At 46.6% G+C, this 144179-nt stretch overlaps 1 protein-coding gene across 1 annotated transcript; it reads left to right on the top strand.

Annotated features, from left to right (window-relative positions):
• Nucleotides 1–36840: 36840 nt before the first annotated feature.
• On the top strand, nt 36841–94562 carry loxl1 (lysyl oxidase-like 1). The gene is made up of 7 exons (XM_080216269.1): nt 36841–38082; nt 63662–63770; nt 66493–66630; nt 82044–82200; nt 85282–85377; nt 85468–85583; nt 87055–94562. The coding sequence occupies exons 1-7, from the start codon at nt 36951–36953 to the stop codon at nt 87059–87061; spliced, it is 1755 nt and encodes a 584-aa protein (XP_080072395.1). The 5' UTR covers nt 36841–36950; the 3' UTR covers nt 87062–94562.
• The last annotated feature ends 49617 nt before the right edge of the window (nt 94563–144179 follow it).

Genomic DNA, 144179 nt, shown 5'->3' with positions numbered 1-144179 from the left:
TTGAGAAGGTGGTGGTGAGCTGCCTTCTTGAATCGCTGCAGTCCATGTGCTGTGGGTTGACTCACAATGCTGTTAAGGAGGGAATTCCAGGGTTTTGACCCAGAGACGGTGAAGGATCAGCCGATATATTTCCATGGTGAGTGGCTTGGATGGAAACTTGCAGATTGTAGTGTTCCCATGTATCTGCTGCCTTTGTCCTTCTAGATGGAAGTGAATGTGGGTTTGGAAGGTGTTGTCTAAGGATCTTTGGTGAATTGCTGCAGTGCATCTTGTAGATGGTACACAAGTGGTGGTGGAGGGAGTGGGTGTTTGTGGATGTGGTGCCAATCAAGCAGGCTGCTTTGTCTTGGATCGTGTCAAGCTTCTTGAGTGGTGTTGGCCGGGGTTTTCGCAGACATCTTCAAGCTCTCTTTACAACAATCTGAGGCCCCTATCTGCTTCAAGAAGACAACCATCATCCTTGTACCAAATAAATGCCAAGCAGCCTTAATGCTTATTGCCCAGTGCCTCTGACATCCATTATTATGAAGTGCTTCGAAAGGTTAGTCATGGCATAAGTCAATTCCAGCTTCTCAGATTGCCTGGGTCCACGATAATACATCTATTGCTGAAACAGGTCCACAGCAGGCATCATCTCCTTGGCCCTGCACTGAACCCTGGAATACCTGGATAACAAAGGCAGCAATATCAAATTCCTATTATTGACTACAGCTCAGCCTTCAACACTATTAGTCCTACAAAACTCACCTCCAAACTCCATGACCTGGGCCTCGGCTCCTCCCTCTGCGACTGGATCCTAGACTTATCATCTCAGGTCAGTCACGGTCTCATTGAAAGGCGAGTGGACTCGATGGGCCGAATGGCCTACTTCTGCTCCTGTGTCTTATATTGTAATAGCCAAACCAGATCACTAACGTCCTTTACGGAAGGAAATCTAGCGTCTTTTCCTGGTCTGGCCTACATGTGACTCCAGATCCACAGCATTCTGGTTAATTGTTAACTTCCTTCATTGATGCACCACTGAAAGCATCCTTTCCATGTGTAGGGCTCCTGTTCTGACCAAGACCACAAAAAACTACAATGGGTTGTGTGAATGTAGCCCACTCCACCACTCAAGCCAGCCTCCCATTCATTGACTCCACCTACACTTCCCGCTGCCTCAGAAAAGCAGCCAGCATAATTAAGGACTCCACGCACCCCGGACATTCTCTCTTCTACCTCCTTCCTTCGGGAAAAAGATACAAAAGCCTGCGATCACGTACCAACTGACTCAAGAACAGCTTCTTCCCTGCTGCCATCAGATTTTTAGATGGACTTACCTCATATTAAGTTGATCTTTCTCTAAACCTGAGCTATGACTGTAAAACTACATTCTGCACTTTCTCCTGCAGAGCAAAGTGGGCAGAGGATGCTGAAAGTCTGCAGAGGGATATGGATTGTCTAAGTGAGTGGGCTAGGGTCTGGCAGATGGAGTACAATGCTGATAAATGTGAGGTCATCCATTTTGGTAGGGATAACAGCAAAATGGATTATTATTCAAATGTTGAAAAGTTGCACAATGCAGCTGTGCAGAGGGATCTGGGTGTCCTTGTGCATGAATCATAAGGAGTTGGTTTGCAGGTACAGCAGGTAATTAAGAAGGCAAATAGAATTTTGTCCTTTATTTCTCGAAGGATGGAGTTTAAAAACAGCGAGGTTACGTTGCAGCTGTATAAGATGCTGGTGAGGCCACACCTGGAGTACTGTGTACAGTTTTGGTCTCCTTACTTGAGAAAGGATATACTGGCACTGGAGGAGGTGCTGAGGAGATTCACTAGATTGATTCCAGAGTTGAGAGGGTTGTTTTATGAGGAGAGACTGAGTAGACTGGGGCTATACTCATTGGAATCAGAAGAATGAGGGGAGATCTTATAGAAACATATAAGATTATGAAGGGAATAGATAAGATAGAAGCAGGGAGGTTGTTTCCACTGGTGGGTGAAACTAGAACTAGGGAGCATGGTCTCAAAATAAGGGAGAGCAGATTGTGGAATAAGCTGAGGAGGAACTTCTTCACCCAAAGGGTAGTGGCCTCACCAGCACCATATACAGCTGCAACATAACCTCCTTGTTTTTAAACTCCATCCCTCTGGCAATGATGGAGAAAATTCCATTTGATGTCTTAATTACCTGCTGGGCCGACAAACCAGCTTTTTGTGATTCCTGCACAAGGACATCCAGGTCCCTCTGCACAGCAGCATGCTGCAATTTTTACCATTTAACTATTAGTCCATTTTGCTGGTACTCCTACCAAAATGGTGACCTCACATTTACCGACATTGTACTCCATCTGCCAGGCCCTTGCTCACTCACTTAGACTAACAGTATGTGGAATTCCCTGCCTGGTGAAGCAGTTGAGGCTACCTCATTGAATGTTTTTAAGGCAAAGTTAGATAGATTTTTGAACAGTAGAGGAATTGAGGGTCATGGTGAGCGGGCAGGTGAGTGGAGCTGAGTCCATGAAAAGATAGCCATGATCTTATTGAATGGCAGAGCAGGCTCGAGGGGCCAGATGGCCAACTCCTGCTCCTAGTTCTTATGTTCATTCCTTAGAATCATAGAACCCTACAGTGCAGGGAGAGGCCCTTCGGCCCATCGAGTCTGCACCAAACACAATCCCACCCAGGCCCTACCGGCAGATCCCTACATATTATATCCACTAATCCCTCTAACCTACGCATCGCTGGACACTAAGGGGCAATTTCTTAGCATGGCCAATCAACCTAACCCGCACATCTTTGGACTGTGGGAGGAAACCGGAGTGCCTGCAGGAAACCCACGCAGACATGAGGAGAATGTGCAAACTCCACACAGACAGTGACCCGAGCCGGGAATCGAACTCAGGAGCCTGGAGCTGTGAAACAGCAGTGCTAACCACTGTGCTACTGTCTCTATGAACGGTATGCTTTGTCTGCATAGCACGCAATAAACACTACTTTTCACTGTATCCTAATACATGTTTCAATAATAAATCAAATCAAATCAATGAGGCCCAGTTTAAGGGGATGGATAGAAATACCGGCTTTGCCAACGAATGTCTGCAACCCATGAAAAAAAACAAAAAAACTAACTTTAGATTTTTTTTTTTCAGAAGTGCTCTGACTGAAAACCTCATACGAGCTGATGTCAACTGAGGTAGCTGAGGATTTGTCTGGTTTTGTTGGAAAATAACACATCAATCTAAGTGAGTTCTGCGTGCCTGCTGGCTGCGTCCAAACATGCTCTCTCCCAGCCCACCCTGGGGTGCCCCAGGTTACCTTTCCCGTCCAGATCCCAGTCCCACTCATTCTGCATCTGCCTCCAATTAAGTGTAATTTTACAGACGCCTCGGGAGTTAAACACTGACTCGTCACCTGCACCTGGTCCAAGGTAAGCGACTCAAAAAGAAATGAAAGGCAGCCGCAGAACTTTCCGGCAGCTCTTTCTGATCCCAGCTGCGACATGCCCAGTTCAGCACCTGACCCCACCCCCCTCCCCGATTAACGACAGGAAGCAGGAACATGTCCCATCACAAGTTGTACACACAAAAGGTCATGAATGTAGCCCAATCCATCATGCAAACCAGCCTCCCATCCATTGACTCTGTCTACACTTCCTGCTCCCTCGGCAAAGCAGCCAGCATAATTAAGGACCCCACACACCTCGGACATTCTCTCTTCCACCTTCTTCCGGGAAAAAGATACAAAAGTCTGAGGTCATGTACCAACTGACTCAAGAACTGCTTCTTCCCTGCTGCCATCAGACTTTTGAATGGACTTTTGAATGCACAATGGATCTTTCTCTACACCCTAGCTATGACTGTAACACTAATTCTGCACTCTCTCCTTTCCTTCTCTATGAAGGGTATGTTTTGTCTGCCTAGCGCGCAAGAAACAATACTTTTCACTGGACGTTAATACATGTGACAATAATAAAATCAAACCAAAAGTTATGGAGGATATTCCAGGATTGTTCTTGGACATCAGTCAGTCCATGTGGTGTAGGTACACCCACAGTGCTGTTAGGGAGGGAGTTCCAGGATTGTTATTGGACATCAGTCAGTCCATGTGGTGTAGAGTCCGCACCAACAACAATCCCATCCATTCCCTATCCCCTTTTGAATGGACTTTCCTTGCATTAAGTTGATCTTTCTCTACACACTAGGTATGACTGCAAAACTACATTCTGCACACTCTTCTTTCCTTCTCTATGAAGGGTATGTTTTGTTTGTATAGCATGCAACAAACAGTACTTCTCACTATATGTTAATAGATGTGACAATAATAAATCAAATCAAACCAAATCAATGCAGCAATAGCACTGGGCAGTCACATTGACATTGGCAATTGGGCGATAGATAGGACAGTGCCAATGTATTGTCTTTTCTCTTTGCACGAGCATCTGTCCCCTTGCAACCCTCTCAGCACTCCCCCTTTTTCATCACCGTATAATTGGGGGCCATGTCTTCAGCTATCGAGGCCGTAAACTCGAGAATTCCATCTTCAACCTCTCCCACTTTCCCCCTCACACCACTTCATAGAGTCATAGAGGTTTACAGCATGGAAACAGGCCCTTTGGCCCAACTTGTCCATGGCGCCTTTTTTTTGAAACCCCTAAACTAATCCCAATTGCCTGCATTTGGCCCAATAGAGTCAGAGAGATTTACAGCATATCCTTATCAACTGAAACTATTGTCAATCAAGATTTTATTTATTAGTATCACAAGTAAGGCTTACGTTAACGCTGTAATGAAGTTACTGTGAAATTCCCCTAGATACCACATTCCGGCGCCTGTTTGGGTCTATGCACCTAACCAGCATGTCTTTTGGATTGTGGGAGGAAACTGGAGCACCCGGATGAAACCCACACAGACATGGGGAGAATGTGCAAACTCCACACAGACAGTGACCCAAGCCGGGAATCGAGCCCGGGTTCCTGGCGCTGAAAGGCAGCAGTGCTAACCATTGTGCCACTGTAATATGATTCAAAGCCTTATTCAACAATGCTGCACACATTGTAGAACCTATTACATCAAAGCCGTCACTAAAACCTACCATCTGGCCTAATAGCTCTCTATGTGACGCAATGTCGAAATTCTCATGGGGTCATGTATCGGCCCTTTGCATCTGCGCTGGCCATCAAGCATCTATCCATTCGAATCCCATTTTCCTGCACTCAGACCATAGCTTTGTATGATATGGCGTTTCTCCTGCTCATTTCAAGTGCTCGAATTTGGCATGTCCACTACGACTCTCACCAACTTTTACAGATGCACCAAAGAAAGCATCCTTTCTGAATGTATTGCAGCTTGGTATGGCTCCTGCTCTGGCCAAGACTGCACCCTCTCCTTGAGTGGTAGAGCAAAGTGTGCGGGGAGCACCGAAAGCCTGCAGGGGATATAAATAGCTTAAAGGGGTGGACAAGAGTCTGGCAGATGGAGTACAATGTTGGTAAATGTGAGGTCATCCATTTTGATAGGAAGAAACTACAAAGGGGATGTAAACGCAGGCCAGTCCATCATACAAACCAGCCTCCCATCCATTGAGCCCGTCTACATTTCCTTGCTGCCTTGGTAAAGCAGTCAGCATAATCAAGGACCCCACACACCCCAGGCATTCTTTCTTCCACCTTCTTCCGCAGAGAAAAAGATATAAAATTCTAAGATCATGTACCAACCGACTCAAGAACAGTTTCTTCCCCGCTGCCATCAGACTAAATGGGCCTAACTCGCATTAAGTTGATCTTTCTCTACACCTTAACTATGACTGTAACACTACATTCTGCACTCTCTCCCTTCCTTCATTCATGGGCTTTCTCTATGAATGGTATGTTTTGCCTGTATACTGTTCAAGAAACAATATGTTTCAATCTATCCCAACACAAGTGACAATAATAAACCACATCAAATCATCTAAGTGCTTCTTAAATGTTGTGAGGGTTTCCACCTCTACAACCCTCTCAGGCAGCAAGTTCCAACTTCCCACCACCCTCTGGGGGAGAAAGACTTTCCTCAAATCCTCTCACAATCTCCTGTTCCTCACCAATGTTGCTGTTCTCATTTTCAGCTGAAGCCTGGAAACAGACATGTTGTTACCAGCGTAATACTGTGATCATTGGCTTAGCAATATTTTGACAAAGAGATCTGAAAACCCTACTGTTTTCTTACAAAACCACCAAAATATGTTGTAGCCACCCACACATTACCGAGTTAATCCTAGCTGCTTCCGAGAGATTGTGGTACTTAAAATGTCTGGCCACAAAATTAGCAAAGCTTGTCTCCTAGATATACTTAAACAGAAGCATCCTCTATGATATTGGATTTGTGAATTTTTCAATAGTGTGCTGACATGAGGGTGGGGTGGCATGGTAGCACAGTGGTTAGTGCTGTTGCTTCACAGCCCCAGGGACCTGGGTTCGATTCCCAGCTCGGGTCGCTGTCTGTGTGGGGTTTGCACATTCTCCTCGTGCCTGCGTGGGTTTCATCCAGGTGCTCCGGTTTCCTCCTGCAGTCCAAAGATGTGCGGGTTAGGTTGATTGGGCATGCTTAAATTGCCCCTTAGTATCCCGAGATGTGTAGGTTAGAGGGATTAGCGGGTAAAATATGTAGGGATATGGGGGTAGGGCCTGGGTGGGATTGTGGTCTGTGCAGACTCGATGGGCCAAATGGCCTGTCTCTGTACTGTGGGGTTTCTATGATAACTCCCGCGCGGAACTTAAAAGAATTGGAACTGAGCCAACTAAATCCCAATGTTTCACATCTCAGAGTCATATCGTGGCTGGAGTTTTACGACCTCACTAGGGTGATGTTGGTAAAATCCGTTCTGTGAGCCTTGTCCGCCCCGATTCCGGGGTGGCCGATGTGATAAAGGTCCGGCCATAGAGGTTTACAGCACGGAAACAGGCCCTTTGGCCCAACTTGTCCATGCTGCCCAGTTTTTGCAATTGCCCATGTTTGGCCCATATCCTGTCTGCCAAACTCATCCATCTTACCCATCTGTCTAAATGCTTTTTCATAGCTTCATAGAATCCCTACAATGCAGAAGGAGACCATTTGGTCCATTGAGTCTGCATCAATCACAGACCAAAGATGTGTGGGTTAGGTTGATTGGCCATGATAAATTGCCCCTTATTGTCAGTGGGATTATTATGGTAAATATGTGGGGATACGGGGATACGATCCGGGTGGGATTGTTGTTGGTGCAGGCTTAATGGGTCAAATGGCCTCCTTATGCACTGTAGATTCTATGAACAATCCCACCCAGGCCCCATCCCTATAACCCCATGCATTTACCCTATCTAGTCCCCCTGACACTAAGGGGCAATCTAGCATGGTCAATCCACCCAACCCACACATCTTTGGATTGTGGGAGGAAACTAGTGCACCCAGAAGAAACCCACACTAGATACTGGGAGAATGTGTAAGCTCCACACAGACAGTGACCTAAGCCAGGAATCGAACCCGGGTCACTGGTGCTGTGAGGCAACAGCACTAACCGCTGTGCCACCGTGCATAGACAAAAGACAAAATTGTACCCACCTTTATTACTACCTCTTAGCAGCATGTTCCAGACACTCGCCACCTCTGTGTAAAGATTGCCCCTTTGGACCTTTTTGTATCTCTCCCCTCTCACCTTAAACCTATGCCCTTTAATTTTAGACTCCCCTACCTTTGGGAAAAGATATTGACTATCTAGCTGATCTGTGCCCCTCATTATTTTATGAGATCTGTATAAAGTCACCCCTTAGTCTCCTGCACTCTAGGGAAAAAAGTCCCAGTCTATCTGGCTTCTCCTTATAACTTAAACAATCAAGTCCTGATAGTACCCCAGTAAATCTTCTGGAACAAGTGATCTCCTTGAGTAGTTCTGATTGCTAAGTCGGAAAGGAATTTCCCAAATTTTAGTCCTTAAATTGGCTTGAGTTGTTTTTTTTATTCATCTGTGGGACATGGGCATCGCTTGTTAGCCAGCATTTATTGCCCATTCCTAATTGCCTTTGAACTGAGTAGCATTCTGTGCCAATTCAGAGGGCAGTTGAGAGTCAACCACATTGCTGTGGCTCTAGAGTCGCATGTAGGCCAGACCGGGTAAGGACAGCAGATTTCCCTCCTTGATTTGATTTATTATTGTTGCATGTGTTACAGTATACAGTGAAAAGTATTGTTCCTTGTGCAAGATAAGACAAAGCATACTGTATGTAGAGAAGGAAAGGAGAGAGTGCAGAATGTAGTGTTACAGTCATAGCTAGGGTATAGAGAATAATCAACTTAATGTCTTTCAAGGACATTAGTGAACCAGATGGCTTTTTCCAACAATTGACAATGGTTTCACGGTCATCAGTAGATTCTTAATTCCAGAATTATTTTAATTAATTCAAATTCCACCATCTGCCGTGACGGGATTCAAACCCGGGTCTCTTGAACATCAACTGAGTTTCTGGATTAGTAATCTAGCAATAATACCGTTTGGCCATTGCCTACCCTCATCTAGCCTCCTCACCTCTGCCAGGCTTCAGAGGGTGAGCATATAATTGCGATAGACTGGGTATCAAACTTATGTGGGTCTAATAGGCTGCGCTCCCTCCTACTTTTCATTTACAAATTAGGATTGGGCCCCTCGAGGCTGCTCCATCGTTAATAAGATCATGGCTGATCTATTTTTGGCTTCAACTCCACATTCCCCTTCCTACCCACCTCCTACTCCCCGAATTGTGACACTGAGAGTCAAGCATGCTGGGATTTTTGGCCAAGCCATGATCAAGGACAGATACTGACCATAAAATTGCTGGAAGCTGTGACCTGGCCTGTGACCTGATATAAATAAGGATAGTTGTTTGGACCAAGTGAAGCCATTGTTACCATTTATTGGCTATGGCCATGTGACAACACATGCCATTTGAACTAAACATTATGGAACTGTTTGTTAGTAATCCCATTGGACTTGTTGAACAATGTGATTAATTGGAACCTGGCCACCAAATCTTGGATGCCCCAACTCCCCAGCTTCTGACCAATCAGAGGTGGGTAGCTGCCGCCACTGGCAGCGCCACCGTTAGCAGTGGCCACAGTCGGTACTGCACTCAGGGTTATGTGGAGGATTCCTTCAGCATCCTCAGGAGATGAGTATGAATGGGATGGGGGTTTCACAGGGACAGTGAGTAATTGGGGAAGGTGGGGAGGGATGGGCTACAGGGAAAAGTGACCCATTAAGTGGCCTCCACACAGGAAGACAGTATTCCATCCTCCCATCCAGAGGTTGACTGGTCCGAGACCACATCGTTCTCACAACTTGACCCCATCCCAAATTCACCAGATTGCTCTGTGGCCTCCAATTGGATAATAATCTGCAGAGAAAAAAAATTGAGGGGCTAAGTTAATTTAGAAAAGGGTGGGGCAGCATGGACAAGTTGGGCCAAAGTTTCCATGCTTTAAACCTCTATGACTATGGACTGGGAAGGCAGTGGGACCCTCCCGTCCAATCACACAGACTGCCACCTCCCCCCCACTCTGAACTTTGACCTGGGGAGGGCGGTCATAAAACGCCACCCAGTGCGTTTTTCTTGGGCACGGTTGTCCCTGTTTTAAATCCAGCAGCAATGCATAAGGGGCTAAAAAAGCCTGCCACAGTTAAATTCCATCCCTCAGCCCGGCTCAATATGAAGACTGTGAGCTGTGTCCAACCAGGATCCTGATCTGTGGCTTAAGGGCTAAAGCCAAACCGCATTCAAACAGCCGCGCGCTGTGCGGCTCTGTTCAGACGCATGCATGACTGCAAGTTATCTTTGAATCTCGCTTTCAGTCATTCAAAGCCACACCTGATGAGGGAATATGTATGTGCCTGCGGAAATACAGCTGGAGTAGAGTGCGTCTGCTCGGAATGCCAAAAGGCTTAACATGAATCAGTAATAGCCGCCTATATTTACTGAGGTAATTCCTATTAATGCCTGGCAGGTCATACAGAACACATTATAGTCAGAATCTTTCGAGGCATTATCGTCTAACCGTTCTTTAGATAGAAAGCGATGCGAGAAAAACACAGGGACCCTTTTTGAGTGTTTTTAACACTTAGAATCAAAGAATCTCATTCTCTACATTGCTGCAGTGGTTAGCACTGCTGCCTCACACCACCAGGGACCCGAGTTTGATTCCTGGCTTGGGTCACTGTCTGTGTGGAGCTTGCATGTTCTCCCCATGTCTGCTTGGGTTTCCTCTGGGTGCTCTGGTTTCCTCCCACACTCCAAAAGTGTGCAGGTTAGGTGAATTGGCCATGCTAAATTCTTCAGGCGACGGGGTAGCAATGCTGCTTCACAGCTCCAGGGACCTGGGTTCGATTCCTGGCTCGGGTCACTGTCTGTAAGGAGTTTGCACGTTCTCCTCGTGTCTGCGTGGGTGTCCTCCGGGTGCTCCGGTTTCCTCCCACAGTCCAAAGACGTGTGGGTTAGGTTGATTGGCTGTGCTAAAATTGCCCTAGATGTCATGAGATGTGTAGGTTAAAGGGATTAGTGGAGAAATATGTTGGGATAATGGGGTAGGGCCTGGGAGGGATTGTGGTTGGTGCAGACTCGATGGGCCGAATGGCCTCTTTCTGTACTGTAGAATTTCTATGATCTTGACAGCGCAGAAGGAGACCATTTGGCCCATCGACTGACAACAATCCCAACCAAGCCCCATCCATGTAACCCTGTCTATCTATCTTGCTAATCCCCCTGACACTAAGTGTTCATTAAGTGACCTCCAGACAGGAAGACAACATTCCATCCCTGAGGTTCACTGATCCGAGTCAGGAAGGCTGTGAGACCCTCCCATCCAATCATGCAGCCCCCTCTGCCTCTGAGCTTTCATTTTGCCTCTGGCAATTTAGTATCGGCAATCCACCTAACCTCGGCGGCAAGGAGGCACAGTGGTTAGCACTGTTGCTTCACAGTTCCAGGGACCCGGGTTCAATTCCCAGCTTGTCTTTCAGACTGTGGGAAGAGACTGGAGCACCCAGAGAAAACTCATGCAGACACAGGGGAGAATGTGCAAACTCCACACAGACAGTGACCCAAGCTGGGAATTGAACCTGGGTCTCTGGCGCTGTGAAGCAGCAGTGCTAACCACCTTGCCGCGAATCTCTATAAGCCCAAATAAATGATTAACATTGTTGAAAATAAAGAACGCTTGCTGAATTGTAGGAACTGTCGTGGTTATTTGAAATTTGATATTTTTGTGTTGGTTCTGGTGAGTGTGAGATGAAAAGCTTTGACAACATGTCTCTATTTTTAACAATATGCAAGTTCAATGGTACAAAACTCAGGGAATAATTTTTGATTGCCATCTCTTTGTTTAAAGATTAACCTGCACACTTTTGGAGTGTGGGAGGAAACCAGAGCACCCAGAGGAAACCCAAGCAGACATGGGGAGAACATGCAAGCTCCACACAGACAGTGACCCAAGCCAGGAATCAAACTCGGGTTGTACCTTTCATATCAGAGTCAGCTGTGATGACAAGGGTGATGATACTGTGCCTTTAAGAAATGTATCAGATCCATATTCTTGCGCAGGATCTGTTGTAGCAGTTATTTATGCCCTCAGAGCTGTCCTGGCTACCAGAATTCTGTATTGTTGCTGCAGCAGCATAGTTGTTTCTAGTGACTTGAATATTGGTTTTAATCTAAATTAATGCTGCTCTGTTGCTTTCCCCTGGGATTTTGCAGAGTGGGGCTTGATTGGGATTATTGGCAGATATGGTCATGTGACAGTGAATCTGGACTTACACAATATTCAGGCTTAGAAGCTGATTCTTTGACGAGAGAGAACAATATCTCTTTTTTCCCCTCTCTGAAGTTGGAGACTGGAAACTGCCTGGAGATAAGTCTCTTTCTTGGAGATTCAGCTGCATGAGAGTGGATGTTTCTCTGAGAGTTGGTGGCTGTAGAGAGAGAGAGGTGTATTTTTCTGTCTCTGGGGTCTGGAAACTGGGAGCTGCCAGAGGCTGGATTTGCTTCTCTGAAGCTTTGCTGTTTTGAGGATATAGCCTTCTCTGAAAACTGCTGCAGGGATCTCTGTCCAGAAGTGTTAAAAAGCTGAAAATCCAACACTAAGTGAGCAGGTGGTCAGACCTGCTGAGATTTTCTAGCATTTCCTTGTTTGGTTTCAGATTCCAGCATCCACAGTATTTTGCTTTTACCATACGAGCATACTTGTTTCTGAGCTGACTGACTCTGAACAAGGAACGTAAGAATATAAGAACATAAGAACTAGGAACAGGACTAGGCCATCTGGCCCTTCGAGCCTGCTCCGTCATTCAATAAGATCATGGCTGATCTTTTTGTGGACTCAGGTCCACTTACCCACCTGCTCACCATAACCCTTAATTCCTTTACTGTTCAAAAATTAATCTATCCTTGCCTTAAAAACATTCAATGAGGTAGCCTCAACTGCTTCACTGGGCAGGGAATTCCACAGATTCACAACCCTTTGTGTGAAGAATTTCCTCCTCAACTCAGTATTAAATCTGCTTCTCCTTATTTTGCGGCCATACCTCCTAGCTCTAGTTTCACCTGCCAATGGAAACAACCTCCCTGTTTCTATCTTATCTATTCCCTTCATTATCTTACATGTTTCTATAAGATCTCCCCTCATTCTTCTGAATTCCAATAAATATAGCCCCAGTCTACTCACTCTCTCCTTATAAGCCAACCCTCTCAACTCCAGAGTCAACCAGAGGTTTGTCTGTGGGATTGCTTTAAATTGGAACAACAGAGATAGCTAGCTGTTAAGGATTATACTTTGCCATGTCAAAGTATTTTATTTGATTTAGTTTATTATTGTCACATGTATTAGTATACAGTTAAAGAATTGTTTCTTGTGCTGTACAGGCAAATCATACTGTTCATAGAGAAGGAAGTGAGAGAGTGCAGAATATAGTATTACAGTCATAGCTAGAGTATGAACAAGATCAGCTTAATGTGAGGTAGGTCAATTCAAAAGTCTGACAGCAGCAGGGAAGAAGCTGTTCTTGAGTCAGTTGGTATGTGACCTCAGGCTTTTGTATCTTTTCCCCAACTGAAGATTTTAATTGGTAAATGTTATGCTAATTATTTTAGTTATATTCTAACGGTGTTCTTAAATAAACTTTGTTTGATAAAAGCTCCCTAGTGGGTCACTTGCATTATATCTAGAGTGAAACTTCTTTTGCTCACCCTAATGCCAAAATGAAATGTAAATGTTAGTGCCAAGGCTAACTTCATAAGATACCTTGCAGTTTCAGGTCTGGGCAATACCATCAGTGTCTCCACAAGTGAGAATGAATGCTCTCTTCAATAGTTAATCAGTAGAACTGCATCCTCTTAAGTCCTAATTCACCTGGTGCAAAATGTTTACTGCATTTTGTTAAGACCCAGGTCAGAAGCTCCGAGATGTTTTATGAAGATCTCTCAATATTCAGGGTAGTCAGCCCTGCTCTTGTGATCATGTTACCGGACTTTACCATCCTGAGATTGAAGTCACATGGCTATAAAATGTCAGGATGCTCTTTTGGAGAGTCTGTGCAAACATGATGGACCAACTGGCCTTCTACTGCGCTGTAGGGGTCCCAAGAAGTTCTCTCTGTATGTACCGGCCAATAGTTAGCAGTATTGCTTCACAGTACCAGAGGCCCGGGTTCGATTCCCGGCTTGGGTCACTGTCTGTGTGGAGTCTGCACATTCTCCCCACGTCTGCATGGGTTTCCTCCCACACTGCAAAAGATGTGATGGTTAGGTGCATTGGCCGTGCTAAATTCTCCCTCGGTGTACCTGAACAGGCGGCGGAGTGTGGCGACTAGCGGATTTTCACAGTAACTTCATTACAGTGTAAATGTAAGCCTACTTGTGACTAGAAAATAAACTTCAAACTTCATTGGCTGAAAGGCACTTTGGGACATTTTGTGGAAAGTTTACTTATTTGTTGCAAGTAAGGCTTGCATGAACATTGCAACAATGTTACTGTGAAATTCCCCTAGTCGCCACAGTCCGGTGTCTGTTTGGGTCAAAGCACCTAACCAGCACATCTTTCAGACTGTGGGAGGAAACCGGAGCACCTGGAGGAAACCCACGTGGACACGGGGAGAAATTGCAAACTCCACACAGACAGTGACCCGAGGCCGGAATTGGTTCCAGGTCCTGGCGCCGGGAGGCAGTAGTGCTAACCACTGTGCCACTTGTATGTATGCAAGCTGTTTAATTACTCCTGTTGCCAGGAGTTCTTGAAGGTACTTCCATAACAGAATTGCACATCTCACTTTATATCTTACAAGGTTTCCACGCGATACAAAATATAACTGAACATGCATTGCAGAGTTATATGGAGTGGATGGCAACCACTGGGGAAAAATGCTGATTAAATGAGAATGTTTTGAGTTGCTTCTCTGAGTATTTTTTTTAATGATAAGACACAGCGTGTTAAATATTTCAGTGCCCTTCCCTATCAAGCTCTGATTAGCAAGGAATTACTTGTGAAGCTATCTTGCCTGAAGGCACATTACTTCATTATTGCTTCCTGATAGAACCATAAAAACTAGAAGCAGGAGCAGGCCATTCAGCCCTTCGAGCCTGTTCCACCATTCATTTTGATCATGGCTGATCATCGAATTCAAGATCCTGATTCCCCCCTTCACCCCATATCTCTTGTTCCCTTTAGCCCCAAGAGCTATATCTAATTTCTTCTTGAAATCACATAATGTTTTGGCCTCAACTACTCTCTGTGGGAGTGAATTCCACACATTCACCACTCTCTGGGTGAAGAAATTTCTCCTCACCTTAGTCCTGAAAGGTTTACCCCTTATCCTCAAACTATGACCCTGAATTCCAGACATCCCCACCATCAGGGACATTCTTTCTGAATCAACCCTGTTAGAATTTTCTAAGTTTCTACGAGATCCCCTCTAACTCTTTTGAACTCCAGTGAATATAATCCTAACCGTCTTAGTCTCTCCTCATATGACAGACCTGCCATCACAGGAATCAGCCTGTAAACCTTCGTTGTACTCCCTCAGATAAGTATACCAATGTGGACATCAAGGAAAGGATACCAGTGAAGTTAGACTCTCTGCACGAATCTAGCCAAATAGAATACAGGTTTTGTGTCAGAATGTCCCAAGTCACGCCAAGAGAAAGGTATAAAGTGTAAGATGAAGGCCTCACTCTCCATCCTGCTCTGAGCATTACCTTTTCATTCATTCATTCATGGGACATGGGCATCGCTGGCTGGGCCAGCATTTATTGCCCATCCCTAGTTGCCCTTGAACTGAGTGGCTTGCTAGGTCATTTCAGAGGGCAGTTGAGAGTCAACCACATTGCTGTGGCTCTGGAGTCAGATGTAGGCCAGACCAGGTAAGGACAGCAGATTTCCTTCCCTAAAGGACAATAGTGAACTAGGTGGGTGTTTCCGACAATGGTTTCATGGTCATCAGTAGATTCTTAATTCCAGATATCATTTTTTTAGAGAATTCAAATGCCCCCATCTACCGTGGTAGGATTCGAACCTGGGTTCCCAGAACATTCGGTGAGTTTTTGGATTAATGTTCCAGCAAAAATGCCATTAGGCCATCACCTTCCCCTTGCTTTGAGTTACTTCAATAGGAAGTGGTCACACTGCAATGTTTAAGTTTTAAGTTTATTTATTAGTGTCACAGGTAGGCCTATATTAACACTGCAATGAAGTTACTGTGAAAATCCCTGAGTCACCACACTCTGGCGCCTGTTCAGGTACACTAAGGGAGAATTTAGCATGGCTAATGCACCCTAACCAGCACATCTTCCGGACTGTGGGAGGAAACTGGAGCACCTGGAGGAAATCCACGCAGACACGGGGAGATTGTGCAGACTCTGCACAGACAGTGACCCAAGTTGGGAATGGAACCCAGGTCCCTGGTGCTGTGAGGCAGCAGTGATAATCATTGTGCCACTGTGCCACCCCAATGCATTATAACTCAGAATGAGTAAGAAGTCTCATAACACCAGGTTAAAGTCCAACAGGTTTACTTGGTAGCACAAGCTTTCGGAGCGCTGCCCCTTCATCAGGTGATGAAGGAGCTGTGCTCTGAAAGCTCTGGCTACCATATAAAACTGTTGACTTTAACCTGGTGCCTACCCTGGTCTAATGCCGGCATCTCCACATCTCAACTTAAAATGAGAAGAGGTAGATTTGCAAGTCCAGTTATTCACTCATTGATGTCCCTGGTAGGCCTGCCACTAAGGGAGAGTGACAAGTTAAATGGTAGAAGCTCCCCAGGTCCAGGAAGTATTCTAAGGTCCCACTGCTGAGGCTTAAAAGGAGTTTAACTACCAACCCTCTAAGGATGGTGCAGGAAGACCGGCTTAAGAAGCTGGCGATAAACGTTTTCTTTAAAAATATTGCTTCTTCAAAAACAAGGTCAAAGAACATACAGTAGACAGTAACCCACTGAAGCGGTTAAACAGTGGTGTAAGTGCCAATTTCCACAGTAGTTTGCTTTTATGTTAAGTAGAGCATGTGTCAGGCATTTCCATGGACTTCCAACAAAATTTCACACCTCTGGAAAATCTGGAAATGTAAGATAAATAACCAGGAATAATTATTTCAATGTATCAAAGATATTCATGCTCGAATAAAAGATGGCATTTAATTCAAAGCGTGCAGAAATGTCCTGAAATTGCAAGTGTGTACGCTCTGTGCTTCTGAAAGATGTGCTGGATAGATGCATTGACTTGAACAGGCACTGGACTGTGGCTACTAGGGGAATTTCACAGTAACTTATTGCAGTGTTAATGTAAGCCTTACTTGTGGCTAATAAATAAATCTTGCTTTTCATATGTGAATCCTTTAATAAAACATTTTCTTTGTTTTCCTTCCAACTTGCCAATTCTTTTCTTTGCCTCTTGGTACTCCTGCTCCTATTTCTTATGTTCTTATGTCTCCTCTCTGTATGATGCTTGAAGGCTATTTGCATTGGGTTCCCTGTAATGACCTTAACGAGGCCCATGAGGTTGACCTCTTGGAGTACAAACTCCCTGATTGAGGTCATAATAGCCTGCCAAATCAGGGAGCTTCACCGTGTGTATATAAGGGGTGGCATGGTGGTTAGCCCTCACAGCACCAAGGACCTGGGTTCAATTCCAGCCTCAGGTCACTATCTGTGTGGAGTTTGTACTTTCTCCCCATGTCTGCGTTTGTTTACACTGAGGGCTTCGGTTTCCTCCCACAGTCCAAAGATGTGCAGGTTAGATGGATTGGCCATATTAAGTTGACCCTAGTGTCAGGGGGATTAGCAGAGTAAATATGGGGGATTACAGGAATAGGGCCTGGGCGGGATTGTGGTCAGTGTATGCTTGATGGGATGAATGGGCTCCCTCTGCATTGCAGGGATTGTACGATTCTATGTAAATATGGGAGCGTCGGGCCCACTGGGAATCCTGATTCCGACTTTGTAGCTGAAGCACTCTAGGAGTGGGATTTTCTGGTTGCCCTGGCTGGATAGTCCCGCCCAATGTCAATAGATCTTTGCATGTCTGTGTCCTGCCTGCTAATGATTCCCATGGCAGGCATGATGGGAAAACACTCCCTCCCTCCCCAGGAGTGGAACACTGTTTGTAAATAAAGGGAATTTGGTGAAGCCTCTGAGGAGTTATTTCACTCCCCATAATTCTATGTGGGATCTAACTTTCCATTGCCTTCATTCTTAACAAACAGCATGCTCTCTTGGTTGTTTGGTTTAGGCAGAGTACAAGCCCGTACTCAACCAGTCCGAGCTTGCAAAACAAAAAAAATCTAGTTAGAGGTGATAATATAAACAGGCAGCACTTGCTGAACAATTCTGAGTGCGCCAATAACTACACTAACAACCAACGTAAGATGATCAATCAAGCTTATAACATGGAACATTCACAATAGCTGGAAATAATAAGAACATTAGAACTAGGAGCAGGAGTAGGCCAACTGGCCCCTCGAAACTGCTCCGCCATTCAATAAGATCATGGCTGATCTTTTCATGGACTCAGCTTTCCTTATTCGCCCACTCACCATAACCCTTAATTCCTTTACTGTTCGAAGATTTATCTATCCTTTGCCTTCAAAACATTCAATGAGGTAGCTTCAACTGCAACACTGGGCAGGGAATTCCACAGATTCACAACCCTTTGTGTGAAGAAGCTCCTCCTCAACTCAGTCTTAAATTCCTCTTATTTTGAAGCTTTGTTCCCTAGTTCTAGTTTCACCCGCCAGTGGAAACAACTTCCCTGCTTCTATCTTATCTATGCCCTTCATAATCTTATATGTTTCTATAAGATCTCCCCTCATTCTTCTGAATTCCAATGAGTATAGCCCCAGTCTACTCAGTCGCTCCTTATAAGCCAACCCTCTCAACTCCGGAATCAACCTAGCGAATCGCCTCTGCACCCCCTCCAATGCCAGTATATCCTTTCTCAAGTAAGGAGACCAAAACTGTACACAGTACTCCAGGTGTGGCCTCACCAGCACTTTATACAGCTGCAGCATAATCTCACTGTTTTTAAACTCCATTCTTCGAGAAATAAAGGACAAAATTCCATTTGCTTTCTTAATTACTTGCTGCAACTGCAAACCAACTCCTTGAGGTTCTTGCACAAGGACACCCAGGTCCCTCTGCACATCAGCATGCTGCAATTTTTTACCATTTAAATAATAGTCCATTTTGCTGTTATTCCTACCAAATGGATGACCTCACATTTACCATCACTGTACACCATCTGCCAGATCCTCACCCGTTCACTTTGACTATCTATATCCCTTTGTAGACTTTCAACGTCCTCTGCACATTTTGCTCTTAGTGTCATCTGTGAATTTTGACACACTTCACTTGGTCCCCAACTCCAAATCATCCATGTAAATCGTAAACAATTGCGGTCCCAACACTGATCCCTGAGGCACACCACTAGTCACTGACTTCCATTCACACAGAGGGATCCATTCACTGCAAACAAAAGGTATATGGTCAAGCCATGTAGCATTTTTAAATTACCCAGGAATTGTGGAGCCAAATCAGTTGCAGTCACCATGTTCCCATAGCAACAACTCGGCAACTTGACAACCATTTTCTCCCATATATGAAATTTGACATTCTTGCATTCGCCTTTCGAGTCCAAGAGGAAAAGCCTCAGCAGCCAATCAGTAATATTCATGCCTTCTTTCTTCCCGCAGTTGGACTTCATTCTTTTGGAGGCCGAGGTTTTTAAAAATGAGAAACTGAATTACGGGCTGGGTGAACTCTGCGGTTTCACTGTTCCATCCCTTCTCCGCGGCAGAAACTGACATGATTTTTGTCAGATATGAAACAGCAGACTCCTAATTACTCCGGGCTGCAGACAGACAACGAGCATGTTCTGAATTGCAAGCTATTAATGAGAAAAGCTAGCCAAACTATACAAGAAATGAAGTAGATCTTAATCACAGATTACAGAGAAAGGAGCAAACGGATGCTCAGGAAGGTTGGTGCAAGTATTTCCAAGATAAACTCATTGCAAAGTTTAGATGTTTAGGTGAACTAGGTACTTTCTTTAGAGATGTAATATTTAGATAATAGTGTTGGAGAAAAGGTAGTACTTTAATTATGTGCTAATATGATGTGTTACAGAAATATAGTATTATGCATTTTGATTTAAATAAAATTACACACATCAAACTCCACATCATATGCCACACCTAACTCAGACACCATAAAGCAAAATTTATTTATTAGTTACAATTAAGACTTACATTAACACTGCAATGAAGTTACTGTGAAACTCCCCTAGTCGCCACATTCTGGTGCCTATTCGGGACAAAGTACCTAATCAGCACGTCTTTCAGACTGTGGGAGGAAAACGGTGCACCCGGAGGAAACCCACGCAGACACGGGGAGAACATGCAAACCCCACACAGACAGTGACCCAAGCTGGGAATCAAACCCAGGACCCTGGTGCTGTGAAGCAGCAGCGTTAACTACTGTGATACTGTGCCGCCTCATTGATGGGAAAAGCTAGCCAAACTATACAAGCTCTGGAAATCTTAATCACAGATTGCAGAGAAAGCAGCAAACAGATGCTCAGGAAGATTGGTGCAAATATATGCAAAATGAAATGTGTAAACTCATTGCAAAGTTTAGATATTTAGGTGAATTTGATGCTTTGTTTAGAGATGTAATAGTTTAGATAACAATGTTAGATGTAAGGTAGTACTTTAATTATGTGATAATATGATGTGTTACAGAGATATAGTAATTATGTATATTGATATAAATAAAATTACACACATCAAACTCCACACCAAATTCCACACCTAACTCACATGGGTGGCATGATGGCACAGTAGTTAGCACTGCTGCCTCACAGTTCCAGGGATTTGGGCTCGATTCCCGGCCTCAGGTCACTATCTGTGTGGAGTTTGCACATTTCCCCTGTGTCTGCATGGGTTTCCTCTGGGTGCTCCAGTTTCCTCCCATAGACCAAAGATATGCGGGTTAGGTACCATGCTCAGTTGCCCCTTACTGTCCTGGGATGCATAGGTTAGAGGGATTAGTGGGGCAAATATGTGGGGTTACGGGGATGGGCTCTGGGTGGACTGTGATTGTGATTGATGCAGACTCAAAGGGCTGAATGGCCTCCTTTTGCACTGTAGGGATTCAAACTCCACATGCACACAACCACGTGTACATGTACAAATGTCTCACAACACCAGGTTAAAATCCAACACGTTTATTTGGTAGCACAAGCCACAAGCTCGTTGGACTTTAACCTGGTGTTGTGAGACTTCTTACTGTGCTTACCATAGTCCAATGCCAGCATCTCCACATCATGTACAAATTCACATGAATGCACACTGACAGAGACATGCAGACATGTATTTTCACACTCTGATTTTGATTTATTATTATCACATGTATTAACATACAATAAAAAGTATTGTTTTTGTGTGCCATACAAAGCATACCTTCATAGTGAAGGAAAGAAGGTGCAGAATGTAGTGTTACAGTCATAGCTAGGATGTAGAGAAAGATCAACTTAATGCGAGAGGTCCATTCAAAAGTCTGACAGCAGCAGGGAAGAAGCTGTTCTTGAGTCAGTTGGCACGTGACCTCAGACTCTTCTATGTTTTTCCCGACGGAAGAAGGTGGAAGGGAGAATGTCCGAGGTGCGTGGGGTCCTTGATTATGCTGGCTGCTTTGCCGAGGCAGTGGGAAATGTAGACAGAGTCAATGGATGGGAGGCTGGTTTGCGTGATGGATTGGGCAACGTTCACGATCTTTTGTAGTTCCTTGCTGCCCAACGTCAAAAAGAATACTTACAAAAAGCGAACCAACTCCAGAGGGTGAATACATACAGTTGTCTTTTGGCTGTGGGATGACCTCACCTCTCCCTCAGTGGAGGGTCCATTTAGCTGCAATCTGAAGCAATTTCCAGCACTAACACTAATTACCCTCTAAAGCTGCCCTTCAAAATGAGGTTGCAACTGCAGTAATTAACATCCACTTCACCTGAGGGCCTCTTTGGACTATTTCCCCAGAACAAAGTGTCCTTAACGAGACAAACTAGCTTTGCAACACAGCCCAGGAGCTCTGCTGTAGACCTGAGACTATCGACCAGGGAAGATGTACGTGATAACAAAGTCATTGAGAAAGGATCTGGCACTCCTGAAGCTATACAACACCAGGCAGGAGAGTGAAAAATTCTTTAATTATCAAAGAATTTGCTAGGAATGTACTTAATGCAGCCAGCTCTAATTTTTGTCATTTAATGGAACAGTGAGTAAATGCTTATGTGCCAGAGATTAGATTTTGTAGCAATGGTAATTTCTTATCATAGAATAGAATCATAGAATCCCTACAGTAAAGGAAGCCATTCCGCCCATCAAATCTGTACCGAACACAGTCCCACCTAGGCATGATTTCCCCCAACCACACACATTTACCCTAACTAGCCAGCAACAACCCCCCCCGACACTAAGGGGCAATTTAGCACCGCCAATCCGCCTAACCAGCACATCGTTGGACTGTGGAAGGAAACGGAGCACCTGGAGGACACCCATGCAGACACAGGGAGTATGTGCAGACTCCACACAGACAGTGACCTGAGCTGAGAATAGAACCCCAGTCCTTAGCACTGTGAGGCAGCAGTGCCACCCCAATAAATGTATTTCTTTTGGGAATGGAATGTGGAATTGTCCATACAAAAAAAATCTTTATTCTCTGTTCTGGGATGTCCTGAGCATGTCCATGTATATGTCATATAAAATGCAGTGACTTCTCAAAAAAATCTATTTCTAAAAAAGTATGCTTGCTACTTCAAGTTAGTGCTGAAGGAGTTTCAGGTACTTTTGGCACCCTTCTGCAGTAGAAACATAACGTATGTATACACGTGCATGCATGCACACACACACACACACACAAAAACACAAACAACGTGCAGCACACTTGCACACGCATGCACATACACACACACAGAAACACAGATGTACATGCATATGTTGACACATGCACGTACACATACAAACATGCACACATACATACTTATACAATCACACACATGCACGCACACACATACACAGAAACACAAGTGCACACACATATACACACATATAACCAGGGCCTAGTTTTAAGGCTGATTAAATTGGATATCCTCAATTAAAGAATTGGGCATATTAAAATCAAACACAGTCAAACCTCGGGCAGGCCAGACTTGACTAAGATCAAATGTACAACTACACGCGAACATGCCTGGGCCTGGCTCACCAATCACCCATCAAAAATCATTGCATTCTACTGAGAACCAGAAGGAGATTCTCACACTCCAACTGGTGAACTCAATGTCAACAAAACAAAGGAGATTGTCATCGGCTTCAGGAAGCGTCGTGGAGAATATGTCCCTGTCCACATCAATGAGGATGAAGTAGAAAAGGTCGAGAGCTTCAAGTTTTTAGGTGTTCGGATCACAACAACCTGTCCTGGTCCCCCTGTGCCGACACTAGTTAAGAAAGCCCACCAATGCCTCTACTTTCTCAGAAGACTAAGGAAATTTGGCATGTCAGTTACGACTTTCACCAATTTTTACAGATGCACCATAGGAAGCATTCTTTCTGGTTGTATACTGCTTGGTATGGCTCCTGCTCTGCCCAAGACCACAAGGAGCTACAAAAGGTTGTGAGTGTAGCCCAATCCATCACACAAACCAGCCTCCCATCCACTGACTCTGTCTATGCTTCCTGCTGCCTCAGCAAAGCAGCCAGCATAATTAAGGACCCCACGCACCCCCCAGACATTCTCTCTTCTACCTTCCTCCTTCTGGAAAAAGACACAGAAGTCTGAGGTCATGTACCAACCGACACAAGAACAGCCTCTTCCCTGATGCTGTCAGGCTTTTGAATGGACCTACCTCGCGTTAAGTTGATCTTTCTCTACACCCTGGCTGTGACTGTAACACTACATTCTGCACTCTCCCGTCTCCTTCTCTATGAACGGTATGCTTTGTCTGTGGGGCACACACGAAAAAATACTTTTCACTGTATGTTAATACATGTGACAATAATAAATCAAATCAAATCATTGAAATGCACCAGCCTATTGTTAGAAGCCCAGATCAGGTCAGACTTTCTGTCACCAAGAGTTCCTGCAGTTAGCTTATCTGGCTAGAGGTTATACGTAAGCAACAGCAATGGAGATGGACACCTGGGGGCAGACCCCAGTGTCCTGTCAGCAGAAATCAAGAAACCCACTGGGTATTGGGACCCTTTCCCAAGACCTCCTGGGCCGGAAGCCAGGGTAGGTTCTGGAAAGGCAGAGAGACAGGGGGATAAGGGTAGGCATCTCAGACGCACCAGCAGTGAAGACTCGACAAGGGAGGTGACCTTGACCATCCGGAAGACTGACCAGAGAAAGAAGGAAGGAAGAAGCTGCCATCGAGACTCACCTTTGTGACGACGGACCAGAGAGACTCAGAAATTGAGCCTGCAATTTAACCAAACCATCTTGGCGGCTGTATACTTAAATCTGGGGAATCCTCTTGTTTTATGTGGGTAAATTAAGGGTTAATAGTGTTATTATTAATAAATATATTGAACCTTTACTTGAGTTTGTCCTTTGTCCATCTTGCAAATTAGGGCGCCAGGGTAAAACTTTTGAGTAAGTAAACTGGTCAAAAGTATCTGACGTTTTACAGATACAAGACACACACACACACACCTATACACAAACATGCACACATACAGACACATACACAAACACAGACATAGATGCACATTCACATGCGTGCACACATAAAAGCACAAAAACACATGCACACACACACACAAAATACACGCACACAGAGACACACAAATATATACACATGTATCTGCACGTGGAAACATGTGCATAGATGACACACCACAGATGCACATGTATTCACACATGGAAACACACATGCATTAATGCACACAACACACGTGCACACACACAAATGCACATACATACATGAATCCACAGATATACACACACCATAGATGCACACACATGTATTATCTATTTTATTTATTGTCACAAGTAGGCTTAGATTAACACTGCAATGAAGTTACTGTGAAAATCCCCTAGTTGCCACACTCTGGCATCTGTTTGGGTACACTGAGGGAGAATTTAGCATGGCCAATGCACCTTAACCACCATGTCTTTCAGACGCGGGAGGAAACCGGAGCACTCGGAGAAAACCCACACAGACATGGGGAAAATGTTCAGATTCCAAATGATGATATGTCAGGTCCCCGGCACTGTGAGGCAGTAGTGCTAACCACTGTTCCATCCACACATGGAAACACACACATGCACACTTCAGGTGCATGAACATACGCGTACGCACATGGGTTTTGTTGCCAGTTCCAAAATAAAAACCGACATCCTCCGAGTGGTTTCTGCTCATTTTTCTGATTGCTTTTTATGTGAATCATCCATATCATTCAACACATCGAGGGACTTTACAGTCTCTTATGGTCGTGGCACGGTGCACAGTGGTTAGCACTGCTGCCTCCAGGGACCCAGGTTCGATTCCAGCCTCGGGTCACTGCCTGTGCGGAGTCTGCATGTTTGTCCCGTGTCGGCGTGGGTTTCCTCCGGCTGCTCCAGTTCCCTCTCACGTTCCAAAGATGTGCCGGTTAGGTGGATTGGCCATGCTAAATTGCCGCTCAGTGTCAGAAAGATTAGCAAGGTAAATGTGCGGGGTTACGTAAATAGGGCCTGGGTGGGATTGTGATCGGTACAGACTCGATGGGCCGAATGGCCTCCTTCTACACTGTAGGGATTCTTCGATTCTAAAGCTAGACATTCTCCTCTAATGAAGATGGGGTCACTCATTAAGCTGGTGTCTCAGCATGGTTTAACTGTTATATACTATCACATTGAGTGAGTCACTGAGAAATTGAGTTTAAAAAAAATTTCTGCTGACCGGATGAAAAGATTTACTAGGACATTGCCTGGTATGGACGATATTAGCTCTGAGGAGAGGTTGAATAAACTGAGATCGTTCTCCCTGGAAAGACAGGGACTGATAGAAGTTTATAAAATTATGAGGGGTATGGATAAGGTGAACAGTTAGAAACTTTTTCCCAGGGCAGAAATGAGAATAAGAAGGGGGGCACAAGTTCAAGATAAGCGGGGTAAGGTTCAGTGGAGATGTGCGGGGGAAGTTTTTTAACACAGAGGGTGGTGGGGGCCAGGAATGCACTGCCAAGCGAGGCGGTTGAGGCACATTTAAGACTTATCTGAACAGACACATGAACTGATGGGAAATAGAGAGAAATAAGAGGTTGGTTTAGATAGGACAATGTGATCGGTGCAGGCTCGGAGGGCTGGAAGGCCTGATCCTGTGCTGTACTGTTCTTTGTTCTTAAAAGCGAATATTAACTTCCCCACTTCATAAGAAATGCTGTGGACCTTTGGATCTCTGTGCCTTCCATTACGTAGTTAAAGCTGTCATCCTTCCAGCTCCAGGAGACATGAAGCTTTGCTTGACTGGTCGCTGGAATGCCAGATTGGCTATTGAGAGACTCGAAGACTGATAGAGGGAGAGAAGGAATGCTTTCTGAGGCACGCCACACTGACAACCCATGCAGAACCAAAATTGAATGAGAATCCTCCAGCATTGGAAATGTCAATTACTAGGGGACACAGGTTTAAGCTAAAACAGGGCGAGTTTAAAGGAGACGAGAGATGCAGGTTATTTACACAGAGTGCGATAAGTGTCTGGAATGTGCTGCCAGAGGAGGTGATAGAAACAGATTCAATAGCAACGTTTAAGAGGCATCTGGACAGATCTAAAGTAGGCTTACATTAACACCGCAATGAAGTTACTGTGAAAATCTCCCAGCACCTGGTTGGGCACACTGAGGAATAATTTGGAATCATAGAATCACAGAATCATGCAATCATTGAATCCCTACAGTGCAGAAGGAGGCCATTTGGCCCATTGAGTCTGCACTGACCACAATCCCACCCAGGCCTTATTCCTGTAATCCCACATATTTCCCCTTAAACTAGGGTCGATTTTAGCAAGGCCAATCAACCTAGCCTGTACATCTTTGGACTGTGAGAGGAAACAGGAGCAAACTACGCAGACATGGGGAGAACGTGCAAACTCCACACAGTCACCAGAGGCCAGTATTTAACCCGGGCTAAGCGGGCATGGAGTTGGGGGTAGGGTGTTAGCGTGGATAGAGGATTGGTTGTCAAATAGGAGGCAGAGAGTGGGGGTTAATGGGTGCTATTCGGATTGGCGGTTGGTGACTAGTGGAGTGTCCCAGGGGTCGGTGCTGGGGCCTCAGCTATTTACCATTTATATAGGTGATCTGGAGGAGGGAACCGAGTGTATGGTGTCGAAATTTGCTGATGACACCAAGATTGGTGGAACGGCAAATTGCACGGAGGGTGTGGAGAGTCTGCAGAAAGATCTAGATAGGCTGGGCGAATGGGCCAGGAACTGGCAAATGGGATTTAATGTTGGCAAGTGCGAGGTGGTCCACTTTGGTAGGAATAATGGTAGGAAGGACCATTACTTACGTGGCGAAAAAGTGCAGCAGGCGACGGTGCAGAGGGACCTCGGGGTCCTTGTGCATGAGTCGCAAAAACCCAGCCTGCAGGTGCAGCAGGTGGTCAGGAAGGCTAATGGGATGCTGGCCTTCATAGCGAGGGGGATTGAATATAAAAGTAGGGAGGTCTTGCTGCGGCTGTATAGGGCATTGGTGAGGCCGCAGCTGGAGTACTGTGTGCAGTTTTGGTCGCCGTACTTACGCAAGGATATTTTGGCCTTGGAGGGAGTGCAGAGGAGGTTTACTAGGCTGATACCGGAGTTGAGGGGGTTGAGCTATGAGGAGAGGCTGAATAAACTAGGCTTGTACTCGTTAGAGTTTAGAAGAATGAGGGGAAATCTCATTGAGACATATAAGATGATGAATGGGACGGATAGGATAGAGGTGGAGAGACTCTTCCCGCTCAGAAAGGACAGTAGGACTAGGGGGCACAGCCTCAAGATAAAGGGGGGGCGGTTTAGAACGGAGTTGAGAAGGAACTTCTTCACTCAAAGGGTGGTGAATCTCTGGAATTCTCTGCCCGTTGAGGTGGTGGAGGCTGCCTCGCTAAACATTTTTAAGACACGGGTTGATGGGTTTTTGATAAGCGAGGGGATTAAGGGTTATGGGAAGAGGGCAGGAATGTGGAACTGAGCCACGACAGATCAGCCATGATCTTATTGAATGGCGGGGCAGGCTCGAAGGGCTAGATGGCCTACTCCTGCTCCTATTTCTTATGTTCTTATGTCTCTGGCACTGTGAGGCAGCAGTACTAATCATTGTGCCACAGTGCCGTCCATGAATCGGCATGACCAATGCACCTAACCAGCACATCTTTTGGACTTATGCGAGGAAACCGGGGCACCTAGAGGAAACCCACACTGACATGGGAGAATGTCACTGACAGTGACTCAAGCTGGAATCGAACACGGGTCCCCGCAGCGAGATAGCCATGCTAACCACTGTGCCATCGTGCCATGCAAGAACAGGGAGGGAATAGAGGGACACGGACCGTGTGGTTTAGAAAGGTGTCATTTGTTGACGCAGGCTTTGTGGGCCGAACGGCCCATTCCTGTCTGGTACTGTTCTTTGGTAACTTATTTAAAAGTAACAAGCGTACCTTGTGTAGGCTTTTTTTTAAAAAGTCACCGTATCATCATTTTACAAGGCATGCACATAGGGGACTTGCATTTACATAATGTCATTCATATCTTCAAGACACTCCTATACGGACAATTAAGTTATTTCTTGAAGTGAAGGAAACATGATAGCCAATTTGTACAGAGCAAGGTCATGTTTCATTTCTGCCAGTTGAGGGCAATTGTTTTTATTCATTTGTGAGACATGGGTGTCGTTGGCTGGGCCAGCATTTATTGCCCATCCCTAGTTGCCCTTGAGAAGGTGATAGTGAGCTGCCATCTTAGAAACACTGCAGTCCATGTGCTGCGGGTTCACCTACAATGCCGTTAAGGAGACTTTGTAGTGGTTGAGACAACTGAGAGGCTTGCTAGGCCATTTCAGAGGGCAGAGAGTCAACCACATTGCTGTGGCTCTGAACCTTAGAATCGCCACAGAGCAGGGGGAGGCCATTCAGCCCATCACTGACAACAATCCCACCCAGGCCCTATCCCTGTTAGCCGACATATCTACCCTGCTAATCCCTCTGATACTGAGTTAGCACGGCCAATCAACCTAACCTGCACGTCTTTGGAGTCACGTGTAGGCCAGACCAGGTAAGGACGGCAGATTTCCTTCCCTAAAAGAATCAGTGAACCAGACAGATTTTTCCGACAATTGACAATGGTTTCATGGTCATCAGTAGATTCTTAATTTCACCATCTGCCGTGGCGGCATTCGAACCTGGTCCCTAGAGCATTGGCTGAGTTTCTGAATTAATAGTCCGGTGATAATACCACTTGGCCACTGCTGTCCCTCCTACTGTCCAGAACACTGCAGATAAATTATCTTCTCTTCAATATAGGGCATTTGGTGGTTTATATCCAACTTGGAAGGTTGTTGGGGCCGTGGGTTAAACATGCTGTCAAAAAAGCCCCCAATATTTTGACAATTCATCTGTCCTTCATCGACTGGGAGACGTTATCTGGGAAGGTCAGTGTGAAGGCATACACATTGTGAATTGTTTGTGAAACAAGAATTTTTCATGTTACAGAAGAACTCTCATATCTGAACTTGATTGATTGATTTATTGGGATGTGAAAAATATTGTTTCTTGTGCGCCATACAAAGCATACTGTTCATAGAGTACATGAAGGAGAAGGAAAGGAGAGGACGTAGAATGTAGTGTTACAGTTTTAGCTAGGGTGTAGGGAAAGATCAACTTATATAAAAGGATCATTCAGAAGTCTAAAATTAGAATGCATAATAGCTTCTTTTTGTGGTTTTCAAAAGATTTGATTTATAATTTAGGGAAGTAGCTACATACATACACATCTTCAGAATTCTGCAGTAAATTCCAACCTTGTATAAAACTAAAATGATATTGATCCTTTCACTGGTGCACAACCATTAGGCGGCATTGTGGCACAGTGGTTAGCACTGCTGCCTCACAGGGACCCGGGTTCAATTCCCAGTCTGTGTGGAGGCTGCACATTCTCCCCATGTCTGCATACATGTGGGGTACCATAAGCATAGACATGGGTCAAGGGTGGAGAAGGAAAAACACATTGTTAAGATGGTGGCGCGGGCTCGTTGGGCCGAAGGGCCTGTTTCCTGTGCTGTGTTGTTCTTTGCATGGGTTTCCTCCTTCACTCCAAAGATGTGTGGGTTAGGTGCATCGGCCAATCAGCTTTTCATACCTGGCTCTTTGAATAGGATGGGAATAGGGGTACATCGTCCCCGGAACGATAGTGGGTTTTAGTTCAATTGGGCAGTATATAAGGCCATAGAATCCCTACAGTGCAGGAGGCCATTTGGCCCATCGAGTCTGTACCAACCACAATCCCACCCAGGCCCTATCCTCATAACCCCATCTACCCTTCTAGTCCCCCTGACAATTTACTTTCAGTTCACAATGACTTTCCTGTTCCTGGTACATGTTAGCACTCTCCACTCTGTCACCAACCAGGTCTATAAAATAATGAGAGGCATAGATCAGGTAGAGGGTCAACACTTTTTCCCAAAGGTAGGGGAGTCTAAAACTACAGAGCATAGGTTTAAGGTGAGAGGGGGAGAGATACAAAACGGTTCAGAGAAGCAATTCTTTTACTCAGAGGGTGGTGAGTGTCTGGAACAAGCTGCCAGAGGTAGTAGTAGAGGTGGGTACAATTTAAGAACATAAGAACATAAGAAATAGGAGCAGGAGTAGGCCATCTAGCCCTTCGAGCCTGCCCCGCCATTCAATAAGATCATGGCTGATCTGTCGTGGCTCAGTTCCACTTTCCCGCCCTCTCCCCATAACACTCAATCCCTTCTCTTATCAAAAACCCATCAACCCGCTTCTTAAAAATATTTAGCGAGGCAGCCTCCACCACTTCAACGGGCAGAGAATTCCAGAGATTCACCACCCTTTGAGTGAAGAAGTTCCTCCTCAACTCCGTTCTAAACCGCCTCCCCTTTATCTTGAGGCTGTGCCCCCTAGTCCTACTGTCTTTTTTGAGCGGGAAGAGTCTCTCCACCTCTATCCTATCCATCCCATTCATCATCTTATACGTCTCAATGAGATCTCCCCTCATTCTTCTAAACTCTAACGAGTACAAGCCTAGTTTATTCAGCCTCTCCTCATAGCTCAATCCCCTCAACTCCGGTATCAGCCTAGTAAACCTCCTCTGCACTCCCTCCAGGGCCAAAATATCCTTGCGCAGGTGCGGCGCCCAAAACTGCACACAGTACTCCAGCTGCGGCCTCACCAATGCCCTATACAGCTGCAGCAAGACCTCCCTACTTTTATATTCAATCCCCCTCGCTATGAAGGCCAGCATCCCATTCGCCTTCCTGACCACCTGCTGCACCTGCAAGCTGGGTTTTTGCGACTCATGCACAAAGCAGTTAGACACTTACATGGGTAAGATGGGTATAGAAGGATGTGGACCAAACGCGGACAATTGGAACTAACTTAGGGGTTAAAAAAGGGGCAGCATGGACAAGTTGGGCCGAAGGGCCTGTTTTCATGCTGCAAACCTCTATGGTTCTGTAACCAGCCAACTGGCAATTTAGCAAGACCAATCCACCTAACCTGCACATTGTTGGGCATCAAGAGGGAATTTAACATGGCCAAACTACCTACCTAACAGATGATCTGGAGGAGGGGACTGAGCGTAGGGTAACAAAGTTTGCTGATGACACAAAGATGAGTGGGAAAATGAATTGCATGGAGGACACGGAAAGTCTGCAGGGAGATTTGGATAGGCTAAGTGAGTGGGCGAGGATCTGGCAGATGGAGTATAACGTTAGCAAGAGAGGTTATCCACTTTGGAAGGAATAATAGTAAAATGGACTATTATTTAAATGGTGAAAAATTACAACATGCTACTGTGCAGAGGGACCTGGGGGTCCTTGTGCATGAATCGCAAAAACTCAGTTTGCAGGTGCAGCAGGTGATCAAGAAGGCAAGTGGAATGTTGGCCTTTATCGCGAGGAGGATGGAATATAAAAGCAGGGAGGTCTTGCTGCAATTGTACAAGGTACTGGTGAGGCCGCAACTGGAGTACTGTGTGCAATTTTGGTTCCCTTATTTGCGAAAGGATATATTGGCCTTGGAGGGAGTACAGAGAAGGCTCACCAGGTTGATACCGGAGATGAGGGGGTTAGTTTACGAGGAGAGATTGAGTAGATTGGGCCTGTACTCGTTGAAGTTTAGAAGGCTGAGGGGAGATCTTATAGGGACATATAAGATAATGAAGGGGCTAGACAGGGTAGAGGCAGAGAGATTCTTTCTACTTAGAAAGGAAACAAGAACTAGAGGACACAGCCTCAAAATAAAGGAGAGTCAGAGTTGAGGAGGAACTTCTTCTCTCAGAGGGTAGTGAATCTTTGGAATTCTCTACTCACTGAAGCAGTGGAGACTACCTCGTTAAATATGTTTAAGTCACAGATAGATTTCCGATCAATAAGGGAATTAAGGGTTGTGGGGAACAGGCTGGTAAGTGGAACTAAACTACTATCAGATCAGCCATGATCTTATTGAATGGCGGAGCAGGCTCGAGGGGCTAGATGGCCTACTCCTGCTCCTATTTCTTATGTTCTTAATATAGTGTTACAGTAATAGCTAGGGTATAAAGAAAGATCACCTTGATGTAAGGTCTGATGGCAGCAGGGAAGAAGCTGATCTTGAGGTGGTTGGTACGTGTCCTCAGACTCTTGTATCTTTTTCCCAATGGAAGGAGGAGGAAGAGAGAATGTCGGGGCTGCATGGGGTCCTTGATTATGCTGGCTGTTTTCACAAAGCAGCGGGAAGTGTAGACGGAGTCAATGGATGGGAGACTAGTTTGGTGTGATGGATTGGGCTACATTCATGACCTTCTGTAGTTTCTTGCGGTCTTGGTCAGAGCAGGGGCTGTGATAAATCTGGAAAGGATGCTTTCTGTGGTGCATCAGTCCAAAGATGTGCAGGTTTGATGGACTGGCCAAGGTAAATTGCCCCTTAGTGTCTCAAGGCGTACAGGCTAGGAGGATTCGTAGGGTAAATGTGTGGAGTTACAGTGATGGGCTAGGAGGGATGCTCTTTCAGAAAGCAGGTGCAGACTCAGTGGGCTGAATGGCCTCATGTTCTGTAGGGAATTCTATGATTTTCCCTTTTCAGATCAATATATCACCAATAGTGATGAATATGTATGAAGACGATGACTGAAAAAGAATTTAATTAATAGTTGAAGCAACGTTATTTCTTCAACATCTTTCTACAGTTGGGATATTTTGCCAACATCTCAGCATTGATTCATTTCCTGTTTTTCAACAGATATTCAGTGGTTATGAAGCATACTATAGTCTTTTTTAATTGGTTTCTTATGTTCTGCATTGGCCATACACTTTAATTTTATATTTAGAATATAGTAAAACTGGTCCAATTTTCCAGAATATCGGCAAAGGCTGATAGCTGGCAGGAAACGGCGTCAGCACCAATGCTGAGAATATTCAATAAAAAATGGCAAGGGGCAGGACCCACATCTCCACGCTGGCAGGATGGCCTCAGGTTCACTACACCCCACCAGCAACCAATTTTTTTAAAGATCGGGGCACGGTGGCACAGTGGTTAGCACTGCGGCCTCACGGACCCAGGGATCCGGGTTCAATTCTGACCTCGGGTCAGTGTCTGTGTGGAGTCCGCACTTACTCCCCAGGTCTGCATGGGTTTTCTCCGGGTGCTCCGGTTTCCTCTCACACTCCAAACATGCGCAGATCATGTGGATCAGCCATGCTAAATTGCCCCTTAGTATCCCAAGATGTGTAGGTTAGGTGGATTGGCCACGTTAAATGTGTGGGGTTACGGCGAAAGGGTGGGCCTGGCTAAGATACTCTTCTGAACAGTCACTGCAGATGGGCCGAATGGCCTCCTTCTGCACTGTAGGGATTCTATGTGCCATTTTTAAACATCTTCCCAGTGTACAAAAGTTCAGTTGAACCCCTCCCTCCGTATTCCCAGTATTAGTCTGGTAAACTTTCTCTGAACTGCATCCAACACTTTTACATTCTTCTTTAAATACAGAGACCAATTTTATACTGTGTACAGATGCAGTCTCACCAATGCTCTGCATAATTAAAGCAAAACCTCCCTATTTTATAAGATCATAAGAAACAAGAACAGCAAAGGTCATAGACTCAATGAATCCCTACATGACAGAAGGCGACCATTTGCCCCATCGAGTCTGTAATGACCATAGCCCACCCAAGCCCATTTCCCATAACCCCACATATAACCCTGCTAATCCCCTGACACTAAGGGGCAATTTAGCATGGCCAATCCACCTAACTCACACATCTTTGGACTGTGGGAGGAAACCGGAGCACCCGGAGGAAACCCACGCAGACACGGGGAGAATGTGAGACTCCACAGAGACAGTGACCCGAGGCCGGAATTGAACCCAGGACCATGGTGCTGTGAGGCAGCAGTGCTAACCACCGTGCCACCGTTGACCTTGGGCCGGATTTTCCGGTCTTGGGGGCAATTGCGGCCGGAAAACCTAAATCTCAATTGGATGGTGGGATTTTAACCCAAGCTCTCTCCAGCTTCCCCTCCCCCAGCTTTATCCTATATCTCTGGATTACGAGTCTCATGACATTACCTTTGGAAGTTGTAAAGTGAGCTACAATCCTGATGGGGATTGTGGGCACCCTCTTGCATTGAAAGAAGTCTCCCAACACCAGCTTAAAGTCCAACTGGTTTATTTGGAATCATGAGCTTTCGGAGTGCTGCTCCTTCATCAGGTGAGTGATTCCAAATAAACCTGGTGGACTTTAACCTGGTGTTGTGATATTTCTTAGTGTGCCCACCCAAGTCCAACGCTGGCATCTCCACATCACATCTTGCATTGAGACTGAGCGACAAGATAGAAGTGAGAGCTAACAGGAACTGATGAACAAGACAGTGGAGGGTACTGACGTGTGCCAGGCTTGGGCAGAGTACGAGCGTGAGACTGCAATGGAACAGGACACAAAGCATACTGTTCATAAAGAAGGAAACAAGAGAGTGCAGAATGTAGTGATACAGTCATAGCTAGGATGTAGAGAAAGATCAACTTAATGTGAGGTAGGTCCATTCAAAAGTCCGACACAGCAAGAGAAGATGATGTTCTTGAACTGGTTGGTACGTGGCCTCAGACTTTTGTATCTTGGGAGTTTGTTGGGGATGGGGTGGCTGGTTGCTAACAGAGAGGAGGGTGGACCAGGAATGGGGAAGTCATTGTGAACTGATAATCGGACAGCATCACCTATTTAAAGTGTTACTAATTTCAAGACAGCTTTTGTCTAATCCACTAAGGCTGATTCTGCTGGCACCTTCTATTGATTACATCCCCTGATCCATAGAAAGCATTTGTTTTGGTTGCATCACAGCTTGGCATGGCTCCTGCTCCGCCCAAGACCGCAAGGAACTACAAAAGGTCATAAGTGTAGCCCAATCCACCACGCAAACCAGCCTCCCATCACTGACTCTGTCTACACTTCCCCTGCCTCAGCAAAGCAGCCAGCATAATTAAGGACCCCGGACATTCTCTCTTCCACCTTCTTCCGTCGGGAAAAAGATACAAAAGTCTGAGGTCACACACCAACTGACTCAAAAACAGCTTCTGCCCTGCTGCTGTCAGAGTTTTGAATGGACTTACCTCGCATTAAGCTGATCTTTCTCTACATCCTAGCTATGACTGTATCACCACATCCTGCACTATCTCTTTTCCTTCTCTATGAACGGTATGCTTTGTCTGTGTAGTGCACAAGAAACAACACTTTTCACTGTACACTAATACATGTGACAATAATAAATCAAATCAAATCCAAAAATAACTAGTTAAGGCTGGCCAGATCCTTCCCAGTAATTTTAATGGGGGAATTCCACCAGTGATTGCCGAGGTAGGATTAGCAGAAGCAAAGCCAGGTTCAACTGGCCAATGGAGGATCCCACCCGGGATAATAAAGGTTTCTCACAGGCCCTACTGCCCGCTGGCACAGTCAACCCTCACTGAAGCCAGTGTCAATGACATAGCACAGTAGCATAAAGTATAGCTGCAGAAAGAGGCCATTCGGCCCTTTGAGTTTGTTTCACTAATCATTATAGATCATGGCTGATCATCCAACTCAATAACCTGATCTGCTACTCTCCCCCCGCCCCCCCCGATCATATTTGCCTCAAGTGCCAAATCGAACTGCTCTGTGAAAACATTCAAGTGTTTCGGCTTCAATTACTTTCTTTTAAAGTTTCAAGTTTATTTATCACTATCACCAGCAGGCTTACATTAACACTGCAATGAAGTTACTGTGACAATTCCCTAGTTGCCACATTCCAGCACCTGTTCGGGTCCACAGAGGGAGAATTTAGCACCTAACCAGGAGTGGGAGGGGGGAAGGTTGGCAGCACCGGGGAGTGGGGTTGGCAGCACCAGGAGGGCGGGGGGGGGGGGATTGGCAGCACTGGGAGGACGGGGGTTTGGCAGCACCGGGAGGACGGGGGTTTGGCAGCACCGGGAGGACGGGGGGGCGCTGGCAGCACCGGGAGGACGGGGGGGGGGGGGGGGTTGGCAGCACCAGGAGGACGGGGCGGGGGGGGGGGGGGGGGGGGTGTTGGCAGCACCGGGAGGATGGGGGGGGGGGGGGGTTGGCAGCACCGGGGGGGCAGGGGGTTGGCAGCACCAGGGGGGCAGGGGGTTGGCAGCACCGGGGGGTGGGGGGGTGTTGGCAGCACCGGGGAGTGGGGTTGGCAGCACTGGGGGGTGAGGGGGAGGGAGGGGAGCGTCGGGGGGGGGGGGGGGTAAGGGGAGCGCGGGGTGGTGGGGAGAGGAGCGCAGGGTGATGGGGTTGGCAGCGCAGCACCGGGGGGGGGGGGGGGGGGGGAGGTGGCGGCAGGGGGGGGGGTGGCGTGCAGTGCTGGGGGGGGGGGGGGGCTGCTCCCCAGGGGGAGGGGGATAGGGAGTGTGAGGGGGGAGTGTGTGTGAGAGAGAGAGGCAGTGTAAGAGAGAAGGGTAAAGGGGCTGTGAGAGGGGGGTGGGGGTGGTGTGGAGGAGAGGGGGCTGTGAGAGAGGGAAGGGGAGAGAGGAACTGTGAGAGAGAGAGAGAAGAGAGCGAGTGTGAGAGGGGGGGGGGTGGAGGAGGTGGGGAGGCTGAGCTGAGGCTGGGTACAGCCTCCCGCAGTTTCAGTCAGGAGCAGCCGCTCACACAGCGGGCGGGACAGGGTCAGCGTCTGCGGCTCGGCCACTGCCCAGAGGCCGGGCTTTGAGCTCTGTCTGACGGGCTGATGGCCGGGGCCTGCCGGCTGCTGCTGCTGCTGCTGGGCCTGGGGCTGTCCCTCCGCCTGCAGCCGGCCGGGGCTCAGGGCGAAGCGGCGGTGCCCGGGGAGCCCGGCGGTTGGGGCCAGGTGATCCAGTGGGAGAACCGGGGCCGCCTCTACAGCCTGCTGAGCAGCGGCTCCCGCTACCTGCCGGCCGGCGCGGAACAGCCTCCGGCCCACCGCCGGCTCTGGCTGGCCGGCTCCCGGCGGGCCGGCGGCACCGGGCGGCGCCAGGCGCCATCCGCACCTCAGCGGGCGGCCTCGGAGACGGTGCGGGGGCAGACCCGGCACCCGTTCGGCTTCGGGCAGGTGCCGGATAACTGGAGGCAGGGCACGGTGGGCGACCCCAGTCACACCCACCGGCACCCGGCGGCCTCCCGCCCGCGATCGTACCAACCCGCCGGCGCCGCCTTCCCGGAGACTTACCCGCGCTTCCTTCCCGCCGCGCCGCCGCCCAACGAGCCCGCCTACGACTACGGGGCGCCGCGGGGCCCCTTCGACGGGCTGGACGAGGTCCTCCCTCAGCGGCGCCTGCCGCTGGGGGGCGGTGGCGCCGGAGGTTACCACTACCCGTCCCGCGGCCGTTACGACGACTACCGGGAGAGCGGCCCTCCTTACCGAGGGCAGGGCCACTTCGGCGGGCAGCAGAGGTACGCCGTGCCGCGGCGGCAGCCGCCGCCTGCCGCCTTCGACGCGCTCGACCGGCGGTACACGCACAGCCTGTACGACGAGAGTCGGAGCGAGGCGTCGTCGTCCGTCTCGCTGCCCTCTGGCGCGGCGCCTTTCTCGCCTTCCTCTGGCGCGGCGCCTTTCTCGCTCCCCTCCGGCGCGGGCGGCGACCACGCCCTCCAGGCCGCCGTCCCCTCCTCCGAGCTTGGCCAGACCGCCTCCGAGGGTACCGGCTACTACTACCCCTCTGGCCGCAACGTCCCGCTGGATTCGTACCCGCCCTACTCTTCTCGCTACGTGGAATCCAATGCTCCCAACTCGGAACAGTACGCGTTCCGGCGCGAGCCCAACGGCGGGACTGAACAACTGAGGCGGCACCTTCCACGACTGGCCCTGGGGAGTGTGTACAGGCTGGACCAAACTGGCAGAGGTAACACTCTTTCAAAATGTCTTCACTGGGTTGTCGAGCTTGGTTTCTGATGTTGGTTCAAAGTCCAACCTCAAATTATGAGCGGCTGGCTCGTCGGTCGAGGGGGTACGATTCTTCGCTGAGGGTAACCACGTTGTAGTGCGAGAGGTCCCGGGTACAAATCCCAGACCAGTCCGGAGACCTTTTGGATGGCACGGCGGTTAGCCTCGGAGACCCTGGTTCGATTCCCCAGCTTGGTTCGCTGTCTGTGTGGTGTTTGCACATTCTCCCCGTGTCTGCGTGGGTTTCCTCCGGGTGCTCTGGTTTCCTCCCACAGTCCGAAAGACGTACAGGTTAGGGTGCATTGGCTGTGCTAAATTCTCCCTCGGTGTACCCGAACAGGCGCCTGACTCTGGCCACTAGGGGATTTTCACAGTAACATCATTGCAATGTTGATGTAAACCTACTCGTGACACTAGTATATAATAAATATTTAATCTTGAGCAATGTATATTCTGTATAAAACCGGGACGGTGGCGCCGTGGTTAGCACTGCTGCCTCACAACACCAGGAACCTGGATTCAGTTCCCAGTTTGGGTCACTGTCGTGCAGAATCTGCACGTTCTCCCCATGTCTGCGTGGGTTTCCTCCGGGTGCTTCAGTTTCCTCTCTCAGTCCAAACGACATACTGGTTAGGTGCTAAATTCTGTCTCAGTGTACCCAAGCAGGCGCCAGTATTTGATGACTAGGGGATTTTCACGTTAACTTCATGGCAGTGTTAATGTGAGCCTACTTGTGACACTAGTATATAAGATATATTGCTGAAGATTAAACGTTTATATATTCCATATCAAACTGGGATGGTGGTTAACACGGCCGCCTCAGCGATTCCTTGGGGTTTGATTCCCAGTCTTGGGTCACTGTCTGTGTGGCGTTTGCGCATTCTCCTTGTGTCTGCGTGGGTTTCCTCCGGGTGCTCCAGTTTCCTCCCACGGCCCAAAAGACGTGCTGGTTAGGTGGATTGGCCGTGCTAAATTGCCGTTTATTGTCAGGGGGACCAGCTAGGGTAAATGCATGGGATCAAAAGAGAAGATGCTGGAAAATCTCAGCAGGTCTGGCAGCGTCTGTGAGGAGAGAAAAGAGCTGACATTTCGAGTCCAGGCGACCCTTTGTCAAAGCATTTTCTCTCTTGGTTTCGGATTCCGGCATCCACAGTAATTTGCTTTTATAAATACATGGGCTTGTGGGCATGACGTGGAGTCCAACAGGTTTATTTGGTAGCAGAAAGCCAGTGGCTTTTTGCTACGACATAAACCTGTCAGACTTTAACCTGGTGTTGTGAGACTTCTCACTGCGATGGTGGGGACAGGGCCTGGGTGGGATTGTGGTCGGTGCAGACTCGATGGGCCAAATGGCCTCCTTCTGCCCTGTAGGGATTCCATGATTCCGTGACGCTGTTTTCTCCAAGCATAGTTGGAATTGTTCAAATGCTTGCCTGTCGCATCTATTACTGCCCAGTTCAGTACCCCCCTCTCCCAAACAGGCACGCACAAATGAAGAAGTTTATAAAAGGCCAAAGTCTATTTTTCATAGCTTCTTTCTTCAATAAATGCACTTTGGAGGGTAAGGATTAAAATATCTTCCAACCAGAATTTTCCAATCCCGCCCACCACAGGTGGCAGAACGTGCAAAGATTGGGCGGGGTTTACTGTGAGTGCAGTTGGAAAATCCCACCCACTAGCTCTTCGTGCCCCCGTTATTCGTTGCTGATATCAAGTCGATATCGGAAATTAGTTCTCATTAGAGCTGGTTATATTTGAGCAGCATTGTATCTGCTGAAAGGTGCAATGAACATAAGAACATAAGAAATAGGAGCAGGAGTAGGCCATCTAGCCCTTCGAGCCTGCCCCGCCGTTCAATAAGATCGTGGCTGATCTGTCGTGGCTCAGTTGCACATTCCTGCCCTCTCCCCATAACCCTTAATCCCCTTGCATTTATTATTCATAGAATTACAAAATCTGTGCAGTACAGAAGGAGGCCATTTGGCCCGTCGAGCCTGTATCAACCACAATCCCACCCAGGTCCTATTGCTGTAACCCTTATTTACCCTGTTAATCCCCCTGACACTAGGGTTAATTTAGCATAGCCAATCAACCTAACCCGCATATCTTTGGACTGTGGGAGGAAACCCACGCAGACATGGGGAGAACATACAGAGTCCACACAGACAGCGTGCTGAGGCCAGAATTGAACCTGGAACCCTGGTGCTGTGAGGCAGCAGTGCTAACCGCTATGCCCCCTGTGCTGCCCACATTGTCACATTTGATTTTGTTATTGTCATATGTGTTAGTGTATGGCGAAAAGTATCGTTTGTTGTATGCTGTACAGGTATACGTTCATGGAGAAGGGAAGGAGTTAAAGTTTATTTATTAGTCACAAGTAGGCTTACATTCGCATAGTAATGAAGTTACTATGAAAATCCCGAGAGTGCAGAATGTAGTGTTACAGTCATAGCTAGGGTTTAGAGAAAGTTCAACTTAATCAAGGTAGGTCATTTGAAAGTCTGACGACAGCAAAGAAAGTGATACGTGACCTCAGACTTTTGTATCTTTTTCGCGATGGAAAAACGTGGAAGAGAGAATGGCCGGGGTGCATGGGGTCCTTAATTATGCTGGCTGGCAGGCTGGTTTGTGCGATGGACTTATTGGGATAGAGTGATACAGGCAAAACAATCATAGAATCCCAGCAGTGCAGAAGGAGGCCATTTGGCCCTTTGAGCTGCACTGCCCACCCAGACCCTATCCCCCTCACCCCGTATATTTACCCTGCTAATCCCCTTGTAACTAAGGGTCAATCTAGCATGACAGTTAACCTGACCTGTGCGTCTTTGGAGTGTGGGAGGAAACTGGAGCACCCAGAGGAAACCCACGCAGATGGGGGAAAACCCACACAGACAGGTGGAAAAGCAGACTCCACACAGTCACCCAAGGCCAGAATTGAATGCAGGTCCTTGGAGCTGTGAGACAGCAGCGTTAATCACTGTGCCACCCGAACAGTAGTGGTACTGGTGTTTAAAATGTGGAAAGAATTGTCAAACTGTGCTTGGTTTCTGCCATTGGAACAGTATCTAATCAACCATTCAACCTAATGTAAGTGAATGATTTGATTTGATTTATTATTGTCACATGTATTGGTATACAATGAAAAGTATTATTTCTTGCATGCTACAGAGACAAAACGACATCACATGGGGGAAAATGGGAGGGTGCAGAATATGGTTTTGCAGTTACGGTGATGAGACAGATCAGCTTAACATGTGCTGTGACCTTTCAGAAGTCTGATGACAGCAGGCAAAAAGCTGTTCTTGAGTCGGTTGGTATGTGTCCTCAGACCTTTGTATCTTTTTCCCGACGGGAGAAGTTGGAATGAAAGGCTTGACGTATGAGGAGTGTTTGAGGACTCTGGGTCTGTACTCGATAGAGTTTAGAAGGATGAGGGGAGATCTTGCTGAAACTTACAGAATACTGAAAGGCCTGGATAGACATGGGGAAGCTGTTCCCAATAGTATGAGAGTCTCAGAATGAAGGGATGACCCTTTAGAATTTCTTCAGCCAGAGGGTGGTGAACTGTGGAACTCATTGCCACAGAAGGCTATGGAGGACAGGTCATTGAGTGTATTTAAGACAGAGATAGATAGGTTCTTGATTGGTTAGGGGATCAAATGTTGTGGGGAAAAGGCGGGAGAATGGGGTTGCGAAACATATTAACCATGATTGAATGGCAGAGCAGTTTCAATGGGCTGAATGGCCTAATTCTGCTCCTATATTTTATGATCTTATGGAAGAGAGTACATAAGGGCGTGTAGGGTCCTTGATTATATTGGCTGTTTTTCTGAAGTAGGGGGAATGTGTCCACAGAGTCAATGGATGGGAGGCTGATTTGCGTGATGGATTTGGCTACAGTCACGGCCCTTTGTAGTTTCTTGCGGTCTTGGGCAGAGCAGGAGCCCATACCAAGCTGTGACACAACCAGAAAGAATGCTTTCTATCGTGCATCAATAAAGGTTGCTTTGGTAACACAGCATCCAGCCCTCTTTTCTCAGTCAGGAAGAGAAAAAAAAGACTTGGATTAACCTAAAATAAATGTTTAGCTTCACTAGTTCCCAAGTTTTTCACATCCAATCAAGAGCTTTAGAATCAGAGAATCCTACAGTGCAGAATGAGGTAATTCGGCCCATCGGGTCCGCACTGACCACAATCCCACCCAGATCCTATCCCTATAACCCCTGGCTAGTCCCCCAGACTCTAAGGTGCAATTTAGCATGGCCAAAACCTCTGAACCAACACATCTTTGAACTGTGGGAGGAAACTGGAGCACCCAGAGAAAACCCGCACAGACATGGGGAAAATGTGCAGACTGCACAGACAATGACCCGAGCCAGAAATTGAACCCTGGTCTCTGGCACAGTGAGGCAGCAGTGCCAACCACTGTGCCACCCTTTAGAAGTGTGTGTCACTCTTGTACTGTGCTAATATATGCACACAATGAGCTCCCACACTGATAATGATAGAATGATCTGACTGCAGTGATATTGGGTGTGCGATCGCTACAGACCAAGACACAGGAGAAGTTGGAACATCACCACCCCCACCCCACCCAATCCCCGCACTGCCACTCTACTTTGAAATAATGCAGTGGGATATCTTATGCCCAGTTGAGATTGTGTTAATGTTTACCTGAATGACTCCTTCAGTGTAACGTTGGTGTACCAGCTGAAATTTTGTGTTCAAGTCTCTGAAGTGGGAATTTAATGGCCGGCACAGTGGTTAGCACTGCTGCCTCACAGCACCAGGGACCTGGGTTCGATCCCCGGCTTGGGTCACTCTCTGTGCGGTGTTTGCACATTCTACCTCTGTCTATGTGGGTTTCCTCCGGGTGCTCTGGTTTCCTCCCACAGTCCAAAGACGTGCTGACCGTGCTAAATTCTCCCTCGGTGTATACAAACAGGCACCGGAGTGTGGCGACTAGGGGATTTGCACAGTAACTTCATTGCAGCATTAAAGTAAGCCTACTCATGACAATAATAGGTGGCACAGTGGTTAGCACTGCTGCCTCACAGCGCCAGGATCCGTGTTTGATTCCCAGCTTGAGTCACTGTCTATGCTGCGTCTGCATGTTCTCCCTGTGTCTGTGTGGGTTTTTTCCAGATTGCCCTGGTTTCCTCCCACAGTCTGAAAGACAGGCTGGTTAGGTGCATTGGCCATGATAAATTCTCCTGCAGTGTACCCGAACAGGCACCGAGTGTGGTGACTAAGGGATTTTCACAATAACTTCATTGCAGAGTTAATGTAAGCTTACTTGTGACACTAATAAATAAACTTTAACTTTAACGATGTGCCACCATATCATGAGTGCTCCTGCCAGCATCTTCATTATCAAACTGGGATGGTGGCCCAGTGGTTAGCACTGCTGTCTCACAGGACCAGGGACCCAGGTTCGATTCCCGGCTTGGGTCACTGACTGTGTGGAGTTTGCTCACTCTCCCCCGTGTCTGCATGGTGACGAGGGAATTTTCACAGTAGCTTCATTGCAGTGTTAATGTCAGCCTACTGGTGACACTAATAAATAACCTAGAACTAAACTGGAAGGCCATATGCAGTGGAGTTTCCCAGGGGTCAAATGAGGATGTTGGTATTCAGTGAGCTAGCAAGGACATGATGGGCTAGATGGCCTCTTTCTGTGCAGTTACTATCCGACGATTGAATCACTACGTAACTAAGTCATGGCAAATGCCTGGTTAACCTGGTTTTATACGCGCAGAGAGTCTTGGAATCCAATCTCCACGACATGGGGTCAGTCAGAGGTTAATTGTTTTTTTGCAAGAGGGACGTTGTAAAATTGACAGCTGCTTCCAAATCTTTAGCTCCGGGTTAAGAAAAGTCAGCACGATATTTTAAAAATACTTTTGACATTTGGAACTCCAGTCGCACACTCGTAGCTGCGTGGGTATGTGGATACCTTTCCTCAGTGTGTTAAATTTTTGGTCGCAATTTAATGCCGACTTTTCCCGTCTGCAAATTCGTAAGCCCACATTTCCAATCAAATTTCCCCATGTCAACTTTCAGTGTCACAGCTTGTTGATGAACCAGTTACATCACACTTTTCCTTTCCAAAGGAATCATAGAATCCCTACAGTGCAGAAGGTGGCCATTCGGCCCATCAAATTCTCATCAACTCTCTGGCAGGACGTCTTTAGTAAGAAGTCTCACAACACCAGCATCAGGACATCTTTACCCAGTCCCTATCCCAGTAACTCCACATTGGGGGCACAGTGATCAGCATTAATGCCTCACAGCACCAGGGACCTGGGTTTGATTCCTGGTTTGGGTCGCTGTCTGTCTGGAGTTTGCACATTCTCCCTGTGTCTGCGTGGGTTTCCTCTGGGTGCTGCTCCGGTTTCCTCCCACAGTCCAAAAGACGTGCTGGTTAGGTACATTGGTCACACTAAATTCTCCCTCAGTGTACCCGAACAGGCAGTGGAGTGTGGCGACTGGGGAATTTTCACAGTAACTTCATTGCAGTGTTAATGTAAGCCTACTTGTGGCACTAATAAATAAAATTAAACTTACTTCTCTTTATTTACCCAGCTAATTCCCTGAACCTGTATATCTTTGGACACTAAGATGCAATTTAGCATGGCCAATCCACCTAACCCGCGCATCTTTGTGATTGTGGGAGGAAACCAAAACACCTGGACGAAACCCACGCAGATATGGGGGGAACGTGCAAATTCCACACGGTCAGTCACACAAGGCCTGAATCGAATCCAGCCCCTGGTGCTGTGAGGCAGCAGTGCTAACCACTGTTCCACTGTGCCACGCCTTATATACTTATGCCCCTACATAGAGGTGAGACTCCCTGATTGGGCAGGCAATTGTGATCTCAATCAGGTAGCTTTTTTGCATACCAACCAAATAAACAAACTCAAATTAACTTGGGGACAAATTAAAAAGGGCAGCTCCCCAAAAGGAGGGGGAACAGCCTGAACAAAAAATCAAATCACAATGGAAACTTAAAACGTTAAATCAAAATGTAATTATAATGCACCTGCGGTGCCCAGTGGGCACGAAAGGTGTCAACTGCGCCCGTGGACACCGCATGTTCCCTCTCCAGAGACACCTGGCTGCGAATATAGCTGCAGTAGAGGGACAGATAGTCAGGAAACCTCAATCAGGGAGCTCATACTCCAAGAAGCCAACCTCATGAGCTGCGTTAAGGTCATTACAGGGAAGCCAATGGGAACAGGAGCACTCAGAGGAAATCCACATAGACATGGGGAGAATATGCAGACTCCGCAGAGGATGTGGATCCGAGGCTGGAGTCAGTGGTATAATCACTGGACTGGATTACCAGTCCAGTGATTATAACATTGCATCCCCTTATTTGTTATTTGTAAGTATATAGGCCTGGCTTTGCTTGGGACAAGGTTGCTGTCGTCTCAAGGAATGTCGAATTCTATTTGCTTGTTGTTGCCTCTGCTGTTTCTTCATTTGATTTCTCTGCTTCTGACAAGAGCACTCATGGCATGCTGGCACGTTGTTAAAATTTACTTGTTCGTGGCACACTAAGTGGGCTTACATTAATACCAATGAAGTTACTGTGAAAATCCCCTAGTCGCCACACTCTGGCGACTGTTCAGGGACACAGAGAGAATTTAGCAATGTCAGTGCACCTAACCAGCACATCTTTGGACTGTGGGAGGAAACTGGAGCACCTGGAGGAAATCCACGCAGGCACAGGGAGAATGTGCAGACTCCACACAGACAGTGACCCAAGCCAGGAATTGAACTTGGGTCCCTGGCGCTGTGAGGCAGCAGTGCTAACCGCTGTGCTGCCCTAAAGTTAGGTTTATATATTTAGTTTATTGGTTTAATTTACTGTTTTATTGTCACAGATTAGTTTACATACTTATTGTCACAAGTATGCTTACATTAACACTGCAATGAAAATCCCCTAGTTGCCACACTCTGGTGCCTGTTCGGGTACACTGAGGGAGAATTTAGCATGGCCAATGCACCCTAACCAGCACATCTTTCGCACTGTGGACTCTCCTATACAAATTGACAGAGCTCCCTTGTTTTGGCTTTTGCGAACCTCTCACCTGTTTTAGCCGCCAAGCTCTGATCACCACACTATCTATTGCCTTTTGCTGCAGTTCGTTGTGATTTAATGGGCCCTGAGCTGATTGCTGGACATCCGACATGCGCTGAAAGAGATGCGAGACTCTTGTCTCTTTAAGATGCATTTTGGATGGCGCTCAATAGGAGGACATGGAGTCCCGAGTCCTGGCTGCCTCTCTGCTAGCTGAGTAAACTGAGGGACTCTGTGCAAAGTACAAAGAGCTACTGTGTGGGGCCAGGTTACACGCATCTGATTTGAGAAATAATGAATAGGAAGGTGTGTGTGTGTGTGTGTGTGTCCGAGGTTGTTTTCACCATTTCGACGTTGACTGAAATGCCACATAGGATTGTCACTCCTAAACCCAGTGAGGAGCTCAGGAGAAACTCTTGTATGCGGAGAGTAGCTGGAATGTGGAGCCTGCTACCCACTGGGACAAATAGCAGGAATTAATTCGAGGGGGAGGAAGAAATAGAAGGATAGGGGTGGCACAGTGGTTAGCACTGCTGCCTCACAGCGCCAGGGACCTGGTTTCGATTCCTGGCCTTGGGTCACTGTCTGGGTGGAGTTTGCACATTCTCCCAGTGTCTGCATGGGTTTCCTCCATGCGCTCCGGTTTTCTCCCACAGTCCGAAATATGTGCTGGTTAGGTGCACTGGCCGTGCTAACTTCTCCCTCAGTGTAACCCGAACCGGTGCCGGAGTGTGGCAACTAGAGGATTTGCACAGTAACTTCATTGCAGTGTTAATGTAAGCCTACTTGCGACACTAATCAATAAACTTTATTTGGGACAAATGAGATTTTATGCCACAATTTCTGAAAGTGATTCGCAGTGCGTTAATTGAAGTTCTCTTTGTGATACCCCCATCATAGATGGACATGCTGATTGCTGTTTCTGTTTTGGCATAAGATTAGGCTGAATTCTAAGATCTCCGATGCCAGGAAGCTATTGTATCTTTAAGTTCTATATTGTTGCTAGGCATTGTATCCCCATTTGCTACTCTAGAATCACAACAGTGCAGAAGGAGGCCATTCAGCCCATCGAGTCTGCACTGACCATAATCCCACCTATGCCCTAACCCTGTAGCTCCATGCATTTACCCTGCTAAACCGCCCCCCCCCACTTCCCCCGACACTAAGGAATAATTTAGCATGGCCAATCCACCTAATCCGCACGTCTTTGGGCTGTGGGAACGAACTGGAGCACCCGGAGGAAACCCACGCAGACACGGGGAGAATGTGCCAACTCCACACAGACAGTGAGCTGAGGCTGGTGTTGAACCCGAGTCCCTGGTGCGGTGAGGTGGCAGTGCTATCTGTAGATGCATGGGGACAAAACGTCACCTACTTGAGCCCCCAGCTGTCTTCCCCTATTTCTTGCTTGGAGCAGCTGGCCAACAGCAGATGTACGTACATTCCTTGACATCTTAATTCCATCCTTATCCCACATCCATGTTTCCGAGTGTAGGTTGGGATTCAGAAATCTGTTTGATAATTTGCCATACCTCTGTGAAAGGAGGCGAATGAGAATGGGCATAGAAAATAGAAGCAGGAGTAGGCCATTTGGCCCTTTGAGCCCACTGCGCCATTCATAGAGACATAGAGATTTGAGAGACAAATCGAGGCCCTTCAGCCCATCATGTCTGCACCAGCCATCAATCACCTGTCCATTCTTATTCCAGCACTTAGTAAATAGCCTTGTTTCAAATGCTTGTCTAAATGTTTCTTAGACATCATGTGGGTGCCCACCATTATAATCCCTTCAGGTAGTGATTTACCTTACGTTAAGTATAATGGCTGGGATTCTCCCAAGGAGAAACTAAATGCCCGACAAGTGGGAAAGCGGGAGATTTTCCCACCTTTTTTTTGGGTGTATTAAGTGGAACGAATTTCCGGCGCAGTGTGCTCTGCAGATCGCCTCAGAGGGATTCATGCTGGAAAAGTGGGGGAAGGCGGGCATATTGGGGGCGTGCGGGGTGGGGGGGGGGTCCATATCCCACTTGAGAGGCTGGAATCAGTGCTCTGAATGGGTCACTGCGCATGCGCCGAACTGTTATTGGGGAGATCAATGCGTGCTTGCTGCCCACCATCGCCTCACCCGCTCACTGCCCTACTGATTGATGGGTGGGGGGGAGCAGGAAGCAATGGCCAGCCCCGATTTCCCCCCCACCCACCCCTCCCCCCCCCCTCACAGGGAAGAGCAGCCCACTGTCTATGGAACTATGGCGATTTTATCTTTTTCTATGTTTCTATGTATGTGGGGATCAAGCTGTTAAGTTGGATCATTCACAGAACCCTACAGCACAGAACATAGAACATAGAACATAGAAGGTGCTCTTCAGCCCATCGAGTCCGCACTGACGCATTAAATGCCCTGACCTGCCCACCCAATCCCATTTGCCAGCGCTTGGCCCATAGCCCTGAATGTTTTGGCGTGCCAAGTGCTCATCCAGATACTTTTTAAAGGATGTGAGGCATCCCGCCTCCTCCACCCTCCCAGGCAGCCCACTCCAGACCCTCACCACCCTCTGGATTAAAAAGATTTTTCCTCAAATCCCCCCCCCCCAAACCTCTCATTCCTCACTTTTAACTTGTATTCCCTTGTAACTGACCCTTCAACTAAGGGGAACAGCTGCTCCCTGTCCACTCTATCCATGCCCCTCTTGAACACCATGATCAGATCGCCCCCTTAGTCTTCTCTGCTCCAGAGAAAGCAGCCCAAGCCTATCCAATCTCTCTTTATAACTTTAATGTTCCATCCCGGGCAGCATCCTGGTGAATCTCCTCTGCACCCCCTCCAGTGCGTTCACGTTCTTCCTATAATGTGGCGACCAGAACTGCACACAGTACCCCAGCTGTGGCCTCACCAAAATTCTACACAAGTCCATCATGACCTCAATGCTTTTGTAATCTATACCCTGATTGATAGTCACAATCAAAGTGAATGGCAGTGCAGGCTCGAATGGACTCCTCCTCCTCCTATTTTCCACGTTTCTATGTATTCAGGACTTAAATTTGCCAAGAATTGAGCCCGTACCCTAAAACAAGAGTCAGGTGCGTGATTCTGGGTTCCTCGGATCAGGAGGATCACAAAATTCACAACACGTCTCAGTTGCAACTCTGGAGAACTTGCAAGTAAAGTTTGTTTATTAGTGTCAAAAGTGGGCTTATGTTAACACTGCAATGAAGTTACTGCGAAAATCCCCCCAGTCACCACACTCCGACGCCTGTTCGGGGTACATGGAGGGAGAATTTAGCACGGCCGATGCATCCTAACTAGCACGCCTTTCGGATTGTGGGAGGAAACCGGAGGAAACCCATGCAGACAACGTACGGATTCCACACAGACAGTGACCCGAGCCGGGAGTCGAACCTGGGTCCCTGGCACTGTGAGGCAGCAGTGCTAACCACTGTGCTACCCCACAAACTAAAGTCTGGACTCTAGTTTTTTTGATTTGATTTGGTTTGATTTATTATAGTGACATGCATTATTATAGAGTGAAAAGTATTGTTTCTTGCACGCTATACAGACAAAGCATACCGTTCATAGAGAAGGAAAGGAGAGGGTGCAGAATGTAGTGTTACAGTCATAGCTAGGGTGTAGAGAAAGATCAACTTAATGCGAGGTAGGTCCATGCAAAAGTCTGGCAGCCGCAGGGAAGAAGCTGTTCTTGAGTCTTAACTTGCACAAGTTAATGGTGAAAGACCTCAGTGACATTATTTGTACCTCTTGGTGGAACAAAGCCCCCTTCTCTGCACTCCAGTAAATAACATTTTTGGATCCTGGCCCATGACTGCTAGATTGGTATCTGCGTTCAGATGAACAAGAAGAAAAGCACTGATTTTCCACACATGGTTTACAGTTGAAATATCTAATGTGTAATCTTGTGACTGACGCGTAATGATGGAAAGTTCCATTATGCGCTCTGGTTGTTTACTCCAGCAGATTGTCAGTAAGCAACAAGCCTGACCCGGAATTAATGGCTGGATAGCATGACTATTGACTGAATATTGTTTCAGAAAAGAAAAGGCAAAAGTGGTCTGAAATTGAGATAATTTGTTGTACCCCATCATTAGGACCGAGCTGTTTCAGCAACACTCCTCCCTCCCTGGCTTTTATCTGCAAAGAGCCGCGGGGCACTTAAAGACAATATGTGGAATGTGGGTAATTACTACTGAGAAGCAATTTCAGTTGCGTTTTACAAAACGATCTTTAGAAAAAGAAAAAAAACAAATTGTTAATTTTTCTTCTTTGTTCATGGGATAGTAAAGGGCAGGCCATTTAGGACTGAGATGGGGAGGAATTTCTTCACTCGGAGAATGGTGAGAGGAATTCTCAATGCCAGAGGAAGCTTAGCCATTGAGTGTGTGCAAGACAAACGATCGATCGATTTCTGAGGGCCACATAGAAAAAAAAGTAGGTGATTTAGTTGAATGAAGGAGCAGGCTCGACGGGCTGAATGGCCTATTCCTATGTTCCTTTATTCCTACGGTTTTAGCAGCTTTGAGAGCCTAAATGGCCACCTCCCATTACTAGGACCAATATTGAGTCTTAGAATACATTGAGTGTTGCACATACATTGCTACATGACAGCAATAGGTCAGGTTTCCTGATTGGGGCTTATCAGGAACTAAATTAAAAAACAGGTACTTGAGGGTTATAACCGAAGGAAAGATGTGCTGGCCTCGGAGAGGGTCCAGAGGAGGTTCGCAGGAATGAAATGCTTGACATATGAGGAGCATCTGGGTCTGTACTCGATGGAGTTTAGAAGGATGAGGGGGGAATCTCATTGAAACTTACGGAGTGTTGAAAGGCCTGGACAGAGTGGACGTGGGGAAGATGTTTCCATTAGTCGGAGAGACTGGGATCCGAGGGCACGGCCTCAGAGTAAAGGGACAACCCTTTACATCTGAGGTGAGGCAGAATTTCTTCAGCCAGAGGGTGGTGAATCTGTGGAACTCATTGCCACAGAAGGCTGCGGAGGCCAGGTCATTGAGTATACTTAAGACATAGATAGATAGGCTGTTGATTGGTAAGGGAAAGGTTACGGGTGGAAAAAGTGGGAGAATGGGGATGAGAAACTTATCAGCCATGATTGAATGGTGGAGCAGATTTGAAGGGCCGAATGGCCTAATTCTGCTCCTATATCTTGTGGCCTTAAGTGTAATGGTTGATATATAAGCAAAGAAGCTCACAAAAATCTGCTTCAAATAACTTAGGGCCATCATCCACACTTGTTGCTGATTTTCCTCATCAACATTTTTCAGATTCCACCCCATCTTTGCAGGGAATCTGCTGACTGCTAAATTCATGTTGTCTTGACCTGCTGCACGCCTGAGGGCAATGGAATCATTTGTTTCAAATCTTCAGAAACACTTCTCGAGCCTTGGTCTCTTTCAACAGCAAAGACATTTTGATCCTGGTTTGCTTTTTTTTTGTATGGGTGGCCAGTGTACTTTTGAATTGTTCTGTGTTTGACTGATTGTGTGAGTGTTTACTGTTGACGCTCACTGTACTCAACTTGAGTAAGCCTGGATGTGGACTCAGAGAAAAGTAACAAGCTGTAGAAAGAGCGTGTAGAATGTGAATGAACTTGTTACACACAGGGGAGGGGAGGGATTTTACGATTTCGCTCGGGCGAGATTCCTAAAATCCTGCCCCAGGATTTCCGTTCTGTGAGCTTCGCCCACCCCGACCTGTACAATAGGTGGACAACTCGACTGTTCACACAAACTCAAGATCTTCCTTGGGGAGGTGATCGTTGAATCATAGAATCCCTACAGTGCAGAATGAGGACATTCAGCCCATCGAGTCTGCACCGACAACAATTCCACCCAGATCCTATCCCCACAACCCCATATATTTATCCAGCCAATCCCCCTAACACTAAGAGGCAATTTAGCATGGCCAATCCACCTAACTTGCACATCTTTGGACTGTGGGAGGAAACCGGAGCACCTAGAGGAAACCCACACAGACACGGGGAGAATGTGTGGACTCCACACAGTCACCTGGTGGCCCAGTGGTTAGCACCTGTGCTTCACAGCGCTAGGGACTCTTGTTCGATTCCCAGCTTGGGTCACCGTCTGTGAAGAGTCTGCACGTACTCCCCATGTCTGCGTGGGTTTCCTCCCACAGTGCAAAAGACGTGCTGGTTAGGATGCATTAGCCGTGCTAAATTCTCCCTCAGTATACCCAAACAGGACCGGAGTGTGGCGACTGGGGGATTTTCACAGTAACTTCACTGCGGTGTTAACGTAAGCCTACTTGTGACACTGATAAATAAACTTTAAACTCCAGCTGGGAATCGAACCTGGGTCCCTGGCGCTGTGAGGCAGCAGTACTAACCACTGTGCCACCCTTAAGATCAGACAGAGCCTTGAGCCGAATAAGGGTTGGAGGGCAGAGGGTTATTGTAGGCGGGAAGCTGATGTATGTAATGCTGCATTCTGTAAATAAACCAAAGCTCACCAGCTGGCTTGGGATGCGTTTAACAGCAAGGCGTGTGCTTTGTGTATCATTCCAGCCATTGATACGAAATTTAGCATGAAAACTCATTTGGCTACAAATGCCATTTAAATCAGGCTTATAATTATGAACACACACATGATAGTCAAGTGACAATTAAACATTTTCTGCTGCTTACCAAATGAAATGTTTTTTTTGGAAAAAGAATTCCCCTCGAGTTGACAAGACCTTGGGTTTCTCTTAGCTTAATATGTTATCTTATGTTTAGAATGTATAATCAGAATAGCATATTAAACTTCACCAGGTATGTAATTAGTAATATCGCAAGTTTGTTTCACTCTCTCACCCACAAATGCAGAGCTCTCTCTCTGTTTAAATAAAAGACAGTGAAAGTATTCCCTGAATAAAACATTTGAAACGCGTTCTCCCACTTTCCTTTAAATTATTTTGGGTCAGTTGAGGGGTGGCCTGGCAGCCTCTCAGTGCCAAGGACCTGGGTTCGATTCCTGGCTTAGGTCACTGTCTGTGTGGAGTGTGCACGTTCTCCTCGTGTCTGCGTGGGTTTCCTCCGTGTGCTCCAGTTTCCTCCCACAGTCTGAAAGAGGTGCTGGTTAGGGTGCGTTGTCCCGAACAAGCGCCGGACTGTGGCACTAGGGGAATTTCACAGTAACTTCATAGCAGTGTTAATGTAAGCCTTACTTGTGAGTAATAAATAAACTTTACTTACCTTAATTCATTTTTGAATACAGAGAAAGTCATTAAAGGAACGAGCTGTGTTCTAACTGCTTGACTCGCTGGTGAGACCACATTTAGAATATTGTGAGCAATTTTGGGCCCCTTCCCTAAGGAAGGAGATGCCGGCCTTGGAGAGGGTCCAGAGGAGGTTCACAAGAATGATCCTGGGAATGAAAAATTGACATATGAGGAATGTTTGAGGACTTTGGCTCTGTACTTGGAGTTTAGAAAGGTGAGGGGGGGGGGTGAATTTCATTCAAACTTACAGAATACTGAAAGGCCTGGATAGAGTGGACGTGGGGAAGATGTTTCTATTAATGGGGAAGACTAGGATCTGATGGTACAGCCTCAGAGTAAAGGGACAACCCTTTAGAACTGAGATGAGGAGGAATTTCTTCAGCCAGAGGGTGGTGAATCTGTGGAATTCATTGCCACAGAAGACTATGGATGCCAGGTCATTGAGTGTATTTAAGACAGAGACAGATAAGTTCTTGATTGATGAGGGGATCAAAGCTTAAGGGGAAAAGTGGGAGAGTGGAGTTGAGAAACTTATCAGCTATGATCGAATGGTGGAGCAGACTTGATGGGCTGAACAGCCTAATTTTGCCCCTTCAAGAGTCATAGGGTCAAAGTGCATTCAGCCCATCAAATCTATACCCGCTTCCCTTAAAGCAATTAGAATCATAGAATCATAGAACCCTACAGTGAAGAAAGAGGCCCTTTGGCCCATCGAGTCTGCACCAACCACAATCCCACCCAAGCCAGACTCCCATCTCCCTATATATTTTTCCTGCTAATCCCGCTAACCTATGCATCTCAGGACACTAAGGAGCAATTTAGCATGGCCAATCAACTTAACCCACACATCTTTGGACTGTGGGAGGAAATCCATGCAGACACGAGGAGAATGTGCAAACTCCACACTGTGACCCGAGCTGGGAATCGAACCAATTAGCCCCATTCTCCCAGTATATCTCCTAATATTTCAATATTAAGTGAGGAAATGACTTTATATTCAAGCAGAATTCAACAACATTATCTCTGCTACAGTGGCACAATGGTTAGCGCTGCTGCCTCACTGCAACCCAGGTTTGATTCTGGCCTTGGGTCACTGCGTGTGTGGAGTTTGCACATTCTCCCCGTGTCCATGTGGGTTTTCTCCGGGTGCTCCTGTTTCCTCCCACAGTCCAAATGACATGTTGGTTTGGTGGATAGTACCCGAACAGGCACTGGAGTGTGGCGACTACGGGACTCTGCACAGACAGTGACCCAAGCCGGGAATCAAACCCAGGTCCCTGGCACTGAGAGTCAGCAGTGCTAATCACTGTGCCACTGTGGACGTGGGAATTTTTAAAATGAAACTAAAAAATGGCATAAAAATGTGAAAGATGCAACAAAATGAAATATTTCTTTTAGCGAAACTGGAAGATTTTTAATATTGTTATGGTTCAGGTTAGAAACTCCAGAGTGTTTTATCAAGCCTGTTTGAACCATAACTTTTGCATCCTGAATTTGGCTAGGATACACATTATGTTCCATTTCAGGTGTGATTCAAATGACCCATTAGGGAGCTTTTATCAAACAAAGTTTATTTAAGGATATAGTTAACATGTATAGAAAGAAAATTAGCAAGAGCTTCAAACAATTACAAACAAGGAACAAAACAACCATTATCACGTATAACCCTTAACAAAGACATCTAATGTGTTCCAATCAAACCAAACACTTGCCATTGACAAAACCCTTTCAGCAGGTTCAATACAGCAAAGTCTACTGCTCATGTGGTAATAGAAATTGAATCCTTTGGTTGAAGCCTGCAGTTCTCTGCATTCATTCCGAACATTTTGTTTCAAAAACACCAGAGACACTCTGGTCCAGCCCCCAACAACAGCAGATTTTCATCCTTCAGGAAAAGATAATCTAGTTTTCAAATTTTCAAAACAACAGGGAGAGAGGGAAATTACTTCTTTCCAGCTTGCAGTCACTTCTAAAATTAAAACTCAAACCCGCAGCTCTAAACTGAAAATGAAAAAACACTTAAACACATGACGGTCCTCCTAACAATGTAGGATCGTAAAAATAATCCCAGACTAAAGACAAACAATCCAATTTAAGCCACTTAAGTCACAGTAAAAAGACTTATTGCAGCCAGCCCGGCAGCAATTACATCACTGAAGCTGTGAGGGCCGCAGGAGTCATGTTTTAAGAAGAACTTTCTTAAAGGGACACTAATGTCACAATATAAATGGATTGTCCTGTTTTAAACCACCCCAGATTAATATCCCATTGCTTTACTCTGATCAGGCCCTGAGGAAATGCCTGGAATTTTCAGCAATTTGCTTACCACACGTGGGTGAGAGGTGGGTAGCCTTATGGCAGGGTTGGTGAGCCATTGTAGCTTGGTTCATGCTGTCGGGATTGGAAAATCCTTCTGGCATGAAGGGCTGGAAAATTATCCCTGGGTATCTCAATTGCCAAACGAGATTCTCTGGTCATTATTACATTGCTGTCTTTGAGAGCTTGCAATGTGCATGTTGGCTGTGGGAGAGAATAGATGGACCTGGAATACCATGTTCAGTTTGGAGTGTCACATCTCAGGAAATTTATTTTTTATATATATATATCAGCCTTGGAGGGAGTGCTGGGTGGCTTTACCAGAATTCCACCTGAACTTCAAGAGTTAAATCACAAACTGAGATTACAGGAGCTTGGATTTAACTTGCTAGAATTTAGAAATGTATTAGTCATTTGATTGATATAAAGGGGAACGGATAGAGTTGAGGTAAACCATCTCTGGTATTAAACAATGTAGCTCTAGGAGACGTAGGGTGGGATTCTCTAGCTGTGATCTCCCCAGGGCTGTGGATTCCAGCCGAGGTCAGTGGACCGGTGGCATAGTGGTTAGCAGTGCTGCCTCACAGCTCCAGGGACCTGGGTTCAATTCCAGCCTTGGGTCTCTGTCTGTGTGGAGTTTACACATTCTCCTGTGTGTGTGTGTGTGTGTGTGTGTGTGTGTTTTCCGGGTCCTCCAGTTTCCTCCCACAGTCCAAAAGACGTGCTGGTTAGGTTGATTGACTATGTTACATTGGCCATAGTATCCTGGGATGTATAGAATAGAGGGATTAGCTGGGTAAATGTATGGGGTTGTGGAGATGGGGCTTCAGGTGGGATTGTTATTGGTGCAGACTCAATGGGCTGAATGGCTCCTTCTGCACTGTAGGGTTTCTGTGATTCTATGACCTTTACATGGTCCTTCCCCCCACCTACAATAATCCCCATAGTGGGTGAGGTGGTACGATTCCAGCCATAGGGTAGGATTTTTCACCCCAAGGCTGGGAATTCCTGCCTGGAGTTAATGGACCTTTGCACAGTCCAACCCCTCCCCACGCGCTACGATTCCCGTGGTGGGTGGGATGGGAAAATTCCAGGCACAGTCTGAAAGACTTGAATCCAATCTTTCGAGCTAAAAGTTTCACTGCCCGCAAAGGCTAGTTAGAACATTCTAGCATAAATGTCAGTCGAAGCTAAGTCAGATCGTTCATTTAAATCTGGATTTGATGGATTGCTTTTATTATTAAGCGATCACAGGCAACAGGGCATGATGGGCAGTTGGAGTTGGGTCAATACTGTATGACCTCGTGACCCTTTGACAAGTCAGCCATGATCTCATTAAGTGAATCAGACCTGAGGGGTGAAATAATTATCTCCTCCTATCTTCCTGTGGTCAGACGCGTTGTTCTTTACTATCCAAGAGCAATGTTACTTGTCACTCACTCCTTGCCCTGAAGTGATGAATCAGATACTAAGCCAAGCATAAAATATCGCAGCCACTGCTTCCCAGGGCAGTTAGAAAAATCAGAGGAATCAAAACACCTCTGGGTGCTTTTCCTGTACAGTGTTGAGTACGGTGGCACAGTGGTTAGCACTGCCGCCCGGGTTCAATTCTGGCCTTGGGTCACTGTCCGTGTGGAGTCTGCACATTCTCCCTGTGTCTGCGTGAGTTTCCTCTGGGTGCTCCCGTTTCCTCCCACAGTCCAAAAGACGTGCTGGTTAGGTGCATCAGTTGTGCTAAATTCTCCCTCGGTGTACCCAGACAGGCACCGGAGTGTGGTGACTAGGGGATTTTGCAGTAGCTTCATTGCAGTGTTAATGTAAGCCTACTTGTGATTACTAAATAAAATTCAGCATTGTTGTAACTTTAATGCCAGTGCAAACTTCAGACGCAAGATTCACTCAGTGTTGCTGAGTAATATTTAGTGCAGATTGTATTCATGGAATCATAGAGTCCTTACAGTGAAGAAGGAGGCCGTTCAGCCCATCGATCTGCACTGACAACAATCCCACCCAACCCTGTCCTTGTAATCCCATGTGTTTACACTGCAAATGCCACTGACACTAGGGTCCATTTAGCACGGCCAGTCCACCTAACCCGCACATGTTAGGACTGTGGGAGGAAACCAGAGCACCTGGAGGAAACCCACGCAGACATGGGGAGAATGTACAAACTCCACACAGACAGTGACCCAAGGCCGGAATCAAACCCAGGTCCCTGGCACTGTGAGGCAGCAGTGCTCTTAAATGACCCACGGCATGGTCTGCTCACAATGTATTAATTTCACAGTAACTTCATTGCCATATTACTGTAAGGCTACTTGTGACACTAATAAATAAACTTTAAATGTTCCTTCAGTGTACCGGAGTGTGGCAACTAGGGGATTCTCACAGTAACTTCATTGCAGTGTTAATGTAAGTTGATTTGTGGCACTAATGAACAAACTTAAACTTGAAGATGAAGCGGGAATGTGACCTGGGATTGGCTCCTATCTCCCGATTCCCACCACCGGAAGCAAAATCCGTCCCATAGCTCTTGACTAGATAGATAGAGGTGGAGAGACTCTTCCCGCTCAAAAAAGACAGTAGGACTAGGGGGCACAGCCTCAAGATAAAGGGGAGGCGGTTTAGAACGGAGTTGAGGAGGAACTTCTTCACTCAAAGGGTGGTGAATCTCTGGAATTCTCTGCCCGTTGAAGTGGTGGAGGCTGCCTCGCTAAATATTTTTAAGAAGCGGGTTGATGGGTTCTTGATAAGAGAGGGGATTAAGGGTTATGGGGAGAGGGCGGGAAAGTGGAACTGAGCCACGACAGATCAGCCATGATCTTATTGAATGGCGGGGCAGGCTCGAAGGGCTAGATGGCCTACTCCTGCTCCTATTTTCTTATGTTCTTATGTTCTTATGACTGGGGAAAGTGGGGGGGGTAATAAATGATTCACCCTTATTGAATGGTACCTAACACATTTTGATGTATGTGATGTGAAATCGGGTGCTCCAGTTCCCTCCCACACTCCAAAGACGTGTGGGTTAGGTTGATCGACCATGCTAAATTACCCCCTAGTGCCAGGGGCAATTGCAGGGTAAACACGTGGTTACGGGGATAGGGTGGAATTGTTGTCAGTGCGGTCTCAGTGGCCCAGGTGTTCTCCTTCTGTGTTGGTGGGATTCTATGAATACAACCTACACTAAATATTGCTCAGGAACACTAAACCAATGTTGTGTCTGAGTTCTGGCAGCACAGTGGTTAGCACTGTTACCTCACAGCACCAGGGACCCCGGTTCAATTCGAGGCTTGGATCGCTGTGTGGAGTTTGCACATTCTCCCTGTGTTTGCATGGGTTTCGCTCCGGTTACCTCCAGCAGTCCAAAGATGTGCGGGTTAGGTGGACTGGCCATGCTGAATTGCTCCTGAGTGTTAGGGGGACTAGCTAGGAGGTAATTATTTTGCTCCCTCAAGTCTGATCCACACATTCAGTGAGATCATGGTTGACTTCATCGCTCAGAACATTGAATTGAGGAGTTGGGACATCTTGTTGAAGCTATACAAGACATTGGTAAGGCCACACTTGGAATACTGTGTGCAGTTCTGGTCACCCTATTATAGAAAGGATATTATTAAAGTAGAAAGAGTACAGAAAAGACTTACTAGGATGCTACCGGGACTTGATAGATTGAATTATAAAGAGAGGTTGGTTAGACTCGGACTTTTTCCTCTGGAGCACAGGAGGTTGAGAAGTGATCTTGTAGAGGTCTATAAAATAATGAGGGGCATAGATCAGATAGATAGTCATTATCTTTTCCCAAAGGTAGGGGAGTTTAAAACTAGAGGGCCTAGCTTTAAGGTGAAAGGGGAGAGTTACAAAAGTGTCCAGCGGGGCAGTTTTTCCAGAGTGTGATGAGTGCCTAGGACAAGCTGCCAGAGGCAGTAGTAGAGGTGGGTACAATTCTGTCTTTTAAAAAGCATTTAGACAGTTACATGGGTACGGTGGGCATAGAGGGATATGGGCCAAATGCGGGCAATTGGGATTAGCTTAGGGGTTTTAAAAAAAAAAGGCGGCGTGGACAAGTTGGGCCGAAGGGCCTGTTTCCATGCTGTAAACCTCTATGACGCTATGACTTGTCAAAGGGTCGCGAGGTCATAGAGTAGGGTAAATGTATGGGGATGGGGAGGCCGAATGCCTCCTCCTGCACTGTGGGGATTCTATGATTTGTTTTTGCAGTTTACTGTGAGATTCTAGAATGTTCCTCGGCCACAGCGATGCTTGGGGAGAACATTCTGTACCACCCATTGCCTGAAGGTGTCTGGAGAGTGTTATGTCATTACCTCACTGTAGATCCGCCAAGCACTAATCGCTGCCCGAATGGAGTCTTGTTCCTGTGTGTGTGGATGTCACAAAATCTGCACTTTCAGTGACCTATGTTGTAACCAGGGCAGAGGCAGTCAACACACAGCAAGTCTTGTGCTCAAACTTTCCAGCCCGAACTTTTGGAGAGGCCTCTTGTCTTTTGAACCCGCGGATCCCACACACAACTTATCTCACGCGGGGAAGGTTTCCCCTGACCCCTGGAGGTAACTGGGCAGAGCGCCTCGCTATCTTTTTAACCTGCCGGCCCCTCATTATTCAACGCTGACTGGTTGCTTGCTGCAAATGGCATTTACATTCTTGTAGGAAGTCTGGAGATTGTTGCAGACCCCGGAGGATTTAATCATCTGTCTGTATTTAACCAGCCGACCTTCAATTACATTTTCAATCCGACACTTATCCAGCTGTGCTTTTAAAGAGTTGTGTTAATCACCGCGGCATTAACCTTTGCTGCAAGTCTGATCCACTATTTTTCATCCCCGCTCTGGCCCTGTTAGCTGAGACTAGGATCCGAGGGCACAGCCTCAGAGTAAGGGGGACCAAGATGACGAGGCAGGGGCTCGGGGGTTATGGGGAAAAGGCAGGAAAACGGGGATGAGAAAAATACATTCCATGATTGAATGGCAGAGCAGACTCGATGGGCCGAGTGGGCTAATTCTGCTGCTGTGTCTCAGGGTCTTATAGGAGGATTTGAAACCAAAGTAGAAAATGCTGGAAAATCTCAGCAGGTCTGGCAGCATCTGTAAGGAGAGAAAAGAGCAGACGTTTCGAGTCCAGATGACCCTTTGTCAAAGCTAAAAGGCATAGAAGGTGGGAGAGGAGGATTTGATTTGATTTATTATTGTCACATTTATTAGTTTACAGTGAAAAGTATTGTTTCTTGCGCGCTATACAGACAAAGCATACCGTTTATAGAGAAGGAAACAAGAGAGTGCAGAATGTAATGTTACAGTCACAGCTAGAGTGTACAGAAAGATCAACTTAATGCGAGGTAAGTCCATTCAAAAGTCTGACAGCAGCAGGGAAGAAGCTGTTCTTGAGTCGGTTGGTACGTGACCTCAGACTTCTGTATCTTGTTTCCTGACGGAAGAAGATGGAAAAGAGAGTGGTGATCTAGAAACCTAAAAACTTGAAGCTCTCGACCATTTCTACTTTGCCCCTGTTGGTGTAGACAGGGGCATGCCCTCCACTACACTTCCTGAAGTTGATGACTATCTCCTTTGTTTTGTTGCCATTAAGAGAGAAATTATTGTCGCCGCACCAGTTCACCAGATTCTCTATCTCTTTACTGTGTCGAAAGTCTGACAGTATATTTATTTATGTCACAAATAGGCTTACATTAACATCGCAATGAAGTTATTGTGAAAAATCTCTTAGTCGCCACACTCCAGCGCCTATTCGGTTACACTGAGGGAGAATTTTAGCACAGCCAGTGCACCTAACCAACATGTCTTCTGGACTGTAGGAGGAAACTGGAGCATCTGGAGGAAAACCATGCAGACATGGGGGAAAAGGTGCAGACTCCACGTAAACAGTGACTCAAGTGGGAATTGAACCCAGATCCCTGGCACTGTGAGGCAACAATGCTAACCACTGTGCCACTCTATCCTATTCTGTTTTTGTAGCAGTTTCCTCTGGGTCTCTTGTTTCTTCCCGCAGTCTGAAAGATGTGTGGGTTAGGGTGGACTGGCCGAGCTAAATTGTCCCTTAGTGTCCAGAGATGCCTAAAATAGGTGGATTAGTCCTGCTAAATTGTCCCTTAGTCTCCAAAGATGTGCAAGTTTGGGGGTGGATTGGCCATGCTATTTTGCCTCTTAGTGTCCAAAGATGTGTAAGTTAGATAGTAAATGCGCTGGGTTTTGGGTTTAGGATCTGGAATGGAAAGGTGGTGGGCCTAGGTAATATGCTCTGTCAGAGAATTAGTGTGAACTTGATGGGCTGAATGGCCTCTCCCTGCATTCTAGAGATTCCATGATTCAGTTATTGGATTTGTGATACTTTAGTTTTGCTATGCTATGTGGGTTTCCGCCGGGTGCTCCTGTTTTCTCCCACAGTTGGAAAGATGTGCTGGTTAGGTGGATTGCCCATGCTAAATTGCTCCTTGGTATCGGGAGGGGGTTATTGGATAGGGCCTGCGTGGGATTGCTATCGGTGCAGGCTCAATGGGCCAAATGGCTACCTTCTGCACTGCAGGAATTCTACAATTCTATTTTGTCACATTCCTCTGGACTCCTTTTGTAAATATTGGCACATTCTTGAGGATTCACCCTCTTCCAACATACATTGGCACGATCCAAGGGACTTTTCCTTATACATAGCCTGGCTCAATCCTGAGACCTTGTGTCAATATTGACACATTCTTCAGGGCCCCACTTTCCTACCATCAGAAAGCCCAGATATGCAACCTAAAGAGGTAACTTTGCACGGATATATCGAGAGAGCAGAAAGAATGAATCTCGATCAGACAGAAATCGGGCAGTGTGATTCTCTTTAGAATAAAGAACAAAGAAAATTACAGCACAGGAACAGACCCTTCGGCCTCCAAGCCTGCACTTACCATGCTGCCCAACTGAATTAAAGCCCCTTACCCTCCCAGGGACCATATCCCTCCATTCCCATCCTATTTATGAATTTGTCAAGATGCCCCTTAAAAGTCACTACTGCATCTGCTTTCACTACCTCCTCCTCCTCCGAGTTCCAGGCACCCACTACTCTCTGTGTAAAAAATCCGCCTTGTCCTTTAAACCTTGCCCCTCGCACCTTAAACCTGTGCCCCCAAGTAATTGCCTCTTCCACCCTGGGAAAAAGCTTGTAACTATCCGCTCTGTCCATGCCTCTCATAATCTTGTAGACTTTTATCAGGTCTCTCCTCAACCTCCGTCACTCCAGTGAGAACAAACCAAGTTTCTTCAACCTCTCCTCATAGCTAATGCCCTCCATACCAGGTGACATCCTGGTAAATCTTTTCTGTACCCTCTCCAAAGCCTCCACATCCTTCTGGTAGCGTGGCGACCAGAATTGAACACTATATTCCAAGTGCGGCCTAACTAAGGTTCTATAAAGCTGCAACATGACTTGCCAATTTTTAAACTCAATGCCCCGGTCGATGAAGGCAAGCATGCCGTATGCCTTCTTGACTACCTTCTCCACCTGCATTGCCACTTTCAGTGCTCTTCAAAGATGTGCTCTTAGGCTGATTGGTGTAACAAATTGTCCCTAAATTATTCTCCCCTTAATCTAGTTTCCAATGGGGGTACCATAAACATCGACATGGGTCAAGGGTGGAGGAAGAAAAACACATTGTTAAGATGGCAGCGCGGGCTCGTTGGGCCGAAGGGCCTGTTTCCCGTGCTGTGTTGTTCTTTGTTCTTTGTTCTTTGAGAAGGTAGGTTGGGAGACATGAGGGTATAAACTCTTTCATTTGACCAGGAAGATGCAAACTGTGAGATTCTTGGAGTTAACTTTATTTAGAAATTCATGGCAGTTTTGTCTCTATTTTTCTTCCATTTTCCTTTCCTTTAGGTTTGCCTGACTTGGTACCTGACCCGTATTATGTCCAAGCTTCCACCTACGTGCAGAGGTCCCACTTGTATTCCTTACGATGCGCAGCAGAAGAGAAGTGCTTGGCAAGGTATGTCGTCACAGTCTGGAACCATTCATCCACCTCTTTGCGGCGCTTCCCAAAGTTCTGTGTCAGTGAGTCGGAATTCCGGAGATTTATTCCAAAGGCGGCCGGCACAGGACAAGTCCCAATTGCAGTCTTTCGTCCCAGATCTTGGATCTAGATCAGACTCTTTGAGTTACAAGTATGGGTCGGATTCTCTGACCTGGATGATGGCTGGGATTATCCAGTCCCGCTGCAGTGAATAGCCGGGCGCCAAATTCTCCGTTCTCGCTGGTAGCGGGGAGCGCGAGACTGAAGAGGCCTTGGAGTCTGCCACGGAGTGGAGTTCTTCATTCCTTCCTGATGTACAAGTTCCTGCACACACTGCCCAGTCCGGAAGTTGGACAGATACTAGATGGAATGGAATTTTACTCAATTTATAGATTTTTTTTTAAAGTTTATTTATTAGTGTCACAAGTAGGCTTACATTAACACTGCAATGAAGTTACTATGAAAATCCCCTAGTCGCCACACTCCGGCGCCTGTTCGGGTGCAACTGAGGGAGAATTTAGCACGGCCAGTGCACCCGACCAGTACATCTCTTGGACTGGGGAACTGAGGTTCAGTTCTGGCCTTGGCTCATTCCTTGTGTGGCGTCTGCACGTTCTCCCCGTGTCTGCGGAGGTTTCCTCAGGGTGCTCTGGTTTCCTCCCACACTTCAAAGATGTGCGGATTAGTTTATGTTGAAGTTTATTTTGTTAGTGTCACAAGTAGGTTTAAATTAACACTTACTTTTCTAACCAGACCCAGCAACCACAGGCGATAATTTTGGGTAGACAAATGGGCTAGGCGGGGAAGGATGGCTGCTTCTGCTGAAGTTACTGTGAAAATCCCAAATCGCCACACACCAGTGCCTATTCAGGCACACCGAGAGAACTTAGCACCAAACTAGCATGTCTTTTGGACTGTGGGAGTACCTGGAGGAAACCCACGCAGATACAGGGAGAACGTACATACCGTCACCCAAGCCGGGAATTGAACTCAGATCTCTGGTGCTGTGACGCAGCAGTGCTAACCACTGTGCCAGCGTGCTTTGATTCTGCTAAACCTGTCCCTTTAAGTAGGGCAAACAAACTTGCCTTTCCACCTCAAGCCATTTCCAAGTGCTGTACAGCCAAGAGGTACTGCCCCCTGTTCTAATGTAAGAAAATGACAGCCAATTGGATGCACAGAAAACCCCCACAAACAACAACGTGTTAATGGCCAGACAATCTCCTTTTGTAATAACCTAACTGAGGGGGGACCATTGGCCAGGACACTGGGGATGACTCTCTTACATCTGTTCGCAATAGTGTCATGGGATTGCTGATTCTTCTCTGAGCAGATGGGACCCTGGTTTGTTGTCTCATCGGAAAAATGGTACCAAGGGCACTCCCTCTTGAATGGGGCTTACAATGGCTAATCCATCTAACCTGATCATCTTTGGATGCCCAATCCAGCAGAAACAGCCACCCTTCCCTGCCCAGCCCATTTCCCCACCCAAAATTATTGCCTGTGGTTACTGGGTCTGGTTAGAAAAGTAAGTTAGCAGATCAGAGGGAGCATTAGGGTCGGCTTAATAATTCATAGAATCCTGCAGTGCAGAAGGAAGCCATTTGGCCCATCGAGTCTGCACTGACTACAATTCAACCCAGGCCCTCTCCCTATAACCCCATGCATTTAACCTAGCTAGTGAACAAGTTAGCGTGGCTAATGCACTTAACCAGCCTACCTTTAGATCGTGGGAGGAAACCGGAGCACTTGGAGGAAACCCATGCAGACATGGGAAGAACATACAAACTCCATACAGACAGTGACCTGAGACCGGAATTGAGCACTGGTCATTGGCGCTGTGAGGCAGCAGTTCTAACCAATATTAGAGAGCTGAATGATAGCTGTGAAGATAATCCTTTATGGGCATCCTGTTAATGGTTGTTAAATTGTAGTATCTAGGTTTAGGATATACAGGCAAAGGGCATTGATTCATGAACCTGGGGTGGCACAGTGGCACCGCTGCCTCACAGTGCCAGGGACCCAGGTTCGATTCCCAGCTTGAGTCACTGTCTGTGTGGAGTTTGCACGTTCTCCCCCTGTCTGTTTGGGCTTGCTCGGGGTGTTCCCACAGTCCAAAGATGTGCAAGTTAGGCTGATTGGCCATGCTAAATTGTTCCAAGTTATATAGGTTAGGGGGATTGGAGGGGTAAATACGTGGATTACAAGGATGGGGCCTGGCTAAGGCAACAAAGGTGGGGTTGGTGCTGACTCAGTGGGCTGAATAGCCTCCTTCTGCACTGTAAGGATTCTGTGTAAAGAAAGACATTTACCATGACTAATCCACCTAACCTACACTAAGGGGCAATTTAGCATTGCCAATCCACCTAACTTAAGCATCTTTGGACACGAAAGACACTTCAGTATGGAAAATCCACCTGCTTATCTTTGGATATTAAGGGGTAATTTAGCTTGGCCAATCTATTTAAACTGCACATCAGTGGACATTAAGGGAAGAACATGCAAACTCCACACGGACAGTCATCCAAGGCTGGATCCGAACCTGGGTTCCTCTGGATTACTAACCCAGTGGCAATGTTACTACCCTGGCGGGTCCGGTTGTTGGGGAACTTATGAATTGCATCTGTGCCGAGTTTGCTCACAGCTTCTGTGGCGCACCCTCTCCCTGCAGACTAACCTTTCCTTTCGTCTCCTTCAGCACCGCCTATACGTCCGATGCCACGGATTATGACATCAGGGTCCTCCTGCGGTTTCCCCAGAGAGTGAAGAACCAAGGGGTCGCCGACTTCCTCCCGAACAGACCTCGCCACACCTGGGAGTGGCACAGCTGTCACCAGTAAGTGCCCTGGGTGAGAGGGGGGGATGATATTGTGTGGGAGGGGGCGGAGGTCAGGATTTGAACCACCCCTTGGAGAAAAGGGGCAAATTAGAATCTTCATTTGCGCGAAACTTGTGCGAGGACTATTGGCCCCAGGATTCAATTAAGATAAAATTACACCTACGCTGCAGTAATTATTTCTGTATAATGGGAATGACTTGAGGACTTTGTGGGAAAGATTACAGCTCATTTAAAATGTCAAGTGAAAAGGTTAGGATAGCGAGTGTAGAGTGGAATTAATAATGGCAACTGATGCGCCTTCCATAGTTAGGTAGCAGACATTAATATTTATTGAGGATATTTTGTTTTCTGATTGTTTGTTTCACATTGGTTTTCATTTCCCAGTCTGTACGCAGGAAGTGTTCAAATGTGGCAACCTAGGCTGCGCTGGAAGTTGCTTTGAAGAGATTGGGTCTAATAATGAATATATATCGGTCTTACAAAGCCTTTGCATTGTGTGATAGTGTATATCGACACTGAAGTGACTTGTTATTTGATTATTATGATTGAAATCCATTGCCGTTCAGTGTTACGGTCCACGTTTCTACACTTGTGTGCAGCAAGCTCTTTTGGTTGATCTATACGCAGAGGGGAGGGCGACGGCCTAGTGGTATTATCGCTAGACTGATTGATCCAGAATCTCAGCCGGGGACCTGGGTTCGAGTCCCGCCATGGCAGATCGTGGAATTTGAATTCCACAAACAAAAACTGGAATTAAGTGCCAGAATGTAACTGGCGACAACTCTGTATTGGATGTAATGTGAACAAGATGTAAGGGTCAGCTGACCCAGTAAATAATGGAACCAATTACATAGGGAATGTAATAGTCAGCTGACTAGCTGATTCACTAGAAATAAGGAACTATGTAGAATTGTGGGAAGCTTGGAGTGGCCCCAAGTTTGGAGTAATGATTTTTTTATGATTTATAAGTTGGAGTAAGTTTTGTTGTACTTTCATTTTCGGCACTTTGAAGAGTTCCTTCTAAAGAAACATTAAGAATCCACTGATGACCATGAAACCATTGTCAACCATGGGGACACAGGTTCAAATCCCACTCTGGCAACTTGTTGGAATAAAATTCGATTGTTTACTAAAATCTACCATTCAAAGTCCAATTGACTATGAAACCATTGTCATTAAAAACCCATCTGGTTCACTAATGTCCTTGAGAGAAGGAAATCTGCCATCCTTACCTGGCCTGGCCTACATGCGACTGCAGAGCTACAGCAATGACTCTCAACTGCCCTCTGAACAAGGGTAACTAGGCATGGGCAACAAATGCTGGCCAGCCCAGCTATGCACATGTCCCAAGAATGAATAAGAAAAATGAGTGGCATTCCATTGAATTCAAGGGCAATTAGGGATAAGGGCAATAAATGCTGGCTAGCCAGTGTTGCTCATGTCCCATGAATGAGTAAAAGAAAATAGATGAAGTAGGTATCTGAAGAGTTGAAAGAATCATAGCATCATCATAGAATCCCTACAAAGGTCATTGAGGCTGCACCAACAACAATTCCACCCAAACCCTATCCCTGTAACCCCATGTATTTACCCTGCTAACTCCCTAACACCAAGAGGCAATTTAGCATGGCCGATCCACCTAACCCGCACATTTTTGGACTGTGGGAGGAAACCGGAACACCCGGCGGAAACCCACGCAGAGAACACGCAAACTCCACACAGTCAGTGACCCGAGGCCAGGATTGAACCCAGATCCCTGGCGCTGTGAGGCAGCAGTGCTAACCTCTGTGCCGTCCTCCAAAAGCTGACTTTGGTGGAACTCAAACGCACAACCTTTGAGTGTCTCATCAAACAATGACTGGAAGTCCAACACGCTATCCATTGCTCCACAGAGCCACACCAAGAAGTGCAGAGAAAATGTGGATAAGGGACCATACTTGGCACTAGAGGCAAATTGAGCAGTGTCATCTGCGCATTAATATAAATAAATTTAATTAAACCTTTGTTATGGGAGAACACCTCTGATTAAGGATGATCCGGACTCAAAACATTAGCTCGATTCTCTCTCCGCAGAGACCTGTTCAGATTTTCCAGCATTTTCTGTCTTCGTAGCCCTTTACTGTGCTATTTCATAAACCCTTTGAGTCAAGGAAGAAGAATCAAACCTGGGATCAGCTCTGTTGTAAAGAGCAGTGTGTACAAATCTTTCAGCTTTGAATTGAGCGTGTCAGGAAACTATCTCCTTCCTCCCATCACTTAAGCATCTGACAAATTTACTGGAGTTCTATGAGGATGTGTCTAGGGCAGTGGATAGAGGAGAGCCGGTGGATGTGGTCTTTCTGGATTTTCAGAAGGCGTTTGACAAGGTACCTCACAAGAGGTTATTGCAGAAGGTCAGGGGACATGGAGTTGGGGGTAGGGTGTTAGCGTGGATAGAGGATTGGTTGTCAAATAGGAGGCAGAGAGTGGGGGTCAATGGGTGCTATTCGGATTGGCGGTTGGTGACTAGTGGGGTGCCCCAGGGGTCGGTGCTGGGGCCTCAGCTATTTACCATTTATATAGATGATCTGGAGGAGGGAACCGAGTGTAGGGTGTCGAAATTTGCTGATGACACCAAGATTGGGGGAAAGGCAAACTGTGCGAAGGGTGTGGAGAGTCTGCAGAAGGATCTAGATAGGCTGGGCGAATGGGCCAGGAAATGGCAAATGGAATTTAATGTTGGCAAGTGTGAGGTGGTCCACTTTGGTAGGAAGAATGGTAGGAAGGACTATTACTTACGTGGCGAAAAACTGCAGCAGGCGACGGTGCAGAGGGACCTCGGGGTCCTTGTGCATGAGTCGCAAAAACCCAGCTTGCAGGTGCAGCAGGTGGTCAGGAAGGCGAATGGGATGCTGGCCTTCATAGCGAGGGGGATTGAATATAAAAGTAGGGAGGTCTTGCTGCAGCTGTATAGGGCATTGGTGAGGCCGCAGCTGGAGTACTGTGTGCAGTTTTGGGCGCCGCACCTGCGCAAGGATATTTTGGCCTTGGAGGGAGTGCAGAGGAGGTTTACTAGGCTGATACCGGAGTTGAGGGGGTTGAGCTATGAGGAGAGGCTGAATAAACTAGGCTTGTACTCGTTAGAGTTTAGAAGAATGAGGGGAGATCTCATTGAGACGTATAAGATGATGAATGGGATGGATAGGATAGAGGTGGAGAGACTCTTCCCGCTCAAAAAAGACAGTAGGACTAGGGGGCACAGCATCAAGATAAAGGGGAGGCGGTTTAGAACGGAGTTGAGGAGGAACTTCTTCACTCAAAGGGTGGTGAACCTCTGGAATTCTCTGCCTGTTGAAGTGGTGGAGGCTGCCTCGCTAAATATTTTTAAGAAGCGGGTTGATGGGTTCTTGATAAGAGAGGGGATTAAGGGTTATGGGGAGAGGGCGGGAAAGTGGAACTGAGCCACAACAGATCAGCCATGATCTTATTGAATGGCGGGGCAGGCTCGAAGGGCTAGATGGCCTACTCCTGCTCCTATTTCTTATGTTCTTATGTTCTTACAAAGCTGGTTCATCCTGCAAAGCCTTGACCAATCAATCAAGCTGCCTTAACTTTCAAACAATATTTGACAGTTAACTGTCAGTCACCATCAACTGGTGCATTCTCCAAGGCAACGTAGCTACCAATCTGACTCTCCCTGCCAACCAGGCAGCACTCTCTTCTCATTCAGTTTAAAGTTGTTGTTTCCCCTGACATCGGTGTTGTTCAATTGTCCTGATGAGTGCGAGAGAAAAAACTTTGACAAAATGTCTTTTTTGTTTCATCAATGCGCAAGTTCTGTAACCCCAAATGCAGTGGGTGGGATTTTATGGCTGTGCTTACCCCAAAACCAGAAAATCCCACCTAAGCCCAAAAGATCTTTCTATAATCCACGCCCGCTATGATTCCCGTGATGCGCAGGATGGGAAAATTTCCTTTTTTTATTCATTAGTGGGACATGGTTGGCTGGCCAGCATTTATTGCACATTCCTAGTTGCCCTTGGAGAGCAGCCGAGAGTCAACCACAGTGCTTTGTTTCTGGAGTCATATGTAGACCAGACCAGGTAAGGACGGCAGATTTCCTTCCTTAAATTGAACCAGGTAGGTTATTCCGACAATTGGTAATGGTTTTGTGGTCATCAGTAGATTCTTAATTCCAGATATTTTTTATTGAATTCAAATTCCACCATCTGCCGTGGTGGGATTCGAACTAGGTCCCCAGAACATTAGCTGAGTTCCTGGATTAATAGTCTAGTGATGACAGGAACATAGAAATTAGGAGCAGAAGTAGGCAAATTCAGCCCTTCGAGCTTCTCTGCCATTCAGCCAGACCATGGTTGATCTCTCCCTGGTCTCAAATCTACCTGCCCACCTGTTCCCGATATCCCTCTTTCTCTTTATTATTAGAAGTATATCTGCCTCCTAGAAACCAGTTAATGATTTAGACTCCACCGCACTATGTGGCAGCAAGTTTCACAAATTCACCACCCTCTGCGAGAAGTCATTCCTCCTCATCCCGATTGTAAATCTACCGCCTCTCAGCCTATAGGGGAGGCATGGTGGCACAGTGGTTAGCACTGCTGCCTCACAGCCCCAGGGACCTGGCTTCGATTCCTGGATTGGGTCACTGTCTGTGTGGAGTTTGCACGTTCTCCCTGTGTCTGCGTGGGTTTCCTCCCACACTCCAAAGATGTGCATGTTAGGTGGATTGGCCATGCCTAATTTGCCCCTTAGTGTTCAAAGATGTGTAAATTAAACTTTAAAGTTTATCTATTAGTGTCACAAGTAGGTTTACATTAGCACTGCAATGAAGTTACTGTGAAAATCCCCTAGTCCCACACTCCAGCACCTGTTTGGGTATACTGAGGGAGAATTTGGCACAGCCAATTTAGCACCTAACCAGCACATCTTTCAGACTGTCTTGGACTGCCTCACGGCGTCATGGGCCTGGGTTCAATTCCTGTCTTCCTGTCTGTGTTGAGTTTGCACATTCTCCCCGTGTCTGCGTGGATTTCCTCTGGGTGCTCTGGTTTCCTCCAACAGTCCAGAGGTGGATTGGCCATGCTAAATTGCCCCTTAGTATCCAAAGATGTAGGTTAGATGGCTTAGCGCAGGGAGATGGCCTGGGTGAGATACTCTGTCAGAGAGTCGGTGCAGACTCGGTGGGCCAAATGGCCTCTTCTGCATTGTAGGGATTCTATGATTGCAAATTGTCCCTTAGTGTCCCAAGATGAGTGGATTGGGGGATTAGCAGGGCAAATACATGGGATTACGGAGGGGTAGTGTAGGTGTTGGGCCTGGGTAAGATTGTCGGCGAATCTTAACAAAGGATGGTGGGGGCCTGGAATGCACTATCAGTCAAGGTGGTCGAGGCAGATACGTTAGGATCATTTAAGACTTATCTAGATAGCCGCATGAACAGACTGGGAATAGAGAGATACAAATGAATGGTCTGGTTAGGAACACATGATCGGTTCAGGCTTGGAGGGCTGAAGGGCTGTTCCTGTGCTGTATTGTTCTTTGTTCTTTGTAATCAGTCTGGACTCAGTAGGTCAGTTGGTCTCTCCTTCCGCTCAGTAGGGATTGTATGACGGTCTGAGGTGCTTTGCTACCTCGCAACTGCTCTCTGGCTCTCTCAATGCTGTTCAGTGAATTAACTGCTTTTGGCAGTTGGCTTGTGGTAGTGAGTGTGCATGCATGTATGTATGTGTGTGTGCGCACGTGCGTGTGTGTGATTGCCTACATGTGTGTGGTGGCGCACGTGAGCATGTGTTTGTGGTGATGAAGCGCGTTTGTGTGTGTGTGTGGTCACGTGTGGTTCGTGAGTGTACATGCGTGTGAGTTGCCGTGCAGACCTGTGACAAGAAACCACAGTCAAGGGCATCCTTTCAGCTGAGGCCACACCAACGACTTGTTTCCCCCTCAATATTTCTTTTGTTAAACTTGAACGTTTCACTTTGCCGTTCCCCTGCCTTTTGAATGACTTTAACAATCCTGGGAGTCAGGCACATGTGGAAACTTGGCCCCTGCCTTGCCCTCTTAAGGCCAATTATTCAACCAATGGAGTGCCAGAACACTAAAGTTTGACACGATTACATCATGAAGGTACATTGAGGCCAACCTTCGATTTGTCTCGAAATTGTCCAAGTGGGACCGGCCATTGAGTTCATAATGCCAGCAGCTTAATTGCATCCAGATGCGGGAACTGGTCTGCGATGCTGTGAACATGAAATGGGACTTGATCCAATCTGTTTAATCTTGACCTTGCTAAGAGAAACCTCCATGTTGGTGAATTAGAAAGACTTCGTGGCTTTTGAGGGTGGGTGAAACCCGTTTGGAAGAAAATGTTTCTCCCGCCCCGCCTTCACTGATTGGAAATAATTTTGTTGGAATATCCTTCCTCTCTTGGGATTCGGGTTCAAGTTAAGCCCAGGCTAATGCCTGGATTCTCGCCTCAGAGTTGGGTAGAGTGAGTCAGAAAGGATATTTCCAAGTCAGGATGGTGAGCGGATTGGAGGAAAACTTGCAGGCGGCGGTGTTCCCATGTATCTGCTGCACTTGTCCTTCTAGATGGAAGTGGCAGTGGGTTTGGAAGATGCTGTCTAAGGATCTTTGATGAATTGCTGCAGTGCATCTTGTAGATAGTACACACTGCTGCTACTGAGTGTCGGTGATGGAGGGAGTGGATGTTTGTGGATGTGGTGCCAATCAAGTGGGCTACTTTGTCCTGGATGCTGTCAAGCTTCTTTAGTGTTGTTGGAGCTGCACCCATCTAGGCAAGTGGGAGTATTCCATCATACTTCCGACTTGTGCCTTGTAGATGGTGGACAGGCTTTGGGAGTCAAGAGGTGAGTTACTCGCTGCAGTATTCCTAACCTCTGACTTGCTTTCGTTTTTATGTGGTGAGTCCGTAGAGTCATAGAGGTTTACAGCATGAAAACAAGCCCTTCGGCCCAACTTGTCCATGCCGCCCTTTATTGTTTTTAAATCCTTAAACTAATCCCAACTGCCCGCATTTGGCCCTAATCCCTCTTTACCCATTTTATCCATGTAACTGTCTAAATGCTTTTTAAAAAGACAAAATTGTACCCGCCTCTACTACTACCTCTGGCAGCTGGTTCCAGACACTGCGAAAAAATTGCCCTTCTGGACCCTTTTGTATCTCTCCCCTCTCACCTTAAACCTATGCCCTTTAGTTTCAGACTCCCCTACCTTTAGGAAAAGATATTGACTACTAGCTGATCTATGCCCCTCATTATTTTATAGACCTCTATAAGATCATCCCTCAGCCTTCTGCGTTCCAGAGAAAAATGTCCCAGTCTACCCAGTCTCTTTTAACTGAAACCATCGAGTCCCGGTAGCATTCTAGTAAATCTTTTCTGCACTCTTTCTAGTTTAATAATGTCCCCTCTATGATAGGGTGACCAGAACTGTACACAGTATTCCAAGTGTGGCCTTACCAGTGTCTTGTACAATAACTTCAACAAGACGTCCCATCTCCTGTATTCAGTGTTCTGACCGGTGAAACTAATTGAGTTTCTGGTTAGTGGTAACCCCCAGAATGTTGACGGTGGGGGATTCCGTGATGGTAACACCATTGATTGTCAAAGGTTGGTGATTGTTTCTTATCGGTGATGGTCATTGCCTGGCATTTGTGTGGCATAGATGTTACTAATAAGCTTCTCTCTTTGGAGATTAATGGGGGATTAGTTCAGGGAGTCGTAACTCTGTTCCTGAAGGGCAGAATCTTCACTTCTTCCATATTTATCACCAAAATCATTCATTTCTAGGGAAACCTATACTGTTCTCTGATTGCATAAGCAATCCCCCACCATTAATCTACTCGATTTCAGGCAAACATGTGACAGATATGAAAACAACTTTCTTTAGGGTTAGCCAGCAGGTTACCTGTGGCTTAACAGGGCAGCTCGTGCACGGTGACGCAGGGGTTAGCACTGCTGCTTCGCTGTGCCAGGGACCCGGGTTTGATTCTGAGCTTGGGTGACTGTCTGTATGGGGTTTGCATGTTCTTCCCATGTCTGCGTGGGTTTCCTCTGGGTACTCCGGTTTCTTCCCACACTCCAAGTATGTGTAGGTTAGGTCAATTGGCCATGCTAAATTGCCCCATAGTTTCCAAAAATGTGCTGGTTAGGTGGATTGGCAATGCTAAATTCCCCTTTATTGTCCAAAGATGTGCATGTTAGGTGGATTGGCCATGGTAAATTGCCCTTTAGCGTCCAAAGATGTGGAAGTTAGATAGATTGGCCATGCTGATATTGTGTCTGAGGAAGATCTTGCTAGACAATTTCCATCCTTTCCACAAGCGGATCATTTGGAGCATGAATTTGGGAACCCCATATTTGCTTATATTCAGGAGTTCCGATTTCAGCCACCACCAATTTATTCAGAGGTTGACCCTAACCCTACCTTCACAGAAGAAACACAACGTGAAGTGTCATTTGACACTAAGTTAGGTGGATTGGCCACGCTAAATTGCCACTTAATGTCCAAAGTGTAGGCTAGATGGATTAGCCATGGTAATTATGTGGGGTTGTGGGGATTGGGCAGATGGGAGGGCCTGGGTGGGATGCTGTTTCAGAGAGTCGGCACAGACCAAATGGACTCTTTCTACACTGTAGGGAATCTGTGATTCAACAGGACCATTTTGAGAGATAATTTCCAGTTGTTGGCAGCTGATTATTGAGGAAGGAAGCTGCAGATTGCTGGGAAAACCTTTCCTCTAAGCGACACTGGCTCATCGCCGCACAGCGGCCAGAAGCTCACCTCGCAGTAGAATAGAATACAAGAGCAGGGATGTACTTCTGAGGCGGTATAAGGGCCTGGTCAGACCCCATTTGGAATATTGTGAGCAGTTTTGGGCCCCATATCTGGACCAGTGGGCAAGCAGACCGCATGGCTCCTTTAAGACGTGCAGCTGCGAAACAATCTTAAAAGGGACCGTGCGCAAATTAAAGGGAGCATTAGCCCTGGATCAGGAGCTGAAAGACCAGATTAAGCTTGATTAGCTCTTTTTCAACCAGCGCGAACACTCTGGGCTAAATCCGTGCCACACATTTTTCAGTGTCACGTCCTGTTTCCTTCTTAGTTTTCGAAAGGATAATGTTTATCCCATTAATGAGCTTTTGGGTTGGAGGTTTGCCGACTGACCACAATTGCGCAACAACGAGCCGGCAAACTATGCAAAATATTCCGGATAAACAACTCCAAAGTTTGTGACTACAAAAGGTCCAGTGTGGAGAAATGATCTTCAAGTTTGTGCAAGTCCGACCGCGATGCTCTTGCCTTCTGCTCAGATGTCTTGACAGCAAAAAGACAAAAAAAAATGCCTCGAGACATTCCTGGAGCAGAGTTGTAGTGAATTGTTGAAAAGAGAATAAACTGGGGGCGGTAACATATTTGTTCGAACAACAGACTTGGATCCCGGAGCCTGCGTTTGGTCTCTCACGTACCAGCTACCAGAAATTGCGATGGATTTTGAATTGTTTCTGTATGTTGGTCCCCGTAGATCACTAATTTGGACAAACAGATGCATTTCAGTTGAACTTAAACCAACTCTCCATCCAACCCCGCGGCTGCTCAGAAGCTAAAAGCAGAAAATGATGGATAGCTCAGCAGGTCTGGCAGTGTCTATGGAGAAGGAAACGGGGTGACCGCTTCAAGTCCATGCAGCCCTTCTTCAGAGCTGAAAAGGGCTAGAAATGTGATGGGGCGGCACTGTGGCACAGTGTGTTAGCACTGCTGTCTCTCAACGCCAGGGACCCAAGTTCAATTCCAGCCTCGGGTCACTGTGTGTGTGGAGTTTGGACGTTCTCCCTGTGTCTGTGTGGGTTTCTTCCGGGTGCTCCAGTTCCCTCCCACAGTCCAAAGATGTGCAGGTTAGGTGGATTGGCATGCTAAATTGCCCCTTTAGTATCCCAAAATGTGTAGGTTAGGTGGATTGGTTGTGCTAAATTGCCCCTTAATGTCCAAAGATGTTTAGGTGAGGTGATTTAGACATGGTAAATGTGTGTGTATGCCTGGGTACAATGCTGTTGGGAAAGTCAGTGTAAACTTAGTATAGAATAGAATTCCTACAGTGCAGAAGGAGGCCATTCAGTCTATCGAGTCTGCAGAGACTTCTTAACCAAGCCCAATCACGTGCTACCCCCTAAACCCCATGCATTCTGCCTCACTCATCCCCTAGTCTGCATAATAAGTAGCAGTTTAGCATGGCTCCTGATGGGCTGAATGGCCTCCTTCTGCACTGTAGGTATTCTGTGATATGATCCTATATAGTAGAAGCGGGGAGGTGGAGCAGAATAGCAGGTCAGGGATCGGCGACAGCCGAGGAAAGATTGACAAGGATGTTTTGGGCGCACGACAAAGAGAGTGCGAACGGCAGCATCAAGGACTGAAGGAGATGCTGTTAGTGGCATCAAGGTCAGAGAGCAGAATGTGTTAACAGCAGCACCCGTGGATCTACCATTCGGGTCAAATCACCTCCATTCTTACAGTTTGAATGAGTAGTTTCAGAAAGAGGAATTTATACTGTAACCCCCTTCACCACTCATGCCTCAAAATGTTTTACAGCCAATGAAATACTTTTTTTTTGAAGTGTAGCCAGTTGGCACTCGGCAATCTCCCACAAACAGCAACATTATTATGATTAAGTAATCTCTCTTATTTTTGTGTTGATTGAGGGATAATTGTTAACCAGGGATGACTCCCCCACTCACCATCGAGATGTTTAGAATCCAGCCGATGGAGCCTCGGATTAATTCAAGAGATGTGACCTCGGACAGCGTTGAGCTCCTTCAGGACTGCGCTGGAATTCTGGCCTTGATTTTTGTGCCTCAGCCCCAGAGTGGGACTTGAACCCTGTCACTCAGAGGTGGCAATGCTGCCCCGAGCTACAGTTTATGCCCTCTTTTGGGTTAATTTTAAATCCTTGGATAGCTGTCTGTTTGTTGTGAGATTGGTTCACAGCTGGGCGGCAGGGTAGCACAGTGGTTAGCACTGCTGCCTCACAGCGCCAGGGACCCGGGTTCAATTTCCGGCTTGGGTCACTGTCTGTGTGGAGTTTGCGCATTCTCCCCGTGTCTGCATAGGTGTCATCCCACATTCTAAAGATGTACAGGTTAGTTGGATTGGCCATGCTAAATTGCCCTTCGTGACCAAAGATATGCAAGTTAGGTGGATTGCCAATGCTAAATTGCCCCTTATTGTCCACAAATGTGCAGGTTAGCTGAATTGGCCATGCTAAATTGCCCCTTAGTCTCAGGGGGATTAGCTAGGGGAAATGCATGGGGTTATGGGGATAGGGCCTGGGTGGGATTGTGGTTGGTGCAGACTTGATGGGCTGAATGGCCTCCTCTGCACCGTAGGATTCTATGATCTATGATAATCAAGGACCCTATGCATCCCGGCCCATTGTCTCTTCCACCTTCTTCCATCGGGAAAAAGAAAGCCTTGAGATCACGCACCAACCAACTCACGAGCAGCTTCTTCCCTACTGCCATCAGACTTTTGAATGGACCGACGTTATATTTAGCCGTCCTTTCTCTACACCCTATCTGTGACTGTAACACTAATTCTGCAACCTCTCCTTTGCTTCTCTATGGACGGTATGCTTTGTCTGTATAGCGTGCATGAAACAGTACTTTTCACTGTACACTAATACATGTGACAATAATAAATCAATTCAATTCAACTGGGGTCCAGAAGACCCCGCTGGCAAAAAGGGCCAAAGATTTCCAGCCATTGAATGGTTGCAGCAAGGGGGAAGGCTATTCAGCCCATTGAGTTGGTGCTGGCTCTCTGCAAGTTCCATTTACCTAGTCCCACTCTCCAGCCTTTTCTCCATAGCCCTATAAATGTTTTCTTTTTGGATACTTATTCGACACATTTAACAGCCTTGATAATGGCCTCGTGGTATTGTCACTTGATTATTAATCCAGAAACCCAGCTAATGTTCTGGGGACCTGGGTTCGAATCCTGTCACAGCAGATGGTGGAACTGAATTCAGTTTTTAAAAAAACTGGAATTAAGAGTCTACTGATGACCATCAAATCATTGTTGATTGTCAGAAATACCCAACTAGTTCACTAGTGTCCTTTAGGGAAGGAAATCTGCCCTCTTTACTTGGTCTGGCCTACATGTGACTCCAGAGCCACAGCAATGTGGTTGACGGTTATATGGGTAAGATGGGTATAGAGGGACATGGGCCAAACACTGGCAATTGATACTGGCTTAGTGGTATATAAAAGGGTGACATGGACATGTTGAGCTGAAGGGCCTGTTTCCATGTTGTAAACCTGTATGGCAACTAGGGATGGGCAATAAATGCTGGCCAGCCAGTGACACCCATGTCCCGCGAATTAATAAAAAATGTCTTTGTCCATCACACACCCGACGTCACAGTGGTCAGTACTGCTGCCTCACAATGCCAGTGATCTGGGTTCGATTCCCGGCTTGGGTCACCGTCCTTGTGGAGTCTGCACATTCTCCCCGTGTCTGTGTGAGTTTCCTCCGGGTGCTCCGGTTTCCTCCCACAGTCCGAAAGACGGGCGGGTGAGTTGGATTGGCTGTGCTAAATTGTCCCCTTAGTGTCTCGTGCTGGATTAGCGGAGTAAATATGTAGGGTTACGGTGGTGGGGGGGGAATCGGGTCTGGGTACGATGCTCTGTAAGCAGTGTCGGTGCAGATTCGATGGTCCGAATGGCCTCGCTCTGCTCTGTAGGGATTCTGAGTCTTTGGCAGGGCCATTATAAATCCTAACCATGAAGCGTTTTAACCTCACGCCGCCACTGATTTCTGAGTCCATTCACCTTAAACCGCTTCCCTCTGGTTCTCAATCCTTCTGCCAACAATAAACCTTTCTCTCTGTCTCTTCCACCCAAGACCCTTCATGATTTCCCCTTTGTCCTGAACGGTTCTCCTCAAAACTGTGCAACTTGTGAAATCATGTCGACAGTTCATGATGAGATCATGAGGAGACGGAACATGTTGGCAGCCAGACTCCGGTTCACTTGCCAGCTTCATATGGGAACTGGTACTGAGTCAACCTCCTTGAGGGAAACATCTTGTGCACGATCGAGTCCCTTTCATGAGTCATCGTGTTGCTGAAGTGGAAGGAAAGGTCCCTTTTGGGCCTTTCGACACTGCTGCGTGCCAAGTGAGATTGCTTTCCAAGCCAAACATCGTCTACCCCTCTCCTCCATGTGTTTGTTATAATCCAACCCACAAGTGGACTCGATGGCTCCAGCCTTGTGATCAAACTCTGAAGCTGTCGCCAAGTCGCCCACCCCCTTTCAAGGGCGCATTATCTAACTTGCCTTGGAATGCGACATGCAAGCACAGTGCGTTCTACTACATTCCACACCCCCAGCGATCTTTGTGTCTGCCAGAGAATGAAGCATGTTTTCCTTCCATTGTCAAATTGGCATTCATTAACCACTGATCTTCAAAGAGCTTGAGGAACAATGAGCAAAGGCTGTATTCACGGAGTAGTTAGTCTCTTGTTGGGATCTTTTCCCACTGTGTTGGAGGCCAGATGATGCATTAAGTTGCGCTTGTTCTTGGCACTGTTCTCATCTCTCGATACTTACACTGGGCTCCACTTGGAGTGTCCGCCCTTCCATACCAAATTTCCGTCCAATGGCGGCATTCTCTCAACCAACTGGATGGAGCCAAGGTGGGGCCCACGACAAGACTTACAACAACTTAATCAATTCATACAACAGTCTTTTTCAAATAAAACACTTCAATCTGTTTACTTACTTTACAATAGAGTCACTTCTTAAAAAAAAGAACCTGAATAAACTGCAGCAAATAGAGCTAGAATCAGTTCAGTGCAGAAGGAGGCCATTCGGCCCATCAAATCTGCACCGACCACAATCCCAACCGGGGCCTATCCCCATAACTCCATGATGGAGAGTTGCTGGGGTGGGCACAGTAAGTAGTCTCACAACACAAAGTTAAAGTCCAACAGATTTATTTGCGTAGCTAGTCCCCCCGACACTAAGGGACAGTTTAGTACGGCCAATCCACCTGACCCGCAGGGTGACACAGTGGTTAGAATAGCTGCCTCACAGTGTCAGGGACCAGGGTTCGATTCCTGGCTTATGCGTGGAGTCCGCACGTTCTCTCCGTATCTGCGTGTGTTTCCTCAGGGTTCTCCGGTTTCCTCCCATTGCCCGAAAGACGCGCTGGTTAGATGCATTATCCATGCTAAATTCTGTGTGCCCAAACAAATGCTGGAGCGTTGCAACTGTTGGGATTTTCGTAGCAATTTCATTGTGGTGTTAATGTAAGCCTACTTCTGACACTAATAAATAAACCTTAGATAGGAAGGAACTTATCTCCTTACTTAGAGGGTTCAATAAACAGAGACTTAAGGTAAGAGAAAGGAGACCTAGAAAGGACTCGGAGAGGGGCAACACGGTGGCCCAGTGGTTAGCACTGCTGCCTCGCAGTGCCGGGGACCCGGATTCAGTTCCAAATTCGGGTGAGTGTCTGTGTGGAGTTTGCATGTTCTCCCCGTGTCAGTGTGGGATTCCTCCAGGTGCTCTGGTTTCCTCCCACACTGCAGAGATGTGTGGGTTAGGTGGATTGGCGATGCTAACTTGACCCTTAGTGTCAGGGGGATTAGCAGAATAAATATGTGGGATTACAGGGATAGGGCCTGGGTGAGATTGTTGTCAGTGCGGGCCCGATGGGCCAAATGGCCTCCTTCTGCACTGTAGGGATTCTGTGATTAAGTCCTCCCTCCCCTTGGGCATTTGGAGGCAAATTCGAAATGGTTCAACATTTGGTGTTGGTCACCCAGTCAAGATATGAGCAACAAGCTGATTTTTAATTTCGATTCTTTAAAATAAGTCCAAAGTTTCCACCATTGTGTCTATCTGTTTTTGGCTCAAATTGTTCTGCTCATTATAATGATGGATCATTTTGCTCCCCTGACATCCAGTGGTAGCACTAAAGCATGCTGAGGCCAGGTGGAGCGCAGTTAGATGCTCCCTCTGCCTTACTGTAAAAACATGTTCTGGATCCTACCTTGGGACAGCAGTACATAACCAGCACTGCGAGTGGTGTATGCCTCTCTCTTGTTAAGCTAATTAGCAGCAAGTTACAGACAGCTTTGTGTTGCCTGCCCATCTCCGTTGAGGACTCGTTAAGTCTCCACAAATTCGATTCAAGAGTGACTTTCATTTCAATTAACTGGGATGTAGTTGAGTAAAGCAGCAGAAGTGAGAGTGTAACGTGCCCTGGCCACCCCCCCCCCCCCCCCCCCGGAACTCGAGCAATTTTAAATGCCATTTCAGCTGAATAAAGAATGATGTCTTTTTTCCCTCTGAGACGCAAAATTAATTTAGTGCTTTTTGCATTTGCAGGCATTATCACAGTATGGATGAATTCAGTCACTATGACCTCCTGGATGCAGCTACTGGGAGGAAGGTCGCTGAGGGGCACAAAGCTAGTTTCTGTTTGGAGGACACCACGTGTGACTTTGGCCACCTGAAGCGATACGCCTGTACAGCACACACTCAGGTAAGGATGTGCAAAGCAAGCAAAGTATACTTCCCTAATAGTTGTTCTTGTGTTGCCTCAGTACGTAACAAGAATAAGGGGCTGAGTTTTATCCTTGGCCACCCACTATTAATGCCCACATTCTCCGCTTTGATTAGGGTGGTATTGTGGCGCAGTGGTTAGCACTGCTGCCTCTCAGTGCCAGGGACCTGGGTTCGATTCCCGGCTCGGGTCACTGTCTGCATGGAGTTCGCATGTTCTTCCTGTGTCTGCATCTATTTCCTCCAAAGGTGTACATGGTAGGTGGATTGGCCATGGTAGATTGCCCCTTAGTATCTCAAGATTTGTAGGCCAGAAGGATTAGCGGGGTAAATAAGTGGGGTTACGGGGATAGGGCCTGGTTGGGATTGTAGTTGGTGCAGACATGATGGGCTAATTGGCCACCTCCTGCTCTATAGGGTTTCTAAGAATCAAAGTCGGGTTTTTTTCTCATTCATTCTTGGGACACGGCTTCGCTGGCTGGCCAACATTTATTGCCTGGACCCTAATTGCCCTTAAGGGCAGTTGAGAATCAACTTCGTTCCTGTGGCTCTGGAGTCACATGTAGGCCAGACCAAGTAAGGACGGCAGATTTCCTTAAGGACATTAAAGTTTGTTTTTAAAGTTTATTTATTAGTGGCACGAATAGTCTTACATTAACACTGCACTGAAGTTACTGTGAAAATCCCCTAGCTGCCACACTCCGGCACCTTTTCAGTTTCACTGAGGGAGAATTTTGCACGGCCAATGCACCTAACTAAATCAGATCAAATCAAACCTAACCAGCAAGTCTTTCGGACTGTGGGAGAAAACTGGAGCACCCGGAGAAAAGCATCGCAGGCACAGGGAAAAACATGCGACCGCCACACAGACAGTGACCCAAGCCAAGAATTGAACCCGAGTCCCTGACGCTCTGAAGCAGCAGTATTAACTACTGTGCCACCATGCCCCTTAGTGTCCCAAGACTTGTAGATTAGGTAGATTGACCATGGTAAATTGCCCATAGTGTCATAGAATCATAGATTCCTACAGTGCAGAAGGGGGCCGTTCAGCCCATCCAGCCTGCACTGACCACAATCCCACCCAGACCCTATCCACCTAATCCCGTGCATTTACCCTAGCTAATCCCCCTGTCACTAAGAGGCAATTTAGCACGGTCAATCCATCAAGATGTGTAGATAAGGGGGGAGTGAATGGAATGTGTGGGGTTACGGGTTATGTGCAGGGGATGGGCTTGGGTAAGGTGCTCCGTCAGAAGGTCAGTGCGGACTTGATGGGCCGAATGGCTTCCTTCTGCACTGCAGGAATTCTGTTATTAAAATTCACCCACTCCTTTCATACCACGCTGGAGTGGCAGCCTCGATTTTGGTCTCTGTTGTCCGATAGATTCAGCAACACTGACTAACGCATATTTTCTTTGCACTGAACTTAGTTACAGACTACTTGTGCGTGTCAGTGTAGGGATTGCGGGGCCACTTCTACCCGTATATCTACATTTCCGCAATCAGCTCGTACAAAACTGAGCTAGAAGTAAACAGCACTTGACTTGTTGTCCCTTGTTGTCAGAGGCCCACATTCCAGTAAGACAGAAAACCAGATGTCGTTTGACTGGAAGGACAGTTCCAATTGCAATCTTTTGCGAACTATTTCACCGAGTGTCAGAGTTTGCTCTCGCTCTCAGTCTGTGAAGGCTGAAGTCTCGGGTCCGAAGTTATCACGCTGTGGTACACAATTGCCCTCCCGCGTTTACTTAGCCTGTTTTTTCTGACTACCTCAGAGTCGCACACTGTTTCCTACAGGGAGTTATCAAGGATGCTTTCACATCCCTTGTTGCTGTCTGACTGAACACTCTGTGTTGCACGAGAGAACAGACCCTCTGGTTCATTCATTTTCTCCTCGGTTTCTTCTCCCCACCCCGCCCACCTGTGGTGGCAACATCTGTCCATCACTTCGCTGTCATAACTGGGCCCAAGCTGACAAGTGGCCCTGCAGGGAGTCACTGGTAATGAATCCGCTGCCTTTCAGCCCCTTTTGTGCTGCGTTATGTGCTGAGCTCCCTCGTTATACAGAATTGCAAGGGTGAAAGAGCGGAAGGGAGAGATTGTTCCCGATGGCTGGAACGCCGGTAATTGGAGGATGCATGCTTGAGATAGTTGGAGAGTGGGGCGGGGGATGAGGAGGACTATTTTTATTTGATCCATCTGGGCTGCAAGGAGGCTGGAAGCAGACTCACTCCGGAAAGACAGACCGATATCAGTCTGCAAGAGGGAGAGAAAAGATTGCAGGAATTGGGTCGGGGGGGGTAAGATCAGAGGCCTTGGGATAATTGGATAGCTTTTTCCAAGGAGTGGCACAGTGCTTAGCACTGCTGCCTCACAGCGCCAGGGACCTGGGTTCGATTCTGGCCTTGGACGACTGTCTGTGTGGAGTTTGCACATTCTTCCCGTGTCTGCATGGATTTGCTCCGGTTTCCTCCTGCACTCCAAAGATGTGTAGATTAGATGGATTAGCCATGCTAAATTGTCCCTTAGTGTCCAGAGATGTGCGGGTTAGATGGATTGGCCATGCTAAATTGTCCCTTAGTGTCCAGAGATGTGCGGGTTAGATGGATTGGCCATGCTGAATTGTCCCTTGGTGTCCAGAGATGTGCGGGTTAGATGGATTGGCCATGCTAAATTGTCCCTTAGTGTCCAGAGATGTGCGGGTTAGATGGATTGGCCATGCTGAATTGTCCCTTGGTGTCCAGAGATGTGCGGGTTAGATGGATTGGCCATGCTAAATTGTCCCTTAGTGTCCAGAGATGTGCCGGTTAGGTGGATTGGCCATGCTAAATATGCAGCATTGCATTACAGTGATAGGGCTGAGTCAGAGTAAGATGTGCTCCCAGAGAATCAGGGCTGAATGGCCTCCTGTTCTGTAGGGATTCTAAAGAGCCAGAATATGGTTGATGGACTGAACGGCTTGTTGATTATTCGATACAGCTACACATTTTGAAACCTCAGCAGGTTCTTTGGTGGAGTATATCACGGAGCGATGATAATAAACTTCTTTTTTGTTATCCAGGGGTTGAGTCCTGGTTGCTATGACACCTACAATGCAGATATTGATTGCCAGTGGATTGATATCACAGACGTCCAGCCTGGGAAATTCATATTGAAGGTACAGAACTCTCCTGTGTTGTCGCTGCACACAGTTCGGATTTGTTAGAATTGTTTACTTTCATGCCTTCCTTATGTTCCTATGTCACAGCTTCAAGTGAACCCCAACTATCTCATACAAGAATCAGATTTCACAAACAACGTGATCAGATGCAACATACACTACACAGGGCGATATGTTGCCACTACGAACTGTAAGATCACGCAGTAAGTAATTCCAGTCTTTTCTCCTTGACTTAGAAGTGGCCTTCAGCCTCCCAAACTCCGGCCCCTACATTTGCCCCCAAAGCTCTGAGAGTTTGTTCCTATCCCGCACTCAGTCTATCCTCTCTGACCCCCATTGGCCCCAATCTCCCAACCCAGAGTTGATGGAAATGAGAGTCTATGACTGGGATTTTCCAGCTGCGCTCGCCGCTAAGCTGGAAAATCCCACCGAGGTCAACAGACCTTTCCACACTCCATGTCCCACCTGCTATGATTCCCATGGCGGTGGGACTGGAAAATCTGCGGAATGTTCTGTCCCGCCTGCCAAAAAAATCGCTGGGGAGGTGACGGCCTAGTGGGGTTTTTTTTATTCGTTCATGGGACATGGGTGTCGCTGGCTGGACCAGCATTTATTGCCCATCCTTAGATTCCTCAGGGCAGTTGAGAGTCAACCACATTGCTCTGGAGTCACACGTAGGCCAGACTGGGCAAGGACGGCAGATTTCTTTCCCTAAAGGATATTAGTGAACCAGATGGGTTTTTACAACAATTGACAATGGTTTCATGGTCGTCATTAGACTGTTAATTCCAGATTTTTTTTATTGAATTCAAATTCCACCGTCTGCCATGTCAAGATGTGAACCCAGATCCCCAGAACATTAGCTGTGTTTCTGGATTAATACTCTCGCGATAGTACCACTAGGCCATGTTTATACCATGAGGTGAAAGGGTAGGCTGAGTTGCAAATTCTGGGTTCGCATTCCACTTAGCTGATCTTTAAAAGTGAAGGCTGATACTCCAGTGCAGTGTGACCTCATCCCAGACCTGACCCAACCCTCCATCGTTGAATCCTATCCACGTACTTCATGGTATTTACATAAACTCGCACATTCTTTGCATTACTATTTTAGCCTGTGTTGTATTAGGTGTCACTTTGCTTAGCACTGCTGCCTCACATCGCCATGGACCCGGGTTCAATTCTGGCCTCGGGTGACTGTGTCTGCGTGGGTTTCCTCCGAGTGCTCCAGTTTCCTCCCATAGCCCAGAGATGTGCAGGTTAGGTGAATTGGCCTTGCTAAATTGCCTCTTAGTGTCCAAAGATGTACAGGCTAGATGGATGGGCCATGCTAAGTTGCCCCAAGTGTACAAAAATGTGCATTTAGGTGGATTGGCCATGCTAAATTCATATCAGGGGAATTAGCAGGATAAATACATGGATACAGGGATTTGGCCTGGGTGGGATTGTGGTCGGTGCAGTCTTGATGGGCTGAATGACCACCTTCTGCACTGTAGGGATTCTGTGGTTGTTTCTGAGGCTGAAACAGTGAAATATCCGATTGAGGTGGATTGTTGAACAATGCAGAAGTCTTTACAGAAGATCGCATCGACCGTGCCTACTGAGGCTTGGGCTGACGGCCAGTAAAGTCTGAGATTTCTTGTGAATTTGTGTCTGTTTTTATTTTTTCGTTTATAGATCATGATCTACAAGTTTTGAGTTGCACAACACTGCACATCCTGAACAAACATCTGGTGCGCGTAGAACTTGATCGTACGGCAGCTGAGATGTTTGGTAGCTTCCATCGGGAGTTAACGGGAGTTCAGTCTTAACCAACGCATCAGCCTGCAGCGCTGAGGGACATGAGCCGACAACTGCAAAATAAGCTTTTACATTAACCCCAGGCCCCAGAATATTGCCAGCGAGGTGGTACAGGCATCTGAGAAAAAGGTTCTGTTATAACCAGCAATCATGGTATGAACTAGGTACGCCTTATTAGCAGAAGGATTGCTTTATAAGGATTTAGGAGCAGGAGTAAGTCACGAGGCCTTAAACCCACTCTGCCTTTCAGTAAGATCTCAGCAGAACCTCTACATCATCCACATTTTCTTGATTTCCTTTTAGTTTTAATTCAGGTCAGAAACTCCAAGATATACGGAGTCCACCTGGATCACAAGTTTTGCAATTTGAATTTGGTAAGTGTGAGATGTTTCACTTCAGGTATGATTCAAATGACCCACTAGGGAGCTTTTATCAAACAAAGTTTATTTAAGAATACAGTTAACATGTATAGTAAGAAAATTAGCAATAGCTTTTACCAGTTACAGATAAGAAAAAAAACATGATATTGTATAACTCTTGACAAATATATGAAACATTCCAACCAAAGATCTTGCCTTAAACAAAACCCTTACCACAGGTTTAGCACAGAAAATACGGATGCTCAAGTGATGCTGGAAATTAATCCCTTGGCTGGATGCCGCAGTTCTCTTGATACACAAACAGACAAGCTAAAAGTCAGAATAGCTTCCCAAAACACCAGGGAGAGAGAGAGAGAGTGAATAAACTTATAAATAGTCGTTTAACAGAAGTCAGGAAAACGATTTGTCGTATCTTGGAGTGATATGTGACACATCGCCTTAAAGGAGGACCGGGGGAGTTTAGGAAAGGGGGGAGGGAATCTAGAACGTGGAGCCTGGGTAGCTGACTGCATGTTTTTAGACTATTTTTAATGCGTTCCTGATGACTTTTTTAAAAAAAAACTGTATTACTGAGTATTTTGAATTGCTTTGTATAATCTCCTTTTCTACGTATCTTGAATTATGGATCTTGGCACCAGTTACCTACATTTTTATTCCAAAGGACACATCACTTTGATTCACAGGACAAATGTAAGTGAAGCACTTACCATATGAACACTTCCAAGTTCAAGCCTGAAGCCAGGCAACCCACCAAAGCCGTTTAACCTCCCGGATTCTACCTCTCAATGGACGCAGTGTAATCTATTTGGGAAGAAACCCCTGCAGAGGGTGGTTTGACCTACCTGCACCGTGTTCCCTGCTCAAAAACCTGCCTCAAATTTGATGGGGTTTTTTATATTTCAAAAATATTATGCCAATTTTTTATAGCAGTCTGCCAAAGGAAAATCGTGATGTGGAGATGCCAGCGTTGGACTGGGGTAAACACAGTAAGAAGTCTCGACACCAGGTTAAAGTCCATCAGGTTTATTAACCTGGTGTTCTAAGACTTCTTACAAAGGAAAATCATCCCAGGGACACGGTGATGGCTGCTTTCTGAAACTGACCTGGAATTGACGAGGTCAGTTTGTGGGGCAAGTGGGGGGTGGAATCTGTGGGCGGGATTTTCTGGCTGCGCCTGCCCCAAGACTGGAGAATCCCGCCCGGGGCCAGCAGTCCGCGTCACAGAATCCTACAGTGCCAAAGAGGCCCTTTGGCCCGTCGAGTCTGCACCGACGGCCCTGACCTGCCCACCCAATCCCACTTGCCAGTACTTGGCCCATAGCCTTGGCGTGCCAAGCACTCATCCAGGTATTTTTTTAAAGGATGTGAGGCATCCCGCCTCCGCCACCCTCCCAGGCAGCGCATTCCAGAATTCCGCTACGATTCCTGTGGCGGGCGGGATGGCAAAATTCCGTCCAACGTCTTTGCATTTCCCCAGTAGGTCAGAGACAGAGTTCGGTGAAACGTAACTCCTCAGTCTTATAATTGATATCATTGCATGGTCAGGGTTAAAATCTGCTTATCCATTTCAAAACCAATGGGGGGCATTTTACACGTCCACTCCTTCCACCACCCCCCACCCCACCCCATCACCACCACCTCTGGGTTGATCATCGTTGGTGGGACCTTCCAATCCCACTGATGTCTACAGCTTTTTGTGTGGTTCGACCTCTCTGCTGGGGGACCCCCCCTCATTTTTGGTTGGGAGTGGTGTTTGGGGAGGGGTGTGTGTTGCCTTCAGCAGAACTGGACGATCCCACTGGCAGGAAGGGCCGTGAAACCTGTCCCAAAGGGTGCGATCTTACCGCCCGTTCACGCCATGCTCCCCACTCCAGCGAAGACGGCGCCCAGCCAGATTTCCAATGGGAAAATCCCGCTGGCGTGAATGGTCGGAAAGCTCTGGCCAGTATGTTTCCGACTGATTACACATCAAGACAAAAGTTTTGAGTTGGGCCACTTTAGGTTCAGAACGTTTTACGTTTGCGCTGCTTTTTAACCCTGTTTGTTCGCAGTGTATTCCTGATGACCTGAACACGTTTAGTGTTTTAAAAATACTGAAGTTTCTAATATTACAAGCAACTTTGAATTAAAAGGAACGGAGTGAAAGCAATTGCATTTATCCATCAAATCCTGACAGTGCGGAAGGAGGCTGTTCGGCCCCTTTAACTGCACTGACTCTCCCACAGTCTGAAAGATGTGCTGGTTAGGTGCATTGACCCAAACAGGCAGCAGAGTGTGACGACGAAGGGAATTTCACAGTAACTTCATTGCAGTGTTAATGTAAGCCTTACTTGTGACTGATTGTGACTGTAAACTTTATTTTTACTTTGCTTTAAAGAGTATCTTACTCAGGCCCGCATTCCTGCCCTGTAACACCTGCACATCTTTTGGATATTAAGGGGCAATATAGCACAGTCAGTCCACCTAACCTGAACATCTCTGGACATTAAGGGGCAATTTAGCATGGCCAATCCACCTAACCTGCACATCTTTGCACTCTGGGAGGAAATTGGACCACCCGGAGGAAACCCAGGCAGAATGTGCAGACTCTGCACAGATAAGCCACCCAAGACCGGAATCGAACCCAGATCCCCAGCGCTGAGACAGCAGTGCTAACCACTGTGCCACCGTGCTGCCCATATAAAGCACCATGAGTGACCTTGGATCTTCCAAAGTGCCTTACAAGCCAGTTATATGTTGCTGAAGTTTACTATTAGCATGTCGAAACTGAGCAGCCATTACTTGCACCAAAGTGATAACCATCAGACTGTCTGTTTAATAAAAGCAAAACGTGTTGTAAATTCTCAGCAGGTCTGGCCACACCTGTGGGGAGAGAATCAGAGTTAATGGGTGGGATTTTCCAGCCCCTCCCATCAGTGATATTTTTCCAGCCTCGCCAAAGTCAAATGCAGCATTTTTCAGCCCTGCCCCTTCCTCCGCCACATGAACGTTGGCTGTTAAGATCCGTCCACTGTTTCAGGTCTGTGACCCTTTTGTCAGAACCGAGGAATGTGAGAGATTTCCGAGCCAGTGGAAATTGTAGATGGGGAGAAAACAACGGATGGAAAAGCCTGCACTAGAGGGGAGGGCAGGAGAGATTAAATGAACCAAGGGCTTCATGGTATCAGGCCAAAGGGAACAGTAACGGGACAAGTTTTAAAAAAACAACAAAGAATGTTCCTAGAAGAGGTGCAAATGGCAGGATCCTGAATAGTTGCCGTCGTAAAGTTAAGGGGAGGAAATAAGAGACTCAAGAGGAAGTAAAATCAGAGAAAGGAAGCAAAAGAGGGCGAGAGGTTAATATCTAAAATTGTACGCTCTGACCTCGCCTGTGGCTGAGATTCTCCAGTCCTGCTGCAATGTGGAGTTCTGGCTGATTGCCAAATTCTCCGTTTTGCCTGGCAGCGGTGGCTGAGCCATAGAGATAATTATAAGATTCATGGTGGGAGATATAGGAGGGATGTCCAAGGTAGATTCTTTACTCAGAGTGGTTGGGGTGTGGAATAGACTGCTCGCTGTGACAGTGGAGTCGGACGCTTTAGGAACTTCCAAGCGGTTATTGGATAGGCACATGGAGCACACCAGAACGATAGGGAGTGGGATAGCTTGATCTTGGTTTCAGACAAAGCTCGGCACAACATCGAGGGCTGAAGGGCCTGCGCTGTTCTATGTTTTATGAGATTGGAGAATCCTGCCCGTTGAATTCAAAATTGAGGTTTTAGCAGGCCACTAGCCCGATTAAAGTTTATCAGTGTCACAAGTAGGCTTACATTAACACTGCAATGAAGTTACGGTGAAAATCACCTAGTTGCCACGCTCCGGCGCCTGTTCGGGGTACACTGAGGGAGAGTTTTGGTATGATCAGTGCACCCTACTCGCACGTCTTTCAGACTGTGGGAGGAAACCGGAGCACCCGGAGGAAACCCATGCAGACATGGGGAGAATGTGCAGACTCTGCATAGATAATGACCCAAGCTGGGAATCAAACCTGGGTCCCTGGTGCTGCGAGGAAGCAGTGCTAATCGCTGTGCCACCATGCCGATTGGGTTTGAGCTTCATTTGAATATCTGTTTTTGTAATGCTGAATGAGTGATAATTCTTGTCCAGGACACTGGGAAGACTAACCTACTCCTCTCCCAGTAGTGTGGAGGGATTTTTACATCCACCTGAGGGGGGCTGGACTTTGCATTGATTTGATGTCTCATCTGAAACATGTTTGACTGTGAGACAGAAAACGCTTCGAAATCTATTTCTCACATTCCTCAGTCTCAGAATACTTTATAATGCATATTGTAAAATGCTGGAAAAACCCAACAAGCCTGGCAGCATCTGAGGGGCAAGATGCAGAGGCCAAGAATTTTTCTTCCTTTTTCTGGCAGTGAAGGCAGAGGGATCTTCCTTTCCCACCAAAGCCCCGCAGTGCCAGGGAGCCCACCGCCTGCAGCTAGCTTTGGGGGGTCTGGAAGATCGTGTCTGCGGGAAGGGCAGGAAAATCCCGGTCTGGCTCGAGTCTGTCTGACACTTCATAGAATCCCTACAGTACAGGAGGAGACCATTCCGCCCCATCAAGTCTGTACCGACCGTAATCCCACCCAGACCCTATTGCTGTAACGCCAAATATTTATCCTGCTATTCCCCCTCATACTGAGGGGCAATTTAGCATAGCCAATCAACCTAACCCAACATCTTTGGATTGTGGGAGGAAACCGGAGCCCCTGGAGGAAACCCATGCATACACGAGGAGAATGTGCAAACTCCACACAGACAGTGACCCAAGGCCAGATTCGAGCCTTGGCACTATAAGGCAGTAGAGCTGACCACTATGGCACCATGCCACCCCTTCTTCTGAACTCTCATACAGACTTGAAACGTTGCCAATCTCCAAAAATCATTCGTGGCTGGGATTCTCCGATGCCGCTGAAAGTGAGTGGAGTTCTGGTCGGAACGTGAGGAGAGCCTCTGATGAGATCGGAGAATCCTGCCAGGAATGTTGCAGTTGTTCAAGCTGGTGGGATTTTCTCATCCTGCTGCAGTGAACGGAGATTTGGCTAGGCGCCAAATTCTCAACTTTGCTGCAGTGGAAGCGTGGCGTGAATGGCCGGTAAGATCATGCCGTCTAGTTCTCTCTCCTCAGGTGTTGCCAAACCTGCTGAGTTTTCCAGCATTTTCAGGCTTCATCGCGAACTTCCTGTCTCCGCAGTATTTTGCTTTTATTTTACAGACAGTTTATTGCTGGAAAAGGGGAAGTCTTATCTGAGCATTTGGTCTTGCAAGCTGTAACGGGGGAATGATTTGAATTTAAAGAATGAATTGCTGGTCCCCCCACCTCTCCCCCCTTACAACTTGGTATTCTTACAAAGCTGACCTGTTGAGTGCATGATGAAAAACTTTGACAGCATGTCTATTTTTCCAGCAATTCTTAAGTTCTGTGCTACCCAATGACTATTTGAGACAATTTAAGTTATGGTAAAAGGAACACAGTAAACCTTTTGCAGATGCCTGTATGTCAGTTTATTGGAAACCTTCATGTGTGTCCTTTAGAGCAAAGTAAATGAGGCTTTCTTCTTCTTGATTTCTGTGTGTGTGAAAGTCCAGACATTTGAGATTTTCCATAGGGATTCAAGGCAGGCTCACTGTGGTTAAGAACATAGAACAATATGTTGAGGAACCAACTAGGAAACTGGGCATTTTAGATCTAGTATTACATAAAATTCCTACAGTACAGAAAGAGGTTATTCGGCCCATCAAGTCTGCGCTAACTCCCTGAAAGAGAGTCCTACCTAGCCCCTCCCCTACCTCCATAAACCCACGCATTTACCATGGCTAATCCGCCTAACCTATGTATCTTTTAACACAAAGGAGGCAATTTAGCATGGCCAATCCATCTAACCTGCACATCTTTGGACACTTAGGGGCAATTTAGCAGGTCTCTTTCACTTCAGAATCATAGAATCCCTACAGAGTAGAAGAGGCCATTCAGCCCATTGAGTCTGCAACAGTTCTTTGACAGGGTAACTTACCCAGGCCCATCACCCTGTCCTATCCCTGTACACATTTCCTGTGGCCAATCCACCTAACCTGCACATCTTTGGACACTAAGGTACAACTCAACATGGTCAATCCACCTAACCCACACACCTTTTTAAGGGCTAATTTAGCATAGCCAATCCACCTAACCTTTACATCTTTGAACGTTAAGGGGCAATTTAGCACGGCCAGTTCACCACTCCCACACATCTGTGGACTGCAGGTGGAAACCGGAGGGAACTCACACAGACACGGTGAGAACGTGCAAACGCCACACAGTCACCCGAGGCTGGAATCGAATCCAGCTTCCTAAAGCTGTGCGGCAGCATTGTTAACCACTGTGCTCTCCTGCGGGCGAACCCCGGGAATCACTGATTATATCTGAACCCCAGTCAGTAAGGGGGGAGGGACTACACATTTTTGTTCTCCCCACTCATTGCATCAGGGTGGGGTGGGGGGGTTACCCCCATGTGGCAAACCGTTCAATCTGTTTGCTTTTGACGGAATATTTTTAAATCGTGTGTACGTTTCTGCAAATGACTGATCCGTCGTGTGAAGCAACTCAGCTACTGACAAAAGAAATAGTGCTTTGCTGCCTACCAACCTAACTGAATGAAAGAACGCCTGTGGGAAGCACAATTGAACAATTGCACAAAGCAATCGGCTGGGCACAGTTGTGCGTGGGATTGGTTTGTGCTTTTATCCCCCAGCCCTTGGGGAGGGAAGACTGAAGCGAAAAGAAAAACCCTACCGAATGATTGCCTTTTAACTGAACCAAAGTGATTATATGAGATATATGACGTTGCACTTGAAGGCTTTGCCTGATAACTATGTGTATGTAATAGGCACCAAATAAATATCAGAAATATTCCAAAGGAGATAGATGAACTCGATGTATAGTTACAATATTAATGAAAAATAAAGGAAAATTTAATGGAAGTTTTGGTTTGAAAGCAGCCACTATCTGACCTGACGGAACTCTTAAAATTGCGTTTCTTCTGTCGTCTGATTACTGCTGTATTTGAGCTCATGTTGGATTGACCAAGCTGTCAGTAGCGGTATAATCACTGGACAGGCTATTGCTCAAACGTTCAAGTCGCACAATGGCAGCTTGTTGGAATAAAATTCAATTAATTAATAAAAAACCTGGCGTTCAAAAGTCTTAATGATTGACTATGCAATCATTGTAGAGAGTGGGATGGCTTGATCTTGGGTTTGGACATAGCTCAGCACAACATCAAGGGCCGAAGGGCCTGTACTGTGCTGTACTGTTCTGTGTTCTAAATCGCGCTGCCTCAGCTGGTGGAATTTGAAATCAATAAAAAAAAATTCTGGAATTAAGTATCTACCGATGACCATTGTCGGAAAAACCCATCTGGTTCACCAATGTCCTTTAGGGAAGGAAATCTGTCTGACTTGGTCAGGCTGACATGTGACTCCAGAACCACAGCAATGTGGGTGATTCTCAACAGCCCTCCAAGGGCAAGTAAGGATGGGCAATGAATGCTGGCCCAGCCAGTGATGTCTGTGTCCCATGAATGAATAAGAAAACCCCATCTGGTTCACTAGTGTCCTTCAGAGAAGGAAATCTGCCACCCTTACCCAGTCTGGGCCTACATGTGACTCCAGAGCCACAGCAATGTGGTTGACTCTGTGCTACAGCCCCTGAAATGGCCAAGCAAGCTACTCAGTTGTACCAACAGAGCCCATTGCAAGGAATGAAACCCTGGTACATCACAGGGCATGCAGTGGTTCAACAAGGCAGCTCACCATCAACTTCTCAATGGTAATTCATTTTTCCCCTTGTGTGTGCCTGGGATTCTTCCTGGTGCTGCAGGTTCCTCCCACACTCCAAAGATATGCTGGTTAGGTTGATTGGCTGTGCTAAATTGATCTTTGGTATCAGGACATTAGCAGGGTAAATATGTGGAATTACAGGGATAGGGCCTGGTTGGGATTGTTGTCGGTGCAGACTCAATGGGCCAAATGGCCTCCTTCTGTACTGTAGGGATTCTATGATTAATAAACACTGACCCAGCCAGTGACACTCATGAATGAAAAGAACAAAAGAGGGGAGAAAACAACATCAAAGACCAAAGTTGGATATTTCTAGGGTGCAGTTTAAGTTAGGTTTACATTAACACTGCAATGACGTTACTGTGCAAATGTCCTAGTCACCACACTCCAGCGCCTGTTCGGGTACACTGAGGGAGAATTTAGCATGGCCAATGCACCTAAGCAGTGCGTCTTTCAGAGGCGAGAGTAAACTGGAGCATTTGGAGGAAACCCACACAAACACAGGCAGAATGTACAAACTCCACACAGATAGTATACCAAGCGGGAATTGAACCCAGGTCCCCAGCGCTGTGAGGCAGCAATACCACTGTGCTGCACCATATCGCAAATGTGGGCAAGGCTGTGACTTGAACTTACACCTTGAAATGGTTTCTGTGTTCTGTGCTACTCAATATTCAAGATTTACTATCCATATAATAAAAATAGTGGCCAGAACTCCCACAATCTGAAAGGCGTGGGACATTGGCTGTGCTAAATTTTCCCTCAGGGTACCCAAACAGGCACCGGAGTGTGGCGACTAGGGGATTTTCACAGGAACTTCATTGCAGTGTTAATGAAAGCCTACTTGTGACACTAATAAATAAACTTTAAAAAACTTTACAATTTTAGGTGGTGGTGTAACAGTAATGTCACTGGACTCACAGGTGAATGTTCTGGAGACGTAAGTTCAAATCCCACCATGGCAGCTGTTGGAATTTAGTTTCAATAAATCAATAAAAATTGGGAATTGAAAGCTAGTTTCAGTACTGACAGTGAAAATACCATCAATTGTCATAAAAACCCATCTGGGTCACTGATGTTCTGTAGGGAAGGAAATCTGTCATCTTTACCTGGCCTGACCTACATGTAACTCCAGAGCCACAGCAATGTGGTTGACTCTCAAACACCATCTGAAAATGGTCCAGCAAGCCACTCACTGCAAAGGTAATTAGAAACTGACAACTAGCTATTTCCTCGGGTGGATGTAGCTGTTACTAGGGGGCATAACTATAAGGCTCATGGTGGGAGATATAGGAGGGACGTCCGAGGTAGGTTCTTTACCCAGAGAGTGGTTGGGGTGTGGAATGCACCGCTTGCTGTGATAGTAGAGTCGGACACTTCAGAAACTTTCAAGCGGTTATTGGATAGGCACATGGAGCACACCAGAATGATAGGGAGTGGGATAGCTTGATCTTGGGATTGGACGTAGCTCAGAACAGCATTGAGGGCTGAAGGGCCAGTATTGTGCTGTACTGTTCTACATTTCTATGTTCTAATACTGAGCCCAGTAAGAAGTCTCGCAACACCAGGTTTAAGTCCAACCAGTTTATTTGATAGTAATCCCACAAGCTTTCGGAAACGCTGTTCCTTCGTCAGGTGTGTGGAAGGTTCTGGTCAGAGAAAGGCATATAAAGACACACACAGTTTACAGAATACTGATTAGAATGTGAGTCTTTGCAGCTAACCTGCTTTTCAAGTCTTAAAGAAGCAGACACTGTGAGTGGAGATAGCATTAGCATAGGTTAAAGAGATGCGTATTGTCTCCAGACAGGACAGTAAGTGAGATTTTACAAGCCCAGGCAAGTCATGGGGGTTACAGATAGTGCAACATGAACCCCAGAACTAATGCTGAGCCTGCCAGTGGTGCCCATGTCCCATGAAATAATAAAAATAAGGGTTTGGCCAGGACCTCGTTATGATGTTAACTTTTACCACAGCCAGAAATTACAACATAGAAACATAGAAAATTACAGCACAGTACAGGCCCTTTGGCCCTCAATGTTGTGCCATGCTATGTCCAATCCCAAGATCAATAAAGATTGCCCACTAGTTGCTTGTGGGAATTAAAAATGAGCAATAATTACTTGCCTTAAGTTAATTCAGAAAGGATAGTAGGACTAGGGGGGGGCGGTTTAGAACAGAGTTGAGGAGGAACTTCTTCACTCAAAGGGTGGTGAATCTCTGGAATTCTCTGCCCGTTGAAGTGGTGGAGGCTGCCTCGCTAAATATTTTTAAGACGCGGGTTGATGGGTTTTTGGTAAGCGAGGGGATTAAGGGTTATGGGGAGAGGGCGGGAATGTGGAACTGAGCCACGACAGATCAGCCATGATCTTATTGAATGGCGGGGCAGGCTCGAAGGGCTAGTTGGCCTACTCCTGCTCCTATTTCTTATGTTCTTAATACCCATGTGCTAAGAATTCCAGAATCCCTCCAGTGCAGAAGGAGGCCATTTGGCCCATCAAATCTGAATCTCTGACAGAGCAACTTACACAGAGCCATTCCCTGCCCTAGCCCCGTAACCTCACATATTTACCCCACTAATCCCCCTAACCTACAGATCTTGGGACATGAAGGGGCAATTTAGCTTGGCCAATCCACCTGACCTGCACACCTTTGGACATTAAGGGGCCATTTACCATGGTCAATCCACCTAACTTTACATCTTTGGATACTAAGGTACAATTTAGCATGGCCAATCCACCCTATCTGCACATATTTGGGCTCTTGGAAGAAACGCACTCAGACACGGGGAGAACATGCAAACTGCACAAGGCCGGAATTGCACCTGGGTCTGTAGCGCTGTGAGGCAGCAGTGCTAACCACTGTGCTACCGTGCTCTGTCCTGGGAAGCACTGCAGTAATGCTGAACGCGCACTCTTCACGATACCAGGTTTATGACCCAGTGACAATGAGAGAACAGCTGCGATATTTGATAGAATTGTGTGGGGAATCAAACCCCGGTCCCTGGCACCATAGGGCAGCAGTGCTAACCACTGCGCCAACCATACCACACTATATGCAGGGGCTGTGACAAGTGCCCGTCACCACCTGTGCAGGCAAACAATGAACTTGAACCACTTGTTTCTTGGTTAACATTGATTGATTCCTCCCGAAGTGTAGTTAATCAGAATCCAGTGGAGACCAACTGACATGACCTCCTTAACGAAAGGTCGCATAACTTTGGCTTGCCAATACTGAACCTTACAATCGAACCACCATTAATCACAAGTCTCAGACAAACATTGCTCAAGCAATATTTTCTCTCCTGCAGAGAGCGTAATGAAAATCTTTTGCTTTATTTCTCACAGCGCCAGGAACACGGGCTCAGTTCCAGCCTTGGGTCACTGCCTGTGTGGAGTTTGCATGTTCTCCCCATGGCTGCGTGGGTTTCCTCCGGGTGCTCCAGTTTCCTGCCACAGTCCAAAGATGTGAGGTTAGGTGGATTGGCCATGGTAAAGTGCCTGTTAATACAAGGGAGGTGAATACATGAGGTTTTGGGGATAGGGCCTGAGTGGAATTATTGTCTGGACAGCCCCGATGGACTGAATGGCCTCCTTCCGCACTGTAGGAATTCTAAAACAGCAAATTAACAATACCATACTAGACTTTATCACCCAGGGTTAGAAAAAAAGCTGTGACTTGTGAATTAATTAGAGCAGATATGTACCATTTAATAGGTTGTTCATATCTGGGTGGAAAAAAAGACAATTTAAAAAATAATTACAAAATTACTTTCAATTATTAAAGTGCTGCATCTTCTTAAAGAAATGGGGGAGATAATTGTGGGTTTGAACTTTCCAGTTAATATATTTCCCGGTACAAAGACGGATACACGGGAATGATGTTCATCTTTAGGTCTGTCCATTTTTTTCATTTCATGCCTTTGAAAATGCTTACTTTCACATTTCTAACAGATAAAAAGATTGCCTTGCATTTATATACCACTCCTCACAATAGCGCGATCTGAGCAGTCATTCGCGCCCCGCTGTCACTGCAAGCGAGGGCAGGGAATGTGACACGCGGTCGAATCCCCGTTCACTGCAGCAAGATCAGAAAATCCCGCTGGTGTGGACAGCTGGAAGATTCTACCCTAGGACGGCACAGGGGTCAGCACTGCTGCCTCACAGCGCCAGGGACCCGGTTTCAATTCTGGCCTCGGGTCACTGTCAGTGTGGAGTTGGCACGTTCTCCCCGTGTCTGCGTGGGTTTCCTTTAGGCGCTCCGGTTTCCTCAGATGTGCAGGTTGGGTGGATTGGCCATGTAAAGTTGCCTCTTAATATCAGGGAAATACATGGGATTGCGGGGATAGGGCCTGGATCTCATTGTGTTCGCTGTTGGCCTCTTGGGGTTTGTGGAAGAACTCCCTCAGCCTTGTTCGCCTGATGAATTCCTCTGTGTCCGCTGCGAGATTGATGGGGTCCATTTTGCTGATGGGATTGTTGCCTGTGTGGACTTGATGGGCCAAACAGCCTCCTTCTGCACTGTAGGAATTCTGTTCTATTCTAAAACAAGAAATTAACAGCTCAGTACTCCCTCAGCACCACATCATCAGCCTTTGATTTTCTTGAGCTGAAGTTCTAGGGGTGGCACAGTGGTTAACACTGTTGTCTCACAGCGCCAGGAACCGCGGTTCGATCCTGGCTTGGATCACTGTCTATGCGGAGTTTGCACGTTCTCCCTGTGCCTGTGTGGGTTTCTCCGGGTGTTCCAGTTTCTTCTCATGTCCGAAAGACATGCTGGTTAGCTTCATTGGCCGTGCTAAATTCTCCCTCAGTGTACCTGAACAGGTGCCAAGAGTGTGGCGACTAGGGGATTTTCACAGTAACTTCATTGCAGTGTTCATATAAGCTTACTTGTGACACTAATAAATGAACTTAAAATTAAATTTAAACTTAGAGTCATCAAGATTTAAAGCAGGGAAACAGGCCCTTTGGCCCAACTTGTCCATGCTGCCCAGTTTTTACCACTAAGCTAGTCCCAATTGCCTGCATTTAGCCCATATCCCTCTATACCCATCTTACCCATGTAACTATCTAAATGCTTTTTAAAAGACAAAATTGTACCTGCCACTACTACTACCTCTGGCCGCTCGTTCCAGACACTCACCACCCTCTGAGCGGGATTTGAATCAAAGCAACAGACCTACCGCTGACCCTCAATCAACTTCGAAATTAGGGGAGTTTAAAACTAGAGGTTTAGCAGGTTTTTGGTGAGAGGGGAGAGATGCAAAAGGGTCCAGACAGACAATCTTTTCACACAGAGGGTGGTGAGTGTCTGGAACAAGTTGCCAGAGGTATTAGTAGAGGCGGGTACAACTTTGTCTTTGAAAAAGCATTTAGACAGTTACATGGGTAAGATGGGTATAGAGGGAAATGGGGGCCAAATGCAGTTAGGACTCGCTTAGTGGTTTAAAAAACAGGGCGAATGGACAAGTTGGGCTGAAGGGCGTGTTTCCATTCTATAAAGTGAAGATTTAAGGTTTATTTATTAGTCACAACGCAAGCAAACGGAATGGGGCTAGTTCAGTTTCGGAAACCTGGGTGAGTTGAGCCGAAGGCCCTGTTTCCATGCAGTATAGGTCTATGATTCTATAAGTAAGGCTTACATTAACACTGCAGTGAAGTTACTATGAAATTCCCCGAGTCGCCACACTCCTGTTGGGGTCAATGCCCCTAACCAGCATGTTTTTCAGACTGTGGGAAGAAACCGGAGCAAACCCACGCAGACACAGGGAGAACGGTCATATTCCACAGAGACAATGACCCAAGCCGGGAATCGAACCCGGGTCCCTGGCGCTGTAAGGCAGCCGTGCTAACCGCTGTGCTATTATAATCTGCCACTATAAACCTCTATGACTCTAAGGGCAACAGAGAGAAACATAGGAACAGGAGTAGGCCATTCAGCCCTTTGAATCAGCTCCGCCACCCAATACATTGCCAGTTGAACTCTTCAAAGCCTTTTGCACAAACTATCCTCTTGATGTTATTGCTAATCAGATGGTGATTTGATTCTTATTTAAACGCAGCTGTTTCTGAAATGGTTTTACTCTGCATTGTTAATGTTTCGCAGTCGGTTTATGATGAATGTTATTTGACAGTAGGGATCTGCTGCTATCATTAGAGGAAGCAATAAACGCTTTGGACAACCTCTTAGGTACATGAAATTTAAGTGCCAGACACCGGGTAACAAATGCGTCATAATGTTGGAGAGAAAGTGTGTTCATTTTAATGAGGCAGAAAACCATAAAACAAGGTTTTAATTTTAAATTTGTTGTGGGCAGTTTCTGAACTGATTGTTAAATGGGGTGTCAACGGTGAGAATGAAAACATTTTGGTTGTATCTTCTCCTTCAGCCTTGCCAGATATTGGGTATGCCAATCCTCCCACCATATCCATTCGCTCCATATTGTGGCAGTCTCGTAGCACAGTGGTTAGCAATTTAGCAGGATCAGTGACTGAAGGCCAGAAACCCAGGTCTTAACCAGCTTGCTATCACCAGAGATGGGTTACAATGGGCCCAATGAGGTTACTGTATGACCTGCCAGTGGAAACACAGCAGCCACCACGATTACATAGAATTCCTTCAATGCAGAAAGAGGCCATTCAGCCCAAAATTACCCAGGTTTACCACACACCAATTCAGTAATCCCCTTAACCTACACATCTTTGGACACTAAGGGGCAATTTAACACGGCCAATCCACCTAACCTGTACATCTTTGGATGCTGAAGGACAATTTAGCATGGCCAATCCACATAACCTCCATATTTTTGAACAGTAAGGGGCAATTTAGTATGGTCAATCCATGTAACCTCTGCATCTTTGAACAGTAAGAGGCAATTTAGCATGGTCAATCCACCTAACCTCTGCATCTTTGAACAGTAAGGAGCAATTTAACATGGCCAATCCATCTAACCGACACATTTTGGGATACTAAGGGGCAATTTAACATGGCCAATCCACCTAACCTGCACATCTTTGGACACTATAGGGCAATTTAGCATCTCCAATCCACTTAACCAGCACATCTTTGGACACTAAAAGGCAATTTAGCATGGCCAATCCACTTAACCTGCACATCTTTGGACACTAAGAGGCAATTTAGCATGGCCAATCCATCTAACCTGCACATCTTTGGACACTAAGAGGCAATTTAGCATGGCCAATCCATCTAACCTGCACATCTTTGGACACTAAGAGGCAACTTAGCATAGCTAATCCACCTAACCTGCACATCTTTGGACACTAAGAGGCAATTTAGCATGGCCAATCCACCTAACCCATACATCTTGTGAGAGGAAACCGGAGCACCTGGAGGAAACCCATGCAGACACAGGGAAGAATGCGCAAACTCCACAAGGACGGTCATCCGAGGCTGTATTCAAACTCACCCCCTCGCCAGTTCCCCCTTTACCAAGGCCTGAAGATGGCTGCAATTGGGATCGTGCCTGAATCAGGTGCCGCCCTGAATGCAAATTTCAAATCCGCCCCAACGCTTAAAATCAAAATGGTCAAATCGGGCCTTGTGTCTTGAGTGTTACGTGAAACAATTCTTAAAAAATTATGTCATTTAGATAAAACAAGCCAGGGACTAATGGCTGCATTTCTCAAGCAAGCAACCGTGCTTTAGTATGAAGACAGCAGCCCTTGGAGAAAAATTGGCTGATTAAGTATTCATGAAAGGGCTGCATTCATTTCAATTAATGCATTTCCCGAACTGGAGAAGGAGAAAGAGTTTCATCTCTTACCAGTTGATCTCAATTTCCTCTTAATGGTGCAATTTGTCCTTAAAATGGCCAATTAGAGGCAGTCTATGAAAAGGCCGTTGAATAGAATTCTTCAGCGACCCAAACGTCTGACAGTGTTCAGATTGGAATTAAGATGGCTGTAGGCTTTTGTGATAAGGCAGTTTCAATCTGGAGGAGACTCAAAGACTTTTGTGTATCTTCAATAGAAGAAAATTGCTGCGGATGCTAGAAAGCGAAACCAAAAGAGAAAACGCTGGAAAATCTCGGCAGGTCTGGAAAGCACCTATAAAGAGAGAAAAGAGATGGCGTTTCGAGTCTGGGTGACCCTTTGTCAAAGCTAAAAGGCAGAGAAAGTGGGAGATATTTATACTGCAGGGGGAGGGAATGGATGATGAGTCGTAGCCTCAAAAACAAGGTGAAAGGCTGCTAATGGCAGCCCATAGAGAGAATAGAGGGTGTGAAACGGCAGAGAAGCTGAAATCAGAGGGGAAACTGTGACAGATGAAGCTGTCGGGGGAAGGAGGAGGTGGGTGGGAGAGAGGCAAAATTGGGAAAAAGGAAGGGAAAGGGGAAGAAAAGGGGAGAAAAGGTAAAGAAAGGGGGGATAAAAGAAGGGGAAAGAGAAAGGGGGGGAAGAGAAATGAAGAAAGACAATAAAGAAATAAAAAAAAGAGAACAATAAAAAATTAAATAAAACGGAAACCAAATCATCTGAAGTTGTTGAATTCGATGTTGGGACTGGAAGGCTGGAATGTGCCTAGCTGGAAGATGAGATGCTGTTCCTCCAGTTTACAGGTGCTGTCAGACCTGCTGAGATTTTCCAGTGTTTTCTCTTTTGTGTATCTTCGATCCTTTGATCACGCGTGGGATCATCATATTTGGACGAAACACATTTCCTTTAATCTTGTTAAAATGGATTGTGGAGAATGAGCTTTAGCTACCGGTGATTACAAGATACCAATTTGGGCTGGGGGTTTCCCATGACAATGTAACCTGTGACAGCAGCACTCAAATGACTTGATTTGATTTGATTTATTATTGTCACACGTGTTAGTATACAGCGAGAAGTTTCTTGCGTGCAATACAGACAACGCGTACCATTCACAGAGAAGGAAAGGAGACAGTGCAGAATGTAGCGTTACAGTCATAGCTAGGGTAGAGAGAGATCAACTTAATGTCCATTTAAAAGGCTGATGGCAGCAGGGAAGAAGCTGTTCCTGAATCGATTGGTATGTCACCTCAGGCTTTTGTATCTTTTTCCCGACAGAAGATGGAAGAGAGAATGTCCGAGGTGCGTGGGATCCTTAATGACGCTGGCTGCTTTTCCGAGGCAGCGGGGAATATAGACAAAGTCAATAGATGGGAGGTTAATGATGGACTGGACTTTGTTCACGACACTTTGCAGATTCCTGCAGTCTTGGGCAGAGCAGGAACCATACCAAGCTGTAATACAACCAGAAAGAATGCTTTCTATGGTGTCTTTGTAAAAGTTGGTGAGAGTTGTCGTGGACATGCCAAATTTCTTTAATCTTGTAAGAAAGTAGAGGCATTGGTGGCTTTCTTAACTATAGCTTCAGCAAGTTGTAGCCGTCTTGGTGCACCATGGATTTTAAGTCACTTACAGATAAGGCTGATTACCTTTTGAGTGTCCACATGAGGATATAAAGGGCTCAGGGAGGACGCTGAGGAGTTTTACAGGAAACGTACCAGGAATGAGATGCTGCAATTACGTGGAATTGTTCTCTTCGGAGCAGGAAAGATTAAGGGATTCAATCGAGGTGTTCAAAATTTATGAGGTGTTCAGATAGAAAAGATGGGAGAGTTGGTAGTCAGAGGATACAGCATTGAGGTAACCGGCAGTTTTCATGAAGGGATTTCTGATCCAGAATGTGCTATCTGAAGCAATGGTGATCAAAGGACGAAGAAAATTACAGCACAGGAACAGGGCCTTCGGCCCTCCAAGCCTGCAGCGACCATGCTGCCCATGTGAACTAAAACCCCCTATCCTTCCGGGGACCCTATCCCTCTACTCCCATCCTATTCATGTACTTGTCCAGATGCACCTTAAAAGTCACTCCTGTATCCGCTTCCACTTCCTCCGCCGGCAGTGAGTTCCAGGCACCCATCACCTTCTGTGTATGTCTCCTTTATTTTATGTTAGTCACAGATAAGGTTACATTAACACTGCAATGAAGTTACTGCAAAAATCCTCTAGTTGCCACACTCCAACACCTGTTTGGGTACACTGAGAGAGGATTGAGCATGGCTAAATCCTAACCTGCACATCTTTGGATTGTGGGAGGAAACCAGAGCACCCGAAGGAAACCCACACAGACACGGGTAGAATGTGCAGACTCCACACAAGCAGTGACCCAAGCCGGAAATGAAACCTGGAAACAGACAGGGATGTGTTAACGCTGAGAAAACTAAAATCACTGCAATCATGAAATGCACTGCAATACTATAGTCATTTTGTGGTGTATGGTATGTTGCAGGGAGACGATGGCCTAATGGTATAATCGCAAGACTATTAATCCAGACTCTCAGTTAATATTCTGGGGACGCAAGTTCGAATCTCGCCACGGCAGATGGTGGAATTTGAATCAATAGAATCCTCCAGTGCAGAAGGAGGCCATTGAGTCTACACTGACCACAATCCCACCCAGACCCTGTTCCTGCAACCCCACACATTTACCCTGCTAATTCCTCCTGGCACTAGGGCCAATTTAGCACAAGCCAATCCGCCTAGCCCACACACCTTTGGACTGTGGGAGGAAACCCACACAGACACGGGGAGAACATGCAGACTCTCACAGACAGTGACCCGAAGCCGGAATTGAACTGGGGTCCCTAGTGCCGTGAGGCTGCAGTGCTAACCACTGTGCCACAGTGCCGCTTCTATAAATTCAACAAGAAAAAAATCTGGAATTAAGAATTTACCAATGGCCATGAAATCATTGTCGGAAGAAAAAATCTGCCTCATTTTTAGTAGGATCAATTACTTGGGTGGTGTGTGTGGTTGGGGGGGGGGGAGCGGGGGTGTAGTGGAGGGGAGTGGGGGGGGCGCGGGGGGGCAGGGGGGAGCGGGGGGTGCGGGTGGGGGGCAGTTGCATAGGTTGAAAGTGAGGGGGTAAAGTTTGAAAGAGATGTAAGGGGCAAATATTTCACACAGAGGGTGGTGAATGACTGGTACGTGCTGCTGGGAGAGGTGGTGGAAGCAGATTCTATAACAACGTTCAAGAAGCTTCTGGATAGATTCCGTGCTGGGCGAGGTTGTCAAGTTTCAGCCAAGGGAATGTATGCGACAGGAGCAGAAGGAGACATTTGTTTGGGGATAGGAATCACTTTACTGATGAATTTAGGAGGTGGGTGTTGGAGAGCTGTCGAGGTATATATATGTAGGGCATTGGTGAGGCCGCAGCTGGAGTACTGTGTGCAGTTTTGGGCGCCGTACTTACGCAAGGATATTTTGGCCTTGGAGGGAGTGCAGAGGAGGTTTACTAGGCTGATGCCGGAGTTGAGGGGGTTGAGCTATGAGGAGAGGCTGAATAAACTAGGCTTGTAATCGTTAGAGTTTAGAAGAATGAGGGGAGATCTCATTGAGACGTATAAGATGATGAATGGGATGGATAGGATAGAGGTGGAGAGACTCTTCCCGCTCAGAAAGGATAGTAGGACTAGGGGGCACAGCCTCAAGATAAAGGGGGGGGCGGTTTAGAACGGAGTTGAGGAAGAACTTCTTCACTCAAAGGGTGGTGAATCTCTGGAATTCTCTGCCCGTTGGGGTGGTGGAGGCTGCCTCGCTAAATATTTTTAAGACGCGGGTTGATGGGTTTTTGATAAGAGAGGGGATTAAGGGTTATGGGGAGAGGGCGGGAATGTGGAACTGAGACACGACAGATCAGCCATGATCTTATTGAATGGCGGGGCAGGCTCGAAGGGCTAGATGGCCTACTCCTGCTCCTATTTCTTATGTTCTTATGTTCTTATAAGAGGGAGAAAGGGATAAATCATTGTGTTGATAAGAGTTATTTGAAGTAAGTTACTCATGGAGCTGAATGGCCTATTTCTGTGGTTCAATGGTTCACTAGTTCATTCAGTTTATTAGGTAACAAAAATCAAATAATATTATGATTTCCTTCCATTAAAGGAATGGAGTTGAGCTGATCCTGGAATTGCCACTGTCGGGAAATAGTTTTGGCAATCTTCCATCTCTTGGGAAGATGGTTGGCGCCATGGTTAGTAAGCATCACCTGATGTGATGTAGGAGCCCCACTCTGGTATAGCAGCCTTGCTGCAGAGGAAGACTTATCATAGAATCCCTGCAGTGCAGAAGGAGGCCATTCGGCCTATTAAATCCGCACCGACCACAATCCATCCAGACCCTGTTCCTGTGACCGTCCCATATTTACCCTGCTAATCCCCCTTATACTTAGAGTCAATTTATCACGGCCAATCAACCAAACCTGCACATCTTTGGAGTGTGGGAGGAGACTGGAGCACCCAGAGGAAACCCACACAAACACTGCGCAAACTCCGCACAGACAGTGACCCGAGGCCGGAACCGAACCTGACGCTGTGAGGCTGCAGTGCTAACTGCCGCGCCACCATGCCATGGGCAGGATTTTCCAGTCGCGTTCGCCCCAAGGCCGGAACGTCCTGCCTGAGGTCAACGGACCTTTGTTTTATCCATGTCCCGTCCGCTACAATTCCCACGGCAGGCGGGATGGTGGAATTCCACCGTTGGTGTTTGCTATGGGCTGTGCAGCAGATACTTTCACTAAATGTGGCATTTTTACATCCGGCGGGGGTTGGGGGAAGCTATTTTCCCATCCCGCTGCTCTAAAAAATTAGCAGAGCCGGCCAGGAAATTCTCAAGTCAGCTGATTCATGGGGTTCACGCATGCACTCCCACCCCAATGGCATCTCACAGCACCGATTGCCAGCGACATCACATCTATGCCGGAAATCAGCAGGGAGGCGCAAAGACCATTTAAATGGTCATTTGGATATAATTTAAATATGATTTGCAGGCCCGGGTCAGGCCCACTAGCCTTACCCTCCACTGCCAGAGTGGGTCACTTCAGTGGGGATTACAGTAGCACCCCCCCCGACTAATGAGGAACTAGCCGCCAGACACTGATGGAGTAAAGTGGGGGCAACTGGAGCCTCCCAGAGGGTTGGGCAGCATAAGGAGGAGTGGGAGAAGTCTCCCCAGGCACTGGCACCTTGGCAGTGCCAACTCGGCTTTCTGGCACTGTCCAAGAGACAAAGTGTCAATGCCCTGAGGCACATTGGCACTGCCCATTGGGCATGAGGCATGTTAGGGATTAATTGCTCTCCAACCAGACGACATTTAAGATTCAACCACATTGCTCTGGAGCCACACGTAGGCCAGACCAGGTAAGGGTGGCAGATTTCCTCCCCTAAAGGACATCTGTGAGCTAGGTGGGTTTTTACGACAATTGACAATGGTTTCATGCCTAATTCTAAATTTTTATTGAACTCAAATTGCACCATCTGCAGTGATGGGATTCGAACCCGAGCCCCTGGACCTTGTCCTGGGTCTCTGGATTATGAGTCCAGTGACACTAGCACCATGACACTGCCTCGCTCGTGAAGAAGCTCGGATGAAGCTCTGACCAGCTCTGGCAAAGGGTCATCCAGACTTGAAACGCTGGCTCTGTTCTCTCTCCGCACACACACACATGCTGCCAGACCCGCTGAGATTTTCTGTTTTTATTACCAGGCTACATTGAGTTCACTAATAAGAAAGCAGTGCTTGTAACTTTACAAAGACTTGCTCAACCTCCAAGGGCTAACTGGTGAGATAGCTGTCTTTGTTTCAGTTTCAAAGCAGTTGAATCGTGTTGTCGTGTCCCCTTAAGCACAAACATGTACGTTAAGTATGGTTTAAACATAAAGGCAAACAAGGCTGACACTACAAAGCAGTACTGCACTGGCAGAGAGTATCTTGTATGAGACGGAGAAAGAGCCCAAGGCACTATTCTGGAGAACAGTAGGGAGGTTCTTGGCTAATATTTATCCTTCAGCCATCATCACTACAACAGATTCTTGGTCATTATCACATTGCTTTGCGAGGACTCTTGCTGTGTGTAAATTGGCTGCCAGTGGTTCCTGAATTACAACAGTGCCTCCACTTCACAAGTACTTAGAAAGTGCTGGAGGCTACCTGAGCCCATGAAAAGTGCTAAATAATTGCGGGCCTTCCTTTCTCTTTGTTAATTGACCTTTGCTCAACGGAGTACTGTTGTGTTCTTAATGTGTCCTGCCATTTTGAAAGATTTATGTATGCAAAAGCAACAACTATTATTTGTTCAGTGCCCGGATTCCCGGCTCGGGTCACTGTCTGTGTGGAGTCTGCATGTTCTCCTGTGTCTGCGTGAGTTTCCTCCGGGCGCTCTGCTTTCTTCCCTCAGAAGTGCTGATTTGGTGTCCTTGGGTCATAAAATAACAAGGGGATCGGTGATTATAAATGTGCCAGGCTAACGAGGTTGGCTTGCTGGAGTATGGACTACCTGATGAGTCTTTCTTGGAGATGGTGGCGTAGTGGTATTTTCACTAATAACTCAGAGGCTCAGGATAATGTTCTGGGGACCCAGGTTCAAATCCCACCGTAGCGAATGGTGAAATTTGAAACCAAGGGCCTGATTTTTTTTCTTAAAAGAGATACCCGATGAGTCTTAATTGATGGCTAAATCAGGGAGCCTCATGCTCCATAAGAACCAGGAGCAGGAGTAGGCCATCTGGCCCCTCGAGCCTGCTCCGCCATTCAGTAAGACCATGTTAATCTTTTTGTGGACTCAGCTCCACTCACCCGCCCGCTCACCGTAACCCTTAATTTCTTTACTGTTCAAAAATCTACCTATCCTTGCTTTAAAAACATTCAATGAGGTAGCCTCAACTGCTTCACTAGGCAGGAAATTCACAACCCTTTGTCTGAAGAAGTTCCTCCTCATCTCACTCCTATATATTCCTCCCTATTTAAAGCAGGTGTGTCAGTCTCTCTGCCTGCATTCAGCAGGGAGCAACTGGAGAGCTGGCTATGTACAGGTGTATGGTGTAAATGAAGTAACTTGTTGACGGGACTTCCGACTCCGTGGAGTTATTACAATAAACACCAGCATTGATGAGTTGGACCAGATGGCCTGTCGCCTTGCTGCCTATTTGCTGCTTCTACCATCAAATCCCTGGAAGTGCCTCCCTAACAGCACTGTGGATGTACCTACACCTCACCACTGCAACAGTTCAAGGAGGCATCTCACCACCACCTTCTCAAGGGCAACTGGGGATGGGCAATAAATGCTGACCTAGCCAGGGAAGCCCACATCCCATAAAATGAATGAAAAATAACTGTTATGGTGGCACAGTGGTTAGCACTGCTGTTTCACAGTGCCAGGGACCTGGGTTCGATTCTTGGTTTGGGTCACTGTCTGTGCGGACTCTGCATGTTCTCCCCGTGTCTGTGTGGGTTTCCTCCGGGTGCTCCGGTTTCCTCCCACATTCCGAAAGACGCGCTGGTTAGGGTGCATTGGCTAAATTCTCCCTCAGTGTCCTCAAACAGGTATTGGAGTGTGGCGACTGGGGGATTTTCACAGTAATTTCATTGCAGTGTTAATGTCAGCCTACTCGCGACTCTAATAAATAAACATTAAACTTTAACAGAGAGACCTCAACATTGGTACAAAAACAGAAGAAAAGATAAAACCCCAGGTGATAGAACAAGCCACAGAGGTCTAGAAGTGGTGAGATAAAGAATGACAACCTGAGTTTAATCTAGATTTTAAAATGAAAAGGATTGACATTTGATTGATACATGGATTATTTGAAGTGATCTTGCATATTTCCACTGACATGAAAATATATATAGTGCTTGGAGCTATAAATGACAGAGTGTCTCAACCACAATCCCACCCAGGCCAATCCTCATAACTCCATTTATTTACCCTGCTAGCTCCCCTGACACTAAGGGACAATTTACAAAGGCCAGTCAACCTAACCTGCACACCTTTGGACTGTGGGATGAAATCAGAGCACCCGGAAGAAACCCGGGGAGAATGTGTAAACTCCACACTGTCACCTGTGGCCAGAATAGGACCTGGGTCCCTGGTGCTGTGAGGCACTAGTGCCAACCACTGTGCCGCCCAGCAGATTAGGGGTGAACTCCAGATTATTTGATTAGATTAAATTCAAATCCCACCATCTGCCGTGGCGGGATTCGAACCAGGGTTCACAGAATATTAGCTGAGTTTGTGGATTAATAGTCCAGTGATAATACCATGAGGCCAACGCCTCCCTACACACTTGACGCCCATTTAAATGGAGGGGTAGATTTGTGAGGCGGTGGGTGATATTTGCGGTGAGGCTGCTAACAAGAACGCAGCGATGGTTTCGACGTGAGTAAGAATCTGACATGAGCTTACAGTTGGCGAGTTTTTACAAGTACTAAAAGAATTAAGCTGATTGAGACTGCTTTGTATCAACTGACAACAGCTCGGGGAAGCTGAGGTTGCGATAGGGAACTATCCAAGGCCAGAGCTTAGGGAGGGGAGAAACAGCCAAGAGGAAATGTGAAGATATTAATCTCAATCTTTGCATACTCCTTCATCAAAGCATTTTCTTCAGATGATAGCGATCTGATGGCTGACTTCATCGCAAGACATTCCGGTTGTGAATACAAATGAGCTAAATGCTTTGAGGGGCACTTGAAGATATTTTCCCTGTTGTCAGATCCGTACTTGTGTCAAAGCCATCGCTGCGTTCTTATTCGCAGCCTTTCTTCTCATTAAAGGTGAAGTAATCTTCGGAAAATATCCTGAAGAGCATCGCTGTGAAAAGTGATGGACCCAGAATGCGCTCCATTCTTTAAAAAATAGAAACGATAAGCACTTGTCTGAACTAATATCGTGGTTTGTGATTTCTAGGAGCGTGTTCTTACTGGACGCTCAAGCCACGCTCCCTCCCGCTCCAGCGAGGTCAGAGAACTTGGCGCCCAGCCAAATCTTCATTCTCTGCAGCCGGATGGAAAAATCCGCTGGTGTGAATGGTGGTGATATCCCAACCGTAGAGTTTCAAAGTGAGGCGGGACAGGGCCTGTGTGGGGGTGCAGACTCGATGGGCCAAATGGCCTCCTTCTGCCCTGTAGGGGTTCTACAAAACTGTAGGATTCTATGCGCAAGTTAGGTTGATTCACCATGATAAATTGTCCCTCAATGTCAGGGGGGAACTAGGAGGGTAAATATGTGAGGTTACGGGGTTAGGACCTGGGTGGGATTGCTGACGGTGCAGGCTCCATACTCCATGATCTATCCAAGTGTACATGGAATTAAAACTGGATCCAGCTACTTCCCCTGAACCCATTCACTCATGGTTTTGAAAATAGCCTGGAGTGTGGACATTTTGCAGGATGACTTTAGAAATAATGGGGAGTCTTGGCAGAAACTGGGAATTTTATTTTGTCTAACAAGAACAATCTTTGTGAAAGATTGAGTTTTTAAAATGTCACAATCCATCAAATGGTAATGGGCAATGTACAATATTAGTGCAGAAACATTCTCTTTTTAATGCAGTACTTCAGCTGCAGTGTCCACTGGATGCGTTGACATAACCATTGTAGAAACGGCATACAAATGCACTTGGCTTTTGTACAGGCCATTCCTGCAAAGGCAGCAATGGTAATGCGTGAGTGTGCAAGCTCCAAAGATAGTACAATTAGCCCCATACCTCACAATGCCAGGGACCCGGATTCCACTCCCTGTGTGAAGTTAACACTTTCTCCCCGTGTCTGAGTGGGTTTCCTCTGAGTGCTCCAGTTTCCTCCCACAGTCCCAAGTTGTGCCGGTTAGGTGGATTGACCATGTTAAGTTGCTCCTTAGTGTCCAAAGATGTGCACGTTAGGTAGATTAGCCATGATAAATTGCCACTTGTGTCCAAAGGTGTGCAGGTTAGGTGGATTGGTCATGCTGAATTGCTCCTTAGTGTCCAAAGATGTGCACGCTAGGTGAATTGGCTATGCTAAATTGCTCCTTAGTGTCCAAAAATGTGCAGTTTTGGTGGATTTGCTATGCTAAATTGCCCTTTAGTGTCCAGAGAAAAGGGACCCTGGCTCGATTCCCAGCTTGGGTCACTGTTCGTGTAGAGTTTGCACATTCTCCCAATGTCTGCGTGGGTTTCCTCCAAGTGCTCCGGTTTCCTTCCACAGTCCAAAAGACGTAGTGGTTGGGTGCATTGGCCATGCTAAATTCTCGCCTAGTGAATCTGAACAGGTGCCGGAGTGTGGCGACTAGGGGATTTTCACATTGTAGTGCGAATGTAAACTTGTGATACCAATAAAAAAACTTAAAAAGATTTAGATGAGTAATTGAAACTCTATAGCATACAGGGCTATGGACCAAGTGCTGGAAAATATAATTAGCCTTGATAGTGTTTGATGGGTGTCATGTACATGATGGGCTTTTCCTGTGCTGCATGACTCTACGTGTGGGATTTTACAGCCTTGCTCGAACAAGATTGGAAAACCCCTTTTGAGGTCAACAGGCATTCCCGTTGTCTGCCCCTTGCCCGCTCCAATTCTGTGGCCGGCGGGACGGTGGGATTTAAAATAAAAATTCAGATGTGGACATGGGCATCGCTGGCTGGGCCATCATTTATTGCCCGTCCGTAGTGCCCTTGGAGGGCAGTTGAGAGTCAACCACATTGCTGTGGCTCTGGAGTCACATGTAGGCCAGACTAGGTAAGGACGGCAGATTTCCTTCCCTAAAGGAACCAGATGTGTTTTTCCTGACAATGGTTTCATGATCATTAGGTTTTGAAGGTGAATTCTAACAGTCCCTCTGAGCAAGTGTCACCCAATTTATCCAAGTGCTTGCTTTTTAAGATCTTCATTCTTTTTTACAATTTATTTTGTTAGTATCACAAGTAGGCTCACATCAGCACTGCAGTGAAGTTAGAATCATAGAACTGTTACATTGCAGAAGGAGGTCATTCGGCCCATCGAATCTGCACCGACCACAATCCCACCCAGCCTCTATTCCTGTAACCCCATATATTTACCCTGTTAATCGCCCTGACACGAAGGAGCAATTTAGCATGGCCAATCCCCCAACCCATATATCTTTGGATGTGAGAGGAAACTGGAGTGCCTGGAGGAAACCCACGCAGATATGGGAAGAATGTGCAAACTCCACGCAAACAGTGATCCAAGCCAGAAATTGACCCTGGGGCTGTGCTAACCACTATGTCACTGGGCCGCCCCAAGTTGCTGTGAAAATTCCTTCGTCACCACACTCCTGCGCCTGTTCGGGTACACTGTGGGAGAATTTAGCACGGCCAATACACCTAACCAGCACGTCGTTTGGACTCTTCACGTACTCAAACTTGACATATAGGGATTGGAAGGTGAACCTTGCTAAATAATGAGTGGCTTTTCTTTGACGGCAAGCAAATTTTCCTTGTTTTTGACTCATAGGGCAGGATTTTACAGCCTCGTCCGCCCTGAAGCCGTAACATCCTACCCGAGGTCAATGGACCTTCCTATTGCCCGGCCCCTCACCCGCTCCGATCCCGGGATGGTAAAATTCTGACCATCGTTTTTAAGTAAATTCCCATAAACTGTAAATCATGGTTTAAGCATTTTATCGCCACTAGGTGGTACACACGCCACTCACCCCACACACTCTGCCTTTTAATGGAGTGGGGAAATGGTAATTTTTATGTAGTTACCAAAAAGATCAATTATCATAGAATCATAGAATTCCTACATTGCAGAACATCCGGCCCATTGAATCTGCACTGAGCCTCTGATAGAATATCTTACCTAGGCCCTATTCCTGCAACCCCACACGTCTATCATGGCCAATCCACCTAACCTTCACATCTTTGGATGCTAAGGGACAATTTAGCATGACCAATCAACAAAATCTGCACATCTTTGGACACTAAGCAGCAATTTAGCATGGCCAATCACCCTAACCCACACATCTTTGGACACTAAGGTACAATTTAGGATGACCAATCCCCCTAACCTACACATCTTTGGATACTAAAGGGCAATTTAGCATGGCCAATCCACCTAACCTGTACATCTTTGGACACTAAAGGTACAATTTAGGATGACCAATCCACCTAACCTACACATCTTTGGATACTAAAGGGCAATTTAGCATGGCCAATCCACCTAACCTGTACATCTTTGGACACTAAAGGTACAATTTAGGATGACCAATCCACCTAATCTATACATCTTTGGACACTAAGGGGCAATTTAGCATGACCAATCCACACAATCTTCATATATTTGGACACTAAGGGGCAATGTAGCATGACCAATCAACACAGTTTGCACATCTTTGGACACCAAGGGGCACAGTGGTTAGCACTGCTGCCTCACAATGCCAGTGACCCAGGTTCAATTCCTGGCTTGGTTCACAGTCTGTGCAGAGTCTGCACATTCTCTGTGCGGGTTTCCTCTAGGTGCTCTGTTTCCCTCCCACGGTCCGTGGTTAGGGTGCATTGGCCGTGCTAAATTCTCCCTCTGTGTACCCAAACAGGCACCGGCAACTAGAGGAATTTCACAATAACTTCAATACAGTGTGAATGCAAGCCTACTTGTGACACTAATAAATGAACTTCAAACTTGAACTGCCCAAGATTAATAGATAACATGGTACTGAGTTGCACACTCAGTGACCCATACAGGCAACACACTGAGGAAGAACAAGGTGCAGAAGGTAATGCAATGATTAGAGCCTATTTGTGAACCATTCTTGGATGCAGAGTGTTTTTGATGGTTCAATACAGTGTTCCATTTCAGTGTTGTAAGACATGTCATTACAAGCTAATAGGAACACATTTGTACAGATATTTTACCATAGAAAACAGCCACATTTTCCCTGGCAACCAAAAATATTCTGCACTCTTAACATCAGGCAGCTTAGAAGGAATATTTTGCTTGACCAGGATCCAAAGTGTCGATGATCAACACTCACGTTGTGGACTGTTTATGTATCCGTTTGCTCAATCCCACTAACTGGAATTTTCTTGACATTCTGGCAACGCAAATTGAGTTTTGGTTTAATACATCACTTTGGGAATTTGGCATGTCCGCTGCACCTCGCACCAATTTTTACATAGAAAACATCCTTTCTGGTTGTATCACACCCTGGACATTCTCTCTTCCACTTTTTTCTGTCGGGGAAAAGATACAAAAGCTGGAGGACAGACACCAAGCGACTCAAGAACAGCTTCTTCCCTGCTGCCATCAGACTTTTGAGTAGACCTGCCTTATATTAAGTTGACCTTTCTCTACACCCTAGCTATGCCTGTAAGATTACATTCTACACCCTCTCCTTTCCTTCTCCCCTATGTACTCTATGAATCGTATGCTTTATCTATATAGCATGCAAGAAACAATACTTCATACTGTAGGCACTGTGTATTGCTTACTGTACTGTTTACTCTGCGTACCAGTACATGTGGCAATAATAAATCAAACCAAGGCATCCACTTTGGGGATGGATGCTTCATTAGCCCTGGGAGAAACACTTCAGTTTAATTAGATCAGTTTCCTTTGACAGTTTTGTCCTTTTGTGACAATGCTATTTTGTTTTATTTTATTCATTCATGGGACATGGGCATCGCTGGCTGGGCCAGCATTTATTGCCCATCTCTAGTTGCCCGAGGGCAGTTGAGAGTCAACCACATTGCTGTGGCTCTGGAGTCAAAAGTAGGCCAGACCAGGTAAGGACGGCAGATTTCCTTCCCTAAAGTGAACCAGATGGGTTTTTCCGACAATGGTTTCATGGTCATCAGTTGATTCTTAATTCCAGATTTTTTTTATTGAATTGAAACTCCACCATCTGCCGTGGTGGGATTCAAATCTGGGTCCCCAAGAATATCAGCTGAGTTTCTGGATGAATAGTCTAGCAATAATACCTCTAGGCCATTGCTTGCCCTCGTCTCGTTCCGCCAAAAGAGTATAAAGAAAGATCTCTGGTATACTGGTGTTGCTTGGCTATCCTATTGTCAAGAAGAGTGTTGATGTAGCGTTTTGGAATCAGATGAACAATTCTATTGTTAATCTGGTTTGACAAATAGTCATCTGGACTCAAAACCTCAGCTCTTTTCCCTCCTTATAGATAGAATTCTCTGGAATTCTCTGCCCGTTGAAGTGGTGGAGGCTGCCTCGCTAAATATTTTTAAGAAGCGGGTTGATGGGTTCTTGATAAGAGAGGGGATTAAGGGTTATGGGGAGAGGGCGGGAAAGTGGAACTGAGCCACAACAGATCAGCCATGATCTTATTGAATGGCGGGGCAGGCTCGAAGGGCTAGATGGCCTACTCCTGCTCCTATTTCTTATGTAGAACAAAGAACAACACAGCACAGGAAACAGGCCCTTCGGCCCAACGAGCCCGCACCGCCATTTTACAATGTGCTTTTCCTCCTCTACCCTTGACCCATGTCTATGCTTATGGTACCCCCATTGGAAACCAGATTAAGGGGAGAATAACTGAGGGACAATTTGTTACACCAATCAGCCTAAGAGCACATCTTTGGGGCGTGGGAGGAAACCAGAGCTCCCGGAGGAAACCCACGCAACCACAGGGAGAATGCGCAAACTCCCACAGATACTGGCCCAAATCCATGTATCTGTTCAGTAAACAGTGATAGTCACTGAGCTGTCGTGGTGCCCATCTGCTGGTCCAGTTTAAGCGTACACAAATGACGTGAAGTACTAGGCTACTCTCGAAACATCCAAGAGCAGCCCACGTACGACCCATCGCAGACAACAAGGTGGACCAACGCACCTGTGTAGTAAAAGAGAAAAGCATCAACATGTGTAACGGTTGATTTTCAGGAACGTCCCTCCTCTTCAGCCTGGCCCCCAACTCCCTGAATTGCCTACGTACATCCCCCCTGCTCTTCCTTTCTACGTCCTTCTCCCCTATGTGTACAACTACGTCAGCCTGGGTTCCTTCACCCTTCAAAATTCCCTCTGTCCTCTCTGATACATCCTGTACCCCTGCTGCCGGATGCTGCCAGATCGGCTGAGATTTTCCAACATTTTCTCATTTTGGTTTCCGATTCCAGCATCCGCAGTAACTTGCTTTTAACAATTCTATTGCTGCTGTGGGAGATTGCTGTGGGGAAATTGGCTACAGGAATCCAGCCGCAGCTGAATCTCGTGAAGAAAACCTGATTTACGATGGAGATACACGTGGAAAAAGTTGTATTTAAGTAAAACAGTGGCCGCCATGAGTGGAAACGAAAGTGGTGTCGTAAAGATGGGCCAACCATGATAACATCTGGTGACAGTTTTTCTTAATCACTCCGTTTTATGAGTCTAATAACTTGTATCATGTAATAGAATTAATGATGTGAGTCTTAATGTGAGGAATGGAGAATACCAGCCCAGTTTATTCCCTCCTGCATCTTAAAAGCTAAACATTAATTTTAGTGTAGAGTCGTGTAGACTTATTGGATCATGAGGGTACAGGCTGGATCCTGCATACAAAACAGGAGAACTCGATTCACTGGATTCTTTTTTGCTGAAATATCTCTAGCTCTTCTATCCATAGGATCCTGGCAGTGCAGTCGGAGGCCATTTGGCCCATCAGGTCTACGCCGACTCTCCAATAAAGCATCTTACCCAATTCCCACCTATCCCTATAACCCATGTCCAATCCACCAAACCTGCACATTTTTGGACACTAAGGGTAATTTAGCATGGCCAACCCACCTAACCTGCACATTTTTGGACACTAAGGGTAATTTAGCATGGCCAACCCACCTAACCTGCACATTTTTGGATACTAAGGGTAATTTAGCATGGTCAATCCTCCTAACCTGCACATTTTTGGATACTAAGGGTAATTTAGCATGGTCAATCCACCTAACCTGCACATTTTTGGATACTAAGGGCAATTTAGCATGGTCAATCCACCTAACCTGCACATTTTTGGACTGTATGGGGCCATTTGGCTTGGCCAATCCAACCGACCTGCACATTTCTAGATGCTAAGGGGCAATTTAGCATGGCCAATCTACCTAACCTACACATCACCATGAAACTTGCATAGAACACAGGGAGAAAGCATAGGTCCTGAGATAATGGACAACATTAACAGTTAATGACCTGCGTTATCTAAGGAAGAATGAGAGAGGTACGAGATATATGGTTCCATTTCTGCATTGAAGCATCGACAAGCCCAGATGAAAATTGGACAGTTTCCATGGCAGCAGTAGGCAGCATGAAAGAATTTGGCTTTGAAGTCACTTCAGGCTCGGGGCAATTTCTTCACTTTGGAAGTGAAACAAAACCTCAAGGAAAGATGCTACATTATTATTAAACTCATGTGCCAGAGGATAGTTGGCTGCCGTAGTAACACTGAAGAGGACAAACCAATTAGAGATCTTTGGGAGAGTCAATAATATAGATCCCTTTCATTGAGGACCCCCTGCAAATTTGGGGAAACGGGACAGGTTGCAGGCCATATTTTGTCAGAGAGCTGGGGGAGTTACAGCAGAGGGTGATGTTTTTCTTCAATTTGATTGGATTTGATTTATTCTTGTATACACATGTAGTAGTATACAGTGAGAAGTATTGTTTCTTGCGCTGTACAGACAAAGCATACCAAGAAGGAAACGAGAGAGTGCAGAAGCTATTGTTACAGTCATAGCTAGAGTGTAGAGAAAGAGCAACTTAATGCGAGGTAAGTCCATTCAAAAGTCTGACAGCAGCAGGGAAGAAGCTGTTCTTGAGTCGGTTGATATGTTCGTCCTGCTTTTACATCTTTTTCCCAACAGAAGATGGAAGAGAGAATGTGTGGGGTGTGTGTGTGTGGTCCTTGATTGTAGAAATCATAGAATCCTACGTTCAGCCCATTGAGTCTGCACCCTCAATAATCCCACCCCACGCCCTATCCCCACAACCCCATACATTTATGCCGCTAATCCCTCTAACCTACGCATCCCGGGACGTTACGGGGCAGTTCAGTGGGTAAGTATGTAGAGAGCTGGTTAGGTGGATTGGTCATGCTAAATTGCCCCTTAGTACCCCAAGATGAGCAGGTTAGATGGATTAGCCATGTCAAATTGCCGCTTTGTGTCCCAAGATGTGCTAGTTAGGTGGATTGGCCATGCTAAATTGCCCCTTAGTGTCCAAAGATTTGCAGGTTAGGTGGATTGGCTATGCTAAATTACTGCTTCGTGTCCAAAGGTATGCAGTTTAGGTGGATTGGCCATGCTAAATTGCCCCTTAGTGTCCAAAGATATGCAGGTTAGGTGGATTGGCCAAGCTAAATTGCCCCTTAGTGCCCAAAGATATGCAGGTTAGGTGGATTGGCCATGCTAAATTGCCCCTTAGTGCCCAAAGATATGCAGGTTAGGTGGATTGGCCATGCTAAATTGCCCCTTAGTGCCCAAAGATATGCAGGTTAGGTGGATTGGCCATGTTAAATTGCCCCTTATGTTTCCAAAAGATGTGCATGGCCAATCCAGCTAACCTGCACATCTTCGGACTGCGGGAGAAAACCAGAAAACCCGGAGGAAACCCCCGCAGACATGGGGAGAATGTGCAAACTCCACACAGACAGTGACCCGAGGCTAGAATCGCACCTGGCTCCTTTGAGCTGTGAGGCAGCAGTGCCAACCACTGTGCCACCCTGCTGCCCTTGACATGCCCATTGACGTGACAGAAGACTTCAGTTACATGATGTGGCTTTCAGAAATAGCTACAAGGAATGCTGTACACCTGAGCTATAAACACCTCCTGAATACCGAATGATTGAGAAGGCAGTTTATTCAGCAGGAGGTGGTGCTGTGTTTTATTACCCTGCTAAATCAGCTCCTTCAGGCTTTCCCTACTACAATAAAACAAATTTACTTGAAGTGACAAATTTCTTTAATACGCTCAGTAGTTTTCAGTCTGCTGTGTTGGTGTCTCATAGATGAAGAGACCAAATGACAGCCCATTGATCTGGGGCCAATGTCCAGTGACGCAGAACTGACGGTCTCGATCATTTGGTTGTGAAGTGAATGAAAGGAGATGATTTGTGCACTAAAGGGAAGATTGCTTTTGCAACTGTGCTATCTTCCCGTTTGACTCAAGGTGACATGTTTGCCAGTGGAAGGTTGCAATCTAACTGATGACCGAGACAGACGGGACAGCAACCCTTTCACGCTCATGTACGGTGCGCAGTTCTGGCTTTTAGACGTCGACGCATTGGAAAAGGTGCAAAGACAAAAGAACTGACGGGATGTGCTAATCAGGTGGCACAGTGGTTAGCATTGCTGCCTCACAGCGCCAGGGACCAGGTACGATTCCTGGTTGTGGAGTTTGTACGTTCTCCCCGTGTCTGCATGGGTTTCCTCCGGGTGCTCCGGTTTCCTCCCACCATCTGAAAGATGTAGATAGGTAGACTTCTGATTGATAAGGGAATTAAGGGTTATAGGGAGCAGGCGGATAAGTGGAACTAATCCACTATCAGATCAGCCATGATCTTATTGAATGGCGGGGCAGGCTCTAGGGGCTAGATGGCCTACTCCTGCTCCTATTTCTTATGTTCTTATGTGCTGGTTAGACGGATTGGCCATGCTAAATTGACCCTTAGTGTCCAAAGATGCTAACCACTGTGCCACTGTGCTGGGATATCAGGGACTGCAGTGGTTCAAGGAGGCAGCTTGCCACCACCTTCTCAAGGGCAATAAGGGGTGGCCAATAAGTGCTGGGTCTAGCCAGCGAGGCTCATGAATGAATAAAGAACAGTGGAAGTGCTTGTTATTTATGGATACATCTGAGTTAAAGGAGTCAGATCCAGTCTACAATATTTCTGCCTTAAGAGTTCTCCTATCTCAATAAAGCCTGTCCCTATTCCCAACAAAATCGTAATGTACCAGTGTTATATTGTTCGTACCAAGTCATCTTTTTTCCCAGAGAATTGGCAATAAAAATTCAAATAAATCCAAGCCAAGTAATTATATGGCTATACATAATAGATTATGTGAGAATTCTGCTGGTCCATTCTTCCAACATTCACTGGCTTGTATTATCATCCTTCTGCTCTGAAATCAAAGCTGGGTTCAGCGTGTGGCTTGTATTTGAAAAATTAGTGCTACACGAGAGGATCCAGCCTTTGCAACATCATATTAACAACTCTGAAATTAGCAACTTGTCCACTTCAGGCAATCTAGCCCCATGGATACAATCAGCAACATTCCCCTTTGCCGATAAGAATTTGAAGGTCAAAACAACATTCCATAAGATATAAGTATTCTAATCACGTCCATCAGATCATTATCATTGACCGGCATTGAGTGGTAAAAGTATGCTCTCTTCTAATAGTTTCCACTTCCCCATCATTTCTTTTTTCTTAGTGTCACAAGTAGGCTTACATTAACGTCGCAGTGAAGTTACTGTGAAAATCCTCCACTCGCCACTCTCTAGCACCTGTTCGGGAATACTGAGTTTAGGAGTCGGGAGATAATGTTGCAGCTTTATAAGACCCTAGGCAGATCTCTCTTAGAATACTGTGCTCAGCTCTGGTTGCCTCATTACAGGATGTGGAAGCTATTGAAAGGGTGCAGAGGAGATTTACAAGGATGTTGCCTGGATTGGGTGGCATGCCTTATGAGGATAGGTTGAGGGAGTTCAGTCTTTTCTCCTTAGAGAGACGAAGGATGAGAGGTGACCTGATGGAAGTGTATAAGATGTTGAGAGGTATAGATCGGGTTGATTCTCAGAGGCTTTTTCCAAGGACTGGAATGGTCGCTACGAGAGGACACAGGTTTAAGGTGCTGGGGAGTAGGTACAGAGGAGATGTCAGGGGTAAGTTTTTCACTCAGAGGGTGGTGGGTGAGTGGAATCGGCTGCCGTCGGTGGTGGTGGAGGCAAATTCGATAGGGTCTTTCAAGAGACTTCTGGATGAGTACATGGGACTTAATAGGATTGAGGGTTATAGGTAAGCCTAGTAGGTATGGATATCATCAGCGCAACTTGTGGGCCGAAGGGCCTGTTTGCGATGCAGTTTTTCTATGTTCTATGTTCTTTCTATGTTCTATACTGACGGAAGTTACTGTGAAGATCCACTAGTTGCCACACTCTGGCACCTGTTCAGGTACACTGAGGGATGTTACTGTGATAATCCCTTATTCGCCACACTCCAGCGCCTGTTCGGGTACACTGAGGGAAGTTACTGTGAAAATCTCTTAGACACCACACTCCGGCTCCTGTTCAGGTACACTGAGGGAGAATTTAGCACAGCCAATGTCCCTAACCACCAGGTCTTTCAGACTGTGGGAGGAAACTGGAGCACCCGGAGGAAACCCACGCAGACAATGTGCAGACTCCACACAGACTATGACCCAATCTAGGAATCAAACCCAGGTCGCTGCGCTGTGAGACAGCAGCGCCTACAACTTGCCACCACACCATCTTCGCAGGTTAGATCCAATAAAAATCATGATTTTTCTGAATTATGTCTGACACTTATCACAAAGCACTTCTTCACAATAGAATGGCGAATTAGATGGATTGGCCACGCTAAATTCTCCCTCAGTGTACCCGAACAGGGCCAGAGTGTGGCAGCTAGGGGAATTTTCACAGGAACTTCATTGCAGTGTTAATGTAACCTACTTGTGACACTAGTAAATAAACTTAAATCTTAAAGCTTGCAATCGCCATCATCTCTACGAAATTCAATCCTTAACATGCTGGAAACATGGCTCTGGTGCCTCTTTTGGTTTGTGATAAAATTATTCACATCCTCAGAAAGTTGCTGGAAAATCTCAGCAGGTCTGACAGAACCTGTGTAGACAGAGTAGAGCCAATGTTTCGAGTCTGGATGAGCCTTTGTCAGAGCTGAGAGGAAAGAGAGTCTTTCCTCTTGACTTGCTCTCAGCTCTGATGAAGAGTCATCTAAACTCAAAATGTTGGCTCTATTCTCTCCCCACAGATGCTGTCAGACCTGCTGAGATTTTCCAGCATTTTTTCTGTTTTTGCTTCACGTTCCAGCATCCGCAATATTTTGCATTCATTTTAGAACCACATACCATATGCCAAGGAGCAGAATTAGGCTACTCGGCCCATCGATTCTGCTCTGCCATTCAATCATGGCTGATATTTTTCTCATCCCCATTTCCCCATAACCTCTGATCCCCTTATTAATCAAGAACCTATCCATCTCTATCTTAAAGACACTCAATGACCTGGCCTCCACAGGCAAAGAGTTCCACAAATTTACCACTCTCTGGCTGAAGAAATTCCTCCTCATCTCTGTTTTAGTACTTTTTAGCCTGAGTTGGGCCCTCTGGTTCTACTTTTCTCTACCAGTGGAAACAGCCTCTCTGCGTCCACTCTATTCAGGCCTCGCAGTATCCTATTAGTTTCAATAAGATTCCAAGCCCCTGTCCTTCTAAACTCCAACCAGTACAGACCCAGAGTCCTCAACCGTTCCTCGTATGACAAGCTCTTCATTCCAGGGATCATTCTTGTGAGCCTCCTCTGGACCTTTCCAAGGCCACACATCCTTCCTTAGATAAGGGGCACAAAACTGCTCACAATACTCCAAATGGGGTCTGACCAGAGCCTTATACAGCTTCAGAAGTACATCCCTGCTCTTGTATTCTAGCCCTCTCGACATGAATGCTAACAGTGCATTTGCCTTCCTAACTGCCAACTGAACCTGTAGGTTAACCTTAAGAGAATCTTGAACAATGACTCCCAAGTCCCTTTGTGTTTCTGATTTCCTAAGCATTTTCCCATTTAGAAAATAGTCTATGCCTCCATTCCTCCTTCCAAAGTGCATTTTTCCACATTGTATTCCATCTGCCACTTCTTTGTCCATTCTCCTAACCTGTCCAAGTCCTACTGTAGCCACCCCCCCCCACCTTCCTCAATACTACCTGTCCCTCTACATATCTTTGTATCACCTGCAAACTTGGCAACAATGTCTTAAACACATCCTCGCCTTGTCCATGTTGTCCTGCAGGAGGACCTCCACTGAGTTTTGGTCAGGCTTCTATCTGGTAGATCGTAACAATATTTGGCAGGCAAAGAATGTCTCACATTTGTCTACACAAGCCACTCAAGCACATTTATTTGTGTGCCAAAGTGCATGCCAACAAAATGGCACAAATTAGTAGTAAACGGCAGAATTGATATGAAAGACCATCATTGTCGGTCTGTGAGTGACAGGCCTCAGGCTGAAAAAACGAATCATATTGTGGGCGGCAGTGAGGGCAACTGCTGCCTCACAGACACAGGGACCCGGGTTCGATTCCGGCCTCGGAGCAACTGTCAGTATGGGAGTTTACGGCCTTGCTTGAGAGAGACCAGAAGTTCCCACTCGAGGCCAAAGGACATTTCCGTTGTTCGCTCCTTTCTTGCTCCGATTCCGTGGCGGGTGGGGAGGTAGAATTCTGGCATCAATGTGGAGTTTGCACCTTCTCCCCGTAACTGCGTGGGTTTTGCTTTGCTTTCCTCCCATAGTCCAAAGATGTGCGGGTTTGGTGGATTGGCCTTACTACAAATTGTCCCAGAGATGTGCAGGTTAGGTAGATTAGCCACACTAAATTGCCCTTTAAAGACCCAAGATGTGCAGTGTATGGGGATCAGCAGGGTAAATATGTAGGGTTACAGAGGTATGGTCTGGGTGGGATGCTCTGTTGGAGAGTTGGTGCAGACTCAATGGGCCAAATGGCCTTCTCTTGCACTGTAGGGATTCTATGAATCTATGATATTTCTTAGTCATTGTTTTATGTGTTTGGTAATCTAGTGAATTAACAACACAGGAAATGATTTCCCAAAGGTACTCATTATCAACCAGACCAGGTCACTTGTCAAAAAGGGGAATGAGATGAACTGACAGATGTCTTGTTTATTTTTATCAACCTTAATTATTGGATTCTGGTCAAATAGCGATTGCAAACGTTGCCTATAATGCTGAGGAACACAAGTATTCCTGCAATATTATCCACAATAGTATAACTAGGCTATTAATCCAGAAACTCAGCTAGTGTTCCAGGGACCAGGGTTCAAATCCCACCACAGCAGATGGTGGAATTTGAATTCAATGAAACATATCTGGAGTTAAGAATCTACTGTTGACCATGAAACTACTGTCGGAAAAACCCATCTGGGTCATCAATGTCCTTTAGGGAAGGAAATCTGCTGTCCTTACCTGGTCTGGCCTACATGTGACTCCAGAGCCACATCAGTATGGTTGACTCTCAACTGCCCTAGACAACTAAGATTAAAGTTTATTTATTAGTGTCATAAGTAGGCTTACGTTAACACTACAATGAAGTTACTTTGATAATCCCCTAGTTGCCACACTCCAGCACTTGTTCAAATACACCCAGGGAGAATTTAGCATGGATAATGCACCTAATCAGCACATCTTTCGGAGGGACCTGGGGAACCCAGAGGAAACCCATGCAGAGATGGGGAGAATGCGTAGACTCTGCACAGACAGTGACCCAAGCTGGGAATCGAACCCAGGTTCCTAGTGCTGTGAGGCAGCAGTGCTAACCACTGAGCCACCGTGCCACCCACTTAATTGGGCCAGAGTCAGGAAGGTGGTTGGGCACCCCCACCTGACACCCTTCTGCATGATTTAATGCCACCTCCTGCCTGCCAACTCACCTTGGGGGGGTGAGGGTAGAGGTGGGAGAGAGGGCTATATTGAATGTGGATAGTCTTAACTCACAGACAAATAGAGGCATTCATCATAAACCTGCCTCATTCAGTTGACGTTCATCTCTGTCCATTCTGTCCCAGCTGTTCATATATCCAAACAAAGTAGTAATTACATTACTGATATCGTCCAGCTCACTGGAGTTTCGTGGGCTGCTTTGTGCAATAATGGAAGCTTAACTGAGGCAGGATTAATTTATCGAATTTCAAACAGCAATGAGAAACCATGAGAGGAAAAAAAATCTGCGAATTTAATGGTAATGTGTCCTGCTGAAGAAAAAGAGACATCCTGTCAAAGTTTTTCAGTTGCACTCACCAGGACAAATGCAAGAATGCCAAATTTCACAAGGAGCAATAATTTATACTGTGTGAATAAAGGGTGCTGATGGCTTTGGTACATTGACTCTGGTTCGAGGCGTTGCCATGGAGATTGTACCAGGGAAATATTATCCCTCACACAGTTGCTCAATTCAAAAGATGCATAATCCTTGGTCATGTCCTTTTTGCCTGCAGAGGAGGGCTCTCTGTCCAGTATAAATTGTTGTTCCCTTTGAAATTTGGCATTCCTGTAGCTGTGCTGACAAAAAGCTTTGCTGGCCTGTCTCTCTTGTCAACAGTACTCAAGCAAATCATTCCTCCTTAGACATTTGAAACTTCCTATTATGTACATCAAGAGAAAGTGCAGCAGAATTGAAGTAAATTGTATGAGAATACCAGCCTAAAAAAACCCTTGACCCACATCACCTCAAAATAATAACATTGGAGTGAGTGACATAGTGTTTCAAAGTTTATTTATTAGCATCACAAGTAAGCTTACATTAACACTGCAATGAAGTTATTGTGAGAAGCTCCGAGTCGCCGCACTCCAATGCCTGTTCGGGTACATGACAAATGATGAAATTTGAATTCAATAAAAACCTGGACTTAAAAGCCTAACAATGACAATGAAACTTTTGTCGATTGTTGTTACAATCCATCTGGTGAAAGGGAGTACAGCTGTCCTTACCTGGTCTGGCCTACACGTGACTCCAGAGCTATAGCAATGTGGTTGACTCTTAAATGCCCTCTTAAATGACCAGGAAAGCCACTCGTTGGGATTGGCAATAAATGCTAGCCAGCCAGCAATGTCCAAATCCCAAGAATGAAGAATGAAAAAAGTTGCCTTAGAGAAAAGAAGTGACGGATTAAAGTCCTATTCCAGAAACACAGCATAAAATCCAGGCTGACTCCCCTCATGTAGTGCTGAAGGAGCTCCACATTGGCAGAAGCAGGCCATTCAGCCCATTGAGTCTGCACTGACAACAATCCCACCCAAGGCCCTCATCCCATAACCCCATGTAATTACCCTGCTAATCCCCCTGACATTGAGAGGCATTTTCGCATGGCCAATCCACCTAGCCCGCACATCTTTGGACTGTGGAAGGAAACCAGTGCACCTGGAGGAAACCCATACAGACACGGGGAGAACATGCAAACTCCACACAGACAGTGACCCAAGGCTGGGATTGAACCCGGGTCCCTGGTGCTGTGAGGCAGCAGAGCCAATCGTTGTGCCAACGTGACACTCAGATGCAGATGAAAATTAAAGAGTCCCTATCTGCCCTTTTAAGGAAGGTGCACAAGATTTCAAGTTAAAGTTTATTTATTCATGTCACAAGTAGGCTTACATTAACACTGCGATGAAGTTACTGTGAAAATCCCTTGGTTGCCACACTCCAGCGCCTGTTCGGGTACACAGAGGGAAAATTTAGCGTGCACCTAACCAGCATCAGCACCCAGAGGAAACCCATGCAGACATGGGGAGAACGTGCAGACTCTACACAGACAGGGACCCAAGCCAGGAATCAAACCCAGGTCCCTGGAGCTGTGAGGCAGCAGCGCTAACCACTATGCTACTGATGTCATGCCAATAGTTGAAGAAAATTATATGGGAAAGTGTTCTGGCCAGTGCAGTAGTCAATGATTATTTCTTAGCTAAATAGATTATCTGGCCACTTTCTTGTCATTTGCAGGACTGTTGGACATCCTAGACTGTCGTATTTTGGACATCTTAGATGATCCAAAGATCCTTAGACAGCATCTTGCAAACTTACAACAACTTCCATCTAGAAGGACAAGGGCAGCAGACATGGGGAACACCACCACCTGCAAGTTCCCCTCCAAGCCACTCACCATCCTGACTTGGAAATATATCGACCATTCCTTCACTGGGTCAAGATCCTGGAATTCCCTCCCTAATGGCATTGTGGGTCAACCCATAGCACACGAACTGCAGCGATTCAAGAAGGCAGCTCACCACCACCTTCTCTGATTTGACTTGATTTGATTTATTATTGTCACTGTATTACAGTGAAAAGTACTGTTTCTTGTGCGCAGTGCGGACAGAGCATACTGTTCATAGAGAAGGAAACAAGAGAATGCGCAGGGTTACAGTCATAGCTAGGGTGTAGAGAAAGATCGACTTAATGTGAGGTAGGTCCATTTAAAAGTCTGACGGCAGCAGGGAAGAGGCTGTTCTTGAGTCGGCTGGTACGTGACCTCAGACTTTTGTATCTTTTTCCCGGTGGAAATAGGTGGAAGAGAGAATGTCCGGGGTGCGTGGGGTCCTTAATTATGCTGGCTGCTTTTCCAAGGCAGCGGGAAGTGTGGACAGAGTCAATGGATGGGGTCTCTCATGGGGCAATGAATTCTGGCCAGCCAGTGACACCCGTGTCTCACGAATGAATAAAAAAACTCGAGGGCTGTTGATAGAACTGTTTTATATCTTGGAGTAACAGATGTCTCAAGATGAGACATCTCTTGAGAAGAAAGGAGAGCTTTGGCGAGTTGAGTATTACACGTGGGAAGTGCTTGTGTGAAAAAATAACGGTGATGTGATCAGCGAAGTGTGATTACCGCGTAACTTTGATGACCAGTGCGATCCAGCCTAGGAAGATAATGTTTAATAAGCCCCTATCCCAAGAGCAGTTAAGTCAGGAAGATTTGTTTGAGAGAGGTACCTTTTGAAGTAAGCAAAAGTAGACCGCTTTCAAAGGATTCAGGATCAGATACTTTGTGAGGTTTTATCTGTGACATGTACCTTTCATGTTGGTAAAACACAGCCTTAATAAAAGGAGCATGCACTCCACCAGGCATGTGTCGGGCTTGACAGAACCAGAAACCAAAACCCATTCTTCACAGATTGATTCATAGAACTATAGAGCCCTACAGTGCAGAAAGAGGCCCTTCAGCCCGTCGAGTCTGCACCGAACACAATCCCACCCAGGCCCTACCCCCATGTCCCTACGTATTATACCCACTAATCCCTCTAACCTACACTTCCCTGGACTCTAAGGGGCAATTTCTTAACATGGCCAATCAACCTAACCCGCACATCTTTGGACTGTGGGAGGAAACCGGAGTACCCGGAGGGAACCCACGCAGACACGAGGAGAATGTGCAAACTCCACACAGGTAATGACCTGAGCCGGGAATCGAACCCAAGACCCCTGGAGCTGTGAAGCAGCAGTGCTAACCATGCCGCAATTGTATATGCTGTATAAGAATACAGTCTGTCCTGTACAATCCACCATCATGTGCGATGCCTACTCAAAGGGGATCAAAAGAATAATGCTAGTTGTGCCTATTTCACAATCGAGCATCAAGTTCTTACCTCAAAGAGTGTCGCTGTCGTTCGATAAAGGTTACCAGCTGGTGGCATGCATTTTTACAACAAGCAGTGAATATGATCTAATATTGATAGCGGATATTACTAACTCCGGGGATTCATGACCTAGATAATTCTGACTGAACATGACATTTCTTTTTTCTGAGGCTGTAGCTTTGTGACCAACTTATTAAAAAAAAGCTTAAAATATCTGCCTTTAATTTGAGCTCCAATAGATGTGGTTTAGATTCTGTTTTAAGAAGAATCATAGACTCCTTACAGTGTAGAAGGAGGCCCTTCAGCCCACTGAGCCTGCACCGACAGCAACCCCAGCTAGGCCCTATTCCCGTCACCCCATGTTTTTACCTTGATAATCCCTCTGACGCTAAGGTGCAATTTAGCATGGCCAATCCACCGAACCTGCACATCTTTGGATGATATGGAACAGTTTAGCATGGCCAATCCACCTAACCCACATATTTTTTGGACACTGTGGAACAATTTCAGGATGGCCAGTCCACCTAACCTGCACATCTTTGGAGTGTTGGAGGAAACCGGAGCACTCAGAGGAAACCCACACAGACATGGGGAGAACGTGCAAACTCTGCACAGACAGTGAACGGAGGGCGGAATTGAACCCGGGTCCCTGGCACCATAAGCAGAAATGCTAAACGCCTTGAAGGAGTTTCCTTCTAAAATATCTTTATTGGAGTGAAGTCACATTTTTCTTTGAGTTTCTTAAGTATTCACGGGATGTGGGTGTCATTGGCTAAGTTAGCATTTATTGCCCATCCTTAATTGCCCTTGAAAAGGTGGTGGTGAGCTGTCTTTTTGAACTGCTGCAGTCCCTGTGGTGTAGGTACACCATAGCACTGCACAGGATGCATCTGTGCAATTTTCCATGTTACTGGGTAGATGCCAGTGTTGTAGATGTATTAGAACAGCTTGGCTAGGGATGTGCCATGTTTTGGAGACCATAAGACCAAAAGACCAGCAGAAATTGGCCACTCGGCCCATTAAGCCTGCTCCACCATTCAATCATGGCTGATATTTTTCTCACCCCCATTCTCCTGCCTTTTGCCCATAACCTCTGGTCCCCTTATTAATCAAGAACCCAACTATCTCAGTATTAAAGAGCATGAGCCATCAGTACTGTAGCCTTTGCAGTATTCAGTGCTGTCAAACATTTTTTGATATCATAGAATCCCTACAGGGCAGAAGGAGGCCTTTCAGCCCATCGGGTCTGCATCGATTCCCCATCAGGGCATCCTACTCTATCCCTGTAACCCCGCATATTTACCCCGCTAAATCTCCTAAACTATACATTTTGGGACAGGAAGGGGTAACGTAGCATGGCGAATGTATGTAACTTGCATATTGTTGGACTGTGGGAGGAAACCGGAGCATCTGAAGGAAACCCATACAGACACGGGGAGAAGGCGCAAGCTCCACACAGATAGTCACCCACAGGCGGAACTGAACCCGGGTCCCTGGAGCTGTGAGGCAGCAATGCGAACAACTGTGCCACCGTACTGCCCTTGTAGAGTTAATCAAAGTGGCTGTATAGTGACATCCATGGTGCTGGAATTCCGGAGGAGTCTGAGATGCATCATTCACTTACCACTATGGCCAAAGATTGTTACAGGGTCATAGAGGTTTACAGAATGGAAACAGGTCCTTTGGCCCATCTTGTCCATGCCGCCCCTTCTTTAAACCCCTAAGCTAGTTCCAATTGCTTGTGTTTGGCCCATATCCCTCTATAACCATCTTACCATGTAATTGTCTAAATACTTTTTAAAAAGCAAAATTGTACCCGCCTCTACGACTACCTCTGGCAGCTTGTCCTAGACACTCATTGCCCTCTGAGTGAAAAAATTGTCCCTCTGGACCCTTTTGTATCTCTCCCCTCTCACCTTAAACCTATGCCCTCTAGATTTACCCTACCTTTGGGGAAAGATATTGACTATCTAGCTGATCTGTGCCCCTCATTATTTTATAGACCTCTATAAGATTACCTCTAAGCCTCCTACACTCCAGAGAAAAATGTCGCAGTCTATCCAGCCTCTCCTTACAACTCCAACCATCAAGTCCCAGTAGCATCTTTTCTGCACTCTTTCTACAAAAGGATGATCAGGACTATACGCAGTATTACAAGCATGGCCTTACCAATATCTTGTGCAGCTTCAACAAGACGTCCCAACTCCTGTATTCAATGAATGCTTCACCTGATCTTTTGCACCAATGTGCTGGACTCCCGTGTTAGTGAAGATGGGGAACCTCCTCCTCCTCCAAAGAATTGTTTAATTGTCCACCACCATTCACGGCTGACGAAATAATGGACTGGTCTTTTTGACCCACACAACAAGATCTGGACAATATCCAGGCTTGGGCTGACAAGTGGCAAATAACATTTGTGCCACACAAATGCCAGGCAATGACCATCACCAATAAGACACACTCTAATCACTGCCCCTTGGCATTCAATGGTGTAACCATCACTGAATCCCCCCACTGCCAACAACCTTGGGGGTTACCATTGACCGGAAACTCAACTGGACTCACCACATAAACAGGGTGGCTACAAGAGCAGTTCAGAGGCTGGAATACTATGATGAGTAACCTTTGATTGATTTGATTTGATTTATTATTGTCACGCGTATTAACATACAGTGAAAAGAACTGTTTCTTGCGTGCTATACAGACAAAACATACTGTTCACAGAGAAGGAAATGAGAGAGTGCATTTGAAGTGTTACAGTCATAGCTAGGGTGTAGAGAAAGATCAACTTAATGCAAGGTAAGATTAACTTAATTCAAAAGTCAGATGGCAGCAGGGAAGAAGCTGTTCTTAAGTCAGTTGGTACATGACCTCAGACTTTTGTATCTTTTTCCCGATGAAGAAGGTGGAAGAGAGAATGTCCGGGGTGTGTAATTATGTTGGCTGCTTTTCTGAGGCAGTGGGAAGTGTAGACAGAGTCAATGGATGGAAGGCTGACCATCCGTTGACTCCCCAAAGCCTGGCTGTATCCACCTCCTGACTCCCCAGAGCCTGTCCATCATCTACAAGGCACATATCAGGGGTGTGATGGAATACTCCCCACTTGCCTGGATGGGTGCAGCTCCAACACCACTCAAGAAGCTCGACACCATTCAAGACAAAGCAGCCCATTTGATTGACAACATATCCACAAACATCCACTCCCTCCACCACCAATGCTCAGTAGCTGCAGTGTGTACTATCTACAAGATGCACTGCAACAATTCACCAAAGATCCTTAAACAGCACCTTCCAAACCAATGACTGCTTTCATCTAGAAGGACAAGGGCAGCAGATACATGGGAATACCACCACCTGCAAGTTCCCCTCCAAGCCTCTCACCATCCTGACTTGGAAATATATTGGCCGTTCTTTCACAGTCATTGGGGTCAAGATCCTGGAAGTCCCTCCTAATGAGGGAACCCACAGTGCGTGGACTGCAGCGATTCAAGCAGGCAGCTCACCACCACCTTCTCAAGGGCAACTAGGGATGGGCAATAAATGCTGGTCTAGCCAGTGACGCTTGTGTCCCATGAATGAATAAAAAAAGCACAGCATTACCTTGCATCGAACAGACAATCCTTGCAAAAGCTACTGAATTCTGATGAAGCTTAGGTAAAACGTTGGAAGCTTTTCTTTTAACTCTCCTTAATGGTGAGGCTTTCAACTGCGTGGAATCCCACCGAGCTGTAAAAACATTCTCAGCTCGCGCGTGATTTGTGGAACACTGATGGCTGAACAGCCAGATGCGACTGGTTGCCTCCACAGAGGAGCTATTGCATTAATACCTGCAGACTTGTCTTTTATTTCTGCCCTGTTCATGCATTCATGCCCTGTTCATGCATTCCCACCGAGGTGTTAATGCACCAATTTGTCCTCTGAAGCGCCTGACACACTGGAATTGTGAAAGGAAAGTGAATTCCGAATGGAAAGGTTGTAGAGCTTTAAGCTCACCTTTGGAAGCGTGTGGATGTATTATTATTCACATGGGGAGCGTGTGGAAAATAAAAGCCCTCGTTGAAATGGGAGATTTGTCTTTTAGTCCTTCATGGGATGTGGGCATTGCTGCCAACGTCAATCCTAATTGCCCATCCTAATGAGAAGGTGGTAGTGAGCGGGGGCGGCACGGTGGCACAGTGGTTAGCACTGCTGCCTCACAGCGCCAGGGATCTGGGTTTGATTCCCAGCTTGGGCCACCATCTGTCTGGAGTCTGCTCATTCCCCCCGTGTCTTCCCTCTGGATGCTCCGGTTTCCTCTCTCAATCCAAAAGACATAGTGGTTAGGCAAATTGGCTGTGCTAAATCCTCCCTCAGTGTACCCGAACAGGCGCCGGAGTGTGGTGGCTAGGGGATTTTCACAGTAACTTCACTGCAGTGTTGATGTGTGACACTAATTAAATCGTGCTACCAAATAAACATGTTGGACTTTAACCTGGTGTTGTGAGACCACTTCAAAACTAAAGTCAGAGGACAAGGTTTTCCAGCCGTGCTCGCCCCAAGACTGGAAAGTCCTTCCTGAGGTCAATTGTCCATTGCTCAAATGTTTCTGAAAGAAAATGGATCTCTTTATGCTCAAACGCCTGTCTGTGCTCATCACCATATCCCAACTGCAGAGATGTCCCCAGGCTCTCCATTTTCCCATGGGATTGTCCCGGATTCTCCAGCACTGCAGTCTGATCGAGGCATACAAAAAACTGCTGGAGGGGTCTGGGAAGGTGGATGTTGTACAGATGTTCTCCCCTCGAGGGACAGTCTAGAACAAGAGGACAGTGAGATGAAATAGGTTCAAAACAGAGATGAGGAGAAACTCCTTCTCTCAGAGCGTTGTAATTCTGTGGAACTCACTGTCCCAGAGTGTAGTGAAGGCAGAATCTATCAATAAGCAGATTCAAAAGAGAGATGGATATGTTTCTGATGTAAAGCAGGATGAGGGGCTATAGGGAGTGGCAGGAAAGTGGAGTTGAGATCAGGATAAGGTCAACCATGATCGTGTTAAATGGGAAGGCAATGGTCTCGTGGTATTATCGCTAGGTTATTAATCCAGAAACTCAGCTGATGTTCTGGGGAGCCGGGTTCGAAACCCGCCACGGCAGATGGTAAAATTTGAATTCAATTAAAAAAAAATCTGGAATTAAGAATCTACTGATGACCATGAAACCATTGCCAATTGTCGGAAAAACCCATTTGGGCGGCACGATGGCGCAGTGGTTAGCATTGCTGCCTCAAAGCACCAGGGATCCAAGTTCGATTCCTGCCTTGGGTCACCATTTGCACATTCTCTCCGTGTCTGCGTGGGTTTCCTCTGGATGCTCCGGTTTCCTCCCACAGTCCAAATGGTGTGTTGGTTAGGTGGATTGACCATGATAACTTGACTCTTGCTGTCAGGGGGACTAGCTAGGGTGAATGCATAGGCTATAGATGGGACTGTGGCCAGTGCAGACTCGATGGGCCGAATGGCCTCCTTCTGCGCTGTAGGGATTCTATGGTTCACCAAGGTCTTTTAGAGAAGGAAATCTGCCGTCCTTACCCGGTCTGGCCTACAGGTGACTCCAGCGCCACCGCAATGTGGTTTACTCTCAACTGCCCTCTAAGGGCAACTAGGAACGGGCACTCAATGCTGACCAGCCAGCGATGCCCACGTCCTATGGATGAATAAAAAAATGATGGAGTGGATTGGAAAGACTGAATTACCCACGTCTGTCCCTAATTCCTGTCTTCTTATATTAATCCCCTGGGCAAGGATGCAATAAGAAAAAAATTGCAGCGGCAGTAATAACAAATGATGCATTTACTTTAAATAATTCAATATATTAGTTTAAAAATAGTGAAACTTAAAGGGGAAATAAAGGGCAATTTTCTGGCATTTGTCATCTGCTCTGTGTAGAAATAATAAAATGATATGATGAATTATTAGTCACGTTTCAGCAATTACATAGCTCCCTGCAATATAAATGTAATTATTTATGCAACCAGCAGGCTGTGCTAAATTAATCTCCCTAAAATTCATTTAGATTTACTTAACTGTTTCTGTTGGCTGCGACACTGTATGGGCTGATCTTTATCATAATCAACCCACCCTTTGATCTTCCCAAAAAATGGAGGGGTACAATCCCTGTCCCGGAGCAGGGGTGGATGGCAGGCCAGGTGAGTTGTGAAAGGCCAGGGCCCCGTTGTTATGGCGACTGCCCCCTCTCCAACTGCAAGGTGGGGCCACAAACTCGGTGGGAGTCCGGACAGCCTAAACTGAAGGCCGCAAAAGCAGCCAGGGGAGTCTGGCTTGGGGGAGGCGGGCATGACAGCACAGTGGTTGGCACTGCTGCCTCACAGTGCCAGGCATGCAAGTTCAATTCTGGACCTGTCTGACTGTGGGTGTGGAGTTTGCACGTTCTTCCCGTGTCTGCGTCGGTTTCCTCCTGGTGCTCTGCTTTTCTCCCAAACTCTAAAAATGTGCAGGTTAGGTGGATTGGCCATGCTAAATTGTCCCTTAGTGTCCAAAGATGTGCAGGTTAGGTGGATTGGCCATGCTAAATTGTCCCTTAGCGTCCAAAGATGTGCAGGTTAGGTGGATTGACCATCCTAAATTGCCCCTTAGCGTCCAAAGATGTGCAGGTTAGGTGGATTGGCCATGCTAAATTGTCCCTTAGTGTCCCAAGATGTGTAGGTTAGGTAGATTGGCCATACTAAGTTGCCCCTTAGTGTCCCAAGATGTGTAGGTTAGGTAGATTGGCCATACTAAATCGCCCCTTAGTGTCCCAAGATGTGTAGGTTAGGTAGATTGGCCATCCAAAATTGCCCCATAGCATCCAAAGATGTGCAGGTTAGGTGGATTGGCCATGCTAAATTACCCCTTAGTGTCCCAAGATGTGTAGGTTAGGTAGATTGGCCATACTAAATTGCCCCTTAGTATCCCAAGGTGTGTAGGTTAGGTCGATTGGCCATGCTAAATTACCCTTGGTGAACCAAGGTGTGTAGATTAAGTAGGTTGGCCATGCTAAATTCCTCCTTAGTATCCCAAGATGTGTAGGTTAGATGGATTAGCCATGGTAAATGTGCAGGATTTTTGTGATAGTTTGGAGGAGAGGGCGTGAATGAGATTGTCTTTCAGAGAGTCAGTGCAGACTCAATCAGCCAACTAGTCTATCCCTGCACTGTAGGGATTCAGTGATGATCTGGGTACAAGGATCAAAATCCCGGAATTCCCTCCCTAAACTGTGCATAGTGGACAGTGAGGAAGATTATCTGGGATTGCATCGGGATCTTAATCAATTGGGTCAGTGGGCCGATGAATGGCAGATGGAGTTTAATTTAGATAAGTGAGAGGTAATGCATTTTGGTAGAACGAACCTACTGAAGACCTAGTCAGTTAATGGTAGGGCATTGGGGAGAGTTATAGAACAAAGAGATCCAAGAGTACAGGTTCATAGCTCATTGAAAATAGGGTCATAGGTGGACTGAGTGGTGAAGAAGGCATTCAGCATGCTTGGTTTCATTGGCCAGAACATTGAATACAGGAGTTGGGATGTCTTGTTGAAGTTGTACAAGACATTGGCAAAACCACAATTGGAATACTGTGTTGAGTTCTATTATGGAAAGGATAATATTAAACTGGAAAGTGTGCAGAAAAGATTTACTAGGATGCTACCGGGACTAGATGGTTTGAATTATAAGGAGAGGTTGGATAGACTGGGATTTTTTTCCCTGGAGCGTAGGTGTTTGTGGGGTGATCTTATAGAGTTCTATAAAATAATGAGGGGCACAGATCAGCTAGATAGTCAATATCTTTTCTCAAAAGTAGAGGAGTCTAAAACTAGAGGGCATAGGTTTAAGGTGAGAAGGGAGAGATACAAAAGGGTCCAGAGGGGCATCTTTTTCAGTTAGCGGGTGGTGAGTATCTGGAACGAGCTGCCAGAAGTAGTACTAGAGGTGGGTACAATTTTGTTTATTAAAAAGCATTTAGACCGTTACATGGGTAAGATGGGTATAGAGGGATATGGGCCAAATGCGGGCAATTGGGTTGGTTAGTGGTAAAGAAGGCTGGCATGGACAAGTAGGGCAGAAGGGCCTGTTTCCATGCTGTAAACCTCTATGAGTCCTCATTGATGGTTGTCAAGTGAACTTTAACCATTTGCAATGGGTGAAAAGAGCGTTTTCCGGCAGTTTTTCTCAAGAACTTGGCAAAAAAGTGCTTATCAGGATTGTGGAACAAAGAAGTTGTATTTGCATAGTGTTTTGATCCAGGCAAGAAACTCCAAGGTGGTTAATGAAGTCAATCTCAACTAACTGAGGTTTTTTTTAATGTCCACCTCAGTGTAAAGTAGTTCATCTGGAACGTCCCTGACCCCCTCCACCACACACCTCCCTCACTCTGGGCACTGCCTCCAGGCACTAGCCCCTGGCACTGTCCTCAGCACTGTCCCCTGGCACTGCCCCCCAGCACTGTCCTTGGCAGTGTCCCCTGGCACTATCCCCCCAGCACTGTCCTTGGCAGTGTCCCCTGGCACTACCCCTCCAGCACTGTCCTTGGCACTGCCCGCCGGCATTGCCCCTTGGATGGTCTGATCTGAAGGTTCAGCTTTCAACTGAACAGTGCACCTGCAAAATGTTGGCTGGAATTCTCCCCATCCAGCCCGCCACTGGAACTGTAGCGGGCGGGTTGAAATGGCAGGCAGTGCCAGGGGACAATGCCAGGGGATACAGTGCTAGGGGCCAGAGCCAGGGGACAATGCCAGAGGACAGTGCAGGATTAGGTGGGAATTTCTGGCTTCTAGACCAGCGCGGCCAGAGAATTCTGCCCGTTATCTCTAACGACCTTAACATACTGCTTTTAACCAACTTGGCGCCAATCCATTTTTGGAGCAGGAATCCTTAGGTTGCCATGAAACATGGAGAAGTAAATCACACCCCCTCTCCCCGTGCCCCTCTTGTGTGGTTGCAGCACTTCTTCTGCTAACTCTCGTCAACTTTTTTGTTTGTGCTAAATTAGCAAAAAAGATGGCACAGGACTCTCGGTGCCAAGGGCTGTAAACATGTCAGCAGCCAGATAAACAAGCAGAAATGAAATACCTGCTTGTCAGGCAGTGCGGGCGTTACAGATGGGTCGTTGTGCTCAACAATGTGAGGCATCTCACATCTGGCGCTTGTCAAATTGTGATCAAAACATCGATGTGACTGCTCGGATGAAAGAAGTTTGCAAAAGTCTGACAGCGCTGTATTTGCTCCCACTGAGGGAGGAAGGCAAAGTTAAGCCACTGCTGATTGCACTGATGTATATCCAATGCTATTCTTCACCCTTACTCACGTCCAACTTTCCTTCCTTCTGCAGTAATCTCACTCACTCCCCCCCTCCGTCACCGCCATTTTTGAGTGACCTTTCTCCATGTATCATAGAATCCCTACAGTGCAGAAGGAGGCCATTTGGCCCATCCAGTCTGCACTGACTCTCCGACAGAACATCCCGCTCAGGCCCTATCCCCATTTATTTAGAAGAAACGAAAGTTTATTTATTAGGCACAAGCAGGCTTACATTAACACTGCAACGAAGTTACTGTGAAAAACCCCCAGTCGCCTGTTTGGGTTACACTGAGGGAGAATTTATCGTGGCCAATGCACCTAACCAGCACGTCTTTCTACTGTGGGAGGAAACCGGAGCACCCGAAGAAAACCCATGCAGACATGGGGAGAATGTGCAGACTCTGCACAGACAGTGTCCCAAGATGCGAATCGAACTTGGGTCTCTGGCGCTGTGAGGCATCAGTGTTAATCACTGTGCCACCAACCCTGCTGATCTTGGGGCACTACAGGGCAAATTAGCATGGCCAACTCACCTAACCTGCACATCTTTCTACTGTTGGAGGATATTGGAGCACTCGGAGGAAACCCATGCAGATATGGGGAGAACGTGCAGAGACCGCACAGTGTCCCAAGCTGGGAATCGAACCTGGACCTCTGGGGCTGTGAGGCAGCGGTGCTAACCGCTGTGCCACGGTCCATATCTTTTTCATTCATTTTATGGGATGAGGCTAGGCCAGCATTTATTGCCCATCCTTAGTTGCCCTTGAGGAGGTGGCGATGAGCTGCCTTCTTGAACTGTTGCAGCTCCTGAGGTGTAGGTACATCCACAGTGCTGTTAGGGAGGTAGTTCTGGGTTTAGATGGTAGAAGCATAGAGTGAGATCAAATCGGCAGCAAAGGCAACAAACTATCAGATCCAAGTTGTCTGTGCTGCTGTTTATATTCACCGATTCCCTTGTTGGAGTAACAGATACGGAGATAGCTGTCATTTTATGACCCAACATTTGAAGACTTCTATAAACTTGGCAAGCTCTCTTGTCCAAAGTTCCAGAACATTGTACACATTCACTAACGGGATTCACAAAACCAAACGTGCCAGGCGAAAGGAAACAGTCACCGGCCAGAATTTCCAGTCTTGCCGGCGGCTGGGATTCTCCGGTCCCGCTGCAGTGAGCGCCAAATTCTCCACGCTCGCTGGCAGCGGGGGCGGGGCTTCTGACGCCGGAGGATTCCAGCCACTGGGTAGGATTTTATGGCCTCACTCTGGCGAGATCGTAAAATCCCGCCCAAGGTCAAAGGAGATTTCCGTTCTGGGAAGCTCGTCTGCCCTGGAATTGGGATAGGCAAGGCAATAGGAATTCAGCCACAATGTCTCTAAGGGATCAAAAGGCACCTTTAAGGAACATTGCCTTCTCCACCTGTTTATAGCAAGGTTTGCAATGGGGCAGTAAGGCACCAGTGTGGCACAGTGGTTAGCACTGCATTCTGACCTCAGCTGCCTGGCTATGTGGAGTGTGCATATTCACCAGGTGTCCGCGTGCGTTGCCTCTGAGTGCTCCAGTTTCCTCCCATGGTCCAAAAGGCATATTGGTTACGTACATGCTGGATAGGTACATGCTGGTTAGGTACATGCTGGATAGGTACATGCTAGTTAGGTACATGCTAGTTAGGTACATGCTGGTTAGGTGCATGCTGGATAGGTACATGCTGGTTAGGTACATGTTGGATAGGTACATGCTGGTTAGGTACATGTTGGATAGGTACATGCTGGATAGGTACATGCTGGTTAGGTACATGCTGGATAGGTACATGCTGTTTAGGTACATGCTGGTTAGGTACATGCTGGATAGGTACATGTTGGATAGGTACATGCTGTTTAGGTACATGCTGGTTAGGTACGTGCTGGATAGGTACATGCTGGTTAGGTACATGTTGGATAGGTACATGCTGGTTAGGTACATGCTGGTTAGGTCCATGCTGGTTAGGTACATGCTGGATAGGTACATGCTGGATAGGTACATGCTGGTTAGGTACATACTGAATAGGTACATGCTGGTTAGGTACATACTGGATAGGTACATGCTGGTTAGGTACATACTGGATAGGTACATGCTGGTTAGGTACATGCTGGATAGGTACATGCTGCTTAGGTACATGTTGGATAGATGCTTCACTTCCCTGCCTTTTTCCCATTGCCCTTAATCCTGCTTTCGATGAAATATTTATCTATCCCTTTCTTGAATCCATTGATTGATTCTGCATCTACTGCACTCCGGGGCAGTGAGTTTCAGAGATTCACAACCCTCTGTGGGAGGTAGCTTCTATCTTGAGCCCCCTCGCTTTTACTCTACAACTATGACCTCTTTTCTAGGCTGTTCTAGAAGGGGGAACATTTGGTTAACATTTATTTCATCAATCCCGTTGAGTATTTTATATCCTCCAATCAAATTTTTCCCTCAGTCTTCTGTACTCCAGCGAGTACAAGCCCAAATTACTCCATCGCTCGTCTTACGACAGCCTCTTCAAACCTGGAATCAATCCAGTGAACCTCTTCTGGACCTCTTCCGGTGCCACTACATCCTTCCTCAAAGAAGGTCAAGTCAACAGTGGCGGACATTTTGTCTTTGTGTCAGAAGGTTGTGAGTTCAGATCCCACCCCGGGACTTGTAATACAAACTGCAAGGCTGTGGGATGCCTTGATGCAGCCCTGAGGGGAGTGCTGCACTCCATTCTTCTGGATAAGGTGTGAAACCAAGGCCCCGGTCAGGTGGAGGCAAGAGAGCCCACAGCATTGTTTGGGCCCTGGCCAAGATGTGTTGATCAACCAACACATTACCTGACAATTTGACCTCGTTGCTGTTTGTGGGAGCTTCCTGTGCGCAGATTGGTTGCAGTGCTTCCGATATATATCTTAAAAGTACCTCACTGGCTGTAAAATGAGGTTGTGAAGGGCGCTATATAAATGTAACTTTTTGTTCTTTCCTTGTTGAATTTATGGTGCTTAATGTGGCCTTGCTGTCTCGCCTCAAGGGAAGATGGATGGCAAATCATGAACAGAAGTTGCTGTTACAAAATTACACTCCATAAAGCTTCCTTCTGGGATGACATTATCAAATTATTGAGGTAATTACTTTATTTTTTTTAGAATGCTCATTATGTGGAGTATTCTGAATGTCAGCTGCAAAACAGTTGCACGCTTGGCTAAGTTCCATAGTGTAGTGCGGACAGTCCTCGTAACGTGGAATCATCAAATTCCCACAGCACAGAAAGAGGCCATTCGGCACAGCAAACCTGCACCAACAATAATCCCACCCAGGCTTTATCACATGACCCCACACATTTACAATGGCCAATCCACCTAACCTACACATCTTTGGACACTAAGGGGCAATTTAGCATGGCCAATCCACCTAACCTACACATCTTTGGACACTAAGGGGCAATTTAGCATGGCCAATCCACCTAACCTACACATCTTTGGACTCTAAGGGGCAATTTAGTATGACCAATCCCCCTAACCTACACATCTTTGGACACTAAGGGGCAATTTAGCATGGCCAATCCCCCTAACCTACACATCTTTGGACACTAAGGGGCAATTTAGCATGGCCAATCCACCTAACCTACACATCTTTGGATACTAAGGGGCAATTTAGCATGGCCAATCCCCCTAACCTACACATCTTTTGGACGCAAAGGGACAATTTAGCCTGGCCAATCCACCTAACCTGCACATCTTTTGGACGCAAAGGGACAATTTAGCATGGCCAATCCAGCTAACCTGCACATCTTTGGGCATTAAGGAACGATTCAGCGTGGGTAACACACCTAACCTGCACATTTTTGGACTGTGGGAGGAAACTGGAGCACTTGGAGGAAACCTACGCAGACACGGGGAGAACATGCAAGCTCTAAGCAGTCACTTGAGGCTGGGTGATGGTGTCTTCTTGAATTGCTGCAGTCCACGTGCTGTGGGTTGGTCCACAATGCAGTTAGGGAGGGGATTCGAGCCAGCAACTGCCAAGGAATGGTGACATATTTCCAAGTTAGGAGTGAGTGGTTTGGAGGGGAACATGCAGGCGGTGGTGTTCCCATTTATCTGCTGCCCTTGTCTTTCTAGTGGGAAATGGTCATGGGTTTGGAAGGTGCTGTCTAAGGATCTTTGGTGAATTTCCGCAGTGCATCTTGTAGATAGTACACACTGCTGCTACTGAGCGTCGGTGCTGGAGGGAATGAGTGTTGGACGATGTGATGCCAATCAAGCGGGGCTGCTTTGTCCTGGATGGTGTTG

This window comes from Carcharhinus amblyrhynchos, chromosome 32 (genome assembly GCF_965287045.1).
Source record: "Carcharhinus amblyrhynchos chromosome 32, sCarAmb.v2.hapA, whole genome shotgun sequence".
Classification (NCBI taxonomy): Eukaryota; Metazoa; Chordata; class Chondrichthyes; order Carcharhiniformes; family Carcharhinidae; genus Carcharhinus; species Carcharhinus amblyrhynchos.
Note: the sequence above shows the minus strand (reverse complement) of the source record. Positions and strands in the feature narration are given on the sequence as shown.

Excerpts from the sequence above, each read along its gene's own strand:
- loxl1 (XM_080216269.1), top strand. The coding sequence starts at position 36,951 with ATGGCCGGGGCCTGCCGGCTGCTGCTGCTGCTGCTGGGCCTGGGGCTG. Across the intron at positions 63,771-66,492 it reads GAAGAGAAGTGCTTGGCAAG|CACCGCCTATACGTCCGATG; the intron begins GTATGTCGTCAC and ends CGTCTCCTTCAG. Across the intron at positions 85,378-85,467 it reads CTGGGAAATTCATATTGAAG|CTTCAAGTGAACCCCAACTA; the intron begins GTACAGAACTCT and ends CCTATGTCACAG.